This window comes from Zosterops lateralis (genome assembly GCF_965231275.1).
Source record: "Zosterops lateralis genome assembly, chromosome: 6".
In the NCBI taxonomy this organism is placed as follows: domain Eukaryota; kingdom Metazoa; phylum Chordata; class Aves; order Passeriformes; family Zosteropidae; genus Zosterops; species Zosterops lateralis.
In genome coordinates, this window is record NC_139761.1 from 7788360 (window position 1) to 7930514 (window position 142155).

The following is a 142155-nucleotide window of genomic DNA, read 5'->3' on the forward strand; positions in this document are numbered from 1 at the left end:
TTCAAGTGACCTGATAATTCCCAAGCTATTCCTTTACCAGTTTTTTTTTTTTTTTTTTTTTTTTTTTTTTTTTTTTTTTTTTTTTTTTCAGTAATTAACTCCTTCCTAGAAACAGGGCATTGCACTTCAGCTGTCCTGTCCTTTGTGTGGGCAGCCCCACAGATGTCCAGCTGCTTGATCAAACACTTCCCAACCTCCAGCCTTGCACGTGCTGTGGGTTTCAACTTATTCCTCCAGGGAAGTGACAAAGTTACTCCAGACTTTACAAAGTGTGCTAAAAACAGTGATCCCTCATCCTCACCAGTGCAAGAACTATGAAGGTTGAGGTGAAGTGGTAGAAGAGCAGGATGGAGCTCCATGCTGAAGTTCACCACTCTTGAGGCTTCTGTAGGTTTTAGTCAGTGTCCCAAGATGGCCCTCTCTGCAGCTGCTGGTCTTTCCCATGGATCAGGGGATCTCAGTTTCTCCATCCCATGCAGCCAGTTTCTCTGATCCTCTGCTGTGAGAACAGCTCCTTTGCTATAAAGGCTTATCGTCCTGTTTCTCTCTTCTGCCCCAGTTTCTTCTCCCCCTTTACATTTTCTTAAAGTGAGAACATCCTGGTTTCTTTCTTTCCCCATCTGAGTATTCTCCCTTTCTCTTCAGACTGCAGAGTTTCAGATCCCAGGCCAGATTCATCCTCTGAATCCCTGGCATTCAAGCAGACACTGGAATGAGAGCCTCTTTTCCTTGTTGCATAGCATTTTGCAGTGATATTGGATGGAAAGAGTGGAACGATCTCAAGGATACTTCCAGGCTGCAACAGGCTCAAACATAACATTCGGTAATGCAGCAATTTCATTAAAATAACCCAAATTCATCAGTTATGCAAAGCCTCTCCACAGCACACCGGTGAGTCAATTGGTGAGGTTAAATCAGAACAAAACCCTGTCCCTGGGATAGGCAGTGACTTGCCCACAGCCCCGGAAAGAACACAAGCAAGATTTGTTTTGTGCCCACGGATATACAATTTCTGCCCTTGAAATCATTTCCTCGAAGGAAAGGGATAAATTAGAGGCCCTGCTTCCCTCTCACGATGGGGAAAGAAAGCTCTGATGTTGTTTTGCCTGAGGCATGTCATGAGCTAGGTTGGAGTTGTGTATGTGGGCATCTCCTGCTCACCTGTAGGACCAGGCTGGGTTGTAGGTGCTGCCAGGGGACACCTGGGCAGCAGCAGTGGCCAGACCCAGACACACCAGTCCATGGACATGGGCCAGACAGGTGTGGCAGAAACCAACCCCACGGAACACTTTTTACTGTGAATTCAGTCCTCTGGGGGCATCCCTGAGAATCTGATGCCAGAACTAAGGCAGAGTGAGGGAACCTCTCTCAGGAACCAAGTGCAAGTATTGGTGCTTAATGTTGTGCACCCAACTCTGTAAACTGTGGCCAGAGCATTTTAACTGGGCTGGGCAAGGGCTGGCTTCTCATATTGCTTCCTGTGCTTTTGTGCATTGTTACTTCTCAAGTTATTCAAAACATCTAAAGGAGGCTGAAGCAATTACACTGCAACTAAAATAAAGTCCTAATTTTGTAATCCACTTCCCCCCTCACCCACACAGAAGAAAATCCACAATGAAATATAGTGCATGAGAAAATACAGAATATTCCACCTACCCTTCAACAGAGCATGTATGAGCACAGCCCTATCACAGCCAGCACCAGGCTAGAGAGCTTTTCATTAATTTGGAATATATATGGGCAGAAGCTTGATAAGCAAATAGGAGTGTTCCCAGCACACCAGCCAAGCCCTATGAAAACTAAAAACAATAAATTTATTGAAAGCTTTTTTAAAATAGGAGGAAATTATTACTCATTTGAATTCTGTTCATGTTAAGGTCAATGGTCTTTTTTTCAGATTCTGATTGTTAATATTAGATGAAAGGACATTTCCTTTACATTGTATTTATGAACTCTAGTGGCACAAGGAGGATAACAGCCACATACATTGCACACCAGAAACGTTTCTCAATTTTGCATTGTTTAAAAATTAGTTCATTACTCATTTTCCTTTGACCTTTAAGTTAAAGCCAGGACTATTTAAATATATTGGGCCTGATTGTGGTTCTAGAATTTGTGTGTGGATACTTGATTTGCATTCAGTCAATGCAGCTGAGACTGTGCCCATGCATAAGACTGTGGTTTGAAGTCTACTGGTCTGAGGAGATTCAGTTCTCTCATATTCTGTATGATGGAGGCAAAAATCCCAAGAGGCGGTAGGATGGGACAAGCACCTTCTGTTGGGTTTGACAGAACAAGCCCTGTTTATGCCCCTAAGGTGGAACACTACAGCATTCAGCTGAATATCCCTGGCTTTGCATGCTGAAAGTTGCCTGTATTGCATAATATTGTGGGTATTCAGGAGGAAATTTCTGATTGCTCAGGTGAGAGCTTTCACAAGGCTGCACGAGCACAGAATTATGGTCTTAGATTTGCTGCGGCTTTCTGCTAACAGCAAACATAATTTGACAACTGAAGGTAGCCCCAGAGCCTTTTGTGTGGTCTGTACCATGGAATAATTATCCACAAAAAAATATACTCCTGGTGACACTTCCATTGCCCCCAAAGTTGCCTCCTTTCACTTTGCTGGTGTTACTGTCATTTCATGGAACAGCAGTAACACTAGTCAGAAGCTTTCTGTTTGTGTGGCAGAAAAAAAGAAACAGAACCCTCTCAGATTTGCCTGTGTTTAGGTGCTGGATATTGCTCAAGGTACATCCTTGCACTGGGTGATTGCTCACAGGCACCAAAGAGCTGTCCACACTGTCAGACTTTCACTCAGCAGTGGAACCATGGCAGACCTGCCCTGATGTCTGTGAGAACCAGGTTTGGCTGGGGGTTTTCCAAGTGCTCCCTCCCTTTACATCAGCTGCCAACTGTGTATCTTTGTCAGCCAGACAACAGAACTGCATTGCTGGCAGCTCTGAGACTTCCACCAAACACCTGTGAGCAGTGGCTTCCTCCTCACGAGGCTGCTGAGACACTGCTCTCATTTTTCTGGTGAGAGTGACACCAGAGTACATCCTTCTCCTCCTGAAGGCATGACAGCCTGTGAGCAGCAGGGCTGAAACACCATAAAATTTTTAGGCCAAATCCTTTCCCCCCCTCTTTTCCTTTTATTTTAATTATAGGATGAATGTGGCCTTCTCTAGCCATGTCCTCATGCAAACACCTCCATCCCAGCTTTGGCAGTTCTGAAGGAAATGGAGAGTATGTTGACACTTGTGAGTGCTCTGGAAAAACTTAGAAGTGTCAGAACCATTCTCCATCACAACTGATATCAACACAGCAGTAATTGTTAATTCTAGAAAATGCATGAAATTAGTAAAGGCATTTTCTGGTTTGATTCCAAAAACTGTTGTGTTCTCAGATTCAGAATTCAGCAATAAACTCTATGTTTGGGTATCACTGAGAAATGTTAAAATGTAGAAAAAAAATTATCAGCATTCAGACAGAATGAGGCAGGCAGCCTTCTCCTTCCATTTTCTAATCTCCTCTGTTCACACACAATGCACAACAGCAAAGCTGCACAGAATATTTTGAATAATTTTAGTTTGTGAAGAACTCCACTAAAATTTTAGTCTCAAGTAAAGTTTTAGGGCCTCAGTCAGATTTCAGAGTTGTGGCCTAAAGAAAACACGGGTTGCTAAATTATTAGTAATGATGTGGACAGCCACAGCTCATTTCAAATTAGCAGTAATATTGCCATTGTGATGAACAGTCATAGATTTTATGTGAAAATTTGCAGGAAAGGCATTTGGGGGGTGTTTTGCAGTCTTCTGAAACAGGGCAAAGAAGACTATTTTTCCCATTAGCCTTCCAAACTCACATGTCTAAGGGCAGCTTAAAGTGAAAGACACAGTGAGGGTGTCCCGAGGCTGCCCCTGCTCCCAAATAACAATAATACACAAATAGTTCAGCTATTGAATAGGTTTGGGTAATCCTTTGTACTTTTAGTATTTCACCATCTGCCATGTCTAAAAAGAAGTACATGTAGCCAGGAGCACTGTGAAAGACAGGCAGGCGAGGGATCATGACCCCTGCTTTTGACCTTGATGCTGAGAACTCCCATCTCAAAAGAGATCTAGGGCTGCAAACCTGTCACTAGTCTTGCCCTTCGGAGCCAGACAATTGGCAGGGCAGATTCGTCTCTGTAAAAATGAGAAACTGTTGTGGGGGGCTTAAAGGGGAGGAGGGAATGAACACCAGAGAACAACAACTGCATTTCAAATAACCTCACTTATTCCTCTCAGCCCTCCTATCAGCATTTCCCTTCTCTCATTTCCATACCGAAGGCAGATATAAAGCTGTGAAAGATGTTCAAGATGTGGCACCCATTTGGAAACCTCCCAGGCAGTTGCACTGACATGTTTTTAAAGACTGCCTGTAGGTCTTTCATCTGGATTAGCTGCACATTCTTCCCTTGGCTCCTTTTCTGTACCGAAGAGCTCACTCACTTTTATCCATTGCAGGACAAAGTTCCCCTTAAATCCCCACCTTAGAACTCACTAATTTGCACAGTAGAAGAGACTTGCTTACCACCACTTTGCATCTGTATTTACACACACGAGGGGCACCTGGATCCAAGTGAAGTTCCTTTCGGGCACTGACTTCCCTTTGCAAATCAGGGGTACATTCCAGAGCTTCACTTACTTTAAGTTCACACTAAATATGTAAGTTCAGCTGGCTTGCTCATGAGAGTAAGGCAAGCAAGAGCTGGCCTCCTGCTCAACCTCACATATGAACAAGGCCTGTCTTTTCTTTTTTATAGGTTTTTCTTGAGTGCCAGAGGTAAGCAAAAGTTTATAGTATCAAAGGAAGGACTGGTGGATGCAACACACTGATCTTGCTGTCCTGGTCTACTTCTCTTTCATTAGGTTGTTTTTTTATTATTGTAGAGAAAAATAACAGATGGGAAAAAATCAGGAAGGTCTATGCCAGACACATAAAGCTGAGGTGTTCATGTTTTGCAAATTGTTTCTTCTCCTGTCTGCTCATAGATAATGGAGTTTTTGACATCGAGCCACAGAAAAACAGAAAAAAAAAAAATGTTGCCTGCCTTGGCCAACCTATTGAAAGAAATCATCTCCTCTTTCCAGTTTGTTTCCATTCCCCTCATTAATCCTTCTTTCCTGCCCAGCTTAACTCTCCCATCCTGTTATCTTCGCTTCGTTTTGTTTCACCCAAGACAAGGCTGATGCCTACCATAACAAATTCCTCTGAGAGACCTGGCAAAAAGAGAACATGACAAGAATCTGCAGGCAGATACAAACCTGAATGGCTGGCCTTAAGCTATATTGATATTTCTGTAGTGATATATACAGAGACTGCAGTAAAAACCCAGACCTTTGGCTCACTAGGGCCAGTTACTTGTTTTTAGATGTGGCTGCTAATCAGTCTTTCAAAGGAAAACAAAAAGTCCCTTATTACACTGAGCTCTGGTGTATTGCTATGGAGAGGAATTTTTCCTTGACCTCACAAATCAGCAAGATATGTCATGCTTATTCTGATATTCTGGTATCCAAATACCCACAAGTATTATCAATCAACATCAAATAACCGAATCCTACTCAAAATCCAGGGTAACAAATATGTGTATGAGACTGTAATTGGGTCGCTGGTCATCATGTCCTGTTCTTTAAAAATGTTGATTTCCCTTCATTTTGGAAAGGTTGAAATAAATTATCTGATTGTCTCTGACCTAGCAAAGGGAAATGAAATAAGAACAGCTGGGCAGGTCAAGAAGGAGATGAGTCATATTACATTCAACTCCTCAGGAAGGGGCAGAAATCTGGACTACAGGAATTAGGACAGCTGAGAGGGAGTAAAGCAATTGCAAGTGTATTGGACTCTTATCCAAATCCCTTAAAATGGCCTTTGGTTCTTGCAAAGTCAGCATAAAATTGGCAATGTATTATTGGAAATGCTTGACAAAAGCAGAAAAGAAATTGCTTTTAACACAATGTTCAGTGGAAAATGTCACTGCTTCATTTGAAAATATGGGCTGCTGTCTTAAAACCTGGAAGGTTTCAGCAGAGAAATTGTTGCAGCAAAATACAAATTAATTTAGGTGAAATCAACAATCTATCAGAAATGTCAGAAGATTTCTTAACCTGACTTGATGTAGACTTTTTGGATTTCTTATCACTGAAATATACCGTACAATCAGTACACTGAAATAAATCAATACACTGAAATATTGGCAAGCATCACCAACAATACATATGCTTTCATTTTACTATTAGTGGCATTAATGTTAGAAAGAGCAAGCTGTGCTCTTTTATATGTATCTGATTACTTCCATTTACAAATATGGATTTGCTTTAATAATGTTCTTCTAGAACAGGACACACCCTGCAATGCTTCTCACTTTTCCCCCTATAAATCTTGCCTAAACTCCTTCCCCTGGCCAAAACTGACTGCATAACTTCTGATCACTTCCATTATTTCTGCTTCTTATCCATTCAGTTGATTCCACAGTGTCCAGAGGTTATGAATGTCCTAGTGATGCCTCAAACCAAAACCAAGCCACTATGGATGAGTCAAAAAAGCTCTGAGTTCACAAGAGCACAGATAATGCTCTAAATACAACTGTGCAACAAAACAGCAAAATAACTGAAAACTTTTTTTAGTTCAATGAAGATCAGGTAAAATTGGAGGCAAGCAAAGGCAGGCAAACAGTTTTTGGATTAAGCACACGGGTTTTTTGCTCTATGATTTTGCCTCAGGTTCATTTTGAAGTTTATAAGTTTTTATTTTTTTAATTATAGCTCCAGTGTTTGAGGTTTTATTGGAATTTGGAGGGTTCTTTTTTTTTTTTTTTTTCCCTGGGTAAAAAGAATATCAAAATAGGATAAACGCTCAGACAAAGTGGCAGGAAATATTTTCTGAAACCAAGAGGAGCAAAGATGAAAGTACCAGCAATTCACATTGTCCTTACTAGTCACTCCAGCACTGAGGGAAACTTTTTTTCATAAGGAACAAGAAGGAATGCAGAGCCTCTGAAGGACCAAGGACTAGCACTGTGTTGCCCAGCACACAAACTCCTGCCAGCTCACTGCTGAATAGCTGCATGGTGGGATGTATTCAGGTGTCCCACAGCATCAAGAGAGCAATGAGTGCTTCAGAGCTTCAGAGAGCGACTGTTGTGGAGTCTCCATCCTTGGAGGCACTCCAGTCTCAGCCAGGTATGACCCTGAGCAACCTGATCTGCCTTTGAAGTTGCATTTGGCTTTGAAGTTGGCTGTGCTGTGTGTGGGTGTGTGACCAGGTGACACTGAGAGGTCCCTGCCACTCTAAAACCTTCTGTGGTTCTCTCTAAAGCTGCTCAAATTAGTTCCCTGTGCAGCCAGAGTGACACAAAGCAAGACAGTGACAATGCTTTAGCACAGAACCTGTAGCCAGCAACACGAGTCATGTCTCTCTTTCCAAGGGAGAAGACAAGAAGTGAGAGTTGTTAAAGTAATGATGCTCTAACGACATAAACAAGGCAGTTGCTTGGAAGGTGAGATTGCATCTCTTTATTAAGCCAGCTGATAAGGGTGGGAAAACAAAGATAAGGTTTGGGGAATGTAAGATTTTTCAGGTATGCTTTTTTTTCATGTCAGGTCATCTTCAGTTGATCTTGTAAATAATCATAATTATTGCAGTGCTAAACCAAGGAGAGATGGTGACTCTATGCATATCATTACTTGAGAAAATTAAGAATGTGAGATTAGGCTTTAAAATGTGCATTAGGGAGATGTACAGACTGATAAAAAAAAAAGATATTTGAGTTTGTTTTGAAATAAAATACAATGTGAAGGGAAATTCTGCAGGTTGGATTTTTAATTTACTTTCAAAAGTAATTTTAATTTTCATATCCTTGGGAGACTCCAGCTTGCACAGACTGCAAAACTACAGTTCAGTTCACTGGAAATGGTGGTGTCTGGTGAGGAGAATCTCTTGTCTAGGACAGCAGAGGACATTTCAGGTCAGAACTAAGAGCTCCTTTGCTAGCAGTGATGGCCTTCAAAGAGCTCCTGAGAGATGCACTTGCCTCATGTCAACCCTGTGAGTCACTCTTTTACACAAGTAATAAATGTATCCAGATTCTATACACTTAATGCAAGAAGCCAGGCTTTCTATATTGGTTTTTTTTTAAAGGTGTCTTGATTCCTCAACTGTTCGACCTGAAGACATTTCCCCAGTGCTGTGTGGCAGGTGTGTGTATTCTGAATTCTCTGGGCTGTCTGACCCAGTCAGGGCAGGTTTGTACTTCAGACAGATCCAAACCTCCCATAGTTTTGCCCTTAGATTACCCTCTAGATTATTTGTGAAAAAGTCCCTGCCACTCAGCAGCAGAATAAATTATTTGTTTAGAGTTTGAGGAGAACCCCAAAGCTTCCTTTCCCCTCATTCCATACAGCTCAGCACCTCTCTTTTATTGCCTCTCATTCTGTGTGGATCAGCTGAGGGTGAAATTACTCAACAGGTTTCTGGGGGATCTCTTGGGGTTTGTTTCCAAGTGTTGGTATTTTTAAAGACTCCAAGGTGAGGGGTGGGCTACATATGTCCAAAATGAGGCAGGCACTCTGAGAAAAGTGGAGATGTGCTGTTTGGAAAAGGCACAAAGGACCCACCTCCAAAGCCAGCGGATCAATGGGAGGATGTGCAACGCCCTGATCTGATGGAGCACAGTGCAGTGAGACGCTCAGAACCTGAACCCTTTGATACCTGAGCCCTGTAGCAAAGATTCCCTGGATGCCATGAAGGTGAATTGAGGTTAGCAGGCAGCAGATAAATACAGGAGGGTGCAGACTTCCATACACCTGATGAGGGAGCACGGTTTGCTTTCATCTAAGCGGGGCCCTGTGTTTTCTAAACACTTCAGATGCTGCGTTCTTGTTTTGATTTGGTTTTCATTATTAAAAACGCAGCAAATGAAACCCCCAGAGAAGAAGCTGGAGGGAGAGCTGCTCCCACATTTTCACCTCTAGGTGGATTGCTTGACCCTGCCCACAGTCCCACCTCGAGTGAACAACAAAAACATAAATCCCTGTGGGACATGGGAAGATACAGGTTTTATGTACCAGCAGAGTGTGCCTCAGGAAAAGGTATGAAATCATTGCCAAGGAATTTCAGCATTTATGTGCAGCTCCAAAGTAATCATCTTCTCTTTATTGCCTGGGTAAAACCCTTTATTTCTTGGATGCTGCATATTTGAGTTCCTACCTATCATAGACAAAACAGGCATTTTGTTCTTGCAGCTGCACTCTGTACACTCAGAAGTGCCCTGTGCTCTCTCAGATTTTCCCCTATTTTCTCTTTATTGGCATAATTTCCCTCACTGAAGAACTACAGCAACATATTTTTTGCACAGGAAACAATGACATATACCAGGGCTACCATGAACATCCTGTTTTCTGTGCTCCCTATGCTTGTTTTTCACTAAGAATATTTCCAAATTTTCAGACCAAAATGGCTTGAAAACTCATTAATTTACACAAAGCTGTCCAGTCTTATCAGGCCTGATATTTCTCTGAGTATAAGCCTATGAAAGCCATTCTCAGTGAATTATGTCTCCAGGGTATCAAAGGCCCTGTAGGGAGGGATGAAAGTTCCCTGTAACTCTCAGCTCATGATTTTAGGCAGTGACACCAGTGCCAGGTGCCCTGCCTGAGGAGAGCAGAGTCAGCAGCACAAACAACCCTGCTCCCTGTGTACATCTATTACATGTTCCAGTGATGCACCAACTTTAGCAAGTTTTCTGCAAAGGAACAGCTGATGGAGAACCTTTTTGACCCCTCCACAGACTCCAAATCTTTAAGAACATGGTCTCTTCAGTATGGGATGAGAAGCAGCATCTCAACTGACACATTATTTGAGCCTAGCTTGTGACTATTGGTCCTTGGATGCCAAGGCAAGGCTAGGAAGGTTGTTCATGTCCTAGACACAGACCCCCTCAGTCCTGGCAAAGGCAAATTAAATGAGTTGAGGGCATTACAGAGAATCTGTTCCTCGGTGCCAAAGCTGACTTGAATGAGGCTCAACACAAAACACCATCGACTGGAGAGATTTACTTGAGCAACAAACCCTGGTATTTCTTATCACAAGCAAGCTGTGCCCCAGACAGTGCTTAAAAAAATTCAGATCCATCTGTGTGGCCAGTGTCTCCTGATCAGCCATGGTATAGTCTATCCCCACATAGGCTTGTGCCCACCTTTGGCACAACTCAAGCTGTCCAAGAAGTTTGCTGTTTGATCCCTGCATGCCAACTAATGAAAAGCCATTGGTTGGGTTCAGGTGGTGGATGCATTTGCCCAGACCACAGCACTCAGAATGACTTGGATCATACAGTGTGCCATGATGGAAACCCTGTAAAACACTTTGGCAAGTACAAGTGTGCACCGTGTGAATGTTACAGCCACCAAATTTGTTGTGGGTCCCTGTGACTAACCAGAGCTCTAAGGTTTTAGTAGGGATTTAATTTTGTAGTATCTCCTAGGGGCATGTGGGAAAGGCATACTTCTTATCATTCCTTAGACCTTGGGGGGAACTGAGACCTGTGTAAGTATTAATCTGTAATTAGTTATTCTATTGGATTTTGCTAGAAGGTACAGAGATTTCCTACTTGAGCACTCTAGGGGTAAGGAGAGCTGACCTAAACATCCAATCTTCCACAGACCCTGACTCACTGCTTCAAAAGATGTGCTGGGGTCTGCTGAATGGCACCATCTCTTCTCTGGTTATACCCCAGGAGTCTGGCAGGAATGACACGGCATCCCCTATCTGCCCTTCCTCTCATCCTTCTCCTCCATCCTCTACTTCCCAGCCCAGTGCTTGCTGCCTGCAGCTGACAGTCCCAGGAGCTGGGGCACAGCCTCTGTGCTTTGTGGCTGCACTCCTGGACATGCTCCTGGTTTTAGGGGGCTACAAAATGCTGCTGTACTAAATTAATGTCTCTTGCAGTCTCACTCTCCGGCTGTGCCGCTTCCAAATCAAAAAGAAAGGTTTGTTAACACAGTACCAGCTACTATGATTTTAAAAAATCACACCTTTTGCCTTGTGCTGGGAAATCTGTGGGCGTTGGGGCGAGGTATATATACACACACACTCAGAGTGTGTGCATGCACGTTATAGAGGTTCTGCATATCTACATATATATGGATCTGTATCAACTGACACATATGTGTACATGCACAGGTTAAGCCTTATCTGTAGAACAGGCTAATATGCCCCCTTTTTTTTTGAAAAACAAACATTTATTGCTGACTTGTCATGCATATTCCTTTTTGTTGTTTTTTTTAACTTGGCCAGTTCTTAGAGTACAATAGTACATTGGCCATCTGTGCAGAGGAGAAGAGGGGTTTAATGAATAGACAAAGCAGGGAATGATTGACTGATTGGGACTGTTTCCCAGTCTCATTCATACCAGCCATACAATGGAATCACTCCCCATTTACACCGCCAGAAGTGAAAGGAGAATCACGTCTGTTTTGAGTTCATTCCTCAGAAGCTCAGATCATCCTCCTGGGCAAAAGACTTTAAAGCACGTGCTGCTGAAGCCAGGCTCTCTGGTTTATTCAGAACATGCCCCAGCCTTTTATATGTGCTAGTAAAATTAGCTTCTCCTCGGCCCCTCTGATGGTGTCATGCAGCAGACGTGGCCTTTGTATAGGGCTAGGACAGTTTGTGTCCGGACAAACTTGTTTATGCAACCCAGTATGCCCCTTCCTTTTTTTGTCCCCATGTATAATGACAAAGTTCTAGGCATGTGGGCAGATCACTTACTTTCCCCTTTTGTCAGAGTACAAATTTACAACAGCCTGTTTGCATACCGTGCGCTGGATTTTAATCAAGTTCACTGTAAGGAGAGATAATAAAAATGAGAACCATGATTACTTCACAGTTGATTTCATTTGAATAAAGAACTGCTCAATGACAGATGGTTTCTAGAGCTGCTCTATATGTGAGCTGCCATGATGTTGAATAGTAAGGAGAACAAGAAAGTATGCTGCTGTGGTCTTTGGGTCCTTACTTTGTCTTATCTATATTCATGTTTTATTCAGAGAGGAAATTAGACTCCACACCATTTTTTATTCAGAAGAGAAGGTTGGAAAGGAATAATACACAGTATGCAAACCTGCCAGCTTCTCTCGGATCAGGTCCACATCCCTCTACTCTGCCAATACAGCTTTAACAGTATTCTCCACCAGCAAAATGCCTTATTGTGAATGTAGCTCATATCAGGGGAACTGCGCTTTTGGCAGTGTGACTTCTTTCACCTCCACCCGCAGCCCAGGGGCAAATGTGCTATCCCAGAACAGCAAAGCAAGGGGTTTTGTTTGTAAAGACCTGTGTGAGGAAGGGATGTCTCTGTGCACTGCCTGATGTGGCTACACCAGTGGCACTGCAGCGTGGATGAGCTGAGAGTCTGTTTCCTCTGGCTTTGAATTTGGCTACTTCTGTGGGTTGCTTTTGCCATATCTAGCACACTATGATACAAAACTGCTGAAGACTTTGTTCTCAGGGTTTTACTCTGTGGCAGAAATGCTCCTCTGGCACATATTGAGGGAGCATATATAACCTGTAATAACCAAAGATGCTTGGTGACATATCCTTGTACAAATGAATGGTCTTTCATCATCAATTTACAGCAATTTTAATCTCTCCCTCATTGCATGTTTACCTGATCTCACCTGCATTATTCTGAGCTGCAATGGAAAATCATTGACTTGATGAATTAAAATGCTAAGGTTGCTTTGCATTTGAAACAAGTTTTCCAGAAAAGGAAAAACTCTACACTTTTCCAATGAGTAGCAAGGAATGTCAAAATTTGTCAGGAGTAGGAATAGCTTTTCTTAGACCACCTACTGTGCTTGGAAAGGTTAGACAAGTTTTTAAGGACACTACTGAATTTCAGAAAGTTCCAATCTTCAAAAATGGGCAGAGGCTGAAAAGTGTTGCTTTGAAACCTGTTAATAGAGGAGGAAGAGATATCACTTGAGATGAAAGGTAGCTGGTGCCTGTGGCTTGTTGGTGTCAGAAGGGACTGTTACTAAAACTGGAGTCCCAAAGGGCATTAGCCTGTGTGGTTCAGAGGGAAAGAGACAAGTAATTTATCACCTCAGGAACACAGAGGTATTTGCTGAGAATAGTTACTGAGGGATTAGAACATGCCATAAAACCACTGTCTTTATTGCATCCACAAATTTTGCATCCAATAATGATTAAAGCCAAGAGGTAAATATTTCAGCTCCTCAGGCCTCATTAATGGGAGTCTTTCCAGTGCCTTTTAAATGCTTTGAATTGTGCTCACATAGAGCACATTCATCTTGTGAGCTTTTGGACTGAACTTTTTTGGCTGTTGAGTCATGGGTTCAGCTAGTGACCACCTGTGACTCTTGAGATCACTGTGATTATTAGCTTAGGCAAATGCACTTGTCTTCCATTCCTCCTCCTTCCTGTTTCCATTTATCCTACCGGGGTATTCACCTGTTGTGTACTGTCTAAATCCTTGATTAGGAGGTCTCTGGGTCAGAGCTTGTCTTTGTTTCCTTTGTTAGATCTCTTCTATATTAATCCCTTTCACATTGGCAGTATATGAAAGGTGGATTCCTCACAAATTCTTATTAAGTACCCAATTAATAAGAGCAAGAGCATGTTAAAAGCACAGCACAGAGACAATGCTCCATTCAGATGCTGCATGAAATCTTGTTGCTGATACTGTCACTTGAGTGGTCTGTCTAGGGCTGGGAAGAACCCCATGATAAGCACTAGGAAAATATTATTAACAGAGCTGGCCATATTTTATTTATTTATTTGGAATTTGGTGTGTATGTATAATAAAATAAAAATAACATCTGCTTTCTTTGTTTATCACTATGCATCATTTATATAGACTTTAGAAATTCAGACACAAATTGATCATGGGTAAAAAATAGAAAAATTGGCCTAAACATTAGCTCCTGAACCTAAGCATAATCTGGGGCTTCATTCTGCTTTACAACTTCTCCGGAAACACAGAACACACAACAGGGAATTTTATTTGGAGAAACATTGGAGAGAAACAAGCATCCTCTCCTGGGACAGCTCTGTGTTTCTAGGGGACTCATAATTTCCCATGTGCTGAAGGATTAGTGAAGTTCAGACATCAGACCCTAAACCTGAATAGAACAGAATATCTAAGAGTATCAAGTGAGCTAGTAGATAGCAGCCTAGTAAACAAGATCCCTGTCCATGGCAGTGGGGTTGGGACTAGATGATCTTTCAACTCAAAACATGACTCTGTGACCAGAAGAAACACTGTGGCAGATAAGCACTAAGTAAGAGAGGGTTGTATTGGTCTAAGAGATGGGCTGGGGGCAACATGACACTTCGGGGCCAGTGACAACAGGGAATTGGCAAGAGAGAACTGACTGTGAGAGCAAGGAAGATGAAGGACAAGGTTCTGGTATTCCTGGTTGAGAGAAAACTCTGAGTTTTACCTGAAACGCCAGATTAAATAAGGTGCCGAGCTATAAGAGTTGCTTTCATAATGGATGGCTACAAATTGTGGTGGGTCCAGTGAGAGGGCTGAGAAATCTGGCTCTGCTTCCAGGATCTTTCCCCCTGCAGGCCTCCAGGCTTCCTTCTTCTCTCTCTACACATCTCCACACACACAGAGGTCGGAGAGCAATGCTACACACGGGGTGCCTTGAGCTGCCGGCTCTGCCGTGGCAGTGCCTCCAGCAAACATTCCCACGGTGCACCTCCGGCTGTGGATGGGAGGTGATGAAGGCACGTCTGTGTGTGCTCCCAAAAGGGCTCCCAAAGACACTGGGTGCTCCTTTTGCCCTATTCATTGCCCTATAGAGCAGCCTTTAGGCCGCTCTGAATGGTAACAGGTGCTTCTGGCCCCATTGTGCCGTCCCAGCTGTCAGGGATTTCTGGGGACCAGTGAGTGAGATTGTGTAGGAGTTGCTTTAGTGGCTCTTTGCCATTCAGGAATTCTTTTGCGCCAAGGGAATCCTCCAACAGCTGTTTGGGCTGGCTTGGTGACAGCTTTGTGCTGCCGGAGCTGGGCAAAGCGGCCCCAGCTGGGCCAAGTATCTGGCTCCTTGCGTGTAACTTGCTTATTTAGGCCTGTGGCCCTGTTTTGTAGGTAATCACTGCTACTGGTGGTGAATGCAGCAAGCTGCTGAAGCCCGTGGCCTCTGCCAAGGAGCAAAACACCGACTGATGTAATTGGAATGTGAGATCTGCAACGCTTGAAAATTCTGCCAGAAAGTAGTTAAATGGAGATGGCATCTCATTAAAGGGAAGAATGGGGTCTCTGTGCGTGTGTTCTGTCCTTAGACTGGGCAATGGATCCCCAGCAAGTTTCCTCTGCAAAAGATAAGAATTTGAAAGAGGGGATGGGGAAGAGCTGAATCTGTATGGGCAGTGGGTAGGTGCAGAGTTACTGCACACTCAAGGATGTGACATCCAGGTGCAGCAAATGAAGGCTGGCTGAAGGCTTATGAACAAAGATAAGCTTTGCCACGCCACGGTTTTGGTTGTGCATGTGACCTGAATGTCTGCCCTCATCCCTTTGTGCTATTGCCTATTGAGGAGCCACGAGGAGCAAATCATAAGGCCAGCTAGCGACTGTCTCCATATCTACTGAGTCACGATTGGCAACGCACGCCTCGGGGATCAGCTGTTTGATTATCCAGAGAGCATGTGGCTTTACTCAGCTGCTCCAGGCAAAAAAAGCCAGGGAGGACAACTGACTGATTGTCGGGAAGTGTGGACAACGAGGCAGGAGCGGGAATCCATGTGACTGGTTTCTGAGTGCAGTCCTTCAGCGCCCAGTCAAAACAGAATGGGCCAGAGCTGGCTGATGACCTGCATATGTAAAAATATTTGTCTTTATTCAAAAGGGAGTGGGACAACATATACTGTGAATGGAACAATGCATGCAAGCATTTGGAAATCCAAGATGTGCCTTGCAGCTAAATCATATGAAATGACATTATCTCCCCCAGTGTATTGTTGGTTGGGTAATCAGGTTCCAACAAAGCTGCAAAGAAAATAAAAGTGGCACAAAACAAACTCTTGCTAATGAGCAAGCCCATTATTTGTCTGCTGCTAAATATGTAAATACTGAAGCAGATTAAGCAACAGTAGCTAAACGATAGGTATTTTTCTGTTCATTTATCTGTATTTTGTAGCCTAATGGATTAAAGTGTAAAGCTGACAGGCTGCTTTAAAGTAATGTTCCTTGGGGGACATTAAAAAGTCTTTATGCATGACACTAGACAAAACACCCACAGCACTGTCTTTGCTCTGAGTGAAAAATCAGCTTTTTTTTGTCTGCATTTTATAACCAGCTACTAAAGAATACTCTTTATTTTGGTGACTAGACAAAGGAATGATGTGCAATAGAGTTAGACATCGTCTAGAAATTACACTATTTGCCAAAATTTGAAATACCTCTCCCTGAGGACCATTCACTTCCCTCACCTCTGCTGCAAACACAGTATGAAATTATTTGGCCTGAGTTTGTCCATGATAATGCCTTGAAGGGACCTTCCCAAGGGAGGAGCAGTAAATGTGATCCCACAGCGCTCAGCTATTTCCTTCTGGACCTTAGTGAAGACACTGTCTGCAGCTGGTGCTCCTGAGGGATGTCAGGCTGGATGGGACACGTGCTCTGTCCCCAGCTCACCTTCCAAAGCTCACCTAGAAAAGACTGGAGCCCCAGCACAGCTCCATGTCTGGTGAGGAGCAGAAGGAGATATGTGGTGTCCAGCCCGTGTGGACTGTCCTGTCCAGCTTCCCACAGGATGAGAGAGAGGCTGGATGGATTTGGAGCCAGGGCTTGCAGCTATTCCAACACAAGTGTAAACTTCATTTGCACCCAGAGCCAGCATGTGGGGGGGTTGGAAGGAGGGAGAATGGATTCTCCCTGAGGTGATATCCTCCCTGCAAGGGACTCTCCAGGGTTTTTAAGCGTAGGCTGCAGAAATCCTTTTGATTCGTAGATACATGTTGCTCTTCCTTAAAAGAAAACAATTGCCTTTTTTTTTTCTTCCCTCTCTCCCTGGGCTACTTTAAAACTTTCTTCTCTCATGAAGACTTTATCCAAAGATAAAAGATTCCTCATTTTATTAAAAAGAGTCCTTCTGGATATAAGCCATTGCACCAAATTAAAAATAAACCTGGAAAATATTGGCAATAATAATAATATGGTGTGAGAAACCTCTCTGTAAGCATATTAAAATAGGAAAGCAAGGGAGAGCTTTCCTGAAGTGGATCCACAAGAATTTCTTAGGGCAAAACCTGAGCATTGCTGGCCCAGCTCCTGCCCCTCCACTCCTACTCCCATGCTGTAGAGTCCTCCCACTTCTCCTGGCTCTTCCTCATCACTCAGGGACTCCTTTGCTGCATGAACTGCTGTGCCAGATCCATCCCATTGCCTCTACACTAGGCAATGTGGTGGTTCTGTGCACAAATCTTGGTGTGGATTTACCCTGCTCCAAAGTTAGAGCATAGCACAGATTAGGAAGAACAGCTCCACACTCCTCTGAAAGTCTGTGTCATCACAAGCTGCTACTGAAGGGAGAGGGCCAGCTATTTATTAATTTTTTTTGCACTACTTTTTGTCAGCTTGAGCATGAGTAATGTCAGCTCACTGATATTTTTCATGCTTTAATAAAATGCATCCAACTCTTTGGGAACAGTCTGCATCTACTTTTTTTTCCTTCAGTCTCAGCCACCCTAAAAAGCAGCAGTACCAAATGCTAGGCAGTTACCACGACCGACCTACAGTCACTGGAGATGATGGACCAGATAGGAGAGAGAGAATACTGTTTTCTCAGCACCACTTTTATCTCACACTTTAAACCCCCATCAAAGAATTTCATACATATTTCTCTACATATTGCAACTTGTTTTAGAGGCTGGACTTGGATTGCCTTTTTAGTTAATTGCTACTTCACTTTATATTTCATTTAAAATACTCTAGTTCTAAGAAGCTCTGCTAGGAGGTCATTGTCTCAGGTACTGCATAAATGTCAGCTATGTTTTCATTTGCTCCTTTATTTATATTTTTTTCTTTTATTTCTTTTTTTTTTTTTTTTTTTTTTTGGTGGTGGGGGAGGGTATGATTTTCCTCCAGGCCATGCCTTCTTGAGGTTCAGAGTCCTCAAACTTCTGTTCCAGCTTCTTTACTTTCCAGCTCAGCATCCTACTATCATTCATGGTGTAGTTCCAAAATGCACACATTCCTTACAGCTGAGATAAGAATCACTGGGGTTTTCTTTGAGGAGCTGGTCTACTTTTGGCCTCACATGAAAATGTTGCCCTTCATAGGAAATAAATTTGCACCGCTTTGATTCACAAATTCATCTCTCCTGTCTTTGTGGACCTAATCCTGTAACTGGATCCAGACACAGAAGCTACATGTACACTGGTAAATTAAACATGGGCAGCAGGACTCCCAGGTACTGCAGCCAGTTGGAAAAGGCAGTGCCTGTGCTAGTGAACTGCCTGGTAAAAGCTGTTCACATGGCAACCACTTACTGCAAATGGACCCTGGACTGGTTTAAGTGCTGTGCCTGAGAACAGAGTCAAAATGGGCAAATGCCCTGAGAAGTCATCAATGCCCCATCCCTGGGAGTACTCAAGACCAACCTGAATGGAGTTTTCAGCAACCTGATGAGGTGGAAGGTTCCCCAGCCCATGGCAAGGTGGTTGGAATGAGATGATCTTTAAGGTACTTTCCAACCCAAACCACTCTAGGGTTCTAGGATTCTATGAAATTCATGTTGGGATGCTCTAAAAGTCTGCTAGTACAGGCACAGCCCAGCACCTAGGGGTGCTACTGCCATACCTGAATTTACAAGTGCTGCTGCCTGAGTCTCTTGCTACAAAGCCCATGCTGTGGGAGCAGCCCATGAGGACCAGCTCACTACTTTATCTGATGAGTGGTAGTATTGTGGTACAAACCACATCTGCTGGGTGTTACAGCACACTACTGGGGTGTCAACTGCATGTGAAAGTTTTGTAAGAGACACCACGAAGCTTCAGCCACTGGTAAGTGACACATATTATCTGGGTGCATAGGTGGGCAGGTAGGTAGGTATGTAGGTAGCTTGATAAATTGATAGATTAGGATTCTTCATGCTCTGGCTCTTCTCCAAAGTCCAATTAGAGAAGATGATGTGGAAGGGACCTCAAAGGGATCTAGGTTCTCACTGCAAAGCATTGACATAAAACCCTTACACAAGGCCAGCCATGGGTCCAGAAACCCCAGGACCTTCTCTCTGACAATGACCTGCAGCAGGTTTGTGGTGTCCAAAGCAGGGCACGATGCAGTAATCCTCCTGTGGGCATGGCCTCCTCACAGCTTCTGGCAATCAACAACTCCCTCAACTTCTGCATCAGTAGACTCTAAAGGAATTTTTCATCATGAATGTTTCTGTTCCTTTTCTGAAACCAGTTATATTCTTGGCCTCCATAACACCCTGGGCAAGGAGTTCCACCAACCCATTAGATGTGGTATGAAGCAATATTTCTTCTTATTTGAGTTTGCTGCTTGATCATTTCTTTGCATGTGTCTCAGTTCTTCTATTGTAAGAACAGCTGTCTTTATTTACCTTTTCTGTGCCATTTGGGATGGAAAACATTTTTTCTCAGATGTTGCCTTTCATCATCACTTTTTTTCCCCATAAGGTAGATTCCTTTCTGCTTGTTCAGTCTGTGCATAGAAGTTATTTCTCCATAAATATCACACCATATTATGTCACAGTTACAGATGTAACATAGTTCTGCTCTGTGCTTTTCAGATGGCGGGACCAGGCTATTTGAATGTACTTGGATTGGAGTTCTGGCTTAATAATATTTTTTTCCCTGTATTCTCTTTCCTGTAATTACCAACATCCCATTTGCCTTTCTGATCGCTACTGAGCACTCACTGGTGCTGTGATAATCTTGTAGTACTGTCCCCAGTGACTCAAGTTTCCCTTTCCTGATTGGTAATTGGTATATTAGAAGCCCTCATTACCTATGTAATATTCAGATTGTTTTTCCTCTGCAGTGCATTACTTTGCACTTTCCAACACTAAATTCCATTTCTGTTTTATCATCTGGCCACTCAGTAACGCCAACCCCTTCTGCAATTCCTTGCTGTCAGCAGTAGTTTTGACAGGCAGCACCTACAATATTTGGTGGAAACAACCAAAGCTGACTCTTTATGACACCTTTAATTCCTCTCTTTTTTAAAAAAATCAATTCACAGAGGAGATCATCCATTTCTTTGCAGACTCTCTCCAACCTACATGCTATTGTTGTTGTCTAAACAGAAGTCTTGACATGGATTCACCATTCTTCTTCAGTTGAGGTTGAACTAATTAATTAAATCTCTTAGTAGTTTTCTGGGAATGGGACTGGACTTCTCCTACTCCATAAGTGACACACTGTGCTCCATCGGCCCCCTGCAGCAGTTTTCATCTCCACACATCAAAGTACTTGCAAAGATGTGGGAGTATCAATGTCTCCAGGTGACAGCCAGGGAAACCGATACCCCTTTTAGCAGTAACAGTATGCAGTGTTCTAGAGTGGCCTGAATGCTATTTGTTGAATAAATTAGTTAATGAGTAACAGCAATAGTTGCTAATTAACATACTCAATGAATATTTATGCTGGCATCTTGCCAGCTGCACATCTTATACAATGTGTCTTTGACTCTCACTTTCCCCTTATTTATTTCATACCGTGAGCTCCCATCGGAAACGACCTATCCTGGCTCTGCCTCCCCAGCATCTGTCACAAGGAAAGCCAACTTCTTCCCACCCTGCAACAGCCAATTATGATCAAATGTAAGCCTCAAAAATCATCCCCAGCCTCTCTCTTTCCCTGCTTCCCAAGGCAGCATTCGATCAATGGCTCTTCCACAGCTCCCCTAGGATTTACAGAGTCAAATTGTAAAGGGAAAAGAAGACCCCAGCTCATGGAAAGGACAGAACCAACAAGTGACCTGAGGGATTCAAGCCACACATTTTTTGCCACTGTCATAGACCAGATTCAGAAGAGCTGTGCCTTTGAAACGTAAGCATCCTGGGATATTTAAATCTCCATAAAGACAATCAATAATTTAATTTCAAAGCGGAATCCAATCCACAGCCTGTATAGCTCCGGGCCCATCACTGTACCCCACAGCCTGGATTAACTCCAGTGCCTGGAATAGCCCCAGAGCATCTGCATTACACCCAGCTCACTAATCAGGCATTTCAACTCTACTCCCTTGAGCAGGATGAAGCAAGAGTTGGTGTCTGTAATTCAAGAAATGAGCTGTTGGTATCATCTCTACTTCTGAGATGTCCAACACACCTTTGGTCCTGTGAAGAGCAGCCTATGGGCAAAACCTCCAAAGCCTGGTGGTTTTTACCCAGTATTTCCCTTAAGGATGAGACCCTAGGTATTATCCCTGTATTAATCTTGCCCATTTGCTAAAAAGTGAAGGCTGACTCTGAACAGTCAAAAAGCTGATGCTTGTTGTGAAGAGTCACAGAAAATCCCACTCTACCAGTGATTGCAATCTGACATTAACAAAAGATGAAATGGCAAATAAAAGTTTCATGATAACAAATGCAAACTGACTCTTACAGGGCAAAAAGTACTCCCTAATAATGTCTGTACAGTAATGGACATTACATTAGTTACTTCCTCTCAGGAAAGACACTGCAATCTGTGTGGATAGTGCTTATAAGTACATAATTTAGGGTCTAGCAGCACTCAGAAAGCAAAACTGAGCATCAGAAACTATTAGGAAAGAAACAGAAAAAAAAGAAAGACACCTGTTCTCATCCCTGTGTTGCTGTGTACATTGACAGTGTGTACCCCTGCAGGCAAGGCTGCTATCTGTGCCCAGGAAAAACAGAGCAGGGCCAGAAATGTTCACAGGAGATCAACAGGGATGATCAAAGCTATGGAAAGGCTTCAAAATAAAGAAGCCTCATATGGGTTGGGACTGCTCAGCTGGAGAAGAGACCACTGGGACAGCAGATGAGAGAGGTGTGTGAGATCAGGAAGGCCTAGAGAATGTGATAAAAATATGTCTCCCATAGTGTGAAAAGTGGGGAGACTTTACATGATTAAGTGCCAGGTTTAAAGCAAAGACACCCAAGGCATAAGCACTTTGTGACACCCATTGCCACAGGATGTTGTGGAGGCCAAAGGTATAAATGGGTTCCAAATACAATTAGAAAATTCTTGAAAGAAAAGTCCATCAAAGGCCCCTAGACTGCAGAGATGAAGATACAGCTCTGGATCAGGAAGTCCCTAAACTCCAGCCTGCCAGAAGCTGGAAGGATGAAGTAGAGGAAATATCTCTGTACTTGTCCTGCTCCTGTGCTCTTTTGCTGAGCCTTTGCTGCAGACTGGTCAGAGACAGGATGCAGTGGAGGTGACCCCTCAGCCTGACTCAGCACTGCCCTTCCTGCAGCCTGGCTCCTTTCCAGCTGGGCTAATTCACATGATGGCTGCTCAGAGCTTGTATTTCTTCATGTCCTGCTGTCTTGTGTAATTTGGGTTATCCAAAACACAGGGTTTTCTCTGCCAGCTGAGACAGACTCTCACTGGGATCAAGGCAAAGGGACACAAGTTTTCAGACACAACAATCAGAGCTGAGAAACTTGGTACTATGAGGTCAAGGGTCCTGATGGGGGTGCAAAAGAAAAGCAATGACAAAGAGCTAAAGCAGGCCTGCTACAACCTGACCAGTACTCTGGGAGGACTCATCAGGGCATAGGAAACTGTGCTCAGACTCATTTCTTCTGAGACAGTCCCCATCACAAACCAGTGCCATATGGAGTGGGAATATGGACATGTAAGGAATTTTGGATCCATGCCATGCCCAGCACTTAAACAGTTTCTGCCGACTTCACGTTCTACCAGGGTATAACAGCTCTGGGTTTTGCACTGGAGTTCCTCACTAAACAAAAGAGGAGGGGAGCTTTGCTCCAGGCTCACACCAGGCTCTCTGAGACTTCCCAGCCTTCCCATGGCAGATGCACAAAGCTGCAGGAGGTTCAGATAAGGCCTCACTCCAAAATTTAAAAAAAAAAGGCCAAAAAACCAAAACACAAAACCCCACCAAAAACCCAAACCACTTGAGCACCCAGGTAATGAGCAGCACCTGTGCACCTCAAGGCACACGGCGCTTCCCAGCCGAGCCCACAGAGCTGCTCCACGTGCTGGAGATGGAGGTGATGTCTGCACTTCAGCATTTTGCAGTACTGGGGTGTAAAACAGTGCAGGAAATCCCTCCTTTGCCTCACTTTGCAAAGCTACAGCGTTTGTGAACACTGTGCTGCAGATAAGTAGTTTAAGTGCATTGTAGCAGGGCGGCTGTTTTTGAATTACTTAAAATCCCAGCACACAAGCTTTGTCTGTGATAAGCCTAATCTTTTCTTCTCATCATTATCAGGCTAGAAATCATGCTGGAGGCCTCTATAATCTGACTTCATTTTGCATTAACCATAATTGTGAGAACTCGCTTTCTGCATGCATGTTTAGGCAAAGATTGTTTGCCAGTGACTTTATACAATTATTTTACTCCCAGAAGTACGCCAGAATTAATTTTTTTCCTTGATTTAAAAAGAAAAAAAAAAAAAAAAGAAGGAATGGTCCCAGAGGAAAAAAAAAAATGAGAAGAGAGTTCTTGTTGTACAGCATGACTCTGAGGTGTATAGCAGTTGGCACAAATTTCTAAGTTAGAGATACTGAATAACCAGGCTTCACCATTCAGTTTGGTGTTCACTGCTTCAGTGCACATTGCTGTGACAGGTGAGGTCCCTACACACCAGCTCTCAGTGGGGGACACATGCAATGACTTCACCTTTGTCACTCTCTTATCAATACAGGTACAGTGTTGGGTTTTGGACATCCTTTTCATTTTCTTCTGCTTCTACCAAAATCCACACTGTCTGTTCACTCACAACCTTTTCCTCTACAGACTGTCAGGAGTTTACCTTACCTCTAGGGACTGACCTTATTCTTTTCAAACCAACACGAGACTTTGCAGGAGGGGTGGGCCAGGGTTGGGAGCTGCAGGGGAAGCTCTGTGGAGTCACTCAGAAGCTACAGGGATCAAAGAGCAGAGCCAGTATTTGCAGCTGCAAAGCAGACCTGATGTTGATCCCAATCCTTTTAGATCCCAGTCTGATATGAGAAAAGAAATTTTCATAGTCTTTCCATTAAACACCTTATCAGCAACGTTAAAGCATCTGGAGTGACGGGGTGCTGAGGAGGAGAGACTCGTCAGGAGGGGTTCATAAAGAGGAACACCTAAGGACATGAAACCAAATGTAATATTATGGCTAATGAAACAAAGGCATTTGATTAATTACTGACATTGCAGAAGTACATTTTTAAAAGTGATTATTACAACTAGAGATGTCAAACATGATAAGATGCACTAAACAACATACAATAGGGCAGGAGGAGATTTATGAGATTCCCCTGCACCTTGACTGCAACAAAGTTCATCAAATCCCAGGAGTTCACAGGAAGAGACCTGAAGAGCTGTGAGTCTTCTGCAAGCTCCTGGGGAGCCACATGAACTAACCAGGACTATCAGTGATCCAGATAAAATACTAGGAGTCTTCTAGGAGGGGTAGAAGGCAGCAATGCTGCTGGGCTGGTGGTCTGTTCCCAGTACAGGGGGTGTGGTGGTTTGGCCATCAGTGTCCAGGGAATTGTCTAACAGGGGGCACATGAGGAAATCGTGGTGCTCAGGCTTTGATGTGCCACTCCTTCCTGGCACCTCTCATGGAGCAGTTTGGAGGTGGCAAGGTGTGCTGCCATGGAGGGATAAAACTGAGTTTTCCTGAAGGGCTTCACCACGAGGAGAATTTCAGCAGACACGAACTCAGTTGTCTGCTGCTGCTTACAACCATTCTGACCATGCTGGAGTCCTAAAGCTTCCCTCTCCTTTTACTTTGCCTTCCAGCACTTGGCCCTGGGCAGTTTCCTCAGGGAACACAATTATTCATGAGCCTCTTCCTCTGCAGGGGAGGGAATATATCCCACCACCATTTGCCATTGCAACTCCAATGGAGATGGGGACAAACTGGCCCAGGGAGAGGAAGCCCTCTGAAGGTGAACTCTTGTAGCCTCCTACTTCTAGATCAGGGTGTTTCCAAGAGCTGGAGCTACTTGCATTATAGAGACAGGTGATGGGAAATGGGTTATTTTTCATCAACACCTTGTACATTACCAGTTGCAGCACCTGGGCCAGATTAGTCACTGGTGGCTGGCAGAGCAGGCTGGGGACTATCTGCTCTGTGCTGCCCTGCTGTTATCCTCTTCCTCAGACACCAGCCCCTGGCTGCTCTCTGAGAGCACCAGCACACAGCCAAAACTCAGGTTACACATTGCATGTTAATTTGTAAGCTAATTTTGCTCTCTTGGCTCTGCTCGTGCTCTGGCTCTGACCTGGTGCTCACAGTCAGAACTAGCCCTGAATATTTAGACAGTGACAGTGAGGAGGGAAGAGCTCAGGACAGGCAGCCACTCAGGACTTGAACATTTCCACTTGCACTGAGCTGAGAATATTACCTAGAAACACTGCTCCTCTCTGCAATCTGCATGGAAATATGACTTTCTTGATCACAGGGGTGCAAACACAGTGTGCCTGAAGTGGCAAGCAAATGGTGATCATAGAAAGAAAAACAAGTTTCATTAAAAAAAAGAGTCAGCTCTAAGAAGGCAAGTTGCAACAATGAACACTGGGGACTTGTCCAAGGGCCAGGAACTAACCCAGTATTTGTAGGTGCTCTTGGACAACTGTAATGTAAAGATTTGGAGCCAGATTCTCTGTCAGGGTAAGAAAGCAATGAAATAAATTGCACTAATGTGATTTACAGCAACAGAGACTCTGCCACTAAAAGCACAGATCCCTCCAGAAGAGCAAGGGGCATCATTAATGAGTCGCTGCATGACAGCAACTCCTTACGCACTGGAAAAATATCTCAATGATTTCACTGGCAGACACATGCCCAAAGGGAAGTTTCAAAAGGTGAAAAAAATAACAATATCCTTAAGCTACCTATAATAATTGCTAATTTCCAGCTACTTTCTCTTTTAATCATCGAGACTGGCGCATGTTGACACTCCTCTATCATTGCTGTTAATCAGATTTCACTATCTCTGTTTAACTACCACCTTCATATGCCCCATGGCATTCTTTTGCCTTTTGTATGACAGCTCCATTACCTTACCCGTGTTGCCCCGCACTGACACGGAGGGTAATTGAACACCTCCAGATGAAGGTGCTAATAAAAAACCCGTTTGCAGAGGCAGAGTGGGAGGGAGGGAGGGAGGGAGATCCCGGGTCCTGCCCTTGCCAGCAGAGGTCACTGCAGAATGGGAGTGTGAACACTCCACCCGGGACCCATTTCGAGCCAAATCGCTAAAAATGTGTTTCTCTATTCCCAGGCATGCACGTGATAACCCACACGCATTAGGTATTTTTAAAAAATAAAATTTAGTCTTGTGGGGATATGAATCCAAACAGTGCCAAAGCCTCCAGGTAGCCCTGAGCTCAAGTGACCAGACAAAATATTTTTACTACACTCACTTCTCCCAGTTGGCCAGATCACACTGATGTTAGGTGAGGGCACCCACTATAGCAAAAAATGGTACATTTTCTGAACATAGCAATACATTTTAATATCACTGCTAGCAGACTGGCTACTGTTGATAGCAGATCTATTGTGTGAAAGAAAAAGGGGCTATTTTTTTTACTTATTCTTGTTCTTTATCTGTGTTTTGGAGCTGTTGAAGTTGAATGCTGTAATCTCAGTGAGATTTAATCCTGATTACCCAGTATGGAAACATTTCTCCCATTCATCTCTCTGGGGTATATAAACACACTGTGACTATGGACCATATGGATTTCCCAGTGCAACCAGGGTCACACAAGGGTTGTCAGAATAAGGACTAAAGGCACTTGGCATGGAAGGTCAAGCTCTGCTGTATGTTCAGTTTTGCCATGGGAGCTTTCACAATGGTCGTCTGAACTGCTGTATAACCATGATACGAAATCATCTCCCATGAGCTCTTCCCCATCTTCAGATGTTGCAAAAGAGATTTCAGGAAGTCGTGCACTCTAGATTTAAAAGAAAAACTAATAATCCAACTTTACTCTAGTAAGTAGTGGCTAATTATCTTCATTTTTTTGAACTTGCCTTCTGTTCTGGATGTATCTAGCATCAACAACCAACCACTAGATTTTATTATGGGTTTATTTTCTGCTTGGAACATCTGTTGTATTTTCCCCATGCTCATACTTGTAGACCACAAGCAAGTCACCCCTCAGCCTTCCTTCAAACAGAATTCCACTGAGTTCTCAGTCCCCTACCATAAAGTTTTCTGGATCTCAGGTTGCTCATGTACCTTTCCCCGATGCCTTTCCAACCTGCCAACATCTCTTTTGAAGTGTGGACTTGAAAATGGGACAGAGTGTTCCCATGGTTGCCCCATGCTGTTGTGCACAGAAATAAATCCAGGTCGTGGCTCCTCCTGTGCATGTTCAAGACATTCTGCACAGCAGCATCACACGAGGAGATGACATTCACCAGGTTGCTCACTGTCACCCCTACATCCTTCCAGCTCCCCTGTGGGGCAAGAGATGGAATCCTTTCCCAAGGGATCTTTGACCTCCAAGCACTGTAATGAAAGGCCAGCCCTGAGCTCGGGGAAGAAAATGGCTCCCCTGATCCTTGGACCATTTGGCTTAGGACCAACCCCAGGTTTATGTTAGAGCCTCAAGGGAGACTCCCCAGCTGCAGCAGCACAAAAAGGATGGAGCTGGGAGCAAGGGTGGAGCCTGCATTCCTCAATCTAAAAGGAGACTTTTAGTCTATTCCTCACCTCCCTTTCTTTGAAATGTCTCTCAAGAGATGGTTAGAGAACAAAGGCAAGGAATGAATAAAACACACATTATCAGCACTTTGCATGAGTCCTGCAGGGAAAGGTGGCAAGCTCCCTTCTCTTCTCCTCCCTTTCTTGTTCCTCCCTTGCCACAGTGACTCTCCCAGCTCTGGCTTGGCATCCTCCTTGCCATTCTTTGCAGATCTCTCCTTGGAGACACTGGAGATGCTGGCTCCCTCCTCAGAGGGACTCGCTGCTTTGCTGCTGCTTCTTGACATCCCAGTTAAAACTGCCTCCATTGGAATGACACAAATGGCAATAGCAAAGGAAAACACACAAGAATGGGGACAAAATGCTGCACAATGATAAATGAAAAGCCATAACTTGTGGGGTGGTGCACACAACTGACTCACTGGGGAGCAAAGCAGAGCCCTATCACTCACTGCCATCAGGAAAACCTAGAAGGACTAACGTTATACTTTTGAACAATGACATCTTTTTAAGTGAATATATTCTTTTTGTTTCTGTCTCTTGCAGCATATTTTCGAGAACTACATTGTCCAGTGCTGCACCATAATCCTTTTTTTCTTCATGGGATTTTAATGGAAATTACTTCCTTTCCAACCCATAGAACTTTATACACAGTTTCTCCAAGTATTACACCATTACTGCCATGCAATGGAAAACCAAGCCCTACAGATTGTACAAATTCTTCAGTTATTTGTATAGGCCAGAAAAATCTTTTGAATGCATTCTTTTATTAGCTATTAGGGGGTTTGTGCCTTTTCCAAGAAAGTTCTGCAGAAGATGAGCATTTGCTAGTTTGCAATATGTTAGCACACCTTCATGGATGATGTAAAGCCAAATCTGAATAATGCCATTGGTGTTAATTTGTGTGGCTGCTTAACATCATCACAGAAAAGTTGGGTAGGGACGGACTGTCAATGTTTTTTTTACTGTGCATGAACTGGGTTCCAAACAAGAAGTGGTAGTTTTTCATGCAATAGATAGTAGATCTACAGAATTGCTTGCCAAAGGATGTTGTGGATGATAAAAGTTTATAAGGTTCAGCCAGTGACTGGACAAGTTCACAGTAGAGAAATGCACTGAGGTTACTAAACCGGCAAACCGCACCTTGCTCAGGGAGTCCCTGACCTGAGAACAGCTGATGCTGGAAGGGGAATGTATCTTACAGGTTTTCCGCTTCCTTCCACTTCCCAAGACATCTGTTTATGATTTCAGCCAAAGCTGGATGCCAGTCAAGATGGACTTTGATGTGACCTGGTACAGCTTCTCTCCTGGCTTTATGTTTGTGGTACAGACACTGGTGATAAGAAGCTGTAGCTCATGGAATCAGGGAATGGTCTTGGGTTGGAAAGGACCTCAAGGATCATCACGTTCCAACCACCCTGCATGGGCAGGGACCTCCCACTAGACCAGGTCACTCAAACCCATTTACTGAAGTGTTTAGTTTTTAAGGGAAAAATTATTTGAATATTTATATTTTCTTCTTCTATACCAGTACAGTATGCTTAGAGTTATGCATGGCTTTCAAGAAGTAATGTTGGTTAATGGCACTATTACTTATATTTTCTATGGATAACTTTTGTCTTCTTTATTCACATTCTCACAAGAAAATCAGGACGGTCAAAAAAATAAAAAAAAAGAAAAGAAAAATTAAAAACAAAGAAATCAAGTACACGTGTTATTTTGACCCAAAACAAGTCCATGACAGCTTAGTACACACAGACATTTCAACAGGCATGTTGGCTTTATAATCCCTTTTTTTTGGCGTCAGCGTAAGTGATGAAAGGTAGCCATGTGTCCAGATAACTCCATATGAGTGATTAGAAAACCTGGTCATTTTTCCCATGGCACAGGCCCCTACCTGCCTTTTTAAAGACAGCTTTCATCCCAGATGCTTGATGAATGCCAGCTTGTTGCAGTATTAGCAGTAATGTCATATACCTGTGAATGTGCAGCCCAGCCCTGCAAGAAGCAAGTGCCAGGGAAGAGGATGAAAAGCAGACCCGAAAAGCCTGAATACTCCAGATGGGCAGGCTGTCCCCAGGGAATAGCTCTCCCCTTGTTTCTATCAGCAAGCAGAGGGAAACAGTTAAAAGAAACAGGCCTTGTTTGCATTAATATTTAGAGTGTTTTGCCCAAAATGTAGCTAAATAATGAATTTGAAGGTACTAAACACTGTTGTGTGAAGCTGGAGCTCAGACGAAACAGAGGAAGAGAGGTGTCAGGAAGGCAACTTGGGGAAGCAGAGGCTTTGTTTGGCCCTGTCTGCCATCAGGATCTTTCTGGAGGATTCCACAGACACCAGACTGTGAGACCATGACAAACCTGACAGCAACCTCAGGTGGAAACACTGATGCCAAATTACTGGCCACTGGAGAACTTCCAGTGAAGCAGGTAAAGGCTGCAGCTGACAAAATGTAGCAAGGGCTTGTCTATCCAGCAAGCCAGAATCATGTGCTGAACCAATCACTGAAAGCAGGAAAAGCATCACTTCCCTGAGGGATGGACACCACCTGGACTTCCCTAATGCTGGCCAACAGAACAGCAGAGGAATGGGCACTAAATTAACACCCCTGTATGGGATGTTTAAACTGCAGGTCGAGAACTGAGCTCCAGAACTACTGACAAGATGCTTCTGGGGGTGGGAAGCGGCAAATCTCACTTAGCAGGACAGATTAGATCTAGATGCAGACACAGATATTGTTGGTTTATTAATACGCCTGCTCTCGAACTGGGTGGCAAGTCCCCCGAGGGGCTGGAGTGCAGAGGGTTGAATAGTTTACCTTTGAGAGGGAGAAAGCAAGTCTGAGGCAAATCCCCCAGACTGCTTCCCTCTGTGTTACTGCTTGGATCAACCAGAGTGGCTCTTCCAGGGTGCCAAGCCCCACAGGCCACATCCAATGTCCACATGGAGCCCCTGGCCCTGCACTGCCTGTCTTTCCCCAGCCAGGGACGTGCCAAGCTGCTCCCACCATGGCCCTGGCATTGGCCTGGCTGCATTCCCCCCCTGCACCAAACAATCCACAGCTATTCCTCCTGCTCTCCCAAATTAGGATATTTTCCCTGGAGACTGTCAGTTCCCTGCTGTCTGACTGTCAGTTTTTCCAAGCTGAGGCTGTGCCAGCTTTGCATTTCCTCTTCCTTCCTCATACACTAACTCAAGCTTTGTCTGTGGGAGGCTTTCTCTCCTAAAAGCACCTGGTGAATACCCTAGTTTTCCTAGGCTTCTGGGCTAGGGCTCAGGCTGGTGGTAGCCATTATACCTGATGAAATCACTGGCCATGCCAGTGTCAGCCAACAGGTTGCAATATCAGGATATACAACAGCAATTTATAACAATGAATAATTTTTAAAGACTGAGCAAAGTTTGAGGTTCCATGCCTGATGCAGAGGTGTTCCCACTGCAGAGAAAAGTGATCTACACTGATCTGCAATCCCGATCCTCCCAATTCTTTCTCACCTGTTTTATTTCTATTCATGCAAGTATTTTGTTCCTGCAGCCTCTGGGGAAAGAGGTTGGTTCCTGCATGTTGCTCAGGTGCAGCCATAGCAGTGTCCTTGTCTGTGCCCAGGGCAGAGGCAGAGAGCCATTCCTTGCCACCTGTACAGTTCTAGAGGAGGAGCCATCACATTTGTCAGTGGTATCCCAATCCTCCTTCAGTTTCTGGATCATCTGGAAGAGCATAAATGCAGAAGAGGTGTGAGAGTGGGTCAGAATAAAGGGGGCTTTCTGGTTTTCAATGACTGGATGCTGGCTGAGGTCCTGCCAGAGCCAATGGGTCTTCTATCACAGCCAAATGGTTGGGCAGGAGGTGCCATTGGGATTATCTGATGGGAAACTGAGGCTGCAGGTGGGTTTAGAGACCAATGAACAGACCAGGGGCACAGCACTGTGCATAAGTCTTATAATAAGAAAGATCACCCAGTGATGGGGGAAAGAAGGAAAATATTCTGCCTTAGCCTCTCCTGAAGATCACCACAAGTTGGAGTCCTGAGTGTAGGTTGGAAGAAGGCTCTTAATTTTGCAAGGAGGAATGCAGAGACTGGATTTGATGCTGGAGAACTCACCACTGGGGAGCTGGTGACTTTCCATAAACAACCCCAATCAGCCAAGCCTGACGCCACTTCACAAAGAACTGAATTTCATTCTAAGCAGATATATTTGTTTTGGAAAGGTGTCTGTAAAGCTGAATGTGGTGCAAGTATGCTGCTGGCGGTGAATTTTCTGGCACAGCCCCTCTTGGCATGCAGCAAAGTTACCAGTCCAGCCCCACCATTCATGCTGGGCCTGAATCACCAGCGTGTTGCTGCAGCTTTGTGCTGGTACCATTCCAGAAAAACGAGTGAGAGGCTCTAGAGAGTTCCTGAGCAATGCTATGTCCTGCCTGCATGGCAAAGTCCGTGGCAAAGCTGTCTGCCAGAGGCTGGATCTTTGCAGGAATGTTGCTGCAGCCATGTCAGCATCCTCTCAGTGTCATTTGCCGTCTGCCTGCCTGCGCCTTATTTTTTCTCCTGGTCCAACACAGGCTGGGTGGGCAGGGGCAGTGAAAGGGATTAGTGGCTGCTGTACCTCCTCCAAAAAGCAAGAACCGTGTCCCAGATGTGCTGCAGAGTGGTGATGACAGGGAGGCCACAGTGGAAATTGAGAAGAGGCACAGGACCCTGTTAAGGCTGGCATCTGACCTGTGCTCAAGGCTAGCAGAGCTCTGCCTTGCTGGAGGAAAGAGTCAAGTGGCTTCAAGTCAAAGGTATGCCTTGTACATACAGGCAAAAAAATAATTTTGAAGCTAAAACCCTCAACAAAGGCTTGTAATAATGGCATTTAGCTCTCACCACTGTCAGAACTCCCATGTGTCACCCAACAGTGTTATTTCTCTGTGTTTCAGTTCCTTCCCCATGGAATGGGGAACTCTTCTGTCTCCAGCCCTTTGCTGCTCCTGCCTACATAAACTGCAAGTGGTTCAGGCCAAGCATAATTTCTCACAAGGTGTACACACAACAACATATTCCAGTGCACATTCCATACATCTAGGAATAAACACGAAAACTTAGGACTCCTGGGAAACTGACAAGTCTGGATAAGGGACATGCTCACGCTGCAGGCTGTGTCTACCAAGTGGCTGTGTATGTGGCCAGTGCTTTGAGAGACATTAATGTGATGTTTCCTTATGCCCTCAGTCTCTTGGACTCTGTGTGCTGCCAGACATCCATGGCTACAGCGAGCCTCCCTAATCACTGGCTGCTGGCAAATACACAATCAGTCACCAGCCACTTTTGAAGTGTGCCAGACACATCGTGGAATATGTGCTCCTCTCAACCCATCTGCACAACAGGCTACAGATGCCAGCTGCTCTTCTTGGAGTGGCATGGATGGGAGAGAAAGAAGGGAAAAGGAGAAAACAGAGTAACTGAAAACCATGTTCTCCACACTTCTTTTAACCCATTTCCCTCTTGCCTGCACACTGCTTGCAAATTGTTGCCCTAATTTTTCTCTCCTTTTCATTTTCCATTGATTAATTAGGCTGTCATTGAATCAATGAGGTTTTAACCATATGGCAATGAAATAGGAGATGTTCCTAAACTGACACTGCAGTTTTCTTTGGGAATATTCCCAATTTAAAAAAAGGATAGGATAGCTAAGAGCACTGGGGATAATAAACTTTACCTTCTTGTTCCTTATACTTTCCCAACACTGCTCTGTCTTCACTGACCATGATGACAGTATTATTGTGTTGCAACACTATTAACAGGGTGACGATTCCACCAGGATCCTTGTGCAGAACCATACATATTTTGTGCCAAGATTTTAGGAAGAAAATTTACTGAAAAATTGGTATCACTCTGGTGCAAATCTACTTGCAAATCCTCTTAAAAGAAACATAGCTGGGTATGATTCTGCACATGAAGGCACATAAGCATGGCTGAATCACCTGGATGAGCCCCATTTCAATGGGACTGAACTAAAAATGCTACACAAAGTGCATTTGAACACTTGGATATAGGAAAAAAGAGGGAAGAGATCTCACTGTGTACAACTTTTCCTTTTGAGAACAAAATGAATGAAAGCAAGCAAAGGTTAATTATTCCATGTGCCTTCAGATGAAAGGTGCTTGATGAGCACAAGAAGTCATCCTGGGAATTCTGTATTTTTTAGAGTACAACTTCTAGTGAAATTCTCAATCAATTCTCATCTCCCACATCAAGCTACCCAGCTTATCTGGGGGCCCTGCAGACCCCTCCCTCATGTGTAATGAATAAATCAGGATTGTGAACAGCAGAAGCCACGTTTCTTCTGAGTAAGGTCTGTCTGCACAGACACACCATATGAATGGAACCATTTTCAATTCACAACTCTTAATAATTTGGTGACAGAGGGGCAGAACATAAGACTGCTGGGTACAATGAGCTAATTGGATAAAAGGCATGTGAAAACACCATACCTATAATGTACCTTGTTAGCATATGCAAATGACATAATTATACAGGCTGATAGCAGTTAGGCATAGTAATACATCATCCATGTGAACTGTCCACAAATACTTTTGAGATCAAGAAATAAAAGTAAATTCTTTAAACATCCTAATTGGTTGCCAAAAGGAAATTCATTCCAACTAGAACTTAATTCAGTGTAAAGTAACGTAGCTCATTTGATCTCAATGAAGATCAAAAAAACACAACCATACCCAGACAATCTTGGATTACAACACATTGTTTGTATATATTTACTACATAAAGTTATTATGCAAAAAACAATCTTAGTGAGATGAAGACTCTGTGAAATCATTCAATGCTATTCCTTATGTGTTATTTGTGAGTCAGACATTGTCCTGTTCATGCAAGGAGACACCAAGCCTTCCTGTAGTCTGGGTTTGCATGCAGGATTTCTGCAAGTCAAATGGATAGTCAGATGTTTCTCATTCCCTCAATTGCACTCTGTGATTTTGCACTTCAAATTTAGGCCAGCCTCTCACCTCTCAAACTATTAAGGTACCTCAGAGATATTTTCTAGGGAATTATTCAGGTAGACAACATTTTTTTCTACTTGATTTGCTATGAAATGACAAGCACTGTTAAACCAAAGGTTAATCATTGATTGAGTTTAATGACACTAAAAGAAACAGGTCATGTGAGAAAGCAATTGCACTTTCATTTTTGCTGTCACAGGTCATTTATAACTTTTGATTCAAATTCCACCCCACGCAACTGAGTTGCTAACAACATCCTACTTCAAATTCTAATGTACTACAACTGCAGAGCAAGCATGTGAGCTGGCAGTAATCAGGTCATTTGTAAAGCATACACAGATTCTTTCATTCATCCTGGCCATTAAACTGTTTGAAAAGATTATTTTATTGTTCTGCATTAAGAGGCAGTGCTTTTGACAGCTTGTTTTACAGAGAAGTGCCCCTTTTTATTTGTGTTCAAGGCTGTTCTGCCATTTTCGTGCATTTAAGAAGCTCATATTACCTGCAGTTCTTCCCAGTTTGGTATGGACACAAAACAAAACAAAGCAACAACAAAAAACAAAGCAACAACAAAAAGGGAAAATAGCTTAGAAACAGATAATTTATTTTCTCTGTGACCAATAGCTCTTGTGCCCCAAAATACACGAGGACCTGAAAAGTCAACTGTAAGAGTTTATTATTCTTTCAAGGATGGCTATATCAGCAGGGAGCTGCCCAGACAGTAATAGAAACTCCTTCTGATCTCATCCTCCTTTGTACCCTTCCATATCCATTTGGTTCCAGGTCATGACTCTTCCTTTACACCACCACCAAGCAGATCAGAATCAAAACTTCCACCTGCTGAGGGAGAGCTAGTGCTCATTGTTAATCCAATATTCATCTATGCTTTGGCTCACTAGACAAAATAATTAGCCCTCTAATGAAGAAAGGACCCTTTAAAAACTTAGATATAGGCAGAAAATAAGCAATAGAAGTAGATCATGAGGGTTTATAAATCCTGTCACCTTTGTTTTCTTGCTTTTCATCCATACAATAAGACAAAGAAGGGCCTAGTCCTCGAAACTTCTGTGTACTTACACCAGAACCCACCTAATTGATGCACATATGTACAAGAATTTTCAAAACTGACCCTGTTTGAAAGAAGAAAAACATAAAGACAGTGATATAAGCTTGACTTAAAAAGTCAGGATTTTTGTTACAAAAAGCCGTTATAGGCAAAGAGGAACTGTACTTTCAAAAAAACTAATGGTAGGACAAAAGACACGAGATTGCCTTTATTTGTAGATTGTGCATGAATTCAGGGGTGAGTCTGGCTCTTTGGAACTAGGCTGTTGCCAGGTGCAAAGCTGCAGGGAACAGTTTGTCTCTGAGGCACAACACTGATCCTTCCTGCAATGGGCAAACGACTCCAGGTGTGACTTGATGAAAATGGGCTGTTGGTAGAGACCAACTCCACAGTAATACCAGAGCTCATTTCAAAAAAATGTTCTTTAAAATGGTAGTAGAAGTGATACAACAAAAGGAATGCCTCAAAGCATTGAAGTATTTCTCTTTTCAAAGAATGCAGTGAGGGTTGTTCAAATCTATAAAACACGAGGAGAGTGCTTGTTCTGCAATAGCAACAAGATTTTTTTTCCCTTTAAATCTGGTTCAGGAATAACCATAAAAAGTCTGCATTAAAACTTCTCATTTTTAGTGTGGCAGAGCTGGACCATTGCCATGGACTTTTTGAAGAGTCACTTCACATCCACCTCTATTTTCACCCTTTCGACCCAATTCTACATTGTTACTGCTGAGTGGTGGAGCTGCCTTTGAAAACATACAAAGCAGGTGATTTTCAATTGTGTAAAGCCATGTTTGACTTTAGGCATTTGAATTCATGGGAATAGCCTTTCAAAGTGCCTGGTCCAAAGCATAGTGAAGTCAGTGGAAAATCTCCAGGTGACTTAACTGGACCTTGGATCTGGTCCAAACTGTGGAGCCTCAAAGTCTGGAAGTCTCAATTGGGCTTGAAGTTAACCCTGATTGTTCAAAAAGGGAATGAGAATTTTGCTAGGTCAACCTGCTGCACACATGCTGTGTCCTATTTTGCAATGGCTTGAGAATCTTCTTGATGGCTGCAGGCACTCAGTACCTTACAAAATGATCCCCATCCCAGGATAAACCTTCTCACAAAAGCCACTCCAGCAGATACGCAGTGGTTTCATTTCATGGTCTCAATCCATCTCTGCCAAAATTCATCCAGCTGAGCAGTCTAGTCACCTTTAGCCACAACTTGTGGTTGCAACTCATCTGCTAAATTTAGCAAGCCGTATGGAAATTCACTTCTAGGAGTCTATTCCCTCCAGGCATTTGCTACAAAAAATAAATGAATAAACACAGAAGTACAAAAATTTAAATTAAAAATGTGATCTGACAAAATAATATTTTATCCATAAAGTTCCCACCCAAGGAACCAGTTACATGTTTCAAGGGACTATATTGTTTGAAGAAACTGTAAATGCCACACAGTTAAAAGAGAAAGATGCAGCTAGATTTAGTTAAACAATTGACTAATAACTCAGTCAACATTATTCTTACCCTAGGTAGTAGTTATCAGCTTAGACAGCTGTTACAGTCTTTCACTGTAATACTTAAAAGGCAAACCACCAAATTCAATACCATATTGTTTGTGTAGTAGTGTTTGTTTAAAGGTAAATCACTCATAAAAGTGTAATTTCCTGCTGATACATAATGGTGGATAGTGGCAGGAAGCCGGTCAGAGCAGACAGACCCTGAGATATGCACTGCTAAATTGCCAGCAGTAGCTACCCCAGCTCTGAAATGATTGTGTTTTTACACCCAGTCACACCTAAATCAGCATCAGCACATTAGGCCTCCTTGCAGACGCCTCTTTTCTCTTTGTGCAACAGCACATGATAAGAAAAAGTGCTATAATTGACATAATAAAGTCATGTTTCTCCAAATAAAGACTCCCTTCCTGCTGGGGAGACCCTGCTGGGCAAAATTCCCTCCCCACTATGTTTTTATTACTGATTTTCTACAGAATCATGTTTATATTTTGGGAATCCTTCTGCTTGCTTTCGGCTGATGCACTACCTCACAGGAGTCCATCATTTTTGGAACTGTAAATTAAAGCTCCCAAATTCACAGCATTTTGCTCTCTGGCTCCCCAGTGTCAGTGGCACAGACAGAGAGCAGCTGCTGTTGGCTTTGGGAGAACTGCTCTAGATTGATGCCAGTATAACCAAAACCCCAATTAACTTGCCAGCATGTGCTGATCCTTCACCCACTGTCCCCCCAGCCTTTATAGGGCCTGGCAGTACAAAAGCCCTGGGGATGCTCCCAGGGATTAAGCCTGAGACACTGACACAATTATCAATAATGGGATGAAACATGCCCTGAGAGAAACAACTTTTTGTTTCCATCTTGGTCCTTGGAGTTGAATGCTTTTTGTCCAAGTTCATCTGCCTGAATCTCAGGTTGATGAGTCCAAGCCAGCTCACTACATGATTAAATTATAATCAATGAAAAGAGAGGTAGAAGGTAATTCATGCTGGGCATTCCGTCTAGCTTTTTTTTGTTTTGTTTTTGGCAGAATGAATCATCATCCATCTCTCAGATAGTCCCTAGTGCCCAGGGTGGGTGGATATGTATTTTGCTTTCCTGCATTTCTCTAAAGAGATTTCCTGGGATGCCATCAGTATGTCTTGATGGCCTGCTGCCAGAGCACTCCCCAAGTGCCATAAGAATGCACTGGATAAAATCACACAGCCTGCAGCTCAAGCCCACGCAGAGTGGGGAGGAAAGGACTCTCACTGCCTCTCTCACCCTTTCTCTGCCAAGGCCTAATTGCTCAGAGAGATTAAGAGAATACAGACAATGGGTGTCCTCTGCTCGCTCTTACCCATCTATACCTGAGAAGCTGGACCCAGACAAATCTGGATCTAAGCCACAGTGTTCAGAGGAAGTTTTGACAGAATGAGGATGTTGAGCCTCATATTGATAGGAAGGGCAGTATTTGTATGGAGACTCTTGTCCCTCCTTTGGACAGGAGAGACTTCTGATACGTGTATACACAGATATTTTCACAGAATTCATTTCACCAGTCCATAGAAAGGAATTAGGAGTCCTGCAAAGATTACAGAAGAGTGAATTACTATGCTAAATTTAAATTCATAAAACATTAATAGAAGGCTAAATTGGAAATCAGTTCCATCTTCCTCCATCTGCCAAGCTCTACTTTCTCAGCAGCAAAGCACGTAGCTCAGGGAAATTCTCCCATCTCCCTCCATTAGGGTTTGATGTTATCAGCATTTTCCTGTCATATACAAAAAATTATCTTTAATTAGCTCATCTTACAGCTACACTACCCAGATTGGAAACTTGTTTTGGGATATGAGGAGCTAGTTGTCTTCTCAAGTGTCTTATGAATCATCATCAGCAGCAATAAATACATCAAAGTCCTGCAGCTCAGGAGTGTTGTCTGGCATAACCGAGGCCAATGCTTATCCCTGGAGATGGAGCTCCAGTGCCCATGCCATGCCCACATTTCTTCATCCAGTTAAGTTCAGGCATCCCTTCCCCTAGGCTATCAGCCCTGAGAGGAACAAGAACAAAAAGTTGTCTTCCAGAGCCAGCACATACATCCCAAATTATGACCAAGACAGAAGAATTTCTTGCCTAAAAATGCTGCTTCTTCATCCGCTTTTGGTTTGGATTTTTCTTTGTTTTGTTTTAAAACTCAAATGCCTTTAGGAACATGAGTTTCCAGTGTAGTGTGAGCTGCTCACATTCCTTGAAGTTCAAGTCATTAGAAATGAAGGGGGATTCATTTCCAGGTAAGTTGGATAAAATCCTCTTGCAGGTTGCATTAGTTCACAACCAAACATAACACTTGTCAATGCCTTCCTCACCCAGAGGAAGAGAAGGTTGTCTATTGGTTTCCTCTTCATTAAACAGAGGCTAAAATAAAATCTCTTTGTTTAATTGAATGCTTCTGCAGAACTACTCAGGCTCAACTCCTGTTTCTTCAAATAAAAAGATAACAAAGGAAACATGGATCTGCCATATAACCTCATCATTTGCTTGGAGGGGAGGAAGAGCTACATGCCAGTCACAGCTTCCCTCAGTGCTTCAAGGACAGAAGGAGCAGCTGCCAGTCTGGGGGCAGCAGGATGGAGGAGGTTCACACACTCTATAAAAGCAGAATAGCATTTGGAGAGAAACTTCAATCACCAGGGGAATGGTTTGGAAAAGGCTGTGAGGGGCAAAATTTTGTCATGGCAATTCTCTTTGCTGGACCATCAAGCTTCTGCTGCGATAGGTGGTCCATCACCCAAAAAGTAATCTTGAAGCCAAGAGAGATTTTGCAATGATCCTGATGTTTGTGAAGACACTGTAATTTGGCATCACTTGTGCAAAATGCACCTATTTTGTATGAGGACTGAGCTACTGAACCGAGTCAAGGATTGGGTAAATGTTTGTCCTTTCAAAAGTAAATATTATTTTGTTCAAAAATAAATATTATGTTTGTACTGCAATCTTACAGAGGCAGACCCTTCCCCTCAAAACTTGCATTTGAAATCAGTGACAGAGATGTTGTATGGCAAAGATAACAGAAATGGGAAGGGAAGGATTAAGCTATTGTAAGTCACACAAGAGGACAGTGTCTGTGCCTGAATGCTGATTTTAGGATGCTAATGACAGAAGGTAGGAGTATGGGGAAATAGTTACAGAAATCGCCCAGGTGTTCATAGTTGAGGATGAAATTCTGGGTTTCTGAATAACACTGAGTTATTCATAATAACAATTCAGAATTACACACTGAACAATAACACATAGAGAGCCATGGTTTTGCAGTCTGTAGTCCAAAAATTACAGGAATCTCAGACTTTTATTTTTTTAATTGATTATGAATTTGTTCTCCCTTCAGTTACATTTGGGGTTACTTTGTGGGAAGCCACTGAGTTATATCAGAATGGAACTCAGAAGAGAGCAGATCAACACAAGTCCTCTGCCATGCAGTTGCAGAGTGAGATTCTGCCTGCTTTGCTGCCCTAAGACATTTGCCAGCCTGTAAACTATGGGAGCCTGAATCTCCTCATCCCTTTCTCCCCTTCTTGAATGGGACAGCACAGGCAAAGCCCCTTGCTGATCTCGGGCTGTGGCAGCCCATGCACTCACAACTCATGATCTCATGATCATTCAGTCTGACCTTTGGAGTAATCCAAGGTGAACAAACTCATGCAGAAGCTCCTGCTCAAGCCTGTGGTCTCAGTTTGTGGTTGCTGGTGGTTTAGAAAAATATGGCTTGCTCCAGTCTCCTGATGATGGAGAATCACCACATCCCTGGTCAGGTATTGCTGTGGTTTGCTACACGCAGTGAGTCAATTTAACACAAATCCTCTCAAGGCTCACAGGCAAATCTGGAAATCAAGACAATTTGCAGATTCTGTTTCAGTACAATACAAATTAAAATCTCATGTTTGGTCTATTATTCTGCTCAAAGCATGCACCAGAATATGTGGATATTCTCTAAAAAGTGTCACTGAACACAGGAAAACCTATTTTCTACCTCCATCACAAACTTACAAGTTGATGTATTAGCCAACCCAGACACTGTTGTTTAAGCCAGTCTTGGCCTCAAAGAGACAGTCTAACTTCGCTAAGAGGCTCTTAAGGACATTGAAACTGAATTTCTTTTCCTATTTGAAAACATCTCTCCCTGAAACACTCTTTGAGGGAAATCACAAATGCAGGAAACAGCAGCTACAGTGCTGCATGTTTGTCCGTATAGAAGGAATGTGATGATATCATTTTGGAATGTGCTTTCTTTCTCAGGTTTTTGTTTTGGTGGTAGGAATGTCACTTTCTTAATAAGTAAAGCACATTCTTGGCTGTTGTCTCCCTCCCCCTCCCTCCAAATTTTGCCTACAAATCAATATTCCCATCTCCTGCCATGTGTTTTTCCCAACCTGTCAGATACCGTTCTCATGTTAGTAGTACAACCATCTGATGTCAGGCATCCCAACAGGCAATTATAAATAGTCATTTGCTATTAGTTTGGAAGGTTTACTTCCACAGATATAAGCTTCAAGACGTTCTTTGCTATTTTAACTTGAAAGCGTTATTTATTTGCATTTTGCATAGAGGATGTGACTGTTTAAAATATGTCCATTTCCACCATGCTGTAGTAGAACCCTGAGACAAACCTTTGTTGTCTGAAATGATCTGTAAACACCTCATTCTTTCAATTTTCAGAGGAGCCCAAAGGTGCATGATGTCCTGTTCTCTGCAAGTCTGACTCTTTGACAGCTCTGCCTGAGAGAGCCCATTTCCCAGTGGATATTTCCTTATAGTCAGAGTCAGTGCAGATGAAGCTGGCCAAACATGGAGATCTTCTTTGCTATGATTTTCTGTGGAATTTTCTTATTTTTCCCCATTTATACCTAATCCATGTGCTATGTACTGCTACTCTATCCCCTATTACATCATGATTTTAAAATTCTACTTCCAATTATTGTTAAGACAGGATAACTTAAGGATAAAGATCCTAAACCAGTTCCTCAATGCCCCCAAGGGACTGAGATGCTGGAGAACACACCTGCACTTCCAAGAGGCAAACCCTGCATCATCAAATCATCATGCCAGGTTGTCATCCTTCCATCCCATGGAGCAATGAAAATTCAAAATTAACCAGGAAACAAACCTTCAGACAGAAGAATATGAGAGTATAACACTATTTTTCTCACCTGAATAGACCTCACACTGAGGATTTCAGTGTGCTTTGCAGATGATCAGGAAAGGAATGATCCTTTCAGCAAACAACACAGGGGAAAACTGTACATGGTTGGAAGCCTCCCTTGTCCACACAGGCATGAGAATGGCTTTCTGAAAGGACAACTCTTGTGCCTCAGGAGTTTGTCCTGCAGGAGTCCAGGACCTCTTCAAGTGGCAATTGGATCCTTGCTGGTTGGAAGAACAAAATGATCCTCTTGTCCACCCCAGCAGCTGAACACACAGTATTTAAATTTTCACATTGAGAAGGGCAATGCATATCAAACCAGTGAGTTGCAAGAATCCTACTGATCCAAAACCCAACATGTTTTCTGATGTGTGTGCTTCAGCAATGAACATCTGGTAAAGAATACAGTAGAAGGACAGCAGGGCATTGCCAACATGGCAGGCAATTCAAAAGCAAAAATGTTGCATCCTATGTAAATGAAGCTGATTCCAGAAAGCTGTCTTGGCACCTTCTTGTCCTAGCATATCTCATGTCTCAGAGATGACATGGTGTGATTTCTGGGTCTTTATTCTCAGGGAACAGTAATAGTAACCTCAGTCACACTGCAATTTCTGATCAGGATCTTCATGTTAATAGGAATGAAGCAGTTTTAATGAAACCCAACTCACTGATCTAATGCTCTGTCTGATCTCCAGGGTCATTTCCAATGAGCGCTACTGTGGTTTTTTTATCACAGGAGTCCTTTTATTGAATAATGTTTGACAAAATGCTAAGGGTCTGTAATTTGCCAGAGAATCAAAATTATCTGTATAATCAAGGACACTGCAAGATCAGGTACTGACTTTGCATAGGCAAAGCCGTTGCTACAAAAGAATTAAGAAACCTGGCTGGGCAGATGTAATCATGCAAGCATCAGCCAATGCATTTTTGTGAGTCTCTATACTGGCTACAAAATGCTTATGCAAAACCAGAGGCTTCCTACTGACTTAAATCAGGATTGTGTGTGGGTGTAAGGGTGTGCCTTTGCTGGAGCAGTTTAGATGTCAGAGGCCAAAAACCCAACTCTGTATTCTTTAACAATTAGATAAACCAGTAATAAGTTCATAATTGCAATTCCACAAGGTAATTTCATGTGCCTGGGAGATGACAATATGCATACAATTAAAAGAAGAAAGCTTTTCATCCCTGCAAACTGCATTACTGAATTCTGCAATCTTTTCTATTTGCAGCATGCAGGAGAAGGGAGGGCAGGGGTCACCCTGCACAGGGTGGAGGTACCAGGAGAGGAAGAGGGAATCCCTAAGGCTTTAAATTCACTGAGTTCAGTTCAACAGAAAATATGGAAATGTAGGTCTCTCCTATGCTGCCTCTTTTAGCAATTTTCATCTTTTTGGTTGTATGCAAGAGGAAATGTCCTGGGATAAGGTTCTTAGATCTAGTATAACAAATAGGGTATGAAAAATCCCCTTTACTCTGGTCATCTTTGAAATAACAAAGCAGCTCAATTTCTGAATTATTATATTTAAGCTGTCTTTCAACTTTCCTTTTTCCCCCGACAGTTTTAAATCTCTCTGTGGGTGGAGGTCTAATGTCAGCACATGCAATTCTATACTTTAATCATTTTTTAACTACAAGATCAAAGCAAGTAGGTTTTTATTACTCCAGTGTCCGATACTTCAACTTAACTATTGAATATCAGGCAACAGTTCTTCTCAATGCACCACATTAAAATAAATCTTTCCAGCTACACTTCCACCAAAAAATGTATTAAACAACAAAAAAATTACCTTATTAATCATGTGAAAATAACAAACTTGTTTCTACATTTACTCTGGGGATGTGCAAGCAGCACACTGCCTAAGAAGAAACCCCATGGCAAACATCGTTAATATTCTCATCTTATTTTCATTTCTAACACTTTTCTTCACTTTTCCTGCTTCCACACAGGAACCCAGAGAAATTAATACCTGGCCCGTGGCCAGACTGTCTGGGAGAGCAGTCCCTGGGGTATTATTCCTCTGGCCATGGCAGTGCAGAGCCAACCACATGAGAAGAATGAAGGAATCTTTCACCCCCCAGTGTCAACCCCTCCCTAACTGATGCCCGAATCCCATCTATGGTCTCTCTCCACTACCCTGTCTGTGGGAATTCTTCCCATCCATTTGCTGCTGTCTCATTCTCATGGCTGGGTTTCACAGGAATAGTTTTCTGAACTGGCTGCACAATTGTTTGTCCTTTCGTTGACACCGCCGGTTTTGCATTTGGGACAATAACTTCAAGACAGGGTAGAAGGTTGATAATTCATTTTGCATTCAAGACAGGACAGAAGGTTGATAATTCCTTCATAACTTCTGGAGAAAAGGTGTCACTTACAGTTACACATGACATGTTACTCCCTACTGCTCACAGGGGAGCCACATACTCCTGCTTAGCCCAGAGGAATCTTAACAGTGTCCTAGTGTGATTACAGCATAAGCTCTGAGCCAATCCTTCTGCCCATGAAGCACTTTGGGCAGGTGGGCAGTCCCACTGACCCTCACCATCCATCTGCTCCAGATGTACAAGGATGTGCCAGGCAGTGTTTCCATCAGAGCGGTGCACGCACAACGTCTGCACTTTGTTATCCTCCCAAATACTTCTTTGTCACAAGCTGTTCCAATTAAGAAGGCATGCAATAATATCCTTAATTACATTTTACTTTGATGAGAGATCTAGGCATTTTTTTGGAAAATGCACGTTGTATAGGGTTAGGAGAATCTTCATTTCAATTCTTTGCATATTTTGGCACGAGCTGTGTCTCCGCCCTCGGCGGGCTCCAGGCCCTGCAGGGCACTCACAACTCTTCTGTGAATCCCTTCTGCTCCTGCAGCCCAGGCTCTGCATCTCAGACACCAGGAGAGGAACATGGAGCTGTTTTTTTGCTGACTAACCCCAATGCTACATCTGTGAGCTCTGACAGCTCCAACACAAGAGTTAAAAAAGACCCTGAGCAGTCTGGGGTCTGGATGGAAGGGTCCTGCTGTAAAATGCTCCCTCGGAGCTGTCAGGTTCAAGCAGGCACTTGGAAGGAGATTTATATTTTGTTGATTACAATGGTAATAAGCCACAAACACAAATTCAAAGAGTAAGAGTGAACCAAACCCATGTTCCCTTTGAGTGAGATAACATCTCTGCCTTTTACACGCCTATATATTGATGTGTTCCTGGATAAAATGTCTAATTTTCATTAACTAAAAGCACCTGCCTTTTATATTGGACTTATTTGGTGCTAAAAACAAAGAAAATCACACAGTAAAAATGCCACGCTGGCTGGGTACATTTTTCTTTTGTGCTGAGGAACAGATACATGCACTGCTTGCCTCTCAATCAATACACATCAGTGTGTAATTGGTGACTATAAAAATATCCCCCCTCAAGGTGTTCCGTGTCAATTAGCATCACTTTGTTAATTCTCTTGCCAATCAGGTACAAGCATTTATATGTTAAGCTTCTCTGATGCAGGCTCCATAGGTAAATTTCTTTCTATTAGTGAAGCAGTTACAGGGAATGTAATTATCCCCAAAATTAAGAAGGAAAAGAAGAAAACCTAAAAGCAAATGTGTTGATACAGAACTAAAGTTAAGCACAAGGAAATTAGATTCTTAACTGTAATTGTTTAGTACTATTCTAGTATGAAATATTTCTCTCTATTAATTCAACAATTATGTCAAAACCATGTCAATTTAACACACATATTTGTAAGTATGGATGGAGGTATATATATTATATTTATCTATGTATACTTCAAGAGTTCTTTGTTTTTGTTGGATGTCAGAAATATTTGGTCAGCTTACATCCCTTGATCTTACTGAAGAAGAATTTAGGTCAAGAATTTATATTTACAGTGAACCAAGTATCTGAGCAAACGGGTGTTTCATTAGAGCTAACTTTTAATCTCCATCCAGGCCCTAGTTTCAAACACTCCTTCCTGGATATCCTCTCTCTGCCCAAGGGTTTTGCCATCTCACTCTCTCTTTCAACACCACCCTGTTGTTTGGCTAGTGAGACACGTTGTTTCTCTATCTTGACCAAGGATTTTGCCAAGTCCTGTTGCTTCCACTTCTGTAGCATATTTAGAATTCCTCCAGCCCTCTCTATCTCAAAATTCTTGGCCCTGCACAACTGTTTTATTTTGGCTGCTAGAAGCCCAAACTAACCTCACCAGATTTTGGCTGGCAACACAGATCTTTTTAACCATGTCTGTTTTTCCCTGGGCACATCCTTGTTTACTAAGTCTGCTGGTGGTGGAACCAGTACAGTAAAACTCAGCACACAAAGATACCGAGGAAAATCCATGCTGAATCTTTAAAACAAACAGAAGTGCCACAAAACAGAGCTGAGGACATGGCTCAGCCTAAGTCTCAAATTTTCTTTGTTGGGGTTTTTATTTTTGAGGATAGGTATGTATTTCTACTGACTACAGCTTCTTTTTAATGTTTTTCCAAAATGTAAGCATACAATGCACAGTTTTCATTTTTTCTGCCCAGTTTGCACACAGGTGAATGCCCACAAGCAATTCTCTCTGGATGAGGGGCAAACATGATGCAGAGACTGTGATTCTCTTACTACATCTGACTGAACTGGGCTATTACAGCCAATAATGCCTGTTAATGTATTAGTGGATTGCTGGCTAATGTACACTGGTAGATAAATGCAGATGTTGGTATTGGTGATGGCAGTGATAAAATGTAAGAGTACAAACATAGTCTTCTGCTGCAAATCACTTTTTCCTTTGTTATCTTTCCCAAGTAAAAATCAGCTTTGATTCTAGTAGCAAACTTTTAAGCAAAGCTCAGATAACATTTATCCCAGACCATTTTTATTACTATTATCTTCCTTCTCTGGTAGGTTAGCTAGAGCACCAACTTCAACAGTTTTCCTGCATACAAGGTGCACAAGGCTGCCTTCATTGAAGAGTTGCTTCAGTGATTTACTAAAAGACAGAGTTCATCTTTCATTTTTTAAAAAAATTTTTACAGCTTTTTATAAAACCCATTTTCACTGCATTTGGAAAATGTGACTGTACAATGGGAAAGGGCAGGCCCTCCTTTTTTTTTCTTGTCCGAACACAATGGCAGGATAAGGGAGGCACCGCTCATTACAAGGAATACACTTTAATCAAGTTGCCCAGCACCAAGTGTTTGTCTTCCACCACTTTAGATGCCAATGTTTGTTTTCTCTCTGGAAGAAGAAGCAGACAACACTTTTAATTTTAATAAAAATTTTTCAGAATGAAGCAAACAGATGACCTAATTTGGAGGATCTACTTTTTTGCTTGAGTTGCAAACAAAGGCAAAGATGACTGGCAGGCTCCCATACAGCATTGCTGGAGGAGATTTAACACTTTCCTGCTCCGTTTGTTGGCTGGGAAGTGTGAAATGGATTGCCATGCTGTTTGATTCCACCTTCCCTGCTCCAGCAACAGTGTCCTTACTATCACATACTGCTTGGCTTGAGTGGCAACTGCAAAACATGCTGCTGTGACTAAAGCTCCACTTGGAAAGGTGGAAATCTGATTTTATTAAACACATGTGGATGCTTGTTAAAATTACTTCTGCAGCTAAAGCCGAGACTTCATCTTCAGTTTCATAAGTCTCATTCTCTGGTATGAATTCATTGTTTCCAGGTTTAAGGATATCAAAGCAAATCTTCTGATGTGTTTCTTTAACCTACAGTACTGGATGTCTAAGTAGACAAAGACAAGAAATCATAATCATAGGAAAGAGCCATCTTTCACCTAAACAATTCATTTCAAGCCTCCACGTTTGTGAAGAAAAATACAAAATCATTAAAGACTCATAGAGCATGGGAATTGAAATGCTTATTTATTGTGAATCCTCATGGCTAATTCCCAGGATTTGGAACTCAAGTGCTACATTTTTTATGCTGTTGGCTGACAGCAAATAACATTTGAGGCCTTAAAGCATCTTGTCCTGTCTGGATGTACCACCCAGTAACAGCAGAAACTTATTCTTTGTGACCAGGTAGAAATAACTGGAGCCTGAAGACTCCTGCTCTGTTCTAGGATTCATCTCCTTCAGAGTCAGATCTCCCACCTTTTTTCCCAGCAGCACAGAACTCCCAAATTCAAGGGAGGGAAGGACAAAAGGAAGGGTGAAGATGCAGAGACATGAAACCTAAGTCCTCTTTCACCTATATTACCTTGAACACCAAGCTACAGGCATAAAATGTGCCAGCTCTACAGTTTGTCTTCCTGAGGGTCCCTGCTGGGAACACACGAAGGACACCAGATAAGAGGAGACAGGAGGTGGTGGAGGACTGGAACCAATGCATTTTCTGCCATGCACTTCTTTCCAGACAAATACCTACTTGCCTTGCTTACAGTCTGTAACAGATGAAACTTGGTGTAATCTATCAACTTGTCTATAAATTACCAAAAAATACCATACTAATTATCAGCCATGAGGTGGTTTCTCTTGGAACTTCTGCTCCTCTGGTGAGTGATGACACTGTTGGAAACACAACTCTTAATTTTCATTTAAACTTGCCTTACCTACAGCTTCCTACTGCAAATTCTGGCTATTGCAATGCCACAGAGCATCTCCCTGTAAGGGTGAATTGGGCAAAACCAAGGCACTCCATGATATTGGGTTTTTTGTTTATTTAATTTTGTGAACAGATTCTGGGACCTGCTCTTCTGCCTACCTGCACTGGAGCATACAGCAGGCATTACTGACAGCAAAGAGCTGCTTTGGAGCCCCAGAGTACTGTGCAATGCATCAAATGTAGAAAAATAAATATGGTCTGTTGCACAGATCTTGCAGTGATATCCGGCTGAACAATGAACACCTTGAGGGGGGCATTGACTGATGACAAGCATGGCATTCAATCTTTGTCCCAGATCCATCCATGAATGGATCAGTCCTAATCTTCATAAATCATTGTTTATTCTACCGGCCCACTAATTGCTACTATTAAAGCAAATGGTGCCATGTATGGTCTTGCAGAATATCAACAACCTCGAGCTGCCTGGCATTTAGGTGTGTAGCAAGGTGCTGCATGCAAACACCTCCACCAAGAAGATGGGCATTTCTTTGATTATTGCTCTGCTTTACTTTTGCCATCTCTTAGGGCAGTTCCCCCATGGGCTCTCTCCACAGACACCAGCTGCCTTCCTCTTTTAGCCAGCAGCTGCTACCAGCTCTGCACTATTCATTTGGCAGACCTCTCACTCCTGAGCAGGTTGTTATGGTTTATGGGCATTTTCCTGTGTTAGAAGGGCCAGGAATGAAGGTGCTTTGGGCCCATATCACGTGTGTGTCACATGGAATATCCAGCTCTCTGAAACCAATGTCCTGTTTGCTCCTGACATTGGAGAATCACTTGGATTCCAGGGTACAAGATGTGATTTGCTATGTACTTTTCCTCCCAGACACTGTAAACCACCTAGGGATTTATTTATATAATTTATTTTAGCATTACCAGGAGGATGTTGGATTAATATTTTCTCTACCAAAATCAGCAGCACTGTCAACAGAGAGTTTGTCCCATAAACTGGATGGGAGCCAGACATGCAGGACTCCTGCATGAACAATTGCTCTGGAGAATGATCTGTAGAAATCCTGCTGTATCTTACCCACAGAGAGGTGTCAGAGACCCCAAGCTGGGGCTAAGGAATAACTGCTGGCATCCAGAATAGATTACTGAAGACTTCACTGCACACAAAGCAGCCACTAGGGTAATCAACTCCAGCATAAGAGTTTCATATAGATCAAAACAGTTCAAAACAAACATCTCACCATCCATCAGTTATGCTCTTTTTTTTTTTTTTCTTTTCTTTTCTTTTTCTTTTTTCTTTTTTTTTTTTCTTGTTGTGAGAACATGGGCAGAAAACAAGTGGAGAAATACAAATTTATTGTCTATAGACTGGAAATCTTTCTTTTTCCGGTCAGCTCCACTCCTGAGTCAGCTATCTGTGTACACTGCTAAAGGAAGTAATGGAAGTTGTCTATACAAAAGAAAGGCAGCACAAATCAACAGGAGAGAAAATTGGGTTTATCTTGAGCCACTGGCAAAAACAAAGCTATCAACCATGTGAAACAAGACAGGGCTCACTGCAGAATTGCAGAGCCCCCGTACTGTATTGATGATATCTGAGTTGTGGGACTGCTTTGCAGCTCTTTTGCCTTTAATCCAAATAGTGTCAGCCTTCAGATTGCTTCTCAGCCTATGTGTCTGCCTGCAGACACTACTGCATTGATTTCCATCTGGTGCATGTTTTAAAACTTTTCCTCACAACCTTAAGGATTAACTACCCTTTTTTTTTTTTCTTTCACAGAACTTCAGATTCTGAAGCATGCTGAGGAAAACAATCACAGCAAAGAAGCACCAAATCTCCTGCAAACTCTCCCCTGATCAGTGGGCACACACAGATCTACCAGCAGCTGTTAATGTCGCGTTATGGATGATTAGCAGGACTTCCTGTATCTAATGAACGTGGCTCTTTCAGTGAGGAGACACAGTAAAATGCTGTCCCAGGAACATAAAAACGATGTAACATTCAGTCAGGAATGCATTTACTACATAGCCTGGAATGGTGAATTGATCTCATGCTTCTGTAACAAAGATCTCATCTGTAGTCCCCATGCACTGCTGGCACTGGCACGGCTTCAGAACAAGCCCGACGATCCTGATCCCAAAAGGAACTGATTAGGAAGGATGTTCTAGGAGCTATTTGATACAGGCAGCACAACCCAGAATGCCATTTATAGAGCAAAAATAAAACAATACAGCAATCTTTAAGTATTTTTATGTCTAAGTATGCCAACAGCATCTTTTAACTGACAGTGAAAATAAGCAGTAAACACCCCTATAACCATGGTGCTCCTGGATTTGAAGCAGGTAGAGTGGATGGACAGATGTTTTGGTGTGAGCATGACACATAAGAGAAAAAAGTTCAGTTTGGTTTTTGCTGCTTTCCTGTTGATTTTAACTGGAAATATAAAGGTAGGTCCATTTAAAATCCCTTTGCTCCTATCTCTACATCTCATTTCACACACCAGGGATCCAGGATATCCAGGGATATGTGAAATAAAATGTAAAGAGATGACCTATAGGGTGAAGGGAATAAGGATGATGTAAATAACACAAGCAGCTTGTAAGAAAGGCTTTCATAATCTTTTGCCAAATATCCAACTTGTGGCAACAGTGCAAGCAAGGAGGTGAAAATGTACTTGGAGTTTTGCTTCGTCAATACTATAAAATAAACCCAACTTAAAATGGGTGTTGCCCAACCCAATTGTCAAACATCACTGCTGCAATACAAAGACAAATGTTTATTGGCTTAACTTTGAAACTGTAGTAAATGCTCTTCTATTCAATTAGATAAACAAATACAGGACAGAGTATATAATAGGGTCCTTTCAAGTAAATTATGCTTTCTAAGTCACGTGTAAAAGAAAAATGACTTTAATGTTTATATTTCTGTAAAATAAAAAACCATCAAGGCTCTCCTTCTTCTATATTCTAAATTTTAAAAAAATAAAGAATGTTTAAATTATGTCCATTTTATGACAAAGTCAGCAAAGCAAAGAAGCATATCCAGGCTGACAATTCAGCTTTTCTTCTCACCATTACAAGAGAAGGAGAAAAAAATCCTTTATTCTGTTCTCATTTACAGTAGCACAAATCCCCAGGAACTGCACTGACTTCAGTATGTTATTTTGGATTTACAGCACACTCAAAGAGATTAGAATTCGGTCACACATGAATGAAGAACAGAACATCCACATTCATTCTAAACATATTTTCCTTTCCTGTGTACACAGAGCAGCAGTGCTGTCCTTAGCAATGACAGATTATGTGCTGTTGGTTTACCTGCTTGCCTAGAGGTATTTATACAGGTACCAGGCAGGATGCTTCAGTGATGGAAGCACCTTGTTACCCTCCCCAGCAAATGCATCCCCACTTATGTCCAGAGAGAACAGCCTCCTCTACAGCATCAGGGCATCAGGCAAGGGGCTAAAACATGCTCACAGCATTATGCATCCAGTGATGAAAACCACCTGTTTGTGAGCCTGTTTTATTGTCTCTGCCAAAACTGGCTCCAAGTCCTGACAATTTCTCATGCAGATATATTAGCATACACGGACTGCATATCTTTAAAATATGAGCAGAAAACTGTAGTAGTTGTTGGAGAGCACTGTGGTTAAAACAATGTATAATTCCTGATCTTGATGGAGGAGGGCATTTTCTTCCTACAGGTTGCTTAGTTATGAGAATCTCAAATCTAGTCTCAGCAAAAAGGCAATGCAGTGAATAGATCCCCACCAGTTTAAAAGCAATGATAACCCCTGCACAGCACAAGCCAACTTCATACCCTGACACCCCATTGCCTTGTCCATTGTGTTCAGCTGAGGTGCAAACTCCTCACATGAGCAGGGAACCAAACAAACAGAACCTTTCCTTTGGTCTTGACACCTGTCAACATTAAACACATCCGCCTCTCCTGCTCTGCAGGCTTTCTAATGAAGTGGCTGCAGGCAAGGAAGAGGCATTAAGAGAGGGAACACTGCAAAAGTAAAATGAAAATAGGCTGCTCCGGGAGATCGACAGAGATTAGGGCTGGATATTCCCGGGCTCAGCTTTACTGTGAGCATACTAATGCACACACCTCCAATTGAAATGCTCTGGAAACCTTCTCTGCAGCCTCCAAGTACACAGTGCAAAATAATAATTCCAGCAAGATAGATTACAAATAGGAAAGAGGAGGAAGGGTTGATTTTTGTGGTTATTTTTTTTCCCTGAGCTATAACTAAAGAACTGAAAAGTATGCAGAACATTTATTTAAAAAAAAATTGTCAAGGTTTCAAAGTCAGGCACTTTCCTAAGTTAGGAAAGGTCAGTGCCAACAGTTTCAAGAGTCCAGTATGAAATGCCTAGGATTTTGTTTTTCAGAACTTTGATTTTTATGGAGATCCAAATCTCTTCCAGACCCAATCTTTAAAAGACCCAAATTCAACTTTCCAGTTAGCCCTCAACAACTAATCAGCTCAACTACCTGCAGGTTACTTGCTAAATCATTTCAACTCGCTCAGTCCAACCCTTATATTGTTTCCTGACTTCGAGACTCTGATAATGAAATCCTGCTGCTCCGTGTCTCCAGCCCACATCCTACAGCACTCCCAGAATCACTGTCCATGCTGTCCTTAAACCACATGTTTTTTGAAGAAAAATTACAACTCCTTGAACTAAGTTGTGGGGTGCTTACCTCGTCCTTCCTCTGAGCTCTTCTCCAACTCACTTCCAACCACAAGAATCTCACTAGAGCATTTTAGGCTGTTTTGTGCTGTGATTCGATACTGATGAGCACAATAAAGCTCTGGGTTCCTAAGAACTGGTGCAACAGAAACAAACAGGAAAATAACATAATATGCCAAATGAAGAGGAGGCAGGAGAACGGCCACCTGTGCCTCTCTACCTTTCTATCACATAAAACACATATATTTATATTTAAATATGTCGAAATAGAAACCATGTACCTGCTCCCTACATCTGGTGGAAAAAAACTCTCTGACTATATTTTTATTTTGGAATGTCTCAATTTACCAAACAGAAACATTTCATCCAGACAAGTATTCAATTAAATTCCTTTGAAAAACAGGCAAGCTTCCACTGGAGCTATGCCAGCCCCAGCTTCTGAGCAGCCCAGCTGGTAGTCTCCTGAGGACCAGGGCTTCCAGCTCCCACAGTTTCAACAAATCTTGCTAGACAAATTGCCTGAAGACTAAGGACCCTTGGGCTTATAATGCCCCAAGTTCAGAGCTGAGTACCAGGCACAGCACAGTGTTGTGGTGACTGGGGAGCTCATAGATACCAGAGTGATGGCTACAGCCACAGCCAGCACGCCAGTATCCAACAACTCTGGCTCCAGTCCTTTTTTACAGGCAATTTCAAACTGTTGGAACATCAAGGTTCCCTGAGAAATCAAAATGCTTTTCTCCTTCCAGCTCTATTGCATACATATGTGGCAAACAAAAGAAGATTCTTCATGATCTTTTGCTCTCCTTCAGCTGTTCCTTATTACTGTACATTCATCTTGTTTGTTCTTTTGTGCAAATTATTTATCTGCTTTTTTTGTGAAAGATGCCATTTTTCTACCTGCATTTGAACAGTTCCCAGCACAATGAGATCCAGATATTGGTTGTACATGGTTCTGTAATATAAACAACATGGTGTTATCATTTTCTTTTTTCCCTCCTAAGAGAGAAGTTTATTGAAAAATCAAAGCCTTCTCTCTAATCATTTTCACTTTGTTAGCTGTAGGCAACATTTGTTGGGGAGTAATTAATATAATATAAAAGTATCCAAATTTTGCATGCATATTGTTTCTTATTTTTTCACAGACAGTGTGTTTGTTCTTCCCCCAGCTGAAAAGCTAAAAATGAGAATTTACTTCCCATGTTCTCACCTCCCCTCCTCTACTTTATACCATATTGCAACTTGTCATATTATATTGTGAATAACTTAAGAACTATTTGACATATTAGTTACACATTTATGTTGCAGAGCTTTTTTCCTTCACTATTTTTAGAGACCAATTTTACATGTCATGATATCTGTATCTATATTTATACTGAATATGTTTAATTTTTTTTTCTTACCATATTTAGTTCAAGGCTTTTACTGATGATAGGCAGAAAAAAAGGAACTATTTATCAGATCTTCATTTCACAAGGCAGATGGATAAATTTCAGCTCTTCTGGGAAATCACGCTATTTTAACTAGACACAGGTGAGTTTCTTACTACAGCCATGAGACAATTCTTGACTTTGCAAAGTAAACGCTGAGACGGTTGTTCTCATTAAAAGAGGTATACTTTTTTTTTTTTTTTTTTTTTTTTAAACAAGGCTGAGCTAATCAAAATATCTAAGGGAAACAAACTGACATATTCCTCTAACTCGCTGTGGTGCACATCAGCAATACCACACACCATGCCTGTCTTGATCATGCTTCAGTCCTTACAAACCAAATACAGGAATAATTGCTCCAAGTTCTTCAGGCTGAGGCTATTCATGGATTAAAGCAACCCTGAACCAATTGATGGTGAATAAAATTGTTAGAACATAATGTTGTGTACTGTAGTGTGGAGCTCTAATTTTATATTTTGTAATTGAAATGTAAATAATTTATTAAAAAAAAAAGTAATCTCTCAGAAAAGTTACTACTAAAATCAAAACAAATTTCTCTAGGGCTCTATTTACAATGCCAGAAGAATTACATAAGCACAATTCCTGACTTTCATGAATGTAAACTAGGGTGGTTATGCCCCAGAACTGAAAAATAATTAAAAGTTAGATATTGGCAGCTTCAGGCTTGCTTTTCCCCAGGAGCCTAAGGGGTAAGCTTTAGAAGGCAAACTTCACAACAGCCACTTCATTACAGAAAGAACATGCATCTGATCCCCAGAAAGGCACTCAAAACTAACGTCTCTGTGGCGATGCAAGGATGGCCCACATGAAGAGGATACGATTTCATGCTGTCAACCATAAGGATTCCCAACATGAGTTTACAAAATAGACTTAATTTGGGACACTTTCATCCATCTTTCTCACTAAGCCTGTACAGCAAAGGTGTTCAACTCCCCTAATACCCCTATGTGACCTTAACAAAAAACTGCATGTGGTCCAGGGAGCTGAGGCGGAGGAGAAAGTTCTGGAAGCAGTTCCAAGGCAGAAGACAACAACTTTGATGGCATCCCAGCTGGCTGGGGCTGAGGTGGGCACACAGCTGGCTCCAGTGCCTCCTGGCTTCAGCAGCCTCTGCTGGCATTCTTCTGCCCAGAGCTGGGGATTCAGGTTATCTGTCACCAAAACACCAAAGCCTTTCTACCAAACCTGTGGCATCACCTCGGCTTAACAGCTCATGAACCATTGAGTTTGCCATCATTTACATTTTCACCATTTACATTTCCCATCTTTTTTCCCTGCAATCATGAGGGTTAGAAATATCTTTTTAAAAATGAAATTTGAGAACTGCAAGTCAGCATGCCTCTAGTTGTTGAGGCTTTCATACTTGTAGTATCTTAGTAACTACTCACAAGTATCAAAAGTAATGATACTCTGCAATATATTAAGGAGTCTTCTGGAGATGAAAGGCTCAAGACTGATAACTTTTTGTTCATGAGCCATGGGATGTCAAAGAACAAAGTGAGCCCGGCAGGGATTGACAGAGATTAAAAGTATACACAGACACGTACACACACAAAAATCACTATGGAAAATGTGCTGCCTAACTCTGCATGAGTGAACCCAACAGCTCAGGCACCTTGCTAAGCTCCAGTGAGAAAAAGGAAGTACTGCAAAGGACTTTCCTGGGTGTCCACTCAGTGTAAGCCCGGGCTGAGGTGAGAGGGTGTGCTTGGCTCCAGAGCCATGGCGAGCAGAGCGGCAGCAGCACCGGGCTCGCAACGGAAACATTCCCGGTTGTGTCCCAAAGCAAACAGCAATAAAACAAACTGCTAATGAGGATGCAACCTGACCCTCTGCAGAGTGCATGCCCAAGGACCGCCGGGCTGCGAGGGGAAGGGAAGGACTGTGCCGGCAGAAACTCCAAGCTCAAGGGGATTTTTTAAAAGGGCAACCAAAAAAAAAATAATGTTTGGGTACTTTGCTGGTAATAAAAGCTACTCACGAAGTAAAAAAGAGCAAACACTGCTTTGAAGGAAAGAGAAGTCTGCTAAACAAAGAACTTTACTCTGCAGAAAGAATTTCTTTTTAAAACTAATGTTAACATTTCATTTTTTTAGTAAGAAATCCCAGTGAACCCTCCCTTAAGACTCTTCACTCCAGACAAGACTCATCTCTTTTTTCCCTCTCTGCCTGGTGATGTACTCTCCTTTCCAGGAAAACAACAAATTTTTATTCACACTTTCTGCTTTTCTTCATTAAGTTGTTTATCACACTGCTACACAAACACATTCTCAGTGCTATTACAGCCTAGGGACAAACATCTAGATTTTACTATTTTACAGCAGGAGACCAGCAGCTCCAGGAGACTGAAGAACTCATGAGCAAACCTCTCATAACAGCATTCACAACCTTGTATTTGTCTTTTTTTATTTTTTTTTAATAAGAAAAAAATCCAGAAGCCACTGCTAAGAGAGATAAAGGAATATATTTAATGTTGTGAAAGGCAACCTGTCATTATGACACATTCTTGATTTTCTGGAAGTCAAATTAACAGTCATACTTGGCAAGGAAGATCCGTTGGCATAAGACACTTGGTTGGTGGAAGGACATCAGAGGTAACTATTTCAATTAGAAGCACAATGATAACCCTGGATAGCACCCTACAAAGAAACTGTGATAGCCAAGAGTAATCCAGCATGTAAGAAGTTTGGGAACTGATGAACTAGGGACAGGATCATAGAAATGTAAATGATACTGGAATAATGTTAATCAAACCCAAAAGATTCTGCAAGCAGTCAAACATGGGCTTAAACTTAAGTATTGGAAATATCTCATTGAAGGTAATAGGCATGAACACAGTTCTTTTACACTTCGGAATTATGGATGTGTGTTTTCCCAAGTTTCTGGACACATATCTGTGGTAAGGAGCAAACAACAAGGAACAACAAGGCAAATGTCAAGGAACACACAACAGAGTAGCTGGGGCAGTTTACAGAGCGAACACGCCAGGTCCTTTGGAACCCAGGTGGGAACAGAGCTCTCCTGCCCCCTGAGCTGAGGGGCTGAGCAGCATCTCTGCATTGTGTCATCTCCTAATCCTAACCCTTGCTGTGAATTCAGTGCACTTAGAGCCAGACTGGTGTCACTGTGCCAGTCAGCCACAAAAGCAGTGAAAGGGAATAGGAAAACAGGAGTGTGTCTCACCCACACAAAAGTAAGTTGTTCCCCTTTGTTATTGTTCCTTTGAATAAATGGTAGCTGAGAGAAATTTCCTTCTTGGGATTGTTCCTGGACTAGCAAATGTAAAGCCACTTGCTGCAGAGGAAAACTAAGCCTTAATAAAGAACTGTAATGAAATTCAGGTCCAGGTGCTGAATGATAGTCCCACTATGCAGAACATATTTTTCCTATTGATTTTCTTGCTCAGATTTCACCTGTAAAACAGGAACACTAAGGCAGCCCCTCAATCTCAGCCTGTTAAATCCTCATTTCAGCTGGCATACTCACAAAGAAGATTTTCCAACAAAGAATTGACAGCTTTCCATTGCAATTACAACAGCAGAGCATCCCAAAATGCATTTTCCTGTGACACTGTGCTCAACTGTCCCAGGTACATTAACGAGATCAGGTCTGTGACACATCACAACCCCAAAAGCTTCCCACCTAAGCCTAGGAATGGAACAAGCAATCCATCACACAGTGTGACACCTTCCTCAAAACACACACACACTCAGAACCTGAAAGTGGTGTCAGAATGTTTATTGAAGAGGGCAATCTGACTGGCTGAACCGACCTGGGTAGCCGGTAACTTTTAACATAAGCAAACAGAGATACTGTAAACCTGCTGTGCATGGAAACTGTGTTTATACTTAAATTGGACTTGGAAGACTGAAATAACTTACTAGAAAAATATAGCTTAAGTTCCCAGGAGCTCTGAATGACCTTGAGATCATTCTGAAAAAAACAGAAATATGTAGACATATACAGTGATGCAAACGGAGTTACACAAATATTTTCGAAGTCAGCTAATAAAATACATTTCCTTGCCTATTTTTTATGATAGCTTTGCAAACATACTTTTAAAACCACACTTTTCAGCCCCAAGCATTTTTTTGTGCCACTTGCGTTATCAGAACTGAGGGTAAGCATTCTGCAATGTAAGTGCTGCCTCATTTACTTCTTAGTGAGTTTTGTAATTGCTGGATCTGTTCCTTTTAGCTAGACTGTTGAAATTCTTACTAGCACAGGACAAGACAATAAACTTTCTTAGTGATGCAGTGGAAGTACAGAGGAAGACAAAAAAAAGAAAAAAGATACAAGAAACTTCGGATTTTTCTCAGTGTGGCCAATACATTGACAAAATATTTTTATTTATATAGCACCTTAAATTGCTGTACACAGGCACATCTGCATGGAAAATGCTCACAAATCAGAGAGAGAACCACCACCACCACAAATTGTGAGCTCTGCTGCTCATGAACCTAGAAAATAATTATTAGGCGTATTAAAGCACCCAGAGTAATGTAACCTAATGTTCCATAATGATCCAACTTCTATGAAAACCAGGAAATTGCTGAATCTAATAGTGTTGTGCTTAAAAAATGACGACATAAAAGGAGAGGGGATAACTATTTTATAACATGAAAACAGCCAGGGGAATCTAACTGAGCTGCATTTATTCTTTTGCCATGGGCTGGGTGCATGGCCAGTACTGGAAACTGACCGTGAAAAGGAAAGTTGGAGATGCATCCAGCCATGGATTATAGATTATATCCATGAATCTGTATTTGTACCTGCATTTTCCACACCACTCCTATGATCTCCATTTAGCATGAAAGCACCACACATGCAGCAGGCAAAAGGGACTGTGCTTTTCACAGCAAGGTGCTCATCCTGCAAAGCCTGATGATGTCCAGGGATGGGATAATCTGGGAGCAGGTAGATTGCATCAAGGCTTTAGAGGGGAGGGGTGGCTTTCAGTTTCAGTTCAGTGCCGGCATACCTCATGAATTTTGGTGTGAAGTGTTGGAATAACTGAGAAACATCCTCTGAGAACATCCGCCAAGCTCCTGAGAAAACAGGAGATCGCAAATAGATGTTTCTGGAGAATAATTCTACTCCGTGACGGGAGGTTGTGGCGAGGTGGGTGAGGGCCGGTCTCTTCTTCCGTGCCTGCAGTGAGAGGAAAAGAATAAATGGCCTTAAAGTAAGAGAAGGGAGATTCAGAATAGATAGTGGAACCATTTTTTTCACTGTTATAACGGTCAGACATGGGAACAGGCTGCCCAGGGAGATGGCGGAGTCACCAGTCCAAGTGGTATCTGGACCTCGCACTGGGCAATGTGGTTTAGTGGTTTAAAGGTTAGAGCAGCAGCCTGAGGTGGACGCTTGAACCGGATGATCCTAAAGGGCTCTCCCAACCATGGTGATTCTGTGAATAAAGGCGGCGAGGCTGCTGTACCCCGGTTTCGGGGGTGAAAGGCAGCACTCCGTGATTCCGGCTCTCTCCGAGGGCGCCGCAGCCGCGTCCCGTCAACTCCGGGGCCGCTCCCGGCCCGGCCCGGCGGCTGCGCGCCTCGCCCCTTCCTCCTCCTCCTCCTTCTCCTCCTCCTCCTGCCGCGGCCGCTGCCCCCCCCGGCAGACATGGAGGCCATCGAGGAGCTGGCGGTCCAGCCCTGCACCTCCTCCCTCTACCTGCGGCCTTTCCGCCTCTCTTACCGGCAGGTGAGTGGCGCCGCCGGCCCGCCCGCCCGCCGTGCCCGGTCCGTGCGGGGCCCCTCAGCCCCGCCTGCGCCATCTTGGAGCAGCGCCGGGGCCGCCGCTTGCAGCCGGTGTCACCTCATGGAGCGGTGTCACCTCACGGAGCGGTGTCAGCTCATGGAGCGGTGTCACCTCATGCAGACGGCGCCCCCTCAGCCCGCCCTGAGGTGGGGCTGGATCGGGGCAGCGCCGGTGGCCCGACAGACCGCGGGGTCGCTGCCGTGCGGTGCCACCGCTTCCTGTGTCCCCGTGGGTGTTCTGTCCCCTTGGGTGTTCCCTGTGCCCGCCGCCCACGCGGGGCTGGGGCTGTCACTGTCACTTCCACCCCGTGCTGGTGTTCGGGTTCACCCCTCGGTTTGGGCCTTGCTTTGGTGTGGGTTGTTCACATCATGAGAACCCTTTGCTGTCCAGACCTCAGCCAGGCCATCAGTTTCATCCACGAGTGTTTATACGGGTGTGGGGCATCTCTCTGCTGAGGACAGACTGCGGGACTGGCCTGTTCAGTCTAGGGAAGAGGAGACTGAGAGGAGATCTCATTAATGTATATAAATGTCTCAAATGTGGGTGCCAAGAGGATGGTGCCACACTCTCTTCAGGGATGCCCAGTGACAGGATGAGGAGCAGTGGCCATAAGTAAAACAGAAGTTTCACTTCAGCATAAGGAAGAACTTTACATTGAGGAGCAGGCTGCCCAATGGGAGGTCACAGAGTTTCCCTCTCTGGAGACATTCCAAACCCACCCGGACTCATTTCTGTGTTCCCTGCTCCAGGTGACTCTGCCATGAGGGGGTTTGGACTGGCTGATCTCCAGAGGTCCCTTCCCACCCTGACTATTCTGTGATTCTGTGAATAGCCTCGATGCCTGCAGGTGGGAAGCAGGGAAAAAATTCCTGTCCCTTACCATGTCTATATCAACATGAGTCACCTTTCACAGGATCACTGAGAACTGGTACCTCCAACAATGGCAAGAATATGAGATTTGAAAGGAAAGTCACTTGTCATGGTGCAAAGTATTGCATGTTCCTTGGATGCTTTCCTTGGGCCTGGTTGTTGGTTGGTCCAGGGTGAGGTTTTATCCAGGCAGAGTGTAGAAGTGGAAGGAAAAAAGGGGAAGGAGAGTTTGGACAGCCCTAGAAATGGATGATGGAAAACACATCTCTCATTCCTCCTTTGCTTTGCTCTTAAATACATCAATTGGAAAGGCAGAGCACGAATGTATTGAGTCCAACAGTGAGATAAAGTACAGAAAATGAATAGTAAGGGTTCAAGTAGGTTTCATCAAAGCAGATGGGCTGATTTTTAACATTAAAAAGAATACATTTTATACATGATTTTCCTCAAGAAAGTTCTCATTGGTTGGGATAAATAAACCATTTTGATTCAGGAAATCTGAGAGCTCTACACTGAATTATATCTTTTTAGGTAAACCTGAAAAACATTCTTTCACATTCTGAATTTTTGCTGGCTTAGTTTACAAGTTATGGGTCTTTCTACTTAATTTCATTTTCATTTCTGAGTCATCCTCTATTTACATGAAAAAGGGGATTTAATTAAAATGTTTGAAACACTATTGCAAAATTACATTTAATTGAAGAGATGTGCCTTAGATGTGATGGGCATTCTAAAGAAGAAATAAGGATATGTTTTATCATGTGCTGTGAATTGACAGACACCAGCCTTGCCACTAAGTGAAATAGACTTGCCCATTTTGCTATTTCCTCTCCTTGCACAAGTCTCTGTGCAGCAACTGAGTGAGCTGGACCAGGGTCAAACCTAATCTGGCCAGAAAAAGAAGTCGATTTTAAGCTAAACAAGATCAGTGATTCAGTTCATTATGCTGGCAGAGGGGAGGTGGTAATGTGGTAGTTCGGGGCCTGGTGAGGGCAGAGATTGTTTCTCTTGGCTGCAGCACTGTCTTGAAATGAACTTTAAAATGTAGTTTCTATGGCATCTGTACAGAGGCTGGCTTGGGTCCAGCCTGCTGAGAGTGTGAGCTCAATGTGAGCACAACTCTCTGTACCTGACCTGAGAAACAGGCCCTACATTTCTTGAAACACATTTTGCATTCTAAAACTTGACTTACTAATGAGAGGAAACACTAAATATTTTCTCTCATTTGACTAATTGTTTCAAAAGCATTTAAGTCTGTTGAAAAGTCCATTAAACAGTCAAGTGTCTAAAATCCAAGAGAGTTAGGTGCCTTTTCTGCTTAAGATTTTTTGAAAATTTCACCACTCCTCTAAAACTGACAATTGTTTCCAAAATCTAGCCCTTGATCTTAATGCTTTTATGCTGAGTAGGTCTTCCCTTGTCCAACTATTTTAATTCACTTGCTGGAAAAAGAAAAGAAACTTTTCTTCTTCCCAGTTCCTAATTGCTGTATTTTACAGTAACATTAATTTCCCCCTTCCATGAATTCCCTGCACTTGCTTGCTGAACTTGACCCAAATCTAATAAAGAAGTCTTTCTGGATAACAGAATAATCTAGTGGGGAAAACTTGAATAATGCCATTTGTTGCACTGTGAAGACTGCAACTAGTTTGGATGCTTAAATTATACAATATGTGGCATTATGCTGTAATTGGAAGGCTTGGGGTGGTCTTATAGGTATGTTTTGTGAAGCTATGGCACACCCCCTATAATTCATTGTAGTCCAGAGAAGATTAATTGATGCAATTTTTGGTGTTTATATAATATTAATGAAGGCTAACTGGGGCCTTGAAGACTGAGAATTTGAAATTTGTTTTCAAAGAGGTATATTCCTAAAATAGGCGTTGATGTTTAACATATATCTTCTGTCCAAGGACATACAGAAAGTGAGAGGGTTTTTTGTTAATTTGTTTTCTTTCACAACTACCGCTTTTCTGTACAAATAGGAAATTGAAATAATTTTTACATACAGTGTAGGATTTTGTGATTATTTCTAAGCATTCATGAATGCTTAAGTAACAGCATTAATTTCTAGACATTCCATATCAAAATTATGCTACTAGTGTGGAGATAATTTGAATCCTACTACTGTATGTAATACAGCAAGATCTTTAACATAAACATAAACTTTATTATTTTAAAGATAAATTTAGATAGGTGATTCACATTTCAGTGTACCCTGTTAGTCTGATTTTATCCATTCAACTTGCACCTCACTGAGTTGTAAACCACTGTTGTTCTAGCAGCATTACAGACCACTCCAAATCTGTAAGGCATCAGAAGAGGATCCGTTTGGGGGCTGAAATCTAAACAAAATGATGAGTAAATTATCTCAGTTGGTCAGAGCATGGTGCTAATAACACCAAGGCCACAGGCTCAGTCCTGTATGGGCTATTCACTGAAGAGCTGGATCAGTGATCCTCATGGGTCCCTTCCAGCTCAGAATATTCTGTGATTCTGGAAATACTTCTGTAAACCCACACAGTTTACACATCTGAAGGAGGCTGTGGTCACACCTGATGAGGGGTGGAGCCACAGATCATTGTCTGCCTGCTCTCAGAGGCATTTTACACATTTACAGTTGCAGGCCCAAGGATTGCATTAATGTTTTGGCCAGCTGAGTATTTTCCTTGGACATACAGATGCTGAGACTGGGAGCTGTGGACAAACACAACAACAGAGCTGTGTGGACATAGAACCCAGTTAGGCAATTACTGTCATGTCAGAGAGAACTGCAGCAGTGTCCTTGTAGGTTTGTACTTGAGTCCCAAGTTCCCCTGTGCTGTAAGAACTTGAGTCATCCTCCAGACTGTGTTTGGTTACATATAGAAACACTCTTCCAAAAGACCGTGGGAAAAATGTCACTTTCTGGCTCTTTCACTGAAGTGAGGATTGTAAGAAATCATGGCAGTTCCTGAAGTTACAGCAATTTATGCCCATGGTGGATTCTGTTCTTCCCATGGAGGGTCATGAGAGCTTTTCACATAAAGTGTTTCATCATCCTCTCCTTCTGCTCATCTGTATTTTATATGGAAGCAATGAGTTCTGATTTTTTCCTGTAGAGCATAAAAGTAGGTGTATACCCTTCTGAAAGACTTCTAGGTTTCAAAACTTTCAGATTGAGACACCCTGCAGCTTTGTATTGGGCATCCAAGGAATGGAGAATAGCCTGATTTTGCTGGACAAATCGCTGTACCAGTCACTCACTTAAATGATTAGTTCTGTCTTTGTGTAGTGCAAAGGTAGAAATGGAAGTGCAGACAAGGAGTTGTGGAATTCAGCAAGCTGCAGTCAGATTTTGGTGAGGGCCAATATGGAGGGGTAAATACAGATTAAAATTGATTATATTCTTCAAAATAGGTGTCTAACAGATTTTCAAGAGGGACCTGAGCTCCTATTTGGGATTCTCAGCTATCAGTCCTGTTCCAAGTGGGGCCCTTAGTCAAATCAACCATGTTTGAAGTGAGGTAGCCTGGGTTTGAGAGCTGGACAAGGTACCTCACTTAGTTTGAGGAATGTTCTCTTCATTTTGTCAGTAGGAACCCTATGTTCCTATGCATTTTGGTTCTGCTTGGTCCAAGAGAAGAAAATTCATTTTTCTCACATAGCGGATAGCATCTGTCTAGCTTTAATGTGTACTTGCCCTCAAAGTGCAAATTGATTTGTTATCTAAATTGGCTTTTTTTAAACATACATCACCTCCTGAAGAATTGGCTTCTTTACCAGGAACTCCATGGTAAATCGCTTTTCACTTTTTCCTATTGAAGTTTTTCTGCTTTTCATAAATAATTTATTCAAGAGACCAGGGGGATGGCTAATGAGAGATTAACTCAATGCCCAAGGGCTAGGGCATTTCCCTGGGATGTGGTAGAGTCAGGCTGCAAGATCTCACTTCAATTAATATTGCTTCCCACATCACAGGAGAGTGTGCTCACTGCTGGGAAACACATTTGTGTGTAAATCTTCAGCTCTCTTTTGTGTATGCTAGCCAGGCACTAGCCTATATATTAGACAAAAAAAAAAAAAAAAAATATATATATATATATATATAAAACCCCATAGTTTAAGAACTCTGCTGAGACTCCATGTCATGAAAGTGGACTCTGAGTAGCAACAGTTAAGGAGAGTCCTTAAGATTTTGAGCATCATAAAGTATCCAAATGGGATTTGAATGCAACAAAGTCTTCTTAATCAGCACCTGAGCAGGGAGGGATTTCAGAGGTTCTGCATGTTGGATTTGGACCCTTACACAGGGTTTTGACAGAGCTATGGTGGATCTTGCTGTAGAAATTTAGGAAATTACTGCATGAAGGTTTTTCCCTCTGCTAATGGTTCTTATCCCCTGGGAATCAGCAGAAGGTGGCTTTGCTCCAGCTCTTGCTCTGTTGTTCCAATTCAAACCCACTGCCATCAGTCCTTTAAGCCAAATCACTGAGCTTTGCACAGAACTAAGTGAATTGCCTTTGCATATTCTTTTTTTTTGTGACCTCTGTGCTAGGGACAGCACCCTTCAAAGGGGGAGGCAGAGCATCCATCAGCTGGGGGGAAAGCATCTCGCTGGGAGAATAATACCTTGAGCTGTTACAGAAACTTTTGTCCAGAGCTCACATATCAAAGCCTTTGTGGGTCTTGCCCAGACTCCTATACCTTTGTTTTTGAAAGTTGTTCTGGCAGGGCAGCTCTTGCCACTGTTTCCTTGCATTGTATAAACATATATGTGCGTTCTGCCCAGGAACTTTTAGAAGTTTGCCACCAGACTAGAACTAACTGTCAGTAATTTTCCCGGTGTGTTTGTATGTGAGTGAGTTTGTGTTTTGAGTCTGTGGAATGGTTAATGGGCATCTGTTTCAATGATGCCTGTGGGATAAACCCCAAAAACTCCGTGCATATCAACTGAATCATGCAGCCAGTAGTGGTAAATTGGAACTATTTGCTCTTTTCTGAACTTCACATTCCTTCCACACTTCAGAGTAGGTCAATGCCTTAGCATCACATTTCCTCTATTGATTTAATACTTAGAATAATTTCTTTTAAAGTTAAACATGAAAAATGCTCCCTTCAAGTTCATTTTAATGCATGATGTTTTTCATTCACTGTTAAGGGAACTAAACTATTATATCTTTGAGTTTTGCAGTCATTCTAAAGCAATTTTTACACCTCATGAACTTTTTAATGGGTAGAAAATGTGCTTCATGAGCAGGGTGCAGTTCATCAGTGAAGAAAGAATTTCTTCTGATCCGAGTTTGCTGCTGCTTTCTTTTGTGACCATGACCACTGTGTCTTACGATTTTTACTGTCTTGGAGATGTCATCAAGATTAAAATATGTGTATACATGGAGAAAGAAGTGAGGCCTGTATCATTAATACCATGAAAACTTTGAAGATGAAAAAGCAAAGCAGGGCAGTGTAGCAATGATATTAACAATCTTATTTTGCATTTAGGAATTTTTGTATGTGGTAATAGAAACATGAATGTGCCCAGCTGCCTGAAATATTCTCTGGAACTTCCGTCTGCTTTTTTATAAACATAAAACATTCTTTTCTGTTTTGACAGTTAAAAATTATGCTATTGAGGGAGTAAACAGATTTTTAAGTTACCTGTTCAAACAAGTAAGTCTTCTGTTGAATCTTCAAAAGGTTCCAGTAGTAGGAAATATGTTACCAAGTAACACATTTATTTGCAGTTCATTTTTTTAAAGCAGTAGTGCAGTGAAAGGAGATGCCATTTTTTCCCTGTGAAGTTTGTCTCATTTTCTTCAGCTTGTCAAGTCTGTTATGTCAGTGTTGAGTATTAATCCTAAATGGAAACATACTGCTTCCAGCTCAGGGAGTCCCTGAGCTGCAAATTGCAGGAGTCTGAGAGTGTTTTAACAATATATTCTTCCTTGGGCTTCTTGCCTTCTGTCAGAGGTAGATCCTGGATGAGACTGATTTTTGATCTGACTGCTGTTGTGTTAACAGTGAATGCAATTGAGGTGCAGTATAATTCTTTCATATGGGTGAAAGAAAAGAAAGGAAAGTTTTTGCAGAGACAGCATTAGGGAGTTAACATAATTTCCTTTGAGAGAAATGGTGTTCTCTGCAATTAGAACACAGATTTAAGAAAAGGAACTAAGTAATCTAGGCATATCTGCTTCTGGCTCTGCCATATGCTTTGAATTCAACTCTGAAAATTTGTACAAGTTATTTTTGTATAAGACACTTACAAATTACTGAAGGGGGAAATGAGAAGCATTAGTTAGTTAATAAGAGCAGTAGTTGAAAAGAACACTAATATTTCTTTTTGTTTCAGTGAAATTATGTTGTGTTAGTCTTAATTTCTTTATCCAGCATGCTTTGACAAGTGAATGTAAGCTTTGAAGTAAATGCACGAGAAGTAGTTGACAGTGACAAAACTTCGTATTTTTAGGTCAGTCATACTACAATTTAACACAGACAGCAAATGTCACGTAGTGGAAAGAATAAGGCTTTGTTGAGCACCTTTTGTAGCTGAAATGTGTCTGCACTTACATAAACGATCAGTAAAATCTCATTTAATGCCATCAGAGTACTTGGGTTACTGCACAGTAACAGTGAAGTTACGGCTGAGTGTAGGAGGAGGTACATAAGTTGTGGTGAGCTTAAACCATCCTTCACAGGTTCTGATATGCAGCTCACTGAGGGCCATTGGAACACTCCTGGGTCATCCATGTGAGGCAAATAAGAAAAGCAGATCAATTATCAGCAAGCTTAATGTGCTACCAAGGCCTGCAGCTTCCCTGGAAGATGTTTCCAGGTCTGCCGATGAAGAAGTTGAAAACCATCAGCTCTGGCAATACCATTCCAGTAGCCTCATCTGCAAGGACTTGTCTGCACAGGACTTTCCTGATTAACTCCAAGTCTCATTCTACAACAAAGAGTCTGGTTCTGTTTACGTTAAACCATTTTCAAAGTACGATTGCACTTTGAATTCATACCCTACCTTAATCCATGTTAACTTTCCAGTGCGTGCCCTAAGGGAGCAGTAAACTAAACTGGATGACTGTGTCCACACAGGGGTTTAATGGAGTTTAAGTAGCAGAATTCAAGTTCATCAAGGTATTTATTTCAGATTCATTTTCTTGATGTCCTGGTATAGACAAGCCCTAAGAATAAAAGTGGTTTAGTTCTAAGTGAATGAACCATGTTATAAAATTCATCACCGAAGTTTTAGTATATTGTTGTGTGTGAAATACAGCTCCTCTAGGGTATAAAGTAGGCTTTTTTGTCTTGTTTGGTACCATCTCTTTTGTAGTAATTGCAGTTAGATCTGAGAAATAAAATAGTGCTCATGTTCTTCCAACAACTAAATGCTGTATTTGTTTTTCAGTTTGGATCAAAATTCACATGTTTACTTAAATAGCAGAAACTTTTTCTCATACAAAAAAATCTGTCATCTGAATCACAATCTCAGCTATGACATTATGTGTATTTGATATGTTTTAAAGCAGATGAACACTGTAAAATTTTAAGTGTTTATAGCAGATCTGAATATCATGGAAATTAGACATTTTCTGTAAATGGCAGTATTCTTTAAAATGTCAGAGTTTGATGTTCTATAGAGGATGAAACTATCCTACTCTATTCCTGAAAATAAGTGTATTTTAAATAATTTTATCTCAACTGCTGCCATATTTAAAATACATTTGTATTTTCAGCTGTAACTCATAAAAGGTCAGCTCCCATGCTTTGAAAACTCTAAAAGTTGATACTGCATAAATGAACATGTTTTACACAGCAGGCATATAATGTTATCTGCCCCTCTGACTTGCACTGAGATTAATTATTCTTCATCATTTTTAACTAAAGTAAAGAACTTAGCTTTTTGGCACTGTCCTTCAGACATTGATCCAAATCTTGTTAATACAGTAACACTAAAGTTTCCTGAAGTTTAAACAAAGCGAGCTCAGTTTTTCTCAGTGGTCAGCTCATGTCACACTAAAGCACTGATCACTGATCAAAACAGCATTAATTATTTGTTTCACGTTGAGGTTGCTGTGTCAAAATCCTTTAAATACCTCTTGGAGCAGAGAGGGAATCTTACGGCCTGTGACAGAGCAGCTGGTGTGGACATGGGCTGATGCCCCAGTTGACAGGTTGTTGGATTAGAAAGAATATCAAAGGCAGTGAGTAAGATTAGGGATAAGTGAACATCTGACAGCAGTTTGCAGCAGGGGAGAACAGATGATAAACAATGGGAGCGGGGTGCGTGGGGGGGGTGAGAGGTGAGAAGGCCATGGGAAAAGTGTGGCGGCAATCACTAAAGCTCCAGGTTGCTGAGCCTCATGAATAGAACAGGAAATGGGATTTGCTGGGACAGATGTGCTGAGTGGTGATGAATACATTATAGGGAAATGAGGCTAAACTCCTGAAGGTGAGGGATGTTCTTTCTCTGAAAATAGAAAATATGGGAAAAGAAATGTTTACACCTCTTGTAAATTAATGTAGAAAGAAGTGATGCTAATGCTAATTTTATTTAAATTATTATTCTGCAGGAGCGTTCATGATAAACTCTAAGTCATGTACTTCCAGCATAACAGTCTTACAGTGCTATTGCAAATACAGGATTGAAAGTGTTTATTTTAGTCATAAGACTGCACAAATGGTGGAATAGTTTGAATGATGGAACAGCCTGGAATTGAGGCTCTGACTGGATAATGCTTAGAAGCATATTCTGTATCTGGCATGTATTACATAGCACTCACATAACATATGTTTGATCCTGCCACTGTTAAGAGACTTGTACTGAGTGATCTTGTGAGGTCCTTCCAGCCTTAACATTTTTTCAATTCTGTAAAGTAATTGAATGCTTGTAGAAAATCATACATAACTCTTCCTGTTCCTTAGGGTATTGTTTCTTTGCTTCTTGGATTTCCTCAGTTTATATTCTTTATGGATCCTTTTCCAATATTTATGATATAGTTATGTCAGAAAGCCAACAGAAACTTTCTGCATGTTTGCTTATATGGGGCTGTATGTCAGTTTTTTGACTTAGAATTTCTTATGAGTTTTTTTTTTCCAAATTTTTTTAGAGAAAAACTCATAAAAAAAAAATCTCACACTAACATTTTAATGATGTATTGCTTTAGCTAAAGACAGGACAAGCAGAAAGCATCGTTGTTAATGTTCTGAGAAAGTACCAATAAGATTTGTCCACAAAACATGTAGAAATTTATTCCACAATGTATTCTCACAGTTTGAGTTGGTAAAATAATGTAGAAACACAAACTGTGTGAGTCACCAACTGGAAAACATAAAGCTGAATGTTGTGAGGACAAGAGGTGACTTAGCTGTAATGGGAATGCCCACCATCTGTCCTTCCTGACCTCAAATCCCTCATATGTGCTGCCCCTGTCCTCAAGTTGAGGAGGCATGAGGCTGGCCTCCTTTAGTCCCCTTTACTCCTAGCCGTGTGTACTGGAACTGTCGCTCTCATTTGTAAAAGAACAAGGACTTGTAAACAGAATCTAGGATTAATGTGTCCCGTAGCTCTGCTTCATGGAATTGGCTGTTCATGTTTGAGAAATTCCATGTTTGGTATCTTGACCACAGTGACATCACTTGAACACAGCAGCTGAAGAGTCAATACAGCTTTGGGGTTACAGATGTTCCACAAAATTAGCAATCAATGAAATTTGTCCTTCAGTCAGCCATAATTAAGGAAAATGAAATTATGGCGAGCAGAGCAAAACAGAGACTGAAAAAAGTCGGCTCTACTGATTTTAATTTGCATAAGTACTGTCCTAATAGGTGTGTTTTCCATAAAACTGTGATTTCTGCATTTTCATCAAACTATAACCAAAGAATTTACCATTTGTTATAGGCAATTCCCATTTTAAAGATCATTTACAATTGGCTTGCATAGTTCTTTACTTTATGTCCCAGTATTGAAAATGTTACAGGGTCACTGTCATGCAAGTTTCAGAAATACTGTAGTAACTATATATAAACCACTAGTCAATTAATCACCAATTATTTCAATTTGCTGAATGCCAGTAGTATATGGTATTTAAGTAACAGGTACATGTCTCACTAGTAGTGCCCTCTATTAGCATGGATGACAGATTAGAAGGTGTTCACAAGTTACTTGAATCTTTCTGTGTATTACTTTTTTCCCATTGGGAAGATGATAAGAGGGCTGCCTCTGTGGGAATCAGATTTCAGTTGAGTCTAGCAAAATTGAGAGGTAAAAGTGAAATTAAGGAAAGAGCGGAATCTGGAGCTCATTGCATCTGTCACTTTGAACTGATTTTTGGGAGGGGGTGGGGAGAAAGGACAGGATGAAAAGCCCTGAGGATCTTTGTGAGGAGGGTCTGTGAGAAAGTCTTAGGAGAAAAATCTAAAGATTGTTCCTAAGCCTTGGCTTCTGTTAGCCCCCTGCTGCTGTTCTTCATCAAGTTGTTTTAATGGCTTTCAAAGCAAGTGAGTGGAAAATGGTTTCTCTGGAACTTTAAGGAGCCTGAACTGAAAACTGTCATTGCTTTATAAGTAAAACACATCAAAGATTGATGGAAGAATTGCTTGTTAAACACATTGTAGATTTAATTAAAAAAATGGCTGATATCATAAAAGAGACATCAGATCATCATAACTGCCTAAAGGTGAAAGTTTAATGGCTTGTCATCTGCTCAGGAACCTGTGTTAAGTATCTCTTTCATAGCTTTTGTGACCCTCTATATGTCTGCAAGATGTTTTTTTTTCCACGAATGTTGCGGGTTTTTTCATAATGTGTAGATGGAAAAGTACCAAAGCATAAAAATATGTAGGTGGTCGTTATTGTGCTTTTTAATTTTCTCTCTGTCTTTAAGTATGCCCTTTACTGGTATTTTTAATTAACTTGTGCTTCAAATTCTTATCTATTTCTGAAATAGCTGTTTTCTTTTGTGTTGCAGTGCATAATATTTGTTCTTTGTGTTCAGTGTGTGCAAAGTGCATTTGTGTATCCTCTAGTTAATTGCATGTTTCTTCTGGAACCTGCCCTCTCATTTTCCTCTCCTCTCCCCACTGTCAATTCCCTCCACATTCCTCCCAGTCAGAAAACAGTGTGTTTTTTACTGTTCTGTTGTAGATCTCATGCAAAAAAGTGAAGGAAAAAGGTGTGCACTGAAAACAGCATTTTCACTGAAACCATGAGCCTCATTTTTTTAAGCCAAGTGTTTTTTCTGATCTCATGCTGCGTGTGATCAAGGTGCACATTTAGTAAGCAAATACAGACAATTCTTTTTATAGAGTAAAATAATTCCTCAGTAAGCTGATAAAGCACAATATCCATCTTCAGATTTCAAAAATATTCAGTGCTGTAGTTCCAATTTTAATTCACAAGTTCTTTCTGGAGTGAATCAGCTACATCTATGCAGGATCCTGACTCCAGATCTGATTCTATGACATATAGACTCCCAAAAGCCTAAGATGTGATGACTGGAATTACTGGATTTTCTGCAAATGATGATGCTTAGAAATGGTACGTTTCATCAAAAAGGATGACATTATTTGAGTGAAATCTGTAAGTTTTTCATGATGTATGAGATCATTTAAATAGGGAGTAAGAGTATTGACTGTCCAATCAACTACATAGGAATTGGTCACTTGGTGTTATTGTTTTAAGAATTCATTTCAATGATGTTTGTAATTTTAGATGATGTTTTAATTAACTGTAATGGTTGTTTGTGAACTTAAAAGAGATGTAGCATTTTGGTTTTCAGCATAAAAAGATTCTAGACAATAAGTGGGCCTGGCCAGATTTTAAGATCCTTGGCATGAATTTTTGTAACTTTGTGAAATTCCAGCCTTGCTGGATAAAATGATATTTCAGCTTTTCTCATTGATGAGGCCAGGTCCCTTACATTGTTTGTATTCAGTCCTAGTTTGAGCAAATTCAAAAGCAATTTGAGTAACTTTTTTTTTTTTTTTTTTTTTAATGGTAGGTAAGCTGATTGGAGTAGCAGCAGCTCAGTGGTTCTTAACCAGAAATTATATATTGTGACGCACTGAGCTGGAAGTCAAGATGGGGTAAAAATTGGGGAAAACAGTAAATTCATGTGTTGTCTATAACATATAGTGACTAAAAAAATAGTGAGGCTATGATGCTTCTATGTATCTTGTATATATCCAGAACATCTGAAATAAACTATCAGTGTTGACTTTGTTTTGTTTCATTTTGGCTTCAAGACCTACCTTTGTTATCATTGTGGCGCTTAAACTTGTTGAGCTTTTGAAGCAGCAGGATTAGAAGAAAAATTGGCTTTCAAAAATCAAACCTTTTGGCAAATCTGCCTTAGAATTTCATATGTGTGTCTGCACTTAGCTCTCTGCTTTCAGCATTTTAACATTTCTGACACTTGAAAATACTGGACACAGGCAGTTTCTGGCTTACTTTGCAAAGCTGTGTTGCTCTTCAGAGTGACATTTCCATAGCACTGCAGTTTGTGCAGCCTAAAATTTTATCTGTAAATAATTTGATTTGTACTGTTCAGAAAAACTAAAAAACAACATGAGATTATTTCATGTAGTGATAGGACAAGGGAGAACGGCCTTTAACTGAAAGGAGATAGATTTAGATTAGCTAAGAAGATAAATTTAGATTAGCTATTAGAAGGAAACTCTTGGCTGTCAGAGTGGTGAGGCACTGGCACAGGTTGTCCAGGGAAGTTGTGGGTGGATGCCTCATGCCTGGAAATGTTCAAGGACATATTGGATGGTGCTTTGAACAACCTGGCCTGGTGGAAGGTGTCCCAGCCCTTGGAAGAGGGTCTGGAAATTAGTGATCTTGATGGTCTCTTCCAGCCCAAATCATTCTGTGAATATTGGCTTCCTATTCAGTGAAACCAATCACTAATCATTAGTACAGAAATAACTGCCATAGTATTTTTACAGGATAGTTCCACCAAATCTGAAGCACTAATGTCTTCCTGATTGTTTCTGTAAACCACCCTTATTTCCTGTCAAGGAGAGGTGGTTGACCTGTCAGTCTGGAGAACCCTGTTTCTTTTTATCTCATTATTTTCTCTTTGATCTGTCTAGGAGTTCAAACCTCTTGGCAGAAATCTGACAGGACTCATGGGAACATAGGAGCCTCCCTAGAGCATTATGGGACACTCCATAGAGAAAGATTAATTTGTTAAAGTAATCATATAAATGTCAAGATTTAAGTGTAAGAATTATATTGGGCGGTGGGAGAGTCGAGATTTAATCACACCCAGGGGCTGAAAAACTGTCAGGGAAACTATTTCACTAAACGGAAAAGTTGTCAGGATATTCGCTTTTGAAGTATTTCTGAAAAAAAACCTAGATGAATGCCAGTTGGCATTGTGTTTTCCCTCCCCTCTCTCTGTAGATTCTTCTGCAGCCCATAGGAGAGAGCCGTGTCAGGCCTTCCAGTCCTGCACTAAGTGGGATGAGAAACCACACCCAACAGTTGTGCCTTAGGGAAAGAATGAAAGGGAGAGGAAACAACTTTCTGCAGTGCTATGTTATATATATATTTTAGTGAGAAAAGTGTGCCTTGCTCTTGCAAGGGAAGGTGTGTAATTGCCTGTAGTAGTTGTGAATGTTAAATCTTCATTCTCAGACCAGCCCTGCTGACCCACCGTGGGGTGAACTTCTGACCTTCATTCTTTGTCTAAGATTTAGGCTCTTCTGTACATGCTGGGCTGTGCCATTGCATGCTCAGAGTGAAGTCTTAGAGCTTAAAGTGTCTTGGTGTTCTACTGAAGGAGCCAACAGAAGCAACCAAGAAATAGTTTTAACATGCTCACAGGATTCAGTACTGCTGAGAAGATGTGCTCAAAATCCTGGGACCCTCTCTGTGAACATATTTCGAGGAAGTGGTAACCTTGAGTTCCTGTGAGAGATTTGCTGTATAGGACATGTCCTCTCCTGCTCTTACTTCACCATGGAGACACAGCAGTGCTGCACTTGGCTTTGTTCCCAACTTTATTGAGTCTCAGGATGTCCCAAGTGCTGCCTACTCACCTTGGTCAGGCTTGTTAATGCTGGATCTTTGTTGGCAGGGGGCAGCCTGGTGTGTGAGGCAAGGTGTACAGTTCACTGAGCTGTATTTGCTGCATTAACTTGAATGCTGCATCAGAAGTATTTTGTCCTTTGTAACTTATATATGTAAATGAATAGATTTGTTAACTATTTTAAAATCATACTCATGTGATTTGTGATATTTCTCATCAGGTGCATTAGGAAAACCAGGTAACTTGGTAGTTATGCTTGATGATTTTTTTTGTGTTGTTTGGGCTTTTTTTTAAATCAAATTTTGATGATATAACAGTCTACGGACAGGGTTTTTCTTATCAGAATTGTGCTTCAGGTGACACAGTCAGTAGTTAGGGTTTTTTTAAAATTAGAGCAGTGTTCATCAGCTGCATAGTTTTTGAATGCAGATTTATTATCTGTTTAAATGTGGAGTGGCCTGGTGTTGTGGTAGAAGAGGGATAGTTTTATTTTCCCACTGGCTCTTTGTCAGCCAGAAAAGATTTTAATCAGATCCCATATAAGTTGCAGTGGATTGTTAGAATGACTAAAGAGGTAATGAGAAATATTAGACAATTGATGGTGGTGATTAGCTTTTGGCTGAAGTACCAGTGGCAACTTAAACTGTGGTTTTATGATGTTGTCAGTGTTGTTTTCCTGAATGACATAGCAAAATGAATGATGAAAGGACAGTTTCTTTCCTTCCTCTCTTGGATGAGGGTCATGACCTAGGGTAGCAAAGAAGAAGAAATTATGCTTGTAGGCGTAGTGGTTGCCTTGGGACTGATGATTTTAAGATTCATTTACTCCTTCTACCTCCTATACTTGTGTTTGCTTCTCTCCCTGCTGTGCCTGCAGAGATGAGTTGAAAGCCCTAAATCCCAGCAAAGTCAGGGGGGTAAATCTCTCTCTGAGTCAGAGATCCTCCATGAGGCTGTGCTGTACCAGTAACTAATCATGAGTTGTGGGAATGTGATGTGGACCAAAGCACTGTTTGTCCTGTGTGGAGCATTTGGAGAATCCTCCTCCTAAGGGGTTGAAAGGTTATTTGGACTGTACTCACAGGATGAGTACAGGAAGGAGCTCAAGAATATTCAGTGAGAATTCTCATCAACCGTGGGGTCTCGAACTTGCAATGGGTACTTTATATTGAATTTCACTCTGTCTTGAAACAGCTACTACAGACAGACATGATAGGTCTAGGTATGTTATGATGAGTGCAGAATTATTGCCCCTGCCTGTCATTAAATATCACTAGTCTGAAATTTCAGTCAGGCCCTTTATCTTGGTAAGTCATCAAAAGAAGCAGCTGCCAGTGGACAAGAAAAGAAGAAAACAGTTTTTCTGGAGATGTTTTTCATTCTTCTGGTCTCTCAAAAAAACCCAAAAATTAAACAAAATTTATTTTTCTCATAGTTATGTGTGTCTCAGTAAAATTTAGAAGTTTGGAAAATGTTGCCTTTAGTAACTTAGGAGTTTAACTGCCATTTTCCAAAGGAATTTTCAGGAATCAGTCTCAATTAATTTCACTAATGCTCTATCAGGTAGTAGAGCAGAAATAGTTCTGTAATCCTAGACAAATACTGCAGGTAAGGTCCCACCACAGAAATTACATTATTCAATAAAGATGTTTAGGTGCAACTGGGGGGTTCTGGCGTTTGGCTGAAATTGCAGTGATCCAGAGTAAAGTCTAAATTCAATTCTTCCATCTTTCTAGTGAGGGTCTTAAAGGTGAAGGTTATTGAATGCTAAAAAGTGCTTTCATAAATCCCATCTTTTAGAGTTATTAATGAATTATTATAAATTGGGAGTAGGGCTGTGAACCCATGTCTGTGTTCCCCAGGTTAATTTAGTACTGAACTACAAAGGCCATGTTTGTTTGTTTGTTTCCAACTGAAACAATATGCAACCATTTATACAAATAAGGAAAACTCCAGAAAAAGTACTGAAGCACAGAACACCCAGGAGTTCTCAGCAGCCTTTGGTTGAGGTATTTTCCTGGCTTGTATTCTCTTAGCTGGAGCCAGCGGATCTGCCTCCTGAACCTATGTTTCTCAGCCTCTTATTATAGTTATTGCAAATTATGTGAGATTTTTTTCTTGAAAAATAACAGAATAATGTTGGTAAAAGATTACAGAAAAGGCCTTTGCTGGGGTGGTTTTCAGCAGGTATGGGTACAAGTGTGAGATGTGCAATACATCTATTTGAAAGCACAGCACTTATTTACAGTAAAGTATTTTGCTGTCACATCTGCTGAATGCAGTTTCCAAATTATATTATCTCTGTTAAAACTTCTTTTGTTATTAGGAATATATTTCTTATCTACATCCAGTCAAAGTTTCAAATTTTATGTTTTCCTATAGTGTTCTGGAAAAAATAGTGTAAGTAATTTTGTAAATATGGAAGGTGTATGTTCCTTTTATCTCTGCAAAATAAGAAAGTGTGTTACAAACTTCAAAGGGAAAACAGTTTAGTGAACATGGCAAAAAACATGCAGCAACATTTAATAATATAACAGGAATTTATGTAAAAGAACAGTTGAATATTCACTTTAAATTTTATCTTTTGTATACAGTGACAGAGGAGTCTGAAGACTCTACCTGTTAGCAATTGGTTCCTTTTACAGAATTGGATTTAACTTAGGAAATCCCCATCTGTATTTCAACTTATAACTTTAAATTATATGCTGATTGGCAGTAAAATGATGTGAGAAAAGTCATAAATTTGACCTTTGTGCATCTTGTGTTTCTTAATGTCCTTATTCTTTGTAGTATAGATTTCAGTGCACTGCTGTGGATTTGCCTTGGAATAAAGTGTGTTTGATCTGTACGTGCAGTTGTTCCTGATAATTATGTACATTAAAAACAGAAAAACAAGGTGAGAACGGAGATTTGATTTAATTTAATGTACTTATAGATGCTTAATTCTCATGTTTTATAAATTTCATTCAAAGGTAAGCGATCTTAATGATAGCTGAATGCCAAGGTAAACTGCAACAACTCCATTGTTGAAAAGTACACACAAAAAAACAAACTGTGACCTGAAAAGTAAACTTCCAGAGGATTATAGGAGAAAGTTTACTTACACATCAGGTATCTTAGTTGTAATTGTTCTGGCAGTTGATGTACATAAAATGAACAAAGTGGCTTGGCCCAGTATTGCATTAACAGTTGAATAAATTAATGCATTCTCCATTGTTTATTTTACCTCCCAAAGTGTGAAAAAATTGCACCTTTGAACAGTACTCTATTGCTGTAACCATCTGTTTGCAGTTTCATTACACACTCCTACCAGAATAACCTTCTCTTTGAAGAGAAAGTTGATATGGGTTGTAAAAATTACGGTCTCTGACCTTAGGTTTTTATGTCCCTTGAGGTATCCCTGGTGTGGTCTGCACTGGTAGATGTTAAGGTTTCTTCAAGAATTACCTTTATATCTTCCAGCTAATTTCAGATAAGAAGCCCATGCATCAAAGAGTTGTCTGTCACACAGAGCTGAGCACCCCAGTCTCTTGTTCAAGCCTTAAAGTGAGCTGAGGGAGACTCCAGCAACTTTGTCCTGCCCTGCCCAGAACTGCTGTGTCAGCTGGGGCTGGCATGATGTCCTTTAGTGGAAAGGATGTTTCGTCTCCATGGACTTCACTAGCTCAGTCTTACCTCTGAAATTGTTAATATTGTCAATTAAAGCCAATTAGCAGCACAAGTATTTTGCTTCAGGTAGAATGTTCACTTTTAATTCTGTTAAAATGTCATCAGTTTGTGTATTTTTGGATGCATACTCCACAAAGGCACTAAACTCAGTCGTTTCCAACTGAGAAACTTGAATAGGGAAGTTAAAAACTGAAAAATGCCATTATTTATAATCATGATGCTTTTAAAATAAACACTCTGGATAGTTTAGTAACGAAATATTACAAGCTTTGTTTAAAAAGCAAACACTCCCCCCCTTCCTCTTGAGCTTAAACAGTGGCTTGTTTAAAAAACCCAGTAAAATTCCATAACACTTAAACTCTTTTGAAGTAGTTTTTCGACATCAGCAAGTAATTCTGCAAATTGCTTTTGAAGATGAGGCTTCATTTACTCCAGCGTGTGCAGTCTGATGGAGTGGATTAGTGGGTGTGGACTGAAATGGTAATTTAGGCTTTTTTATGTGCATGTGTCTCTCTGTGAAACACTCCCTATTATCAGACACATCTCTGTCCTGGAGTAGTTGTGAGTGGACCAAGGCTGTTCTATTTAATTGTCACTGATGAAGGCTTGCAGTCCATATGGTGGCATTGCATTTATGTTGACTAATAATTTTTCATTATTAATTTTTCACTTTCGTTCTACTCAGTAATTTTTTCAGCAGTTTTTTTTTTTTTTTTCTAGAGAGAAAAAAAAAAAAAAATTAATTAGGTGAGTTCCCAGAACCGGCCCACACAAATATCAGTGGTGGGGTAAGAGTAGAGTAAGGATATGCAGGTGGAGTAGGAAAAGGGGCAGCCTGGTTTTTGTTTGTCTTACACTGTTTTGGGACTCCACCCCATGACAGAGTAACTTCTACTTTGTATTTGAATTAGTAGGTTATAATAAGATAGCCCAGCATAAGACAGTTCCCTAATGCTGAAGTGTACATTCAAAAGGAAAAAAAAAGGTTACTCTACTAATGCAAATTGAAATTATTTTATTGATTTTAATATTTTTTAACTGAGTTGCATGGTTATATACTAGCTGAAAGTGCTTCCTTTCATTTTGAAAGATAATGCAGAACTTTCTCTGAAGTCTGTAATTATATAAAAAGAAGACACCATTTTCCCTGCTTGCTACAAATCAAACCTTTCAAGTAGACAAAAAATTTATGGTAAGTCATTATTTCAAACAGATTTCAGATGCAAAGTAGTCTATTCAAGACAGGATTTTTTTTTTGAGATTAAAAAGTTGAATATTAAATGTCCTTGAATTTTTGACTGTTCATTTGCACTAGGTTTTTGGTTTGTTTGTTTTTTTGGTTTTTTTTTTTTTTTTTTTTTTTGGTGGATGAAGATTTTTAGATACAGCATGGCAGTTCTTTAGCTTCTGTAAACAAAAATCCACCCCACTGATTAATTAATCCAATAAAAATATTCAACAGGAAGCAATGAAGCTTTTGAAATGTATTGAATAGGTATTTTGTTGTCATTTGGAGAACTTCAGGAGTCCAGACTTGCTTTAGCTATCTCAGTTTGATTTCTGTTATTTAAAAAATTCCAAACTTTGTATTTTGAGGGTGATTTTTTTTATTATTATTATTCACATAATTTTTGTATGTGGCATATGCTGAAAATACTATGAAAATTGTTCAGACAAGTCAAGGTAATTTGGTGACTAATTGTCTCTGATAGTGAAGGGAAAATATTAAAGTCCTGAGTTTGTCCTGGAAAGTGCAGTTTCTGTGGGCACATCATTGTGGGCACCAAAAACATTTTGTATTGATTTTATAGAACAGAGAGTTCCAGCATTAATAATTCAGCTTACAAGAAATGGTTTGCATTAGGTTATCAATGCTCATATGTTGCCACCGAAAACCGCTACAGATGTGACATCAGGTTCCATTAGGCTGAAAAAAGAAACGTAACAAGGAAACCTCAACTGATAGAGGCACTTCTGTAGTGAGTGGAGAATGGAAGGGAAAGGGTCATTTACTGAGGGGTGAGGACATAACTTTTAGGGCTTTACTGGAGGAGAAGTCCACTCTGTTTAACCCAGGATCTGGGACTTGAGAAGCAGCAGCTAACACACCTTTCCTGTTGTAGAACCATGTATTTTATAAACCAAAAAGTTCTGAAATACTGAGTTGTTTTTATTTCAAATTTATGTCCTGGCAGCTGTTACTGGTCATAAAAAGGTGAATATGGCTGAAAAGCATTAAGCTGAGACCTCTTAAGGAAATAAAGGTGGCAGGAGGCAGCTGGAGCTGGCTGTGTTGGTGCAGATTTTTGCCTTCATGAGTCAGTTACTTCAGTCGCCAGGCACACTGCTCATGTGGATTAACCTGAGAAAAACCCATGAAATAAAATTACAAGTTCAGTGTTCTCTTGCTATGAAGGTCTGGGCAACAAGTAGACACCTCCACAGGAGAATGCACGATGAATTTCCAGACAGAGGCATTGCTCTTCACATTTATACTAAACTGTGTGAATACATTTGTAGAAGATGGATTGAGCATGAAAATAAGTAATATAAAAACGAGTTTTACACTTTTTGAAAGAAAAGCGTAACCCTCAAACCTTTAAAAAAATTTTTTGAGAGAGGTAAAAAAGCAAAAAATTGGTTATTTCTCTAGGGAGTTTTACTCCTTTGGTCCAGGTAAATCCTTAAACAGAGACCTCACTCTTGCTTGGCTTTGCTGACTCTGGTTTAAGACCGTTATTTGCCAATTAATTATCTTATCTGGTTTTCTGTACCTATAGTATAATTATTTTATTACATGAAGAATGCTCATTATATGCTCCTTTGCATTAAGGACATTAACTGCTTTTGAGTGTTAGGAGTGTGGAAACAGAGTAAATGGAGCAATGAGGACAGAGTTATTTTTATGTTATAATTACTTCAACTTCTCCAGTTGGATTTTTTCAGTTTAGATCTGGAACATTTTCTTCTTGGGTGACTGCTTAAAACCCAGTCCAAATGGTAGAGACTGGGGGATCATGACTGTTATTTGTCATTTTATCCCTCATAACTAGTGCGTGTAGCTTATCTAAATCATAATTTATTTGTCATTTTTCTTAACTGCCTCTGTTTGTTTACATCAACTTTTGTCTGGGCTCTAACTGAATTGTAAGATCACTGAACAGGAACTGTTCCCACTACATGTGTTTCGTGCCTTTCACAATGGGTCGCCAAACCTCATGTTGTCTCTCCTGTAATGTAAACAGAAAGAAGTTAATCATTGTCATGGACAGATTTCTTTTCTTTCCTTTTTACTTGTATATGTGATGGTAATTTCCTTATTTTGGACATATTTTGGACATATGTCTCCTGCATTATAAATGATCGGCCTGCATGGCCTATTACCTTGCTCTTCAAAAATATGTAATACAAGGTACAAAACCTTTTTACTGAGGTGGTTTTGGTGTAACTTTACAGTTCTTGGCCACTTAGAATTTCTCTGCCCACGCAGAAGTTTTCTGTGGATAAACATGGGAGATGACATAAGGCAGTGCCTTTAATTTGGTAACTTTTTAAAATTTTAAATACTTGTATAAGGCAAATAATATAGGAGAAGCTTTAAATAGATTTTGGGTAAAGATTATTTCTCTTTCACTTGTGTGTTGTTTGTCCAGAGCTCATTTCAAGGAGTCATTAAATAAGTGACAATCCAGTGTAAATTTTGTTTTGTTGAATAAATCTCTCAACAGAGTAACCACAGGAAATCTGTTACAGTAGACCTGTGTGTGGAGGATTTATTTTATACACCCTTGTGTGATGTTGTGAAAAAATTATTACACAAAGTTAAAGGAAGCATTTAGAGCAGTTTTGTGAGTGTTCTTTCACTTGTTACACCGTGGTTTCAGTTTACTCTTCGGAATAAGACTTTTAATAAAATCTAAGAAGAATAAGCCTTTTATTACACATGTTTAAAACGTACAAGTAATGTAGTTTGTCTGTAGCTGTTTCAGAAGCTGTCAGATAATTCTTTTGTACATAAGCAAAGCAAACCTCTTGTGCAGCTGCAGGACTTGAGCACTGGTTCATTGAGATGAGGCAGATTGGTGCCCAGAGAAACCTCAGATTTTTTCCCAGGTAGCCAGCTATGAAATAGTGGTTCTATATTATGAGAAATAGTGAATATTTTTTTCACATTCACCATCTCAGTGTGATTCATGATTTTACAGACTTTGGCTGTGTCAGCCTTTAGTGTGGCACAGTACCAAGGTTACTATAAGCTGTGTGGCATGGACCACAGCATCCCTGTCCTTTTTCTTCCTCACCTTGAAACTCAGTAGCATCTTATAACTGGAGTACCACAGCTCTAATTCAATTAAATTATTTTATAAAAAGGATCTAATTCTTTGGGAAGATTCTTGGAATGATCCTTGAGAAAGGGCCTACACCTCTCCCTCTAAAATTGCGTTTAAGTACTTATTCCTTCCATTTGAAAAAGCTGCATCTGCAGAGCAATTTTGAGTCCCAGGAAGGCTGTACAGCACAACCAGACTGAGGGGGTTGGTTTGTTTGGGTTGGGGTTTTTTTGAAAGCCTAGGATTGTTCAGTCTGACAGTGATGAGTACTGGTACCTGTGCAGATACATTACCTCATGTAATAGCTGGTTCAAGAGCTGCTCAGGTGGCAGACTGAGAGGACTGACATGGGCACTGTCCTCAGGGAAAAGAAGGAGGAAGGCACTGAAGCTGTCCCTGGTGAAGAGTAGAAACTCCCAGTGACTTGTGTCAGAGCGTGTCCAGGGTCTGTCACAGGTGGAGCTCACCCAGTACAGCCCTACAGTCAGTGCCAGTGAATGTTTCTACATCATTAGCACAGCAAGTCCTTTTTCTCTTCTTTATTGGCCACCTGGGCTAAGTCTTAGGCGAGTTCCTCTAGCAAACAAGAGTTATCTTTTAGGCATCCTGGCAGGGATTTGACCTTATTGTTCAGATATTTTATTGCCTCAGGTGTTGGAGGACAGCAAAGGACAGCAATATCCCTGGCACACTGATTCTTAAGGCATTTTAGCCAGAGAGCATGTGGCAAAAATAATTTTGATAGGCTGCAGACAAGTCCAAATTATTCGTTACAGACAGTGTAATTATGGCACTGAGCTGGGGCAGGAAGAGTCTTAGGAAAATTATTTTATGGATGGTAGCAGGACAGAGAGTGTGAAGATCAAGTATGGGTGATATAAGCAGCTCTGTGCAGGTAGGAGTCACGTCTGCTGAACTTGCAGCCACTGTCACCACCTGTCTAGCAGAGAGCACTTGGCAGTGCCTGGTTGTCCTGGAATTACTTGAACCAAAAGGCATTGAGTCTCCTTGTGCAGACTGTTGAGCTGGGAGCAAGTGGCTGTTAATTCTGATTAAGTTATCGATGCCATCACCAAGTCAGTCTTACAGACAATGTGGTCTTGTGACACACTTTGCACATTCAGGCAGTACAGAAATGGCTATCTGCACTTGCTTTTTAGAGTTGAGAGAAAGGACTGGGTTTAATTTGAGTGGCTTTCGAGGCACTGTCTTTTGCCACCCTTCAGTGCCTTTTGCCAGACTTGGAAGAGTGTGCTGGGGAAGTATTGCTGTGTGCTTTCTCTGTTCTTAAATTTTAGAGACAGGTTGCCAGGCAAGATGGACATCTCGTCTGACCTGGTATGGCTTTCTTATGCAATTAGTACTTATGTAAGTGATCCATCTTCTGTGTAATGTGAAACGAAGTTGTCTCACATGCTGCCTCTCCTGGAATACAGCTTTATTAATTTACACATACTATATGCACTAGTTGAGTGTTGCAACATCACAGAACCTGATCACTGAGCACCGAACTAGAGTGTGATTAAAGATTTACCAAATCGATTATGTGTTACACAAGGTTGTTGCAGTACCAGAAGTGTTATTCTGAACTGATTAAAACTAGTGTAAAACAATTCTGACATACTTATCTCTATAAACATCCCAGGACACCTTTCCTATTTAAAGAATATTTTTTAAATCTTTCTCAAATGTCATAAAATAATCCTTTTCCCTTCCTGTCTTCAATGTTTAGATCTCCCAGCAATCAGTGATACTCAGTTCTCACAGCATTGAGAGATACTGTGATTGTTCCTTATTCGACATTGGAGGATGGGCTACTTGTAATAATGCAATTACATATGCTTGTTAAAATGAAAAATGTTAAGAGTTTGAGAGAGCCTTTGTGTTTCACAAAGATACTTCTCTTTTTCAGGACTGATGCTGACCACTGATACCTTTAATATCGGAGCTATCTGTAACTGTGGTGATAGCAGAGCAGAGCTTTGTCAAAGACCAGGATATACAGAGTGGAACAATTTAAAAAGTAATCAGATCCACTTGGCTTTTAGAAGCATGAATTTTGATCAATTCAGCAAGTAATACTTTTGTCTCAAAGATAAGATAGATATACTACATGCAGCTTGATATAGTTGGTTAGAAGCTGGCTGGAATTAATGTTCTGTAAAGTATGTAAAACAGCATAAGAACCATTGGTAACTGTTTACATGCTATTAATAATTAGCAACCTTCCTACCAGTCTGTTAGGAAAGAACCATGCATTGGGTACAATAGAAACTCAACTCCATTCGGTTGGGTTCAAATTACATTTGACTTCGACAATAGGGCATGAATGGGGCTCATTTGAGTTTCTGCCACTGTAAACAAAGAGATGCTGGAATGTTTCATTTGTTTATTGATTTATTTATTTGGACAGGTGCAACTTGATCATATGAAATAATTTTTTAATTTAAATATAGGCCAAAAATATCTTAGTAAGTATTGTCCAGTCAGAGTATGTGATACTCACCAGTGTCTTGACTCAAATTAATTTAGCCTGTGGCTGGTTTTACATTTGGGTCTTAGACTAATCAAGTCGTGTTCTAGAGAAAATGCTTTACCTGGGTTTGGAAAATAGAAAACACAGATTTTATTTTCTGATTAATTTCTGTTTAGGTACTAAGTTCCTTCTTTTACTTTCTGCTAAAAATTATGTGCACGTCTGTGAGGTATATTCTGTTAATGGTAATAGAGCTCATCCTTGGGAAGAGGTCATTCAGCTCTGATGGATCCCATCTGTATGAGGATGATTCTCTAGGGTGTAATTTTCCTCAGCTATTTGAAACCCTCTCGTAAGTGTTCCAAAGCAATCAGGTTCTATAATTTGCAAGATGATGGCAAGAGGAAACAGCCAGGAAGATTGTTGGTGGGACTGTGTATTAGAATGCAGTATCACAGGACTAACAGCCTAAATTAATGCAAGGAGAGACTTGATTCAGGCTTTTTTTGGCATCTCCAGCAGCTGGACACCCACACTTCTCCAAAGTGGATACTACAAAGGGAGAATGGATGATGCATCAACCTATGATTTGGTGCAGGGGAAGGTTGAGACTAGAGAAACAATATGAAGTTACATGCACAAGACATTACCCTTGGTACAATGTTTTCCAGTTCTTTTGTGTTAAATGGAAAATTGCTCAGCATTCTGCTAACAAATCCCACAAATACCTTGCTTACAGGTAGAAATAAACCTACAGAAAGATTGAGCTAACCTTGCACATCTAATACCTTCAATTATTTTACCATAGAACACAGCCCATGCTGCAGCTGTGTGTTGTATCATAGTCCTATCAAAGTTGTTCCTCTGTCTCTCACCAGGTGGAATGAATTTGGTATACACTCAGGTTTGGAAGCAATGGCTTTAATATTTCAGTTTACACTTGAGAATTTGCTGTCTTTATTTCCCTTCCCCTACAACTTTATATTGCATTTAAACAATGACAGGGCTTCTCCTGTAATGCACACGTTCGATTCCTGTCAGTGCTAACAGAAGGTATGTGCAGACACCAGTGGAAGCACGGATTAGAGTTTCTCTTGAGGTGAACAACTGTTTATAATTAGAGTTGTGGGAATGAAGAAAAACCCAGCTAGCAACCAAACAGTCCCTCTTCCAAAAAGCTTGGTAAACTCATAAAGCTCAGGGGCTTAATCTCTGAACCAGAGTGCTTGTTATCTAATCCCCACCAGCTGTTGTGTACTTGGTAGCCATGACATCTGTAATAGAGCTGAAGGGCCTGTCTATATTGGTTGGCACCTTTACCCACCAACTGAACTTGATTCTTCTCTCATTGCTCACATTTACCTGCTTTAAATCATTAACCAGTCGCTCAGGGTTTGATCATCCATTTAACCATACTTTATAATAGAAGTCAAGTGCTGCTTTTCACATTGAGCATATTTTAGGTATGTAGGTCTTCAGCAGGTCTCGTTTTTGTGTTGCTAACAAGAAAAAGGTATCAACCACAAGAATTTCCTCTGGTTTTATACTGATTCCTAATGCAGACTTAAAATTGACTTGGCAGTGAAATCTCTTGAGTTGTATTTGAGCTGAAAAACACTTGCAGTAAACAGAGTAAAGAATTGTATGCCTCTCTATTAAATGGCCTGTATGAATTGCTGCAGGTAACTATAGAAGGTATAATATAAATGTAAGCAAGGTGTATGAGATCATTATAACTGTGAAAGAACGCTTGTTTTCAGAGATCACTGTCAGCTGTGCTGTGGTGGATATTATTTTTTCAGCTGGCAGGGGACATGAATTGGCTCATCTTGAGAAAATCAGCCATTTTATGTCTCCCAGTTCTTGAGTGAGTGCTGTGATTTCGAGCCTGCTATGAGCCAGTGCCCTCAGCACCACCAGCAGTGCAGAGGAGCAGCTGCTGTGTAGAGTGGAGTGTGACCCCTTCATGTCAGGTGTGGATAAAACTCCTTTTTTGGTCTTGCAAGGGGTTAGAGGGAAGATGTCTCATTCCTGGATCCCACGTTGGTTTAGTTAGGAGGTAAGTGCTGAGCTGTTCTCAAGGTAGGAGCATTTCTGGATGTGGAAGAACGTACCTGTGGGTTATTTTTCTGGTTAAAACAGCTGTTTATAGCTTCCTGGTACTGTGAATGGTTAGAGTGAGCAGCTGATGCTGATGCTCTGGCCAAAACTGGGCCTGAAGGCTCCAATAAACATATGCTCGCTGTCATCACAGTATTGTGGGTCTGAGATTTTGAACTGTGCTAAGACAGTTCTCAATGACTGTAACACTAACTGTCAAAGTCCAGAATACTGGCCTCATAAATAAAACTGACTATACTAAGTTTTCAAAGAAATGCCTCTTAAGTTTTGTTAAATTTCATTATAGTAATTTTTCAGTTGGAGTTAATTTGACTGATTTTTTTTTTTTCCCTCCAGAATGGCACTAAGAAGTTCTGGGATTTTATGAGGACACATGACAGGTAACAATGGCATCACATTATTTCCCATTTTCTTCATGTAGTATTTCATACTGTATTCTCTTTCATTGGTCAGGTGTTGTTGATGTTCTTTTGTCTCCAATTTCCTCTTCAATTCTCAGTTCTTGTGTAATACTTGCAGGTGGTTCTCTACTGTTTAAGATGGAATTAGCAGAAATTTTGAAATCTCCCTTTGATTTATTATGTTTTCTGTAAGTTTTGTCTGTGCTTGACTATTCCAATATTAGAGTTTTAACACCTAATTTACTGTACATTTTAATGTATACATGGAAGATAGCACTGTAAATTTGGATTGTACGAAGTCCTCTTTTTTGAGTGGGAACTTATTACTTGAAGGAAGGAGTTTTTTCTGTCTTTCCAAATGTATTTCTCTGATCGGAAAAGAAAAGCAATTAACTCCTGACTTCAAAGATCAGTTCATACAAGATTATAGCAAATAAGGTGTATATAAAACAGACCAAGTCTCAGTGTTATTAAAAACTAAAATATTTATATGTCTTTCAAAAAGTATTAATATTTAATCTGTTTCCTGAAAATTCAGGTACTAGAAGATAAAAATAAAAAGCAAGGGTAACAACTTTTTCCAAGAAAAAGCTTTTTTAAATCTATTAAATGTCAAAAATGTAGCAAGACATTAAAATAAATTGTGACATAACCAGAACCACATCAAGAGATGTGTTTTTCATGTGCATTAAATACCTAAAATCAGTTGCATTTTGGGAAATTCTCTGTTGGAACCTTATAAGTCCTTACATGAGTCTTTTTGTGACATGAGTCTTTACATGTGTGTGGGTGCCTGGGAGGGATATAAAATTCTAGCAACATTTTTTATTTATATAAAGATTATGAAGGTGAAATTTTCAGGAAGACTAGGAAAATATTAGCTAGATTAAAAATGTCTGTACTGTTTGAGAATTAGGATAGAAAAGGGAGTGATATTTCAATACTGAACTTCACACTTGCTTTTGGAATTTGCCTGGAAGACAGTTCTGTCTTTGCACTTTGTCTGTCCATATGGGCATGTGCCTGAATTTATGACGGCAGATACAAAGGCTGAAATGATAATTGATTGCTGGAAATTTAATATATGCCCATTCAAGCAAGTGAATCCAGCCTCAAGTCACAGTGCTGAGAACATGACTTCTAGATGAATTTGTATGACTATTTTTGTTTAAACTTTAGTTTATCACTGTGTGATAATGTGTGAATATATGCAACTAACTGAGTGGGGTAAGTATTAAAGGATCAGTTTTCCATGAACTTCTTGGGAACAGTATTTCTGAAGGACTTTCGTGGACATTTTTAAAATAGTTGAGAACATAACTTTATAAAAAGGCTACGGCCACATGTCGTGCCAGTCATCTCTGGTCACATAACATTTGTTAGCTTCAGATGTACAACAGCTGCCACCCGAACTTATTAGTGACTACTGTTGAGCTTCAGAATGTCTAACACTCTTTCACAAGGAAATTCATTGCAGCTTCTGACACCAAAGGTAATAATGTGAACTTTCTGCACAGGAAATTCATGGATTTACTTTTTTTTTTTTTTTTTTTTTTTTTTTTTTTTTTTTGTGGATATGAAGGCAATTATTATCCAATACATCAGTGAAATTCAAAATCCCTTATAATACGTTAAAGCCCTACATTTTGCTGTATTTTAATAGCTGTGATGCTTGTTATAGGGAACAGTCATGTTAACTGGTTCCTGAAGACTATAGAGAACTTTATACTGAGAGAGCTCTTACGGGTTCATTATTGTTAATGAAGGATAAATATTGAGGAAGAGGAGAGGTTTCTGAGACACATGTTCTGTTGGTCAGGGTTTCTTGTGTGTATGTCTGCTAAACAAGATTGTAGATGTTTTCCAGAATTAAGATCCCTTTCCCATAATACTTTTTCATAAGTATTCATACCTTACTACTTAGGGAAGTGCTATAGGACTTAAATGCTCCAAGTGTCTATAATAGGGCTGTTTACCTGAACTGAGCATGTTGGGATGCCAGATCTGTAAAGAACACATGTATATATTATGTATTTACATAGAATTGGTACTTATTATGAATTTAGTGATGATGAATTTAAAAAACCCAACTGTGTAATCATATAAAACCAGACATTGTGCCTAACCCATGTCTTTATTTGTCATCCTCTTTCAGCAGCACAAGTAATCATGCATAAGACTGACTTCCTTGCTGCATGGTAGTGAGCTGAGAGCTTGTCTGCTGGGTTCCTTTGGGACCCCAGTGTTCTGTCTCATTTCAAATTAGGTCCATATAAGCCAGTATTTAATACATTTGTATCAGAAGATACAGGAAAATATTTACCAAGAGAGATGAAGTTATTGTTGTATAAATGTATCCTTTCCAACTGTTGAGATGAACAGCTGATTAAATTATACAAAGACAAAAACACAAGGACTTCAGTAGTCACTTAATTTGCCTTAGATGTGAGTCATCTTTTAAAATCTCACTGTATGTTGCAGTAGGGCAAGATCATTTAACCATGTGCAGTCTGGTGGTATAACTCTAGCACAAGGTAAAATAGCAGAATTGGTATTACTTTTTCTTTCTTTGCTTTTATTTCTTTTCTTTCCTTTAGTTACTGCAGATCTAGGCATGAGTCTACAGTATGTGGTTCCTGAGCTTTCTTAAGATCAAGATCATTCAGAGCTAGACTTCAATCCTGAAGTCACTGCTGTACTTTATGTTGAACAAATAATTGCTTATTCCCAATCCCTCCCTGCCAGTTAAGGATAAAAATAGTTATGTGCAATTTATTACTAGTCACGCAACAAACTGTGTTAAGGCAAACCTTCAGAACCTCTGCTGTCAAAAGTGACCTGTGTGTCAGCATAGACAAAAGAAGCAGCATTTCTTACCATATTTAGGTTTAAATTCTAACAGAAGGAAGATCCATGACTCAAGGACATGACCATGGACAATAGTTTGGTCCTGTAATGCTTTGCTCAGAGAGACTGAGAAATCTCCATCCTTAGAGAAACCCAAACCTTAACTGGACAAGGCTCTGAGAAATCAGGACTAACTCAGAAGTTACTGTGACTTTTAACAGGAGATTGGCTCAGATGATTTCGAAAAATCACTTAGATCCTGAAGGTTTCTATGATTTTACAAGCATATTAAATGCTTAATGAGTTTTACAGTTCCCATCTGAAAACTGTCAAAAATTTGCAAACTTGTCAAGAAACCTGTCAATTTCTAAGCCATTATTCTATTGGAAAACAATGAGCTTACTATTGTTCTTGTCCTGTGGAGTTAGATTTAAGTTTATCTTTCTTTGAAACATGCAGATGAACATTATCAGAGCTCACTGGAAGGTTTTATTATGTCATTAGAAACAACAGTGACCTTTACTAAAAATAAATGAAGCAAAAATCCTTGATTACCTCTTCTCCACTGTAATTATTGAGCTTGTAATTATTGAACAAGTTTATAAAGGTGTTGCTCCTAAGAGTTACCTAATTTTGGCCTGTTGTGTTAGGCACACAGCAAAAGATGCTTGCTGCAGTTATGCACTGCTTACTTTTCTAATTAACTGTAATTTTCCCTTTAATACTCAAGATGATGTGTTTGGTCATTATTAAATATATCCTGATGAAAATCAAGCCGAGTGCAAGCAATGAAAATTTAGATGCAAGGTGTATTTCAAGATTCTTTTTAGACTTGGGTCTGTCAGAACTGGTTTGCAGTTTGTGGGGGTGTGATTTGCGGGCTGAAGAGCTGTTAATTTTTTTAAAGAGTCAAGCTTTTAAAAATAAAAGTCTTCATCAGGAGAACATTTTCCTTCTGCAAATTTGTGGTGATTTTCTGTTAGAAATAGAAACATAATAAATTTTACAGAGTAACCATCGATACCTGTAACAAAAAATTACTCTCTAAAACCAGACTCAGGTTACAGTCATATTCTCCCTCATCTTAATTTTGCTATATTTAGTACAGTAAGAGCCTGAAATGTAATACTTAAGTTCTACATTCAGCTACTTTATAAAGCAATAGACCACGTTCGTTTCAGGTTTCAGCAGCTCCCCTTAAACAGATTCAAGGCTTTTAGAAGGCATAATTTGGGAACAGATGAAGGTCAGTGTACAGTCATGTGCTCCCTTCTGTGCTTTGAGTAATAACGCTTGAGAACAGGGACACAACTGTACCTTTTCCTAGTTGACAAAACAAAATTATGTCTACCTCTCTGTTTGGAAGTATGAAAAATTCACTGTAAAGTTCACTGCATTTAAAAGAGAACAAATTTGAGGAGACTGAATTGCGTGCAAGGTAGTTATGTGAGTTCCTCTCAACTCGGAAAATATCATGTGATGAGTAAAAAGCATTTGGACTAAAAACTTGCAACTCTGCATGTGCATTGTGCCCCATTCATGCTGCATTTTTACCTTTAAAAACATGTCACAGTGACTCAGCAGTTGTTCCTGACTTAAAAAATTCCCAATGGGAAAGCTGTAAGTTTATTCTTATGTTCCTGCTTTATAAGATTTGCCTTTTTTTTTTAAGCAAAGGGATGAATTTGAAACAAAATAATTCCTAACCTAATTTGTTTCCTCGGAAGAAACGACTTTACACTTGATCTGTTACAAAGAGAACTGAAAAGTGTGGTTTTCCATCAGGAGTGAATTTACAAGGTGAAGGAAATCAAAGCTATCTCCACCTCAGCTTGTTCTCTCCTGCAGGCACCATTCCTGGGGGCAAACAGGAGGAGGAGATGGAGGTGTCCAGGCTCTGTGCTGTGCAGTTACCTGGTCAGGGCAGAGATGAGGAGGTGGCTGCCCAGGGGAGTGAGGAATGCAGCCCAACAGCTGCCCCAGGAGCGGCTGCATCCCGGCTCTGGCCACGGGAGCCGGCTGAGGATGGGGCACCAGGGCCAGTGGCCTGCAGGAGCCAGGGTTGCTATTCTGGCCCAGGGGCTGTAGCAGGCAGCTATGGAGACAGGGTGGAAGTCATGTGCCCTGACCACATTATAGGAGTGGATTAAATTCCTTCTCCTATTTCATATGCCAGATCATTTGGGCTTTATGGAAACTTAATCCTGTATGTATTTTTCTGGTTTATGTCCTAGTGTATTCTAAGACACCATGAAATTTAACTCAGATGCTTCCTTTGTGCAAGAATTATCACAGTAGCTTTAAATACAACTTTTAACATCCTTACAGGTAAAAAAAAAAAAAAGCTTTTCTTGGGTGGCATATGCCTTTTACTTTCAGTGATGTGCTGTTGTTCTGTAAACCTTGTCTGCCTTTGTAATGTCTCCTCCAGGGTGTCAATGATGTGGAATTTTCTTGATTATCTTCAAAGATAGTGTGGAAGATAATGCACTGTTTAAAATCAACTGGAGGCAGTTCAACAAACAAAAATGATGAAAAGTTTAGGGAAATAATAGCTGAGAGAAGGTAATGAAGGCTGGGCATGTTCATGCAAAGGATAGCACAACTGAGGTGAGAAATTACCACTTATCACAAAATGTAAAGGAACATTTCAGAGCAGTCCAGACTCATTTAATTTCATCAGTAATCAATGACAGAAGGAGAAATGATGTATGGTGGGGAAAGTATTTTTAAAATTAAACACTAAGAAACTTTTTTTACCAATAAGCAATACGATAATCCAGGAAGGCATGTTTCATAATCACTGTCATTGAAAATGCTCAGGTCTAGGCTTGATATCTGTCTACCAAGGATGTTATCAGGATAATGATAATTTTCCTGGTATTAGAAGGAAAAAATGTAGTAGCCTATTAGTTTCCTTCAACCCAAGTAATTACATGATTTGTTTGCATATGATATTTGCAAATAAAATGCACTTAATGCTGTGTTTTTTGTTGTTCATTTTTGGGGTTTTCTACAGTGAAGACTTGACAGATACTCTGCTTTTGTGCCAGGAATTCTGTAGGCATATTTACTGTCTTTTAAAATGGGTTACAATGTTGTTACCTTAGGATCCAATCTAAATAACAGCATAGGAATGAGAGAAACATGAGATGAGATGCTGTAAAGTTACCAGAGAGAAACATTAAATTATAAATTGTCAGATTCTCATTTTATCTTTTTATGTGATATGAAAGCAACCTATAGCATACAATCTTTTCTCAGCTCTATCATAGAAACAGGGTCAAAGGGCAATAAAATCTTTGTTGAGGGTGTTGCTTCATTAGGGACTTAAATATTTGCCTAATTTTAAGAATAGAATCCATGAAAATTCTTATAACTAAGCAGGTACACAGACTTTTTGGCTGGTCAGTCATAAAGTTCTGAATACAGGTTTCTGGTATCCAGATTAGAAGCATCTTGGGTTTTTACAAGTTTAGGCATTTAATTTTCTAGTGTTTCCAATAATATGCAAAATAAATGAATGTGTTTATTCTCTTACAATCACTGAAATCAGAAAGAGTCTGCCCTCTGCTTTCAGGTGATTTTGAAATAAACCTGTTCTGTGTAAAGGGTGCCAAGAGTTTGTACATGGCCTAGAGACAGTAGTACAATCATGGCCTGCATTTGAGATTGGTAAAAAAAATCTTGGGGATTATTTCCTTTCCAAGGAAAGCTTGGAAATGTTCTGTAATTGGAGTGCCTATATGTTAGAATTTTAGGTGAAAATATCTCTTGGCAAAGAGGAAATTATTTAAACATTATTATAAAATGAGAAAATTAGGGAAAATGTAAACTACCAGTTTCTCACTGATGGTACTGAGACTATGCAGTTATACCTGGCAAAAGGTTGTGTTATGCACAGGAAACTTGGATTTTGGTAGGTAATAAACAAAGTTGCTGGTTTCCCTTACCTTAGTGCAGAACACTTGAACTTTTTTGTTTTGTGAGCTGTCCTTGAAACCTGATGTTTTTTTAAATCCTTGACTTTTGCCATTTCAGAATGGACCAGAGTCATACTTAGGCTTTGTAGGTGGATTATTTATTGATCTTACTATGTGATAGCATTTATAAATGGCAGTTTCACAAATAATTAGGAATTGGAACAAAAGCCCATCAGGCTCTGACATCTGTGCACATAATTCCCATAAAGCTGTATTTAATTAAATAAGTTAGCATAAAACCTGAATTTGTTTATTAAAATATTTTGTTGAAAGAATCCCATTGAGATGCAATGTGTCATTTCTAAGGGTATCCTGGGATACTGGCCAAGATATGACACTTAAGGAATGTTATTGAGAGCAGCGTGCTTTGATGTCTCATTTATTTTGCAGTTGAATTTTCTTTTTATTTTTTTTCTTTGTTGTATGAAAATAAGTTGCTGAGAGAGTTGTTTATTCCAAAGAAGTTGTCCTGATCATATTCTTTGGTTGGCAGTACAAATTGCTACTTTACAAGTAGATATAAATTGTGTTTTAAAAGTGCATGTGTATGGCTTTGTTACCACTTTTCAGTTCATTTTTACTCTGGTCTGATGATTAACCAAACATATGCTTCATGCTTTATGGTGTCATGAACAACTTCCTGCTGCAGTTCAGTTTACTGAAACCAATCTTCCTTTTGATTTTCTCCAAAGTAGCATTTATTTTCTTAGGCATACGTGGCTCACCACTTTTTTTTCTGGGTTTATTTAGTATTAAATATTTATGTTGTGTTAGAGAAAGATTCAAATTTCATCAGAATACAGAAGTCTTTTAGACGTCTCTAATTATCTATTGCCAAATCCACTTTATCTGTGATTAGTATGAAAGGGTGAATGTTTTTGTCAGGAGCTTATGGCTTTGCTTTTGTAATAGGCTGCATTTTAAGCAGCCAATTGGATTGGTCTTGGCCTTTGAAAGATGCAAAATGCTTTGAAGGAAGACTTAAATGAACCAGTAAAGACTGTGCAAGCACACACATTTAATCTCAGGACTATCTGCATTATAGTTAAAGCTCTGGGAAACTAAAGGAATTGCACTGGAGAATAATCAAAGGGTACAGCTTTATTACATCTCTATTTTGAAAACGAAGGGGCTGTTTTCTCTGGCTTAAGGTACTGGGTGCTGTGCTGATAAAAGGAAGAAGACAGCACTTTAGACACCACATTAGAAGTTTTCAGGACGTGTCCAGCTGTGAAATGGATGGTTAATTTGAATACAGAAGCATTCAGGGGCGACATAAAATTTTTTCTTATGGATATTAAAAATAATTTTGAAATAAGATGAATGAGGGCCTCCTAAAGGTTGACTCCTCCCAAAGAATTGCTTTTGAGTATTGGTTCTCAAACAAGTTTAGATGGTTTTTGATTATCACTTTCAAATTGCAAGCACAGTCATTTTGAATTCGAACAAGGAGAGGACACATTCACAAACATAAATGTGGCTGTGTGGAGACCTCACAGCACCTGGCAGGATCTGAAGGGGGCCCACAGAAAAGCCAGAGTGAGATTCTCCAGCAGGAACTGTAGTGACAGGACAAGGAGTAATAGCTGCAGATTCAAAGAGGGGAAATTTAGGTTAGATATTAGGAAGAAATTTTTTACTGTGAGGGTGGTGAGGCACTGGAACAGGTTGCCCAGGGAGGTTGTCCCAACCCTGGAAGTGTTTATAGCCACGTTGGACACAACCTGGCTTTTTTTGGTTTATAGCCTTGAACAACCTGGTCTGGTGGGAGGTGTCCCTGCCTGTGGCAGAGGGTGTTGGGAATAGAGGATCTTCAAGGTCCGTTCCAACCACTTAGCATTTTATGAACATACTTTATTTGTGATCTGGGGTGTTTCTCAACCACAATATTTTAAAAAGACTAGGTGGAATTATAGGCTTGATATGCAAAACTATGAATAATCAGTTCGTCATCCCTCTATGAACAAAGCCAATCATACCAGTTCAAGAAGAAAAATAAATTTATACTTTAAAGCTAAAACAATTAGAGGACTTCTAAATTATTTATTTTTTTTCTTTCTAACTTTTCATCTTGTATGATTTGTAAATCTTGACATTTTCTCCTTTATGAGCTATGTGGGCAAAAATATGAAATGTATGTTTTATATTCACATGCTCTCCAGCAGAGATGAATGCATCTCTAAATACTTCTGTGGTTTGCACATTACATTTGATTATTTTCTTCTGATTGTATCAAAGGGATTTTTAAAACCAAATATCTGTTGAGAGTCAAGGGGGCTGATTAAATCACTTACTTGCTTTTATTCCTGCACGCCATTTTTTGTGTCTCCTTTTGGAATCTGCAATTCCTTTTTCTTTGTCTTCTTTGAGAATGGTAACTGAAATACTGCAGGCGGTATTAGTAGTATTGGAGGGATTTTGGTAGTTTGGTTTGGTTGGTTTGTTGTGGTTTTTTAGAAATCATACATCGTTAGTTTCTAAAGTCTCCCCCATGGAGCTGAGATTATTGTTTGTAGGCAGCACTTACCAGTATTATAGGCTTTAAACTAATTTTGAGATACTTTTTAGCCTTTAAAAGTAGGTGAAAGTGGCTGAAGTTAATAGCTGAGAAGTCCTGACTTTCAATGTTAATGTCAGTCTTTTTTTAGGTGCTTTATCTTCCACTGTTCATTTCTCATCACAGTTTGTGTGTGTCACACACATACTCATGCTTGACACAAGCAGCTCCTGAGTTGCTCTTACAAGGATTTAAGAAAGGCCAATTTCTTTGCCTGTGTTACCTCATAATTTACCTAATGTATTATTAATATTTTAGTTACTAGTACAAGATTGCCATCAGAAGTCCTCATCTCCAACCTTTAGAGTCCTAGCTCACTGACAGAGGTACAGGAGTCTTGTCCTTGTCTTTGCTATTGCTATACTGTGGAGATTTTCTAAAATTATTTTTTAGTTTACAAATTCACATTTGTAAAGTCAGCATTAAGGCCACATCTAAGAATAAAGACAAACTGAATCAATCAATATTTATTAAAGGATTTTGAAAGTTTCTGTCATGAAAAGCAATTAGTAAGTGTCAGCAGTTGCATGTGGATTAACTATAGCCCTAGAAGTACATGTTCAAGAAGCTATGGTAAAGTTCATCTGCTGATCTCAATTACTGGGATGTATTTCAAAAGAATTAACTTTGCATGGTCCATATGTGTGTGTGCACATTTTAACAGGATGTCAGTTTTCATCTGTCCCCTGCCTCGGAGCTGCTGTGGTCAAATGCTGCATGTCTTGTGTTGCTCCATGAAACAGCACCTTCCTTTCTCAGGTTTGAGAGTGTGAAGCTGTAGTATTTCTAGCTAAATGTCTGCTGAGCTGGAATATGACAAAGCATCAGTCACTGTGATTTCAATGAATGCAGAGCTGTACTATGTTGGGGGAAGGAAAAACATGGAAGTAGTTTTCTATGGCACACAATGGAGTCATTTTCTAAATTATTCTCAGAGGTTTTTTCAGCTGTAAAGGTTTTCTCAGAGATGTTTTCAGCTGTATTCAGGTGGGTATTTTCTCTTTTCATAAGTCTTAAAGGTAGAGGAGGAGTTAAGGTTCTGCACTCTTGTGTTGCAATATCCTTGGGTCAGGTGTCTGATTTCTGCACATTGACTTAGTTTAGGGAAGTCAAATATTCATCAGAGAATCCTAATACCTATTTCACTCAGGCCTTTTTTGAAGTTTAAATGGTTAAATGCTACATGAGAGCCTTGGCTGAATAGTTGGAATCCCTTTCAGAAAACATTGTATTGGATGCCAAGACCAGACACACTTCAACTGCAAACTTGAGTACAGTAACAGCTCAAGTACAGGTTAAATGCTCTTTGTATGTGACATTTTAGGTACATATCTTTCTTAAAATGTTTTAAAGCTACTCTGTTCCTATATTTATAGAAAGAACAATATTCTACTTCATTGCACAGTGAGCTGTTTACATGCATGCTTTCTTTGGGGAACACTACTATAGTTAGTGTAGTGATTTACTTTAAAGTATAAAGTGAGTGGGAGCTACTGCAGTGGAAAGTTGTGGACGAGGTTGGGTTGGGACCTCAGTAGGTCTGTGGCCTTCACCAGCCCTGAAGACCCTGTACACACCCTGTCATCTCTTAATAAGTTCTTTTTCTGTTTGTTTGTAGTCCCTAATGCAGCCACTGACAGATGAGGTGTGGAGGAGCTGAGTCACCATCACTGGTCAGTGGTTTTTGCATTCCTGACCTCTCCTTTTACACCTCTGATTTACCTCAGAGTCAGCTGCTGGAGGAAGAGCCAGCAAAGTTCTATGGAGTATGGTAAAAGTAATCTGCCACACAAAGTGTAAAGATTAGCATGTCTGAGACAGTGTTTCCTTAGTGCTGAGGTGTTACAGCTTGTTTTAAGGCATGGATGGAAGCTTGGGATTTATTATGATCCTTATATATCTGGGTATTGTTTTCCTTTGTAAAATATAATAAGAAAGTGGTCTTGTGCTGCTGTTTGAGACATGAAGCCTGTTGCTACATTAGGACCTTTGATATCCATTTTAGATTAAATTCTTGTACAGTATTACTTTTAGGGAATGTAGCTGGGCTTTTTTTTTTTTCCCTACTGCTTTTGTGTGTTTTTCCCAAATGTACAACTTTGGCTTAATTTCTTTTCTGTATCTTCCAGTTGTAGAGATGCTGAAAGAAATCCTTGTGGATGTTTTAATTTTTTATATGTTTACTCCTTACTTAAAAACCATGTATATAATACCCTAAAATATGTCTGGTTGTAATATTTTGAAGGGAATTGTCTTGAAACATCAAATACCTCTGTCATACCCCATGGCATGGTACCACTGAAAGATGCATATGGACCTACTAATGGATTTGTAGTAGTTCTTTTTGATAGCCTATATCATCTGTAAAAATAGCAATCTCAAACTAATTTTGTAGTGAGTTCTTTGTGTGATGGCTTAAAACTCCAGAAGATAAATATATTCCTAATAGGCCAGACCAATCATCTGAACCCACATTTTGGGTTGTTATAAGGAAACCCATTGAAAATGGGAGTGAGGCTCCTCCACTTAGCTCAGTTGAACTTTGTGTAATATTCAAATACCTGTCCTAAATGGAGCCTGTAGTGGGTTTTCAGAAGTTACAGATCTGGTGACCTGTGGAAATATTTCATGTTATGTTGTTTCTTGTGAACAAAGAAACAGCAAATGGCATCCCCAATGTTATCCCACTCCTAAGAAGGTATAATTCAGAACTTTCTCTTCCATGACTCTCCAGCTCTGACAGGCAACATTAAAACTTGTGTGTTGTGGTTTGTTAAAAAAATGTAAATTTCTGTTCAAAATTGTTTGTCAGTCTCCCAGAAAATTAGAAGTAATTAAATAGAAAGTTCTACAGATTTGTGCCATTTCTGTACCCTCTCATCTCAAGATGGTGTGAGAAGCAGACAATTGTAATAACTTGCTGCTACTCCTTTCCAGCTAATTTGATCTTGTTCCTTAATTCTGACAGATTGTTTTTAATTTTCCCATCTGTTCCATAAAAATCTCAAGTGATTGACTCCTAGGAAAAAATAATGTCTAATAGCTGAGCCATTTTTAATGAGTTGGTATGAGTTATTTAATGAGACATGCTGAAGAAGGCAAGCCAAAGGAAAGATTGGGCCTGGGGTGGTGGATGTAAAGAAAGGTAAAGGGCAACCATCTGCTTCAGGAAACTTCTACTCTTCATCAGCAGCTTTAGGCTGCTGCTCTCTCCAGTTTCAGGCAGTACCCATGGACAAAACAACAAAGGTTCGGTAGCAGTAATTCCTCTTCCCCTTTTATTTAGAGCAATGTCTGCCCTCAGAAGAGAGGAACAGTCATAAAAAGGAAAAAAAGAATCAAAGAATAAAAGAATAATATTTAAGTAACCTTAAAAATATTATGGTCTGTGGTTAACTTCATTTCTTCCATCAACCTACACAAACTCCCAGATATTCCAGGAAGAACCCCAGTGCCAGTAAACAGAGTGAATGTTCTCCTCCAGCCTCTCTTAAGGCTAAAACCTTTGCTTTAAAATTGCCTGGAAATGGCATCTCCCAGGGCAGGAAGCCATCAATATGCAGTACTGGTCTTTGAGAATAGCAAGCATGAATATAAATACTAACATCTGGACTTCTCCCTTCTGTTTTGGTTTTTATATATTATTATAATAAACATTAACATTATTTTTAATAATCATCAGATAGCATTTTCTTTGGCAGCTCAAGACTTCATTATTAAATCAAACAGTGAAAATAAATATACAGCTCTTTTACAGGGAAGGTTGAAAATTTGACTCAACCCTGCAAATATGCCATTGTTGAGTCTAATCTATTGTAGAGTTCATAGAATAATGAATTAACGTCTCGGTTGCATACAGTGAGGCAGAACAAATGAGAGAATGCTGCCATAGTAATGAGCAAAATATACACTTGTTTTTTCAGGTGGTAGTGGGCTACCAACTAAGGAGAAAATTTTTTGTCTGAATTTTCTTTAACTAGTAAAAGGGAGTGTGTTAGGCAAGCAGAGAACATTAGACACATCCAGAGCATTGTCCAAATAATCAGCCCGCCAGGTGTCCCCATGACACGTATTGCAAGCAACCAAAGAACCTCTGAATGGAGCAGTTGAAGCTACTGGTTTAAATTTGTACAAAATTTGACTTGGGTGGTGTCTGTTCTGAAACCTGAGCTCAGCAAGTAGCTACAGATAGGAGATGCTCTGTGCTTATACAGAAGTCACTGGCTCTGAATACGACCAGACTGTGCCTGAGGTTTTGACTATCCTAATTTGAGACTGATATAAGGGGAAAAAATGTTTTTATTTGTAAGGATTTTTTGCTATTTAGTACCAGTGTTCCTAGACTGGAAGAGAGGGGTGATGGTGATGGTGTTCCTGTTGGGAAGAAGGAATTGATTGGTGCTTATTTTGCATGCTAGGAGACAAAAGGGACTTAATTTTGCGCAAAATTGTCACGGGCTTTGGGAACATGACTCATTATCTATCCTTCTAGATGGATTTTGGACAAGGACCTTGTGTTGTGGCTTTAGTAATAAATCTTACATGTATTTATATAGTTGAAATTAAATTCACAAGATATAAGTTTAATAGTTCTGCATTAATTCTTCATGAAGCATTGATCTTTTGGTTTTTTTTATCTTCCTCCTCAGTGTGTCAATCCTGATCTTTAATACTTCTCGGCAGTGCTTTGTTGTGGTGAAGCAGTTCCGCCCAGGTAATCCTCTTTTTTAGATTTACTTTTGCTCTCTAGTGAAGCAAGCTTTTAAGGCTTTAGCAGTTAAAAGTTGGTGCATCTGTGGTGATAAAATCTTTGTTCTATATTCTGTTTCTTTGTATGATAGCCCATCCTTTTCAGTCAGTCAGAATTTCTAACCAGGGAAATTTCCATTACAGATGAAACGAATGATCAGGGTAGTCTTACATTCAGCTTTTGGGCTGGTTATTGTCCTCTTTTGGATGAAATTACAAGCAGCTCTACAACGATCGTGCAAGAAATTGCTTTAATTTGGAGTTCCTTCTTGACCTACTTGTACAGAAGCACAGTATTTTCCTTTTTCTTTTGTTTTGTCTTAAATATTCTTTTTATTTGTTCTGTCTGTTGTCCATTGTATAGTTGGGAATTTAAAATGAGGGAGATTCAGGACTGTATGCTTTTTCATCAGCATGTGGACAGCTTCATTTTACCAGTTATTATGAATTTAGGTTAATATCCTTTTTTTTTCTGAGTTTTTGTATCAATTACTTTAACTCGAAGCAATGTTTACTTTCTGGAAGTTAAAAATGAAATGCATATTCACTGCATGTTAACTAAAAGAAATGACAAGGTATTTCACTGACTGTTGCTAAGAGACCATTTCAAGACTGCTCATGGTAGACTTTAAAGAAAACTTTCTAGGGTAGTGTCACACTGCCCTTTCTTCCTGACAGTGATTACAGCCTCTCCAGTGCTGTGCAGCAGTGTTACACTGACAGTGCATCCTTCTCATCAAGTGCTAATTGACTTGTATAAAGTGTTTGGTTATTTGCTCATCATTAATCCACTGTCTTTTATTTGCCAGCGAATAAATGCCTCCCATAGCTCTTGCTCTCTTTGCAATCTTGGGGAGAAGCCTTCATATGTGTGCATGCATATATATATATATAAAAATGTATAAATATATACGTATATATACTGAGCAGCAACACATTCATTGCATTATCTCTATGAAGTGTCAAATCAGCCTCAAAAGACTGGAGTTAAACCATTCCAGAGGCTGGAGCTGCTCAGACACTGGCCTTAGGCACAGAGGTCAGTCAGACACCCCACAGCAGTTCCATGACCACAACCATGCTCTGCCATTATTCACGTCCCTATATTTATAATCATATCTCCATTCCAGGGTTATTGTCTGCCCTGGTGCCTGTTCCACAAAGCAAAGACAAAAGGCTGAGGCTTTTCTCATTGCCAGATCCTACCAGGGTCCCACCAGGAAGGTGATCACTCGTTGCTGTGAATGAACAGCTGCTGCTCGCTCTCCAGGTTCATCCCCTGCACATGTGCTGGTGCCATGTGTGCTCACCTTTCCCTAGGCTGTGCTGGCAGGAGCAGCTTTTCCCACTGATGTTTGTGCTGCTTGTAAAGGCACTTATCCCTCCCTGTCCATACATTCCCACCCCATTCTGTTTTGGCAGCAGGAGCCCTTCTGCAGCCACAGCAGAATGGCTCCAGACAGGAAGTTTTGAGGATCAGGGTGCTGAAGGAGGTCATGCTGACTTGAGGGTGGCAGAAGCCAGTGAGGCAAACAGTGTGTTCTAGGCTTAGATCATCTTGAATGATAGTGAAATCACACATTTGGGAGGAGCAGAAAAAAGAAAGATAAACATGTATCTCTGCTTATGTTCCTCACCCATTACTAATTTGCAGCGGTATTGGTCAATTCTTGTTTCGGTAGGCAATTAACCACTCATTTTCAAATATAATAAAATGATATGTTGCTAGGGTTGGGACCTATGAAGATGGTTTATTCACTGTAAGTATAATGGCCTTTCAATGGATTGTGATGTTTGTTTTTCCACTGACTTAAAATAAACATTGTCAAAGATTTGAATCATAAGCTGTGTTCCGTTTCAGGAGTTATAAAACACCAGCACAGTCAGACGTTTAGAGGAGCCAGCACCTTCCCAGACAGCAAAACCCCCCTGGCTCCTTAGTCCCTACTGTTGTTTTCTTCTGTTTAGGGATAGCAAACAGGTGCCTGTATGTGTCACCTGCAAGGGCTGCTTTTCATAACAACAGTGATCTTACTTGCTCCATTTGGTTCAACCATTTATCCTTTGTCCCTCATTACAGAGAGGAAAGCGAGAACATCAATTCTGCTGGAGTTTCCACTCTGAGTGGAAACTTTATTACTCCAGAGTGACTCCACGGTCATTAGTCCAGATGTGGATTCCATCACTTCCTTGGGAAGCCTTTTCCAAAGCTTGACAACCCTTTCTGTTTTCATTCTTCCTGATGTGCCACCAGAAGCTCCCTGGCAGAGGTTGATTCCTCACTTTGCTGCCACTCATGGCCCGGTCCATCTGGAGATGGGAGAGACTGCCCAGCAATGAGGCAGTGGCAGTTCCTGCCCAAGGAAGCATCCAAAGACAGGGGGACAATGGATGAGGGGCAAGTGGGTGGGTGACTGTACTGAGGCCTCTGGATTCTGCTTTCCAAACTCTTTCTGGATTTGCAATAAGATGACAACCTGTGGTGAGGAAGAGGAGGGTCACAGGTTTCCCTCTGAAGAGTGTCCCTTAGCCAGTAAGTCACACACTGCTTTTCCATCCAGTTCTTTATCACCCAGTGCATCACTTGTGCAGTCAGTTTTGCACCTTCAAGAGGGTTATGGGAGATTCTCTCTCTGTTACCTGATATTAGCAGGCAGCTTGGCTTTCTAGGCTTTGCTTATCTGTGAGAGATAAATTGAGTTTGAACCTTTGCAAGCCAGGTGATATTAAATTCATAATCAGACTCCTTGGTGAATGCTCTAATATTTGGACTCTTACAGAAGTGGCTGCTACTGCTTCTTTTCCTCCTTATCTACAGGGAAAAACTGTTCCTGGGCTTGAAGTATGGGCATATCACAGGACTTTACTCTGAAGGGGACTGCTGGATTAGGTCCTTCTGGGAATGTAGGTTTTGATCTATGTGGAGCCCAGTTGTGCTGAGGGAGAAGGAGAATGGCAGGTGCTTGATGGAATGACAGGAAGGGTTTCAGGGATACAGAATACTTTTAACACTCTTAAGTCACAGTTTCATATTTCTGTACCCCATACTCTTACCTGCATCCTGTTTTAGTGCCCAAAGCCTTTAATGGGATGCATGTGTTGTTTTTTAATTATCTGATATGGGTATGTCAGTACTAAAAAAGAAATAAAACTTTCAGAGGATTTGGCTCATCTCAGAGAAATCTTAGATGTGGTTGTCATTTATGATAATTTTCCTAGCTTTTTGAAGTTTTTGGAATAATGACAATAGACACCCTTCAAGGAGCTGTCCCTTAGAGCTGGCAGGGAATTTTTCTTTTTGGCTTCATGCTGCTCTTTAAAAAGAAAACTGAGCTCTCAGTCATGTCTCTCAAATAAGAAATGGAAACTCCTATCCATACCTGTTTGAATCTCAAAGAACTGGATATACCTAAGACTCGGAGCTTTGAAAGTTTTAACTTCTGGAGAAAGATTAGATTTTGGATATTGGACTGATCCGGACATCTCCCTTTGAAGTGCAGATCTTGCTGTACCATACTTCTGAGGTGTCAAAACGAGCACTGCAGAAAGAGCCCAGGCACAAATTTCTGGGGTGTAGACTCTGCCTCAGAGACCAAGTGATTAAGAAATCACTGTGGTACTTCACTGTTATGCAATAACATTTCTCTAGAGACTTTTTTTTTTTAAGAAATACCAAGCTACAATACCTGGAAGGACAAAAATTTGCCAATTGAACTTCAGTTCTTATATACCAATTCTGCAAGATTTAGAATGGGAAATAAAAGAGAAACTGATTTGAAAACCATGTTATGTGTATGTGAAATATGCATGTAAAATATTTTAATGGAATAAAAATAGGTTCCAAGTTGAAAATAGTTTTATTCAGAGTGGTTTACTCTCTTGGAAACCTTTCATGAAAAGCAAGGGGACAGACATTTCAAGGAATAAACAAGTGGAATTATACCTGTATATTAAAGTTAGAATGATCTGGAGTTGTCTGTCAGTAGGGATTCTTTGTGTGTTGACATCCAGTCCTGCAGTTTGCACTCAGGCAAATTTTCTGTTGACATCAGTGAGAGGTTTTGCTTAAATAAGGACTAAAATCTGACATTTGCACTTTCTTTAGGAGTGCATTACAGTGGCAGCTGTTTGTAGATTAGTTCAAGCAGTCTTTTTCAGACTCCACACAGGAATCTGTGCAAGGAACTGTATGTTCAAAAGAGGATTTTTTTTTTTTTTCCAAACAAACATACATGCTTTTCATACCCTTTCTAAATAACAGCTGAGTTGACAGGCTGAAAGACTCATCATTGTGCACATGGTGCTTTATGTGCAACCCAACTTTCCTGCAAGATAACTGCATAGTTTAAATTAAATCCCAATATCCACATTGCCCAACAAATGGAAGCTGTATGGTGCTCCTGGCACTTAGATTTCTTGGATGAACTAGCTTAGTTTTTCAATTTTTATTTATTTTAAGGTGTGCATGAATTCATTTCAGATGATGAAAAGTACAAGTAAGAGTTTAAAGAATAATTTTATGGACATGGCAAGAGGACCTTTGTTCTTTAAAATTCCACTTTTGTGTGTCATTTCTTTAACAGATAACACAGCTGAACTCCTTGTTACTCTCAAGTACTCTCATGGTTGTTAATTTCCAGGCAAATTTTGTCTGCCACCCTTTTTTTATATTTAATATGAAGAGACTAACATAATGTCCCTTGGTTTTTTTTGTCTTTTGGGCTTTTTTTAAGCTGTTTACATGTGTGAAGTAGAAAGGCATCATCCTCAGGTCTTTCAGAATCAGGACAAGGAGAGCTTCCCTTCCCTGGAGAATCCCTTACCTGCTGCAGTTGGAGTGACCTATGAGCTCTGTGCTGGCATTGTGGACAAGCCAGGCCTTTCTTTAGAAGAAATTGCTTGTGAGGAAGTCTTGGAAGAGTGTGGCTATCGTGTTTCCATTGCAGACCTCAGGAGGATCACTTCTTACAGGTAAATAGCAGCAAGTTACAACACTTTGCGTTTCGTTGTTTCACAGATTGCTGAAGTGGCCTGAATGTTCCCTCTTACCTTGTTTAAGCAATGTGCTGGAGCAACGTGGGAATCTGAAGGTACAAGAAAGGTGTAATTTTTAGCAAGTGAGAGGAGTATTTACAGAAATGTAAGGAATTAGAAATATATAATCAATATGATAATTATAGGATTGAATTTCCAGAAGGAATCATACTATTATGACTTACTTCAAAGACTGTTAGAACAGGGAAAAGTAGCATTGGGCTCTTCAGAGCAGTTTGTTACTACACTAGAAAACAGCCCATCTTTACTATACTGGGTGTTTTCTATCTCTGATTCTTATTATTCAGATTAACAATAGAAACTGCCAAGATGCTCTCTGATTAACCTTTAACATGGTTTTGCAGAAGCATGAGAACCTGTGGCAGTAGATCTCTTCATAATATTTAGTCTGTAATTAAAGCTTCTTTGAATTGGACAGTAATTATTGTTATATATGGAGATCTTGCTGATTTGACTGTGAAAATTATTACTTTGTATTTTTGCAGGATTTCAAATAGTCATTGAAATAGTTTTTATCATGTTTTAAAACATTTATTAGGAGTAAAGGGAAAAATTAATATGTAAGTGGAAAAATACAAAATGTGAGTTGTTGGTGAAAAAAAAAACCCTCAAGAGAAACTTTGCACACAGCTTTAATCCTATTATATCTCATTCCCAGCTTTTAGTATTGTTACCCAAAATGTATGTATGTTTGTATTTTACAGAGAAAGCAGCAGGTTTTTTACTTTCTTTATTTTACTTGACATCTCCATTGAACTAGGCACTGTCATTGGTTTTTAATTTGGGAATTGAATACAAATCCACAGCTGTCAATCCTGGCAAATGTTATTTCCTGCTGGATTAACAAGCAGTGCTTCTGTTGAGGGGAGGGGGTGAATCACAGGAGCTGTCTTTTACAACTCATTGAAACCAGATTAAGGGTTTGTTCTACTGAAAGAAAAAGTGTCTTCCAGATTTATGAGCAAAAGCTGTCTATAGAATTTCATAGGTTGGGTGACACTGACAGGCTGCTGCATGCAGATATATACATATGTATATGTATGTATGTATGTGCATACAAATGCAAACGAGGAAAAGCAGAATACAATTCCTGTAGGAGGTTGTAGATTTAGTGTGGAAGTTTGACTCAGTATTAATGATTTATATCTGCCTAAAACTCTCTGTTGTTTTGGTGTTGATAAATGTCTTTGTATGTTACAGGTGGTTGTTTGTTCAATTGTTTTGTTTTTTTTTTTAATTGCACTGACTTGTGAAGAGTGTATACAATTGGGGTTTTCTTTGTCGAGACCCTTGCAAAGAGCTCATAATCCTCCATTGTCCATGTGGACACAGCTTTCTGCCCATGGAGATCCATGCTGAAGTCAGAAAGGCCTGTATAATTTTTACATTTTTAAACTAATGTGAAAGGTTGAGCCCTCAAAGATGATAGTTTACAGTTTTTGTAAGGATTGGCATATCTTTCTGATCCTAGAGGATTTGATGCAAAGACAGGAAGTAATAATTTCATTTCTGGTCTCCTAAGGACATTTTTTTCTGCAATGGCTATACTACATATAAGAATTCCTGGGCTTTTTCCAAGTGTAGCAGGTTTTTCCAAGTGGTTTATGCTGCTGTTTCATGCTGTGACTGTCAATACAAAGCACAGGCATAAAGCACTGAATTAATGCATATGCATGCCATTACAATTGCAATGCACCCTGCACTTCTACTCTCAGCTCCCATCCCAGCAATCTGTGTAATATTGCTCTGCATTATTTATTGATCCAGTGCCTCAGGTCAGAGTTTTGGGGGGCTCTCTCTAGATGGCTCCTCTTCCAAAGATCAGCCTCAGCTGGACTGGCACCAGTTGTGACAAATGTGCATCTGTGCTTTCTCTCAAATCTGATCACTCTGTAGCCTCTCTTGGAGGGTTTTGGCATTCTGTCTGAAGTGTCTTATCTGTCTGTACCACAAGTAACTTTGCCTTCATGTCTTGTCTTAATTCCCCTTCCTTTACTTCAAGACTGACATTTACTACTCTGTCCCCAGCGGACATGAAGTACTTCTGCACTTTCCACCTATTTGTTAAAACATGTTCCCTTTGTTTTATTTTTGCCTGAGCAAAACAATTTTAGTTGATTTAGTCTGTCTCTCCAGATCATGTTTTCTAGATATCTGATCATTCCTTCTGCTGTCCTCTGCCTTCTTTCCATCTGGTCTGCATATTTCTTGAAAATTTGGTGCCCAAAGTGAAGCACAATACTTTAGTGGGGGCTTTCCTGGGTAGAGTGGAAGCATTATCTCCCCTAGTCTCACTGATCGTTCTCTGTACGTTGGAGTTTGTTGTTTGCCTTTTTGCAGAGGTATCACATTACTGACACAATTTATCTCTCACAATGCCTCCCCTATCTCAAAATCAGGAGTCGAACCTGATGATCCTTGTGAGTCCCTTCCAACTCAGAATATTCCATGATTCTGCATTTTCATTCACCTCCTGACCGTATTCTGCATCATCGCAGCCTTTGATCTGAAAGCAGGGAGTTGTATTCCTAATGCCACCCCTTTCTGGAATCATGGCCATGAGAAGAAATTGCCTGCCTGGAATAAAAGCAGGAGTTGAGCTAGGCCTGACAGAAAGGCATGAAAAGCCAAAGACACATCAAATGTAAAGGGAGAAATGGTTTTGCCTAGGGAGGTCAATACAGTTCTGTGCCTAATGGATTAAGAAAGATGGAGCATGGACAAACCATAGGGAGAACTTAGACTATGGGGGAAAATTGAATATGAAAACCTTGAGTGGAAAATGAGGAAGAAGAGATGAAGGAACAATGCAGAGAAAAATCATAGGCTGAGAATTAATGGACCTCGGGAAAGTACATTCATTGTGGTGGAGAAGAATTCTCTGTGAAGAAATGAGGAAAGTACTTAGACTGTATTCAACTTGGCTCTGTTCTCAAGCAGTGGGAATTGTATAGGCTAGAAGATCTGAAGATAGCAGGGATTTTCCTCATTTATTATCAGGGCCTGTAGCAGTGTTTTTGGAGGAATTTTTTTTAGTGGTTCTCAGCTCACTTGGAAAGTGTGACCCCAGTGCTGCTGGGGGTAATTCATACAGGTAATTCATAGACATGCAGGTAACCCACTAGACCCCCTTATTAAATGTGTCAAAGCTCCAGTGACTTAATACTCATCACATACAAGTCAGACACTGAATTAAACAGATCTCAGATTTAATTACCTTGAATGATCCACAGAGGAACTGTGGACTCAATCAGGAAAGAAGCCAGGAGTTGGGGAATTTACACCATTAGAATAAGAGTCTTTGGGACAAATTGTTCCAGCAGCAGGAGGACAGTATGGTGTGGGTGAGTGAAGGAGGCTTGGTTGGGGGCAGATAACAAGAAACACAAACATATTTAGAGGAACTTGACTGGAGGAGGACAGAGGAATCACACTTGAAAAATCAGAAATATCTGTTCCTATTATAGAAAAATGCCAGACAGGAGGTGAATTGAAATGCAGATGGTTCATGTTGCTATGTAGACAGAGGAGGAGGGTTCATTCTGAGAAGAATCTGTATTGTTTGCAGCCTGTATGGTGAATTTAGTGTCATTGCTGCACAAATTTCTAGTTTTGTGCTTGGCATTCAGTAACTTCATTTTGGTATTGCAAAAAGATGGGTTTAAATTATGGCAGCAGCTAATTCACTTTTGGACAGTTCCAATAAGTTTTGGTGTCATGAGTTCTTGTCAGCTGTATGTCTGGCATCAGTCATGGCATAGGTGGTTGATGTGAGGGGTGTGAAGGAATTACCTGGTTCAATAATAAAATAACAAAATGAAGCTAATCCTATGGTAGTATAATTATAAACTGAGGGTTCATGAAGGTTGAAGGTTGCAGTTAAATTCAATGTTTTTAAAAGATCTAAAAGAAATCTGTGAGCTTCCCTTAATGTTTGGGGCTTTTTTTCACAAATGCAAAATATTTTAAGTGAACATCTTACCTTGGACTTGCCTATATACCAGATATAACAATTTTTCTGTCATGGTTTTCTGACTGAGTCCCAAGTGCTGAAATTCAGCTGCAAGTTAGTTTCTTAGGTTGAAGTACTTCCAGCCATCTGATCTGTCTTGAGACTTGGTTCCTTACAAGACAGGGGCAGGAGAATAAGTTGTCATTGTCATTGTTGTCATTAATGTTATTGTTGCTATTGCAAAGTATTTTCTTTTAGTTCTGGAAAATGTTGGTTGTCTTGAAGAACATTTATAAAATTAATTGGGCTTCAATAACACCTCAGAACATCAGGGTCGAGTTGAACCAGAGCTTCTGGTTCAACTTTCTTTTCCCTTCATTACATCTTTATTTTCTCCCAGAGGTAAAAAACTCTTGGCTCTGACCTGGATACAATAGGAGCTGTAGCTTCTCAGCCCCTCTGCAAAGAAATCAGATGGATTAAAGGACTGACTATATTAAAATAGGTACTTACTTTAATCTTCCTACATTTGATTTTTTTCCTGAAGTATACAAGAAGAGCATTCAGAGAATTAATATTGGATGCTCCAATTACTGTGCCATGGCTTTTAGCCTCTGTGCAATGAGGTAAAAATGGTTTGTATTCACAGGTTTTTATGTAGAAGGAATAATAGCCCTGAAAATGTTGGAGTGCATTAGAATTAGAAAGATCACCTGCTAGTACACCTGTTGGGTGATGGCATAATGTAATATAATTTTATGTTAATTACTTCTGTGCTTTTTTCCCTGCACCTGCTGCTTATAATGTCAGAACTGTACAAAGGTCCTAAGAAGTGACAATAGGAGCTGCATGTCACTGATCATCAGTTTACATGTTGCATGCCTAACTGGATCTTGATTTAAGCATAAATAACAGAGATTTGTGTCACATTTATTTGTAAACATGAATTATACATTTACTCTAAGCCCAAATTCTGCACCCAGATGGTTTATGTCTTACAAAAGGATATATTGCTTTCAGGAATTTGCACATTAATTATGTGAGATTAAAACAACAAAAAAGATATATTCATGTGTTGATAAGAATGTTGATTGTTTTTAGATTTTGTATGTTTTTAATATTAACACATTACAAGAAATTTAGCTCTTAATTGCTGTCTATCAGAAATTTGAACTAAAGTAATAAGTCTTCACAAGGATAAGTCAATTTATTTGTCTCCCATGTTGCAGCAGAGGAATAGAGTATAAAATACTGTTTATATTCTCATACATGCTTGTTTCTACAAATTAAAAATACAATATTTACAAACATGATACTTATGAATGAGATAATTGGTTGGCACAGGCGAGCACCCAGACATGAGAAAAAGGCAAAGCTAATCTGAAACAGAAGCTTTGAATTTTGGCCCTGATTGCCATCTTGTTTGTGTGTGGACATGCACGTGTGTGTGCATGCTCAGTGGGAAGGAAAAACCCATTGACTGTTGGCAAACCCAATCTCACTTGTGGCTTCAGACACTACTAAACCTTTTTTTAAGCCATCAGATAGTGTTTCCCACTTCTGATAAAAAGTGTATGTACTTGATGCTCATGAACTTAGGACAGGTGAAAAGTCCCAATTCGTGAGCTTGATTTCATGCGCTGTGTGTTTCCTCATGCATTTGATAAAAGGAAAGAGTTAAACAAAGGCTTTTGGTAGCTGCTATTGCCATGTTTCAAAACCAGATTGGAGAGACAATCTGCCTCCTGTGTTTCCCCTGGTCTGAGGAGGAGGAAGATGGAAATGCTGTAATTACAGCCTCCTGCTGCCAGCCAGTCCCACCATTGAGAGGGAGGTGAGAAGCACTTCTCTGTCATTCTGCAGAAGCTCCTTCTCTGGTGTGGCATTGCCTAAAAGTGTGTTGCCCAGGGCTTTAAAAGCCATAGCATGATTTAATCTCACTGTTTGAGTGTTTTATTCAAAATGAAATATGGGAAGGCAGCATACAATCTTGTTTTGATGTGTTAAACTTACATATAAGTTACTATTGTGATGAAAACCATACGACTTTGGTATCCTTACTTTGACATGCTTACATTCCTAGACTTGCTGTTGTCAAAGGTAATGGAGGTTTTTAACTGTCTGAAGCAATGCAGAAAGTTTAGTGCTAATAGAGTTTTGGGGTTTAAAATCTCTCTGTTGAAATTACAGGGCTTGTGAGCTTATGCCCTAATGACTTGACAAGGAGTATTTGTCAGCCACATAGCTGTTAATTGGAACGACCAGAAACTCCTCAAGGAAACTGATCCTCGTGATAAAGAGACAAGGAAAACCGAGCTGTGTTTTGTGTGGATCATTTGCCTTTGTCCCACAGTGGCAAATAAGTGAAGCACCAGGCAGATTCATCAGAATACAGCTGGAACTGTCAGATAGGTCAAGCCAGGCTTAGTAGGTCTGGGTCAGTGTGAGCCATGACATGTCAGGTTTGGGCAGCACAGTGCTAAACCCTGGACTGATACCAAAGCCTGAAGTCTCACCATGGGCTGGTGCTGAGTTCAGAGCTGCTCACCCTCCCCCAGCCAAGCCTCTCTTGTCCCAGGAAGGCACCTTTATCAGGAAGGTAGCTTTCCCAGGCTGAAACTCATCACTTGCAGTTCTGGTGTGCTGACCCCTGTGATTTCCACAGATGCAAAGCTAATGAATAGAGCTGTAATCTGTTAATAGGTGACTCATTTCAGACCATGGCAAAAGTGTTTTATTTGTAGTGGGAAATACTGGGGTAAGGAATAGCGAATGTCACAGATGTGGGATAGAAGAAGACAGGAGCAGAAAGAGGAGTATAAATATGATTAAAAGCACATCAAAAATCCTTAAACAGCATACTCAGAAAGTGCAAGCAATTGTGCAAAAGCAGAGGAAATTCCTAGTGCCAGATACACCTGAAAGCAGACTGCAAACAATATTTTTTTGTAGCCTATTCACCAGTCAGACCCACCTTCTCCCTCTCTGCTCTCTTCTCCTCTGCCCCAGTGCCCAAAATCACTGAAATGTAGAATGTTTTGCAAGGTTATATGGAAAAATACTTTATTACTTCAACCAGAAAAGCTTCAAAGCAACAAACCTAACTTCTGATTTCTATAAAAGCCAAAGGTACTAAGACAGACAAAATGTGAATAGCATTGATTTTTGTGCAATTTTCTAAGGACAAGCAGGAAACATTAGCAGTCTGGAAATGTCGTGAAAGGCAGCAGTAAGCAATACTGGAGAACATTTAATTTAGTAAAGGGCAGTCCACGTGGATCTATGCAAAAATGATCAACTGGCAGTGTAAGCCAGAGCATTGAGAGAATTAAATATCAAGTGAAAAAAAGGTAAGATATTTGCCTCTTTTAAGAATAAAATATATTTCTGTATCTTTCAACTTCTTTCTGAAACCACTGAAATGGCCTTTTAGAATCAGAGACTCATGGATTATACTGAGTTGGAAGGGACTCACAAGGGACATCATCCAGTACAACTCCTGACCATGCACAGGACACCCCAAGGGTCACACCCTGTGCCTGAGAACATTGTCCAAATGCTTCTTGAGTTCTGTCAGGCTTGGGCCTGTGACCACTGCCCTGGGGAGCTGTTCCAGTACCCAACCACCCTCTGGGTGGACAACCTTTTCCTATTATCCATCTAAACCTCTCCTGACTCAGCTTCATGCTGTTTCCTCGGGTCTGTCCCTCTGCTGCATCTCGTGAGGATGTTGAAGACAGAATCCAGCACTTGCCCTCATTAAACTCCATATGGTTGGTGATTTCCCATCTCTTAATTTGTTGAGGTCTCTCTGCAGGGCCTCTCTGCCTTTGAAGGATCAACAGCTCCTCCCAGTTTAGTATCATCAAATTGAGAGGAACCGTCAACTCTCTTGAGGAGGATTAGACAACCAATTAAAGCAGTGAATATGTTTATAAATAACATCCTGCAATAGCCTGCAAAGTCACCATTTAAATACTGAAGGGATTCTAGGTAGGCTTAGAAATGTTAGATTTGCTGGTTTGGGGAGGAAAGAGTAGAATAGAATGTAAGGAGTATTGATTATCCATACCAGCTTTCTTTAATTTTATTTATAGCTCATTCGGAAGTTTTTATTACTTTTAAACTAATATGTGGCAAAGTTGCATCAGAGATCATTAAATTGGGTAATCAGGTAAGAGAGAATGATCATGGAGATATGTCTTTCTTTGAATATGTATTGTTACAAATTTTTATTCATTTCTGTGGGTAACGATATGCCAATAGATGTGAAGAAATACCATAACTTTGGGCATCATAACAAAGGAAAGACCTTGATGTCCAGGACTTTGATCTTTTAAAGTATATTAAGTGTAGTAGCTACTCTTGATATATTTAGTTCATAACAAGAGAGTATAATATGAATAAGTGCAAAGAAATTACACCATATGGTAATCACCCCCTGCTATTTGAGCTGCGGTGGCAAGAACCTGAGTCTTACAGTGTAGCACCTTGGAAATTGGTTTTCCTTTACTTTAGAGAAAAGGTGTGTGGAAAGTGAACTGATTTCCACAGCTGTAACTGTTTCATAAGGAAATGGTCACAGGTGCTATAGAAGGAGATTATGCTGCAAATAATCAAGCCAGAATATTCTTGTAGAAGGACTTCTTATATAAATTTGCTGGGTTTGTATATAACCTTTATATAATATCAAGTGGACATGAAAATACTCAGGTTAGGATCATTTTCATTCTCAAGGTGGGGCACCCCAGAGGAAGGTGTCAGACTTGACACTCATCACAAATATCAGGGCATTAAATTCATTACACACAGTCCTGTGTATAATTTCCTGTGTATAATTTTCATGGAACCTGTGGCGACCAGCAGACTGCATTCTTTGTCTTGCAAATTTTATAGTTGGTTAAAACTTGGATCAAAACCCCCAGTCCTAACACTGGATTAAAGAGAATGAAAGAGGTCCAATATCAATCTTCAGAATTTCTGAAAATAACAAAGATAGTTAGATTTCTTTTCATAGATGTACAGGAATGATCCTCGAGGGGGTCCAAAGTCACAGAAGAATTCACTGGTCTGCTCCCTATTCAGTATTTTTAAAAAGTATATCTTGATGTAAGAAACCAATTTCAATAGTCACTATTAGAAAGCAATGTCAGTAGTCACTATTAATTCCCCAAACAAAATAATTGCCACTGTTCTTAGAAAACTGAGAGACAAATGATTAATTTCTGCTCTGGGGTGTGATGTGTGCTGGATTAACTGAAAGATTTAGTTGCCTAATGGTTGGGTAAATCTGGATGTACACTCTAAGATCATAACACTACTGCAAATCTGAGAATCCTCTGCATGTGTAATAATATGGAAGCTAATTTTTCATCTTGCCTTAATGCCTCATTCATAGTTTCAGTGAACTTTGGATCCAGATTTAATGTGAAAAGTCGCTTGTAATCATGTGAAATGAAGAAATTGCGATTACAATGTGAATATTTTCTTGGAAGGACTAAATGAGTGGATTATGTACTTATCCCTTATTTAATAATACCTAAATTAAATAGTCCTAAGGAAATAGAGGATTAACAAATAAGAAGTATAATACACAGCAAGCAGTCTAGCTGAAGAAAGACTACATAATCTAAAATATCCTCAACTAAATCCACTGAAGCAAATTTAGCAGGGAGACTGAATTACTTTGGACATATGCGTGCTTACAGTGGTCCATTTGGGTCAAGGCTAAAGTTCAGGAGGGATAGAGAGCCAGTCTCAGACTGCCTTTCCCTTCTTTACCTATCCAGTCCATGAGTGGAGGACTCCAGCTGTGAATGGACATAATCCTCTTAAGAGTAAAGTATCTAAATATTTGTGTAAAAACAGGCAAACAAATGTAGCACGACAGCACACAGATACATTGGGGAGCTTCTTCCTGTTGTTTGTGCATCTCTGTGAGTCATCCTGCAGTTCTGCTCACCCTGAGGTCAGCTGAAAGAACTTCTGTTGACTTCAGTGTGTGTAGAACAACAGTTCACCAATACAAAATTTTTTTTTTTTTTTTTTTTAATTTTCTCCCAAATTCACATTTTTTCCAAAGAAGGTGTTTGAAGGTGGGTCTATTCTATATGGAACTGTATTCACAGTTATTGGTATTTCTGCGTGAAAGTTGCAATCAGTTTCTGTCTCAATGATTCTGTCTCAGTCAATTTCTGTCTCACAAGTTAATTCCTTGCTCCTTGTTGCCTTCTTTCTGTCTAAAACAGAGTTTCCTCTCTGCTTTTTTCCAGGTCTGGAGTTGGTGTGACGGGTTCTAGGCAGACATTGTTTTATGCAGAAGTAAATGATCAGATGAGAACCAGTGGAGGAGGTGGCCAGCCTGAAGAAGGAGAGCTGATTGAAGTTGTGGAAATACCTTTAGGAGAATCCATGAAATTTGCTTATGATGAGACTTTCCCAAAGACAATGGGTGTCATCTTCAGCTTCATGTGGTTCCACAACAACATAGCACCTAAACTACCCAAAAAGTAAAGCACTGTGATTTTAAGGAAAGCTTTTCTGCTGGTACTCTGCATGCAGAAAGCTGCAAATCTGCCTTCCTCAATCAACTGATCTTCCTACAAGATAAATCTTTCTTTAAATAAATTTTGAAGTAAAACCTGAATTAAAATCTTGACACAATTTCCATTATTAACAAAACACTTACTGGCATTGCTGGGACCAGGATTTTACTTGGAGAGGCAAATGTTGATTTTTGTGCAAAGGTTAAGTGAATGTGTCCAGTTCTCCTTTTTCACAGCACTTTTTTGAAGAGCCCAAGCCCTCAGTGCAGCTGCCTCAGGAGCCTCTCACCGTGTCTGTACATACTGGCAGCTGTGTATTCATTGTCAGATTTGATATTTTTTTGAAGAAAGCAGCAAACCTTAATAGTCTCACATACCTTAACAATGTTCCTGAGTTCAGCACAGCTCTCAGGGAGCAGCTTTCTCTGTGGTGTGTGGCTCCTGTGCAGAGGAGGCGTTTGCATTTCTGAACATGCAAACCTTTATTTCATAAGCAAACAGGTCTGTAAATCCTTCTGCTAACGTGTCACTTTGACAATGGAGCAGCTGTAAGATTGTGTGCTCCTGTTTGTTTCCATCACAATGCTGGGCAGCAGTGATGGTGATGGAGGGGTGAAGGATGGGGGCTTCTGCTGGAACACATGCTTCTTTGTTTGCTTTATGGGCAATACTTGATAAATTAGATCAAACTTTGTCCTCCTGAGCAGGACCAGAGAGGCCAAATTTTTTTCAAATTGACTGTGAGGTGACTAATACAAGTGATTTTTATGAGGCTTTCTGTGGTCTCAATTTCCTTACTACACAAATGGGAGGAGTGGGACTTAGCCCTCAGATAACACTTCTTGCAATCTAATGATTGGAAGTGTTTTATTGTGATTTTATTATGATTTATGCAGTTTACATGGAAGCCTGTGCAACCTGCACAGACATACTGAGGAACATAATTTGATTTAATTAAGTGGTCTAATTAGAACATATAGTACTTGTTCTGTCAGTGTAGTTTGGATGTGGACTGTTTGTCATGTGAAACTGTTAAGGGCATGAATGAAAGAGAATCAAGTCTGACAATTTAATTATGCATTGGGTTATGTTATTCACTGACTTAATCAACATGCCCACATTATATGTGCCCCCAGTAGTACTGAGGTGCTAAGTGTGTTTAAAAGAGGACTGCAAATATGCAAACTTGAACTTAACAGCTGAAATAAATGCAGCAGAAGTGTCTGATGGTGTCCAGTGGCTGATTTTAAATCACTGCATATCTCAATAGATGTATAAATAAAAAAGTTTAAAAAAAAAAAAAAAAAAAAAAGTTTTTAGCATTGCTGCTTGCTGGTTCTTCTCCAGGGAGGAAAGGCCCTTGGAAAGCCACTGAAGACGGAGCAGCCTCTGTCTGTGGAGTCAGACTGAGAAAGTTCAGACACAGCTGTGTTGAGCTGGGCCTGGTCCATGGTGAGTCAAGGGCTGAGTTATTGTGAGAAGCAAATAAATTCTGTCTGTCTGATGTATTTACATTGGAAGGTGTTTTAAGGTGGGGTCTCCACTGCTCTGTCTAGTACAGTATGTCCTGATTGCTGCTGAGGCCTTTATGAAGTACTACAGTCCATAGAATAAATAATGCCTTTTATTCCAGGCTGTAGTTACAAAGTTTCTATTTGATTCCATCAAAAATTTTGGTCACACAGCAGCTTGTGTGCATACATGTCAAAATAATTTTATTGTATAATGCAGAAATTGGGAAAAATAAAATGTTTTGCCCCCTCTAAGGTGCTGTGACTGTGCCTCTTAACATACCAAACCTCCCCAGGGGCAGTGCCAGGCTTGCCAAAATTCGGCCCCAGCTCCTGCTGCTGGTCAGTAGGAGGCTGTTTCCCCTCACTCAGCAGCCTGGGGGGGCTTGCAGGAGGTGTCTGCTGGGGCCATGCAGGGTGACACTGAGGAGCCACCACCACCAGAGCAGCAGCTGAGGCTTCCCAGGGGTGGGGTGAGAGCTGGAAGGATAGAGAGGGACATGTGTCAGTGTGGAGGGACTGTAGGGAGGGAAGCCACAGGGCTGGCAAGGTGGCATCAGTGCTCTCCTTGCTCTGGGGTGGCCTCACCAACACAACCTACAGGCTTCAGGGTGTTCTTAGGCAGTTGGTACTTGTGGATAATGGTGATGGAGGGCAGTGGCATGAGCCATTCCCTGAGCTCTTCTCCATCATGTAGGCAGCCAGACAAGAATCATGGCCCCATGTCCCAGTCTGCTCCTCCCCAGGGGTCTGCTGGACACACAGCTACAAACTCCCAGGACTCTGAAGCCTTTATACCCCAAGGGATGCTGGACTCCATCCCTGTGCTCTGCCTCACCATCCCCACAATGTGCAAACACACAAAACAGTCACAGAATTACTTTAATTTTCTTCCATACTTTGGGAATTTTCCACAGAAACAGCAGTATACTGAAAGCTGTGCATAAAGCAGTGGGGGAACTGGAGTTTGAATCTGCAATGTTAAATAAAAACATGTCTTTAACCTCTTACTTTTTCCATGTTAATTTTGGCGGGAGGTTTTATAAGCAATTATGAAGGTTTGAAAATGTGGGACAAAGGGCTTGACCTTGTTGGGTTTTTTTCTTAACAGAGAAGATGATTCATATCTATAAAAATAAAACCAGAACCATTCAGATGTCACTTCACTCATCAGGGCTCATTTCAAAGATCCTAATTAGAGCAAATCCAATATACATTGGCCAAGCTAGGCAGGGAAAGTTCTTCTAATGGAATCTAACAATCACATCTGTGTTTTAGATGCATCCTTTGGACGTGCCACCACACATACATCCATGGAGGGTGGACAGTTAGCATAAAGCAGGGTCCCCATTTGCTGCTAATGAATACTGGCTCCAGCCTGCAGAACTCTGATCTGATCTCATCCCACCCATCCCCATGAGATCAGCATCTTTTATTGAGCACAATTGAGCGGTCCACATTTATAACACAACCCTCAGAATCTCTGCTGTCTTTACGATGCGACTTTGAGATGTAGAAATAATCTAATGAACCTGAAGTTATGACTCAGACCTCTAATGAAGCCTGGAATGATAAAACCTTCAATGCAGCGTCGCTGTCGGGCTCACTATTGGGTGGCAGAAGAGAAGGCAGCAGCACCTTGCAAGTCCATGGACCTCGCCTGTTACTGCTCTTTGTGACTCTATTTGTGAAGTGGCTGCAAACCCTGAGCTGCTCCCAGCTCTCACGAGCAGAGACGTGAGATTAAAACGCCTTCTCTAAAAGGCTGTCAGTGTAAAAAGGCTGAACTGTGCCGTGGGGGTGCGGGATTCCCTGGGCGCGGGGATGCTCCGCGCCGCTGGAAGCGCTCCCGGCCGGCCCCGCTCCCTTTCCCTCCCTCATTACCATCCCTCGCCGCCGACCATAAAAGCGGCGCTCCCGACTCCCCGCAGGGCCAGGGCCGGGGCCAGGCCAAGGGCAAGCGAGATAATTGCTCCTGAAATACACGTGCCGAGCGCGCAGGGCGACCCGCTGGACAAATAGGATTTTTGCTAAATTAGGACAATTGCCGGGCGCGCTCCATCCCCTCGCCGGGGCTCTATACATAGATGAAAGGCACACCCAGTTGTGCAATCTGTTGCAATGGCACACCTGGTGCTGTCTGCAAGTCTATTCACAACCGTCAGCAGGTGCGACGTGGCCTTTGTGGCCATAAAAGTCTGTCTGGGCCGCCCCTGCTGCGCTCCCCGCGCCCTGGCAGGGGAGGCTGTCACACATTAATGCGTCTGTTTGAAGCTGCTGGGAGCCACCGCCTGAAGCTTGGAGAGGCTTCAGGGGGATCAGAGCGAGGCCTGTGCACACAGGATGGATTTGCAGCTTCTGTCTCGGTGGCTGCACCGGGGTGGAGGTAAAGGCAGGGCAGTGCTGCTGCCTGAGCAGGGACAGGGGACAAGAGCAACCTGGTCTCAGATGGGAGGTGTCCCTGCCCAGGGCAGGGCGATTGGAATCAGATGATCTTTAAGGTCTCTTCCAGCTCAGTGATTCTGTGATACAGCAGGTTCCTGATTCTGCAGCCCCAGAGATGCTGCCGGTGGCTCCGGTGTCAGGTACCAGTGATTTGCAATGAGCTCTGTTTGGGCTCAGCCTCTCCACAAAGAGTTTTGCTTGCCTTGCTTTGGGATGCTGCATCTCACACAGCACAGCATTAAGGTGGAGCTCCGAGACCTCAGCCCCAATTCACACTAGACTTTCATTTAAGGAAGGATGCCGTGGACTTTGACGTATTTTTCATTCCCACTGGGTCATGCAGGATTTTGCTTGATACAAATGAAAAAAAGGGGATGCTCAAATCCCACCCCGCTGCAAAAGGTGCCTCTCATTTTGTGTAATCCTTCAGAGCCACTCTCACATTTTAATTGGCAATGCATTTTTACAAGGACTTAAATGCTCTCGAGATGAATCATGAGGGAAGAGAGGGAGAATTCATAGCAGCTAAATGGCCCAGATTTGTGGTGCTTGGAGCTCTCTGGCCTGCCTCACGACTGGCTTCGGTGCATTTCTCGTAATTGGAAATACAATCAGATACATATTAAACCCTGCCAACCACGCTCTATATTGCTCTGCTGCTGAAGTGCTCAATATCCTGTACTGGCTTCAGTCTCTAATAAAACATTCAAGAGCAGTGACGCTCAGTGGAACCCCTTTTGGACCTTTGGTTATGAGGAAAATGGGCTGGGAATGAGGAATGTGGGAATGTCTGTCAACAGTCATTACTAACAGTGGCCCTCGTGCCCCAGGCTCGTTAACAGAAAAATCCCTGGGCTCCTCCTGTGCCCACCTGTGCACAGTTCTCAGGGTAGGGGGTGATGGGTAGAGCATACAACAGTAAGAAAAGCATGATCTGATCCTTTTATGACAGCAAAGTGTTGCTGCGTGTGGGAAGCCCCTGGGGTTGAAGCCACAGGTGTGAGACACTGACCCCTCCCAAGGATGCCATCCCAGTGCATGTCCATCACACTGTGAGCACAGCCTGGTTTTAACCCCGTGCCCTGGGGCTTGGAAAAAAAAAAAATCATTTTGTTAATTCCCTGCCAATATGCCCAGAAGGACATCTCACCTGGCCCTGGGATGACTGTGCTCCAGCCTGCTGCTCTCCTCCAGAGCTGCAGCTGCTCCAGCTGTTCCTAAGGGCCAGGGGATGGGGACAGGCTTTGGGACCAGGGTCACTAATGGGGTTTCCAAAGTGTCTGCCCGGGTTGGTGAATAAAAGGTGCCTCCATCTCCTGCCCGGCGTGTGGTACCCCCGGAGCCCTGCCCTGTTTTGTGGGGAGGGGCTGTTGGGGTAACACTTGCTCGTGCAGCAATCGCTAAAGTAACTGTTCAAGGCACAATCACGCTCTCGAGAGTGCTAGAAACAATTTAAGAAATGTTCTCGGGCCGAGCGGCGGGCGCTGTGCAAACAGCTCCCCGCGGCTGGTGGAGGGGCGCGCCCGGCCCCGCAGGAATGCGCTCACACCGATAACCCACACGCTCCTTCTGTAACCTCCTGCCCCTGCTCCTTCAGGCTCCCCCCGCTCACACCCCGCCATCTGGAGGTCCTCCTTTTGCAATAAAATCAGGAAAACAAAACCAGAGTTATCACAAGTCCGTGCCACACTTTCTCCAGCACCTCTTTTCTAGTCGCTATTACAGCAAGGGACTTTGGGAGGACTTCAGCATTCCCTGTGGGTCTCCCCAGAGGTAGAACTTGGGTTTTGCTGCTCCACAGATTCCCAGTTTCAGCAGGCTGTCAGTGGAAGCTCGGTGGGCTGGCTGGGTTTGTGCCACAGCCCGGGTGCTGCTGCCCCAGAGCTGGTGCTGCACAGGGATGGGAAGGCTTGAGTTCCAGCAATCTGCTCATCCACTGCCAGCCCCACTGCTCTCCTGCTATCGATCATGGGGGAGCCCCAGGGCGGGTTTGCAGCCTGATTGCTCTTGCTGTGGCAGCTTAGCAGGGTGTCAGCAGCACAGGGGAACCTGTGGGACCTGAGTGCAGCCACAGAGCTGGCACCTTCCATGTCCACAACAAATCTCCTTGGTCTTTGGGACTGGCATCATGATCTCTCCCATCTCTTTCTATCATGATTGGGGTAATAGGTGGGGCAGCATCAGGGCAAAGCAGCCAAGATCACATTCAGGGTTTATGCTTAGTCATGGAAGTGCTTCAGAAAACCCCATTTGCTGGAGTGAGCAAGCTTTTGTCTGATATTTATGCAGTATCTGTAAAGAGTCAGGAGAGGGGTTTGCAACAGGCTGCCAGGAAAAAAAGGGAACAGGGTTAGGCTGCTGCAGGGTGTGTATGAAAATTGCACAGCCTCGGGCTGGCCTCCAAAGCAGCCACAACCCTTTGCATCCCCAGCCATCTGATTTTGTAAGGCTGGAGACTGTCCCTTCTGCAGCTGCAGCATCATGCTGAGCACCTTTTGGGCTGTCCAGAGCTGGAGCAGGACATGGCCAAGCCAGGTACCAGCTTTGTACCAAATTTGTTCTTGCCTGCTGCATCTTACCAGTCATGCTGCCAGCTTCATTTTTCCAAATGGCTTTGTTTTACCTCTAATGTCTTTGATCAGGATAATTTTTTTACTACTATTTTTCCTCTTCGTTTTATTGCTCTTGCACACAACCTGATCTCAGAGTCTCAGATGAGCACAGTCAAAATCACACCAATACATCACCATAATCAGATCTGATTGCAGGGGCTCTCTGGGAGCCAAGGCAGTGAGCAAAGGCTAACAGGCTTATTGATCACAGCAGAGCAACAGCTCTCTCTAGCACAGGATTTAGCTCCTAGGTGGACTCTAATATGTACATTTGGTTTTTTTCTCACTGGCAAAAGCAATGAGTAAATATTCTGCTGTTAATGACACAGGTCTGTTCCTGGTTGAATGGGGAAACAAAAAGATTGAAGTGAATGTTTTGCCTGCTAAAGCCTCAGGACTGATCCTAATGCCCTGTCCTTTTTCTGTCAATCAAGGCCGATTGGCAAAGCTTTTTAATTCAAGTCTCTAAGCAGGATGATCACCATTTACTTAGCTAGTGTTGATTTCCACTTGACCAGGCTGCTCTGGAGAAAGGTATCAACTTATAGTGCAAACCTTCTTATAAGGGATAGAGAAACTGAGACCACCTCCATCCTCCTCATTAACCATCCTCCTGAGCAGCTCTTGGTGTGTGTCAGGAAATGGGGGTCCCATGGAGCTGGGCAGGCTCCCAGTGAGGATTGTGGCTCCGAGGGCAGAGCACAGGGTACCTCCTGTGGCCCCAGCCCAGCTGTGGCTCGTGGCAGCCCAGCCCTGGCCCTCCCTTCCCCAGCCCTGGTTCCAGGCACAGTGCTTGGCCTGGGACTGAGTCCCAGAGCTGCTGCAATATAAAACAAACCTGGCAGCAGGAGCCTGCAGCCTGTGGCACATCCCCTGTGGCTATTTTTAGCTGCTTTTACAGAGAAACAAGGCTTATGCAACCTGCCTGCAAGTGCAGGGGCTCTGGCTACTGCTCATCATGGAACCCCCACCTCTTGGATGGGACAGTTGCTCCAGGATAAGTTTAACAATGCTGCTGGGGAGGGCAAGCCCATGGAATTCCAACACAAGCATCCCACAGAGCTGGACCATGGGCTCTGCCACTCGCAGGGTGATGAATTTCTCCCAGTATTTCTTCTGTCACTTGAACCTGAGTACCCACCCCGGGCTGCCTGGCAAGGAGAGAGGGGAGATGGAAATATGAAATGCAATTAGGCTAACATTGAACAAAATTACTGATTTTTGTGAAGTTGTTTTATTACAAAACATGTTGTTCTGTAAGGTCCTGTTTCTGGACAGGATGGGAGAGGGTTGGAGCTGAGAATGGTGGTTTGGCATTGCAGGGCTGGTGCTCCCTGGGCTGGTTTTGCCTCACTGGCTTCATAAAGCACATCCAGGATGTGCACAGAGCACTGCAGAATTTACACAGAGCATTTACACTTGGTACAAAAAAGAGGGACTTTTTTTTCCTCAGGTGCTATATTTAGATCTTTTATGTGGAATAAGAGTTTGGGTTGTCTCTTCAAGGAAAGTAGAGACTACTGAGCCCCTGGGAGCAGGGGAGTCTGGAGCTAGGCAGGACCACTCTAAATGTTTCAGGAGGCTCAGGACCCATCTCCAGCCAAGACTTCTATGGCATGAGGAAGCCTTCAGTGGATAGGATATCCATCCTATTTGTAGTTCAAAACAAAAGCAAAGGTCTTGTCTGCAGGACAGCAATCAAAGGCAGATGGGGTCATTTCAGAGCCCCTCTTGTTTTGCCAGCAAACTGCACACACTGCTGTGAAAACTCCAGGCTGATCCATAGGGGTAACACAGGGGAGTTAACAGGAGCCATCTGTGCAGGTCAGGAGCTGTTTCCTTCCCTTTAACCAGTTTTGGGCCAGCTGGGTCATTCTGAGGTAGAAGGAAGAGTGCCTGTCTCCATGTGCCACCTGGAGATGTCAGATCCTGTGCAGCAGCATCCAATACAGAGCAGCTCAAAGGTGTTCCAGACCATTATGCAGTGCTCAGCCCTCCCACCAGCCATTTGTATGCAGATCATGGGTGCTCTAGATCAAATAAATTCTTCTAACATTTCGGAAAAGTGAATGCCAAACACTAAAAATATTAGACAATTCTTCTAAGCCTGTGTGTACACTGATATTCCTGATAGGATACAAAACACATTATTAAGCACAGAAAGAGTATTGCACTAATGCTATAAAAACTATAAAACCACCCCGAGTTTGAGTACTCAGAAAGCTGCTTATCTGCTCCTTTGGACTAAGAAGACTCAATGCCTTTCAGTTATTAAAAGGGCTGAATTATGTCTCATTCTAAACTTGGAAGTCAGAGAAGCCACAGACCTCTCCAAGACCTCTGAAGGAAGTAAAACCCTTTAAACCCCAGCTCTGCTTTTCAGAAAGAGCATTTGGCTCCAGGAGGGATCCCTTGTTTTTTTGTTTGCTTGTTTGTCTCCAACCAAGTTTATTCCCAAGTGATTTGCATTGACACCCTCTATGGGCTTGGGCTTTTCCGGAGTGTCAGGGAAGGTCCCATTTCAAAGGATTGTGCCATCCCAGGTGAGAACAGATGGATGTGCAGGGAGGAGCTCAGTGCCAGCCCCATGCTTGTATCCCATCATCAAGCCACCAAACAGCCTTTTACAGAGGACTTTGTTTTCACCAGAAAATCTGGAGACTTGGAGGCTCAATCTCTAACCTAATGACCAACCTAATGCAGCCCTGTAATCTTAGAGGTGCCTGCACCAAAGGGAATCCTTCCACTGGCAAGCTGTGAAGGCTTTGTAAATCAAGTGTGTGTTTGTGGAACACCAGCCCTGGGTAACAGCCAAGGTCCTGAAGGTTAAGGGATGATATGGAAATACAGCAGACCTCAAGGATACTGGATATATTTTCTATTTTCAGATTTATGTCCCTGTCTGGGCATGTGTTTTTTGTCATGCATACAGCATGAGCCCTGTATTTGACACTTTAAATTGAGGAACAAAGGACTGTAACTGTAGAGGGGGCTAAATTAAATTGAATTAATTTGTTTATCCTGCAAATCAACATCTGCTCAGACCTATTTCTTTCAACTCTGAAGTTGTCATAATGGAATATTTTGCCTTCTGCTCAGTCTAATTATAGATGCATGAGCCAAAAGCTCTTAATTTTGCTCAACAGCCATCAGTGGGAGTTTTTCTGCCACACAGCTGAATGAAGGCTCTTTCTCAGGAAGGTGTTTTCCCCAGTGAGCTGTGTGTTGGTACCCATCTAAGGAGATGTTTTTGCACTGAATTAATTGAAAAGCTTCTTTTTAGCCCTGATGAAAACTATTACAGAAGAAGACACAGTATCCCAAGGGGTCAGGTCTGCTCAAGCAGGGATGGGAGGGAAGCTCTCAGAGGCACACAGCTCTGTCATCATCACTCTGCAGTGCCCAGGAGATGGACTTGTGCCACAGCACAAACAGGGCACCCCCACCCCTGAGGGCCCCAGAAAGGATCATAACTCCATAAGTATCCAGCACAAAAACCTTTCCTCCATCCTCATACCATCATAGAATCCTAGAATGGTTTGTGTTGGAAGGGACCTTCATGATCAACCAGTTCCACCTGCCCTGCCATGGACAGGGACACCTTCTACTAGATCAGGTTGCTCTCAGTCCTGTCCAACCTGGCCTTGAACACTTACAGGGATGTGGCATCCACAGATTTCTTGGCAGCCTGTGCCAATGCCTCTCTACTCTCAGAGTGAAGTATATGCCAGGAGGGCTCCTGTGAGGTGGAGATGCCCAGGCTGGGGCAACCATGGGGCTGGTGAATCCCCCCAGCCCAGCACAGACATGGCCACAGGTTCAGTGGCATCAGCCTGAGGAGCCTCAGTCAGGTGCAGACTTGTCCCCACACCTTTGATGCAGCAAGTCTGGAACCTTATCAACCACAGTCACATTTCTGATCACCTCAAATTATATAGAACCTTTTTCTGCCACCTCCTAAAGAAGTCCAGGTGTCCCACGCTGTACTAATAGAGAACTGTGGTTTAATCTTTCAGGTTTCATCAATTTTCTAAGAAATATGAGGCATCCCCACTTCAAAAGGTCTCTGAAAGCAGAGGGGAATTTTCAGCTGCTCCCTGATGGAAATTACATGGTTTTATTTGCCAAATCAGGGCCAAACCAGGTTGGATGCAAATAAATACAGACCTGTTGTTTGCAGAGAAGGGTCTCTGTTGACTTACCCTACACAGAAAGATAGAATGACTTTTCTTTTCCTTGATTGTTTTGGCACAGCTCTGGGTGCAACAGCTTACTAAGAACTGTCAACACCAAAATCCAGATCTGCTACTGAGTAAAATGAGCACTTGCTGCATTTCCAGGCCTTCTGTCCACAGACCCTATTAGAAAAAGGGCATAGGGATAGAAATGTGAAGAGAAACCACTCTTCCCTCCCTCCAGAGCCATACCTGCCTTGGAGCTCCCTACAGGACTTTTTCTGGTTAGGAAAAGGTCTCCAGCATCTGTCAGTGGCTGCTCCCAGGGCAGTCCTGCCCTGAGGCTCCTCAAGATGTTGTCTGCCTCCCTACTGCTGCTGCTGCTTATCACCAGCCCTGGCTTGAGGCTACCCCAGCAGTGAATGGCCATTATTTCCTCTGTGGAGTTGCAGAGTTGGGTGAAACAAGAAGCTTTTTCCAGTGTTTGATATTCGAAGCTGGGGGTTGCAAAGTAATTAGCTCCCCTATCTGAAGTCATCTTCAGCACATCAACTGGGGCTTCTTTAAGTAAGGCTCGTTTAAAAAGGGCATCATTACCAGCACTGGGCCTCACACCCTTTAGAGTTTTTTCAGAGATGCTTGAGGAGGTGAAGTGTTTTTGCCCTTAAGTCACATATTTGAGTGCTTTTCTCTCCTTTAGAAATATGGCCTGGAAAACACAGCTGCCAAAAGCAGTTCCAGCAGGGTCTGTAGTGGCTTACACAGAGGAGGGGTCAGGATGGATGTTTAACCTCTCTCCATGTGCCTACAGCACCTTCCTTCCCTGCTGTCTCTGGATCCTCTGTCAGAGCAGTTGCCTCAGAGATTTCATCCTTGGATATGATACATTGGACTAGAACTTATGGCAAAAGTTTGTTACTGACATTTAAATATAAAGATAGTATTTAAGAAAATAAATGTTAAAAGTGCCCTGAAAATGAGCCCACCCATCCATGCCAGGAGTTCAATTGCAGGTTCATCCTCCAGAATCCTTGGAAAGGCACAAGACCCTAAGAGAGAACAAATGTACAAGTGGTCCAGATCCTGTAAAATGTGCAATAAGCAGCTGGAGGGCAGTTAGTGCTGTAGTTAACAATACAACAGATACTGCCTGGTAAATGGCACAAGAGACCCAGGACAAAGGGACAGGGCAAACCTCCTTGTTCCTCCAGACACTGGAGAATGCATTTCTCTGACCAGTGCCTGGGTGGTCTCTTCAGTTGGATTTTAAGTTCTAATGAACAAGGATAAAAGGTATGAAGTTGAGCAGGAATGTGTCTGGTGAAACCCTGGCCCGTGCCAGAAAATCCATGTTTTTGTAGGGCCAGGATTTGACACTCTGCCAGCTGGCCTGTGTCTGTACTCCTCTGTCAGGAGAGTGGCAGTGGCTGCATGTAACTGCTGTGCCCCAAATATCTGCAGGACCTTCTCTGCAAGTGGCACAGGCTTTCTCCAAGATGAAAGGCTGGGGAAACAAAGGTAGCCCTGAATCAGTATCCTCTCCCAGAGACTGAGCAGGAATTTGGAGCACTTGAATAGTCCATCCCCAAAGAATCTTTTCCAGGTCTGACTGTGATCCTGGTGCATGCTGAGACAGGACTATGTGAATTTGTAATCAGTGCTGTAGACATGATTTAAGGCCCTATAATATGTATCTCATTATCACATCACAATGCTTTGAATTGAGAAGCTCAAGTATTGTGTTTTCCTGCATGTCGCCTGCATCTCAGATAACTCACACCACTGTAAAAGAACTGTCCTTTCAAACATGGCCTTAGCTAATCTGCATCCTCAGATAACCCAGGGGTCATCCCAGAGTATCAGTTATGTGTGTGGAACCATGAGGACAGGGTGGAAAGTATCCAGTTCCCTCCTTCCTCAAAGCCTCCACCACCTCCTTCCCATAAAATCCAAGTTTTCTGCAGTCCCCACCTCCCTTCCCGTGTGCAGCAGATGTGAGATGGGACAACAGAGCCAACAGCATCTCAGGCTGCTCACAGCTACCTTCTGGTCCAGTTTTGTTTCTACGTGTAACTGGCGCTGGGTATGGACCATTCCAGGGGCTCCAAGGGACAGTCAGTGTGGTGGCAGCCTGCAACTGCCAGCAGCTCATATAGGGAGGGTGGAAAGATGGGGAAAGTCACAAGCTGGGCCCTAAAACTGTGCTGAAAAACAAAATAACTATTTCTTTCTCTATTGTTTGTGTTGCCCTCTCAGAGGTAACTCTGTCCAGATGATCTTCCTGAGTATTTTTTTCTTATTTCCATTCAGAGTGCAGACAGTAAAGCCTTCCTGATGCAAATTTCCACTCCAGCCTACAGAAGCTTGGCAGAGAAACTGAGCATTTACAGGGATGCTTGCTGCAGCCAGGAGCCTAAAATTAGACTTTTAATGCCACTGCCAGCACCTGAGAGGTGACCTGGTTTTTAGAAGTGGGGGGAAATGCCAAAGCCTGGTCCATGTATGGCTCAATGCTCCATGACAGCAGCTGAGTCTGCAGCTGCTCCAGATCAGCTGCTTAAAGCCTGGTCAGTGGCAGTCAGACAGGTCTGCAGCACAGAAAACCCAACTGCCCTCTCCTTAGGGGACCTACCTACAGAGCTGTGTCATCTGTGGCAAATTTTTTCACCCACCTTGCCTCCTCCAACCCCTTCTCACTCACAAAAATGTCTGATCATCCCTTTAAGTTCTGCTGTTGAACAATATGGTACAGAGGTTTATTCTGCTGAGGAGGTAATGGCATCATGTATTTGCAAACATCAGCCCCTGGGCATTTCCCAGGCTATGGTGTCTATTTAAAACCATAAAATGTATTTCAGGAGTTCCAAATGAGCCAACAAAATAGCTCCCTGCCCAGCAGCAGTGATGCTGCTGGGTGCACACAAGGCCAGCCAGCTTTGGCAAGACAGTGACACATAAAACCTCTTCTATAACAAAACCTGTGAGTGTATCAACCCCCTTGCACATGCTGCACCTTGGGGCCTGTGTTTGTTTTTGACCAAGGTCACCACATGAATTATATCCTCATTGCAAGGTTTGTTAGAAAGGTCTTTGAAAGCAGATGGGATTGTGAAACACTCCTTTACTACACCTAATGCATTGCAAATAGCAGTGAAAAAACTGACAGCAGGCTGGAATGCTGAGAAAATTGCTTTGCTAAACTAAAGTGTTTAAAATAAACTTTAATGTTATTGATTTTAACCCATGTCGGGAAGCTGAGGCAAGAAACATTCTTTCTAGTGTAAATGAGTTCAGCTTCAAGTCTCTGTAAAATTGAAAAAAGCCACAACACAGGGAGTAAGAATTAATCTGTGAAAAACTGGAGATGTGTGAGCACGTCAGGATAAAATAAACACAGGCTGGGCATCCCTTAACACTTGCTCTGCTTTTATTATTTTCTTTCACCAAGAAATATGAGCATCCTAGCTAGTGCTGTGTGCTCCAGCTGGATGAGGGATGCAGGCAGCCAAAGCCCACTATTCACTGTCTTCTGGGCAGGGTGAGCTCGTGTCAAGCTTGTGCCAAGCAGAACCAAAGGGCTGTTGTCTGTCCTGGAACTGAGCCAGAATCCTTCCAGAAAACATGTTTTAGGACATCTCATTTGGTTTCCATTACAAAGCCACTTCCATGTCTTTGGAAGCTTCTGTAGGTGCCACAGGGAGGTGGTGTCCCATGGTTCAGTCACTGGATCTGAGCTGGCACAAGGATGCTCATCAATGGGGAAGGGAGGATGCTGAGATCACATGAAATTCTCTACTCATGCTGTGGAATGAGAAATCAGGGGCAATGCCTGCAGGGGGCTGCTAAGTCTCTGGCCTTCATCTCCTCCCATCCCATCCCCATCTCATGGGGATGTGGGAGATGTCTTTGCACCACTGCAGAGAGGGAGGAAAAATGGTGACAACCTCAGGCTATGGCTGAGGCAAGTGTGGGGGTGAGGATTACACTGAAATGTAGGGGTGGTTCCCCAGCCCAGGGACAGCCCCGGGACCCAGCAGGGCCAGCAGCGAACCGGGAAAGAAGGGGGAGCACCCGGGGGAGGTTCAAACGGCCCCTGGGAGCAGCGAACGGGCAAAAATGGACAAAAAAATGAGCAAACAGCTAAAGGGGCAAGAAATGCACTAATGGGCAAACAGGCAAGAAATGCACTAATGGGCAAACAGGCGTGGCACATGGCTCAGCATCTCGCCTCTCTGTTGGTCCAGCAGGTTTTGGGACAGTTTTCAGGGCACTTTGCAGGACAGTTCACCTGGCAGTTTGAGCAGGGCTCCTCTCTGACCTTCCCAGAGCAGCCAAACAGGCTCCTGGTGTGGAAGGATAAGCATAAGGAGCTCCTTTCAGCCCATCCCATTAGCATTCCCAGGGTAAGCTGGCACAGGGGAGCTGCCCCATGGATGCCTGGCTGATGGCTGTGCCACACTGGCGTGAGAAATGTACCTGGTGGGTCAGGCCCACTGAACACCAGTCCTGCCAAGCAGAGTGGAGGGGCAGCCAGACCAATCCCTGGGCACTGGGATACCCCCTGTGTCCTCTCTGTGTCCTCTGGGTCATCCCTCCTGCCCCACAGGCTGGCACTGATGGAAGCTGCCAGGGCTTCTCCAGATGTGGCTGTTTCTTATATAAACAGCTAGTCACTTTGCCTTCAGGGGTGAAAGTGGAACACATTACACTCTTCCAGGAGCTTTTATACTTTCCAGCCTTGCTCTGATCCCATACCCCCTTTCTGGCTGGGCAAGCTCCATTTGTGCTCAGGCCTTATGTTGTGCTCATTCACTTCCATTCGATGGTGACTCAAGCTAAACACACAGTGTTTAAAGAGCCAAATAAACTCTATCAAAAAGAGAGCTGGGAAATGCAGCCTCCTGCCCAGGCCATGTCACAAAGCTGGGCTGGGAGTGAGGTCTTTGAACTGACCTCGAATTTGAGGCTTTAATGCTCCATCCTGCCTCGTGTCCCAGTCTCCTTGCAGGGGCCCTGAACTGAGAAGAGGGTCAGATTTGAAAAGGCTGCTTGCTTGCATCTTTTTCCTGGAAATTTCCCAGCCAGCTGCTGCTGCGGCCTTGTCTTGTTTGGCTCACAAGGTCTGATAGGATCAGAGTCTGAGATAGTACCCTGATAGGCCAAAATGACTGCTGTCACCTGCTCCTGGCTTGTAGGAACAAGCTCTCTAAGACCTGATGGTGGCAGGTCTGTGAGATCCCTCTTTGGGGTCCCTCTGCAGAGAGGATGTTTTCAACACATCTTCTAGGTCCCTCCTTTCAAAAGAGAAAAGAATAACCCTGCATTTATCTCCAGGCTTTAATAGACATTGTAATGCAAAGCAGCTGCTCATCCCCCGAGGGCTCTTTGCTCTCCTTTTGGCTCAGTCTCGGGATGTGAAAACAAGATAAAACCAAAATCTCCTGATGAAACATCCCTGCTGGACTGAGGAACTGGAGACCCATGATGGGAGTGCAGGACACCCAGACCCAGCCTCAGCCCCATCTTGTGTTGGACAGCACTGTGGTGTCATTCCCTATTGTGACTTGATCTCTCTCTGCCATAACCTCACTCCAGTCTCCTGCAGCAGCTGAAGCTTTGGTGCTTTGATTTTTGCACATACCAATACAACCATACTGAGTATTAGATCCTACCTCAGGTCTGAGTTTTTAAAAATACATATCAGTGTACATCATTTCTGAGGGCCTGTTTGCATCAGCAAAGCCCCTGGTGATGGATTTACGGGGATATTTGAGGAGTAAATAATAGTAGTAGTAATAATAGAAATAATAATAATAATAATCTCCAATAAATTTGTTTAGGATAATGACTAGTCTGTGGGTGGTCACTGCAGTCGGGGCCTCACATGACAACACCTCCCCATCCTGTCCCATCCAGAGTGCACTTGTGGCTCTGGAACTACCTCCATTTGGAATCAAAGTGCCAATTGTGGGCCAAAAATGGCAGAGCACAGCATAAAAAATAGGGTGCAATGTGGCCCTGGAGATCTATTTTTAAACTTTCTATTTTGGACTACTCATCTCTAGCATAACATCTGTTGGATCATTTTATAGCTGTGATTGTTTACTGGTGACCGCCTGCCACTGACACTGCAGGGATTTGATAATAGTAGGTTTTTTTCTGTGTATCTGTGGATATGTGTTACTGGAAGGCACTAGGGACAGGTGAATGAGCTGTATTTAAACACCACAGCCAAGGGAATAAATTTTTTAAATCAGTCATTTTCTTGCTACTTGTAGGATTGTCTTGTCTGCAAAAGACAAAAGAAGGGATCTCTAAGCTCATGTTTGCTGTTCAGAGATTACCTTGACTTTGACCCTTCTGCTCAGTTTACTTTGTTGAAGCTGCTGAAGTTGTCATCTGCTAATGCCACAGAGTCAATTAATCCCAACTTCACAGTTGCAACTCTGGCCAGGGACTCCATGGTTTCTGCACTGTCGGTTCCTGTGAAAGCCTTATCTGCAGGGCACATCAGAGAAAAGAGAGTGAGAGAGTTTTGAAATATAAAATTGTGGTTTATTACAACAAAAAGGAGAGATAGAGAGGGAGAAAGGAAGAGAGGACGGGCAGTTTCCATGAGAGGAGAATCTATCTGGGCAGAATTTCCAGCAAGGCACATTTAGAGGCAGTGTGTAATTGAGATTACATTGATTTTCCTCCATTTACTGTAAGGTAACTGCGAGTGAAACTGTAACAGGAAACTTAGAAATGCTCTTCACAGAAGCTATATTTAGGCAGACACACTGACATGATACCACTGAGTAAAATAAACATGCAGGAGACAACCAGTCCTGAGAGACTTTCAGCTCCATCCGCCTGACATGAGCAAGGGGAATGCATTATTCCCAAGCCATCTATGTGACCTTTATGGTAGGAACCTATAGAAGCCAGCAGGCTGCTGGGCACCTTGGGTAAACCGGGAGGCATCTCCTTTAAACACAAGGGTTTTGCCCTCCCCTGCTAAAACAAAATGCCTGCTAGCTGGTTTGAGCACATCTCCTCTGGCTGCTGTTCCCTTTTATAAGGGGATAATTTATGGCTTGTTGTCAACAGAAAGAGCAACTATTTGTTTGCTGTGCAGGCTGGAAGAGATGAGTTTTCTCAGAAGTCTGGGTGACTTTTGGAATTAGGGGGCAGCTGCTTCTTTAAAGTCTCTGGCATGGTCTCCTGTGTGAAATTAAGCTGTGCATGAGGTACAGCCTCCTGTCTCACTGATGCTATCACAGGGCACACAAGGGCTTGATTTTTGATGGGGCACCCAAAACTTTACCCAACTGCCTATACCAAATCCCCTATTGCTCCTTCACCCCTGGCAAGGGACACTATTTCCCAAAAGCATGGCTTCCAAAGTCCCAGGGAAAGAGAGCAACCCTGTGCCCCAAGAGCTCTGATGGATTTCAGGTCCTATGAGGGTTCAGATCAAGCATGGAGAAGTCACTTAACTACCCTGTAAGTGGGAGGGATGCTACTTTCCCTCCTCCCCGTCTACACGTGACACACACTATGTAAATATTTAGTATTTGAGCGTACTAACACTTGCTGGAGCAACACAAGTGAATATCAGACCTGCAAACATTAAATCCAGGAATGCAGTTGAGAACACTGTTTATTTTTATCAGCTAAGTGCACACCTTCTCCCCTTGGCTGCTCTGTGATGGAAAGTGAACACAGAAAATATCTGAAAAAATTTTGAGTTATTTCTCTGTGCACAGTGTCCACACTGAAGTTACCTTCCACAGGCTTTTCAGCTAAATCAACTCTGAATCAATAGTCTGCTTCTGCATCTGGAGGAAAGGAGCAGCAGCAAATCCCACTGCTGATACAGCAGCCCAATCTCTGTATCCACATGCACACTTAGGTGGCACCAGACCCCTGGCAAGGCTATAGGGTGACTGAAGCAATAAAGGTAGAGAAATTCAGCAGAAATTAAACCCTCATGAGTTGCAGCTCATCATGTGAGATAAGATGGGCAGGGTGCAATTAGGCTGAATTTCTGATTAGAACCAATTCATCACAATAGGGCTGGTGGACTACAATAAGAACTTACTTGCACAATCCAGATTCTGGATCTATGTTTTAATGAGAAAACAGGAAAGCAGGGATAAATGCACTAACTCTCCCTACTGAGCCTATCTCCATTAATTACATAGTAACTATTATCAATTGATGGGGATAATATGCAGATAAGTGCCCTATCTGCATATTGACTACTTAAACATGACCTACTCCCAATAGATACTAAGTCCCTCATCAGGTGTGAGCCCCCACAAGCTCAGCTCTGTGTGTTGGGACTCATCTCCAGAACTTTCTTTGCCACAGCATTGTTTCCTTTATCATTTGTGGTCTCATCTGCATTGCTGCTGGAGTACTTCTCCTGGCCACTGCTTTCTGGCTCACAGCTCCTTTTCTGGAGGAGAAAGCAAGAACCAAGAACAGGACCAGGACTGCAGCAGCAGCCCAGAATGGCCATTGCTGCAAGGCAGCCCAGACCGTGACTCCCCAGGAGCTCCCACTCTGCTCTGGGTTGCCTACTCCAGCTCCCACAGCAGCCAAATCCTCTGCAGATCCTGGCACTTGGCACATGCTTCCATGCACAGACAAAAAATGTGTCTCCTTCTCCAGCTCATCCCCAACCACCTGTGGGTGCTGGATAAGGCTGTGCACAAGCCAGACTGGGAAGATGATGGCTGCCATGGCCTACAGGACAAGGAACACAAGTGATGAAGGAGGCTCTGAGGGATATAGGAGGAGGAGAAGTGGGGATAGAATCCTCAGGGAAGTGAGGGCAGGAAGGAGAGGGAGCCAGACAGGTGGCAGGCACCAAAGCCCAGCTGCTGCCACAGCCACAGCAGCAGCACCCATCCTGTGCTGTGCCCAAGAGGCTCCTGTGAGGGACTGGGCACTGGTGCAGGAGGGGAGATACTCTCTTGGGTGCCCAAATTTGTGCTCTGGCTCTTGTCCAGCACAGCCTCCAGCCTGTGTGTGCACTCAACATTTGTCCAGGCTGGTCTGGGGCAGCATTGCCTGTTACTGCTATTTATTAGGTGCCTCTCATTTTGATGTCCCTTGTGATGGCAATGGTACAAAGGACATAATAGGCAGGCCAGCCCCCGCCCTTTGTCCCACCCCAGCTCAGCCCCTCACATCAGCCTGGAGCAAGCACAGTCCTGACACCCACAAAATGCAAACCTGCCACTCCAGACTGGGCACCCAAGGCTTTCCTTTCAAAACAGGATGAAGCTCCCATGAAACCTTTTCAAATATAAAACTGCATAATGTGACCCAGGGATGCTTTTCTCCTTGACATCCCCTGCCAGGAGATGGGATTTTTTCCCTTGGTGCTTTAACGCAGGGCCTGAAGTTTGACACAAGGCACCAAGTTTGAGACAAGGACCCCAAGTTTGATAGAAGAGCCCAAGTTTTATAAAAAGGCCCAAGTTTGGTACAAGGGCCCCACATTTGACACAAAGCCCCAGGTTTCATACAAGCTTCAGGAGGCCTCTGACAAAAGCAGAGACATCTTTGCCACCTCTTTGGGAAAGCAGTGCTGTCTGCGCAGCACCAGAAGCTTGATGCAAGTGGAAACCACTGATTAGGAGCTCACAGGCACTGGTGGCACCTGGATATCTTTAAACAGGAGAAAGGGCGTGCTCCAGTGGTGTCATGGCCAAGAAATGATGTGAAGGGGCACGATGCTGAGGGAGGGAATTGGAGCCTGCAGAAGGGTGAGACAAGTGGAAGGAGTTGCGGACACCACACAGGCCGTGGAGTGCCATCTGCTGCTGTCTGGAGATGATGTGAGCTCTGCGAAGGGCACAACACTTAGGGGTCTACCTAATATGGAAGAAAAAGCAGGAATGAGCTCAGTGGTGCTGCATCTGCTCTCCCAAGCTAAGGACGAGGGAGGAAGGGGTCTGGCAATTGTATAGATCCACCAGCTGGCTCAGCACAGTCTCAGCGCAGACATCAGCCCTGCCCCAGCTCTGCACAGGAACACCTTTCCCAGTGATATTTTTCTTGCCACCAGAGCTTAATAATGTCTTGTGAGGTTTTTGGAGACAGGTGTCTGCTGCCCTTTCTCTCCTCACTGCAGAGCTGTGTGGTGACATTTTTTGCTGCTGCCTGCCTGGCTGGTTGTCTTGGCCCTCCCTGACACCCTGCAGGGCCTTTAGCAGTGCAGAGAGCAGAGAATGCCTGACAAATGGCTTACAGGAGCAAAGGAGGATCTGTAACTCCCAAAATAAGTGGATTATGCCATTTTGGTCCCCTTAGACCAAACCCAGATCCATACAGAGTGGTTCTGAAACTGTTTCAGCAGCATTCACTGCTTGCACAATCCTTCTTTGCCTCCTCTGGATGGATAGAGCTGCTACACCTGGATGTGACCTATGGGCCACCATGGGAACCTCAATGGAAAAGGTGTTTGACACACAGGTGCCTTCTTTCCTCCAGAAGCCCACAGCTCCCCAGATCATGCCTTGAATCATGGCAGGGTTTTGCCAGAAGACAGAGGAGATTTTTAGCATCAGTCAAGCAGTGAAAATTCTCTCACCCCTGCCTGACTCAAGGAAATGCAGCTCCTTACCTTGGCTTCCTTCTTGCTTGACCTTCCCATAAATGCAAAGTGAGGTCCAGCTCTGGTGTCCATGCCTTGACTATAGGCATGGTGAGCTCTACTGACAGGGCTGAGGCTGCTGGATTACTTTACTCTCAGGCAAGGCTTGAGCTGCAATTTTTGAACAAGTGCTCTGGTGATTTTTTCATTACAGCATTGTGTGAGTTGGCCCCTCCTGTCATTCCCTTAAGAAAGACTGACTCAGGAGGAGAGCAGGTTCATTTGTCAGTGGTGTAACAGCTGCAGTTAAACACAGTTCTCATTCCCACTGTGCAGCTGACCAGCTTGTTCACAGCCCTGCTCTGATCACCCAGCCATGATGCCATTGCCCAGTCCATGCAGTACTTAGCACTGAAAACAGTGATTTCTGAAATGTGGATGCATCACAGAAATGATGAGACAGTTTCTGGATGGAAAATGTTTTGGTTTTTTATGCCCACCTGGTGCGCTGCAAACCCTTTTCTTCCTCATTGAGAGGGAAAGCAAACAGGAAAATTGCTTTTTTCCCCCCACCTAGATGGGCCTTTGGATGTCGTGAGCTACATCGCTGTGTAATTTCCCTGACCCCACCAGCAGCAGGACAGGTCTGGGCAGAATCCATCCCCAGTGCTGGGGATGGGGGATCCCAGAGGAGCAGTGCTGGGGCTTGGCATGGGGGCAGGGGTGGAGGGCCTGGCACGTGCCAGCAGCACCTGCTCACGTGTGAGTCAACTGCAGGGTGGGAGGCTCTTGAGGGAACATAAGAAGGAAAGCAGATATTTAAGAAATTAGTCACAAACATAATGGCTTAATCAAGAGCCTGTTGGAGGCATTTGGGTTCCATTTCACCAGAGGCTGCTCCAGCCACCTGGGCCAAGATGTGGGGATGAGGGGTCTTGTTCAACAGCATGGCTGGTTCTTGACATTCCTGCATCTCTCCACACCTCATCCTGCGCCAGCACCGGGGAAAATCCCTCCTGACACATACCTGCCCGTAGAACGTGTCTGTGAGCCAGCCTAGGAAACTGATCCAGCTGGAAAATAGCACAGGGAAGGATAAAAAACCCCCACATTTCCCCCATAACCAGCTCTGATCTCTGACATTGTCCTCACCAGACCCCAGTATCCTTCCAGAAGCATGGACAAGAGGATGGAGCAAGTTGCTGGGATGGAGGAGTGGGAAGGGATTTTTTTTTGGCTGAAATTCAGCATGGCCAGAGCTGATGAGCTCAGAGAGGCAGGTTGTCCCATCACCCTGTACCAAGCTGATACCTGGGTCACCATGGTCATCTGTGTTGGCATCACCTTGAGGCCTCCAAAGGCTCCAAAAGAGACAACACAGGGGTGGCCTCCCCTCCCTTGCACTGCCTGATGCTCCTTTAGCTGATGCTGTTTGCCATATTTATATTTATAATGACAACCTCAGTGCCTTGACAAACCAAGGGAGCAAAGGGATTAGATACTGAAAAGCATTTGATATTGGTACTGTTCACATTTGGCAACATCAGTGCAAAATGAACATTGAAGATAAACCAAGTGCATGTACTGAACAGGGAAGGAAGGATTATTGCATGAACAAAGAAAATTCAGAGGGAATCATGTGAACATGAGGATTCAGAAGTTGAAAGGAGTTGTATTAATAGCTGTCTACTTAATTTCAAGTTCTGTCTGGAATATATTTTAGTAAGAGATAGAAACAGAGGCACACTGCTATTAGTAAAATTAGTCGAAACATTTCTGCCGAGACATTTTTGCTGTAAGAAACTGGAAATTTTACTGTACAGAATTGTTTCTATATTCTGTAAGAGAAACTAGGTTTTCCTGAGGAAAGTCAAAATGCTTCACTGCAGCTAAAACTTCATTTTGTGAAAAAAAATCTCAGTGGGAAAAGGGCAAGAAGAGATAAGGAGAGGATTTTCTTAGCCTGCTCTAGCCATTAACCACTTTGTGGCTTGATATCTTGATTTCATGACCTCTAATAAAAAGTTAAGCTACAGGGCGAGTCCTTGCATGATGAAATTATTTTTTTCTCTCTCTACAAAATGATTCAGATGATGTTTGGCACAATGCAAGAA

The 142155-nt window shown here is 41.8% G+C and overlaps 1 protein-coding gene across 1 annotated transcript; it reads left to right on the forward strand.

The window, feature by feature from the left end:
• The first annotated feature begins 60923 nt into the window (after window positions 1-60923).
• On the forward strand, window positions 60924-119955 carry NUDT14 (nudix hydrolase 14). The gene is made up of 5 exons (XM_083863725.1): window positions 60924-61073; window positions 88952-88995; window positions 103053-103117; window positions 107886-108123; window positions 118432-119955. Exons 1-5 carry the CDS (start codon window positions 60993-60995, stop codon window positions 118670-118672), a joined length of 669 nt encoding a protein of 222 aa, XP_083719851.1. The 5' UTR covers window positions 60924-60992; the 3' UTR covers window positions 118673-119955.
• The last annotated feature ends 22200 nt before the right edge of the window (window positions 119956-142155 follow it).

Coding starts and splice junctions, on each gene's coding strand:
- NUDT14 (XM_083863725.1), top strand. CDS start 60,993: ATGGAGGCCATCGAGGAGCTGGCGGTCCAGCCCTGCACCTCCTCCCTC. Junction 61,074..88,951: donor TCCGCCTCTCTTACCGGCAG/GTGAGTGGCGCC, acceptor TTTTCCCTCCAG/AATGGCACTAAGAAGTTCTG. Junction 108,124..118,431: donor AGGAGGATCACTTCTTACAG/GTAAATAGCAGC, acceptor GCTTTTTTCCAG/GTCTGGAGTTGGTGTGACGG.